At 38.0% G+C, this 104,288-nt stretch overlaps 2 protein-coding genes across 3 annotated transcripts; one reads left to right on the forward strand and one right to left on the reverse strand.

Annotated features, from left to right (window-relative positions):
• Positions 1–2,579: 2,579 nt before the first annotated feature.
• On the forward strand, positions 2,580–40,233 carry LOC127576068 (WD repeat-containing protein 20). 2 transcript variants are annotated; one of them, XM_052026414.1, is made up of 4 exons: positions 2,580–2,875; positions 23,670–23,852; positions 29,655–30,941; positions 38,876–40,233. In XM_052026414.1, the coding sequence occupies exons 1-4, from the start codon at positions 2,627–2,629 to the stop codon at positions 38,924–38,926; spliced, it is 1,770 nt and encodes a 589-aa protein (XP_051882374.1). In that variant the 5' UTR covers positions 2,580–2,626; the 3' UTR covers positions 38,927–40,233. The 2 variants fall into 2 exon arrangements, with proteins under 2 accessions (XP_051882374.1, XP_051882385.1); XM_052026425.1 differs by lacking the exons at positions 29,655–30,941; positions 38,876–40,233 and adding an exon at positions 24,620–24,651.
• A 6,722-nt stretch (positions 40,234–46,955) lies between these two features.
• Positions 46,956–102,415, reverse strand: LOC127574554 (MAPK/MAK/MRK overlapping kinase-like). The gene is made up of 13 exons (XM_052023646.1): positions 102,179–102,415; positions 101,828–101,942; positions 95,016–95,105; positions 90,251–90,321; positions 86,807–86,885; positions 85,844–85,892; positions 77,822–78,000; positions 70,626–70,727; positions 69,322–69,495; positions 66,695–66,815; positions 64,335–64,511; positions 54,170–54,254; positions 46,956–47,122 (listed from the first exon to the last, which is right to left on the reverse strand). Exons 1-12 carry the CDS (start codon positions 102,183–102,185, stop codon positions 54,180–54,182), a joined length of 1,239 nt encoding a protein of 412 aa, XP_051879606.1. The 5' UTR covers positions 102,186–102,415; the 3' UTR covers positions 46,956–47,122; positions 54,170–54,179.
• Between the last annotated feature and the right edge of the window lie 1,873 nt (positions 102,416–104,288).

Raw genomic sequence — 104,288 nt, forward strand, 5'->3', positions numbered from 1 at the left:
GGGGAACCTGCAGGTGTTGGTGTTTGCATGCACTTCCTGTCCTTGTCTTTTTTGGTAGAAGTTGTGGGTTTGGGAATTGCTGTTGGAGTAACCCAGTTGATTTACTGCATTGCAATTTGCAGAAGGCACACACTGCATCCTAAATGGTGTTGTTGGAACTCTTCACATTCAGGCACGTGCAAAGTATTCCAGCATACTCCACACTTGAACAGAAAGGTGGTGGAAAGGCTATAAGATTTTCTGAATGAATTTTGACATTAAGCAATCATCAGTGAAACTTCTGACATTATGATGGAAGGATGATCATTAGTGAAGCAGCTGAAGTTGGTTGGACCTAGGACCTGAGGAACTCCTGCATCAATGTCCTATGATTGAAATGGCTGACCTCCAGCCACCACAATCACCTTCTACAATCATCAGCTTCCTTGTGCAAAATATGATTCCAACTGCAGGAGTGTAATACTTCCTGATTCCATACTTGGTTAAATCGTATCCTGATTTCAATACACCTTACCTCTGCAGCAGGTGCCCGGTGGTCCTGCACCAAAATGGGCATTAGCAAACAGGTTATTAGAGAGTAGTGTCACTTAATAGCACTGTCAACAATACTTTGCACCTTTGCACCACTTTGTTGATGATTGAGAATAGAATGATTGGTGGTAATATGCTGAATTGGATTTCTCTTAATTCTTGTTATTAACTGACACAGCCTAGTTTGTTGGCTGCATCCTTTAATATTGGGCCAATGAGGATGCTACCAACCCACTTTGGGTGATGGATATTAACGTCTCCCACCCCCCGAACACATTCTGTGTTCTTGCCAATTTCAGTGCTTCTTCCAAGTACTGTTCATCAGTACGTGATAATCAAGAGACTTACTTGGCCATAAAAACAAGCAAATGCAATTGCTGGAAATCTGAAATAAAAACAGAAAATGCTGGAGATAATCAGTAGGTTAACTTTTCTGGTCGGTAACCTTTTTACCAGAACTGAAAAAGTTACAAAACCTTGCCGTTGTTTGACCTAATGCCAGGAAAAACTAATTTAAGGAAATAAAACATTCTCCGTTCAAACGGTGCATTTATGTAAAATGCAAGCACGTGGCAAACAAGAAATTAAGTAAAGTGACCGGGGATCTATTATCTAGTCCAGGAGGACAGTGAAATAATGTTTCATTCGAAGGACAACATAATTCTTCACTGGAGTGACAACCGAAACTGCGGACGACGATGACTGGCAGCAAGGTTGAGGTGAGAGCACGGCTTGGGAGAGAAACATATTGATCGACGGTCTCTGCACAGACATCCCTCACAGCAACGAGAAACGATAGATCCTCTGAAATTAATGACAACAGATATAGGATCTTCCCCCTTCAAACAGACCCATAGCAAACTCCAGAAAACTTCTGATCACTAAATCTTCCTGTAACACGGACGTTCCCACTCAGGACAGAAGCCCCCCCCCCCCAACGTCCCCGCTCAGGACAGAAGCCCCCCCTCCCCAACGTCCCCGCTCAGGACAGAAGCCCCCCCCCCCAACGTCCCCGCTCAGGACAGAAGCCCCCCCCCCCCCCCAACGTCCCCGCTCCGGACAGAAGCCCCCCCCCCAACGTCCCCGCTCCGGACAGAAGCCCCCCCCCCCCAAACGTCCCCGCTCCGGACAGAAGCCCCCCCCCCCAACGTCCCCGCTCCGGACAGAAGCCCCCCCCCCCCCAACGTCCCCGCTCCGGACAGAAGCCCCCCCCCCCCCAACGTCCCCGCTCCGGACAGAAGCCCCCCCCCCCCCCCCAACGTCCCCGCTCCGGACAGAAGCCCCCCCCCCCAACGGCCCCACTCCGGACAGAAGCCCCCCCCCCCCCAACGTCCCCGCTCCGGACAGAAGCCCCCCCCCCCCCCAACGTCCCCACTCCGGACAGAAGCCCCCCCCCCCCCCAACGTCCCCACTCCGGACAGAAGCCCCCCCCCCCCACCGTCCCCACTCCGGACAGACGCCCCCCCCCCCCCAACGTCCCCACTCCGGACAGAAGCCCCCCCCCCCAACGTCCCCACTCCGGACAGAAGCCCCCCCCCCCAACGTCCCCACTCCGGACAGAAGCCCCCCCCCCAACGTCCCCACTCCGGACAGAAGCCCCCCCCCCCAACGTCCCCACTCCGGACAGAAGCCCCCCCCCCCAACGTCCCCACTCCGGACAGAAGCCCCCCCCAACGTCCCCACTCCGGACAGAAGCCCCCCCCCCCAACGTCCCCACTCCGGACAGAAGCCCCCCCCCCCAACGTCCCCACTCCGGACAGAAGCCCCCCCCCCCAACGTCCCCACTCCGGACAGAAGCCCCCCCCCCCAACGTCCCCACTCCGGACAGAAGCCCCCCCCCCCCAACGTCCCCACTCCGGACAGAAGCCCCCCCCCCCCAACGTCCCCACTCCGGACAGAAGCCCCCACAACGTTTCCCTTCCCCAACACTTTGATTCCCGGTTAATTCCCGTGAAACGACGCAGGCGGCGTCACCGCGCATATTACGCACGGACTTTGCGTGAAGGCGTCATCCGCCGTGTAAAGCCAGCGGTGCGATCACGCAGGCGTCCTGAGGAACATCCGGGCTCGGATAGGATGAATCCTAAATTACAACATGGCGACGGAGGGAGGAGGGAAGGAGATGAACGAAATTAAAACCCAGTTTACTACCAGGGAAGGTGTTTATAAAGTGTTGACCCACTCTGAATACAGCCGGCCCAACAGGGTGCCTTTTAATTCCCAAGGATCCAATCCAGTCAAGGTGTCATTCGTAAATGTGAACGACCAGTCCGGCAATGGGGACAGAATCTGCTTTAATGTGGGCCGGGAGCTGTACTTTTACATTTACAAAGGCATAAGGAAGGTAAACATTAAGATATTAATTTTTGCGGGGGTGGGGTCAGTGAATGGGAAACCAGGCCTTAACATAAAGCCGCTGTGTACAGTGTACAGTAGCTGGTTAGCAATCAGTTGTTATTGCGGGTGTTGAAGGTGGGAGCTGAGCTGACCCCTCAGCCCAGCTTGTCAGCTACAAACCGCACCACCTCCCCGATGAGCAGTTATGGAAGTTGCGTTCAGTTTGCAAACATGTTTGGATTAGTGCAATGGATTAAATCAACGTGCGTTTGCAGAGATTCTATGGTAGTGCAGTTGGTTCACTTTGTATGTGCACATATTAAACTGAATTTCATCAAACAGAATAATAAAATGTGGAAAGGTAATTGAAATATAACACAGTTTAAATACTGTTCCAAATTTGTCAGAAGGTTACGTTGTTTTTGTACAGCTGATGCGGGTAAGGTTCAAAACGTTCTCTGCCTTTTTTTTTATATATATAGTTTAAAACTGTTAAAATAGTAACTGATGGATCACCTCTTCAAAATGTGGTTCCAGTGAAGAGATTTTTATTGGGTGAGAGGTTAAGAATGTTAGCAGATACATCCAGCTAGACATGCTTTTAGAACGTGGTCACTTAGGAATGATTGAACATTTATGGTGTAAAATTTCATGTGTTTTTCTGTCTTTTTATCTTGTGCCATTTGTTTAAAAAAAACTTCATTTTCATTTGTTTGCTGCATTGTATTATCTAACTTTCTTAAGTGAAGTATTCTGAAGTACATTGATTTACAGGGTTCAAATGCTATCCCGGTTCAAGGTCCAATAGCTGTCTATTTTTGGAGGAGGAAAATGTATTCCCTTCAAAATAGTTATATAGATATAAATGGAGCATGTGGTGAAAAAGAATCACTAAATCTGTTGAATATTCTCCTTAAAAGAAGTGAATACTGATTTGTGGGTTGGATGGGATACCCAGAGAGCAATTAAAGAAACATAAATCAAAATGGAAAAACATGGATACAGAGTACATTTCCTGAGCTTACAATATCTGAACTAGCAAGTTAGAACAGGTTATTAAGTATATTCCTCTATTGTGCAGAACAGTAGTGTTTTATATTCTTCAAGTCATTTGAATGGTGGAAAAATTAACAGCGCCTAAGTACTTTGAAGGATGTTGTGAATTATTAAAAAAAATATGTGGTTATATTTATGGAACAAAGTAGATCTGGACATGAGACTAAATGTGAGGTTTCAGCTGCTTGCATTTCTTTTAAGTAAGTTGTTTAATTTGCAGATTGAGACAGTTGATATAACCTGTATCAAGGCTTGTTCAATAGTGTTTATTGCATACAGGAGTTTTTTTTAAACTGGAATCACTATAATAAGGTAACTATTTTCATCAGAAATTTGTTACACTTGACCTATTTATTGTTCATTAAAATCTGAGCATTCCATAGTGGTGCTTCAGTTGATATTTTCTAATTTCCAAATGACTTATGACCTACCCTCCATATATTTTGGATGTTGAGATTTATTTTTAGTCTTGGAACTAATATATAACATATAGCCAGTATCATTGCATTCTATCAAATGGACTGTTTCTCACATGAACTGTTAAATTTTAAATAATTTGTAGTTTTCCATTATGTAAAAGTTTCTCTTTTGCTTCATCTCCTCTTCTTAAATTTTGTACCTCCTTGAGATGTGTACAATTCCTTTTGATATCATTCCTAATGTAGTTGGTGTGACTTCATTGGGTGGATGTACAGAGAACCAACATCCTTTTGGTGTTGAATTGCTGGAAGGCAGAACCAAGTTACCTTCTGAGATGGACTTGTTAAAACAATGAGTCAACCTGACCTGTAGTATATTAGAACACCTGGCACATTTAAATGGAACTTTGAAGTTAGACCGTCACTCCAGCTGAAGATTCTTCTTGATCCATTTCAGGTAACCCTCTGTTTAGGATGAACCTAGCTCAGTTTCCTGCTAATAGGCCATTTAATTCTTACTGGTTAAACTGCACTTTTACCCAAATATCTGGGGAGGGCAGGGCTTTGTTTTGCATTGGTGCACTTTCTATCTCTGTTAGCGTGCACCCAAGTTCTTTAGACTTGGAGAAGTGAGGTGATGTCCATGCACTATACACTTGAAGATAAGGATAAACCCCACAGCTGCAGGTTTCTGAATAGCTTGGTTAAGACATTTAGAAAGAATACATGACGAGCAATGGTGTAGGAGGGTGGGATTTAGTTTTGAGGGACCAGGATTGTTTCTGGGGAAGGTGGGAGCTATATGAGCTGGGCTGGTTACTCAGGCAGGACTGAACCATTATTAGGGGTGTTTGCTTGTGCTGTTGGGGAGAGCTTAAACTGGTATAGCCAGGAGGGGATGGGTACCTGCAGAGGAGAGGGGTGTCAAGGATAGAAACAAAGGAATGGAAAATAGAAAGCAAAAGGAGAAAAAGGGCAAGAAGCAAATGAAGCTGCAACAGAGATGAAAGGTGGGGTTAACATAAAGGGTGGTTTTTAGGAAAAAACAGAAATTAAGAGCTCTACATCTAAATGCATGTGGTATCTGAAACAATGAACTAAGTGTAAAAGAAAAAATGGTTTGATCTGATGATTATAGGGGCATGGTTACAAGGAAATCAAAGCTGGGAAAGTATTCAGGGATATTTGCTGGTGGAATGGATACTGGGATAGCTCTGCTAATAGATGAAATAAGCAAAATTGTGAGAGATGATCTAGGCTTAGAAAATGTGGAGACTAACAAAAATAAGGGAAAGTAGGCAGTGGTAGGAGTAATATATAGGTCCACAAACAGTAGCCCCACTGTAAGGAACAAGAAGTATAAATCAGGAAATAATGAGGGGTATAGTAATCATGAGTGACTTTAATCGTTTTGGGTTAGTCAATTTGAAAATGATAGCTGCAAGAATAAATTCATGAGTGCATTAGGGATAGTTTCCTTGAGCAATACATTGTGGAGCTAACCAGGGAACAGGCTAATTTGGATCAGATAATGTGCAATGAGATGGGTTTAATAAACCACCTTGGAGTAAAAGATCCCTTAGGAAGTTGTGATCACAGCATGATAGAATTTAGCATTCAGTTTGAGAATAGAAAATCTTTTTAAATTAAAATAAAAGGAATTACAAATGAATGAAGAGAGTCGGCTAAAGTGCTCAGGTGAGGTAACAAACAAGTGGTGGCAGACATTTTAAAGAGAGAATTCATTACTCCCAGCAAACATGTATTCCAGTGAGGGGGTAATGTTTAAGTGGAACAGTGGAGGGAATAATCCAACTATGATTTACCAAGGAAACTAACGAGGGTATTAAGTTGAAAAAGAAAGACAAGGTGGCAAAAGCTAGTGGTAGTCTTGAAGATGAGGATAAATTCAGAATCCAACAGATTTAAAATAAAATCTTGGAGGAAAATAGTGAGGAGCAATAACCTGAAAATCTTGAAGTCCATATAGAGGAAGATGAAAGTGAACATAGGCCCTTAGTGAATGAGGCTGCAGAAATGTTTATGGGTAGCAAGGAAATGGCAGAGGAATTAAACAAATATTTTGCATCAATCCTTATGGTTAAAAAAAATGATGGCTGGGGGAGAGGAATTCAGTCCCATTGCCATCAATAGACAATTGGTATTAGGCAAACGAATAGGGCTAATGGGTCCCCAGGTCCTGATGGTTTGCATCCTTAGGATCCTAAAAGAGAGAGCTACAGAGATGATGGATGCAGTGGCAGTAATCTTTCAAAAATCCTTAAGTTCTGGTGAAGTACTGGAGGATGGGGAAAACTGCCAATGTGAAAACCTGATTCAGAAAGGGTGTAAGTTAAAAGGAAGAAAAGTAAAAGGATGTTAGACTAACAGATGTTATTGGAAAAATGTTAGAATCAATTATTAGGGAGGTAATAACAGAACATTTAGAAAGTCATAATTGGATCAAGCAGAGTTGGCATGCTCTATATGATGGGGAAATCATGTTTAATTAATTTGAGTTCTTTGTGGAAGTATAGAGTGGATAGAGGAACCTGCATAGGTGTATATTTGGATTATCAAAAGGTGCTCAAGAAGGTGCCACACAGGATAGTGTGATAAGAGTTCATGGTGTTGGAGGTAACATTAACCTGGATAGAGGCTTGGATAACCAGCATGAAGTGGCAAGCAGGGATAAAGGGTTTGTATTCAGCTGGCTAACCAGCAACCAGTAGGATGCCAGAGGGATCAGTGCTGGGACCACAGCTATTTACAAAATGTTAATGATTTAGAGGAAGGAAGTAAATGTACTGTAGTCTAATTTGCAGGTGATACAAACGTGGATGGAAAGGCAAGCTATAAGGTGGTTGCAGACAGTTAAGTGATAATATAGATTAAGTGATGAAGCAAAATTTTGGTAAATGGGATATAATGTGGGACAGCATGGTTCATTTTATAAGGAGGAGTGATAAAACTGATTTAACAGGAAAAACTGCATAAAGCTGAAGTGCAGAAGTTGGGGGTCCTCAAAGCAGGAAACATAAAATTGTCATAAAATACAGCATGTAATTGGGAAGGATTTTATTTCAAGGAAGTATGGATGTCTTAAAACTATACAAGGCATTAGTAAGGATGCATCTAAATAAATGTTTTGATCACCTCACTTAAGGTAAGATTATTGGAGGCAAGTTGGCGAAGGTTCAGAATTGGGTTTATCACTGACTTGTATGTCGTGAAGTTTGTTGTTTTGCGGCAGCAGTATAGTGCAAAGACATAAAAATTACTATAAATTACAAAATAGTGCAAAACGAGGAATAACGGAGTAGAGTTCGTGGGCCATTCAGAAATCTGGTGGAGGGGAGAAGTGTTTCCTAAACCATTGAGTGTGGGTCTTCATGCTCCTGTACCACCTCCCCGATGGTAGTAACAAGTGGGCATGTCCTGGATGGTGAGGGTCTTTGGTGACAGATGCTCCCTTCTTGAGGCACTGCTTTTTGAAGATGTCCTTGATGGTGGGGAGGGTCACGCCTGTGATGGAGCTGGCTGAGTCTACAACCCTCTGCAGCCTCTTGTGATCCTGTGCATTGGAGCCTCCATACCAGGCTGTGATGCAGTAAGTCAGAGTGCTCTCCACTGTGCATCTATAGAAATTTGCAGGAGTCTTTGGTGACATACCAAATCTCCCCAAACTCCTAACGAAGTAGAGCTGCTGATGTGCCTTCATGATTGCATCAATGTGTTGGGCCCAGGATAGATCCTCTGAGATGTTTATGCCCAGGAACTTGAATGGTTCACTAGGAGGATCCCACATATGGAAGGATTATCTTGAGAAAGGTTTGGTTTGTACTCCCTGGAGTTCAGAAGATTGAGAGGTGATCTCATTGAAATGCATAAAATTATTAGCAGGCTTGACAATTTAAATGCTAGGGGGATGTTCTCCCTTGTGGTAGAATCTAGAACCACAGAGCACTGTCTTAGAATAAAGTAGTGCCCATTTAAGATGAGGTAAGGAAGGATTTCTTTCAAAGGATTGTGAGTCTTCAGATTCCTTGGTTCAACGGCTGTGGAGGCTGAATTCTTTGAATGTATAAAGAACACTTTCCAAGAAGAATTTTGCTTGTGAAAGATTTTTTGCTGGCACTAAAAGTTTTTATTAACGGTGTAGAGAAACTTGTGGTTGCAATTGGAGTTTGTGAAGTCATTCAATTTAAACAAAAAGCTGAAGAAGAAAGCTGTAGAGAGAGAGAAACATTTTTATTAGTACTTCGCCATTCCTGCAGGGATAGCTCCCATGATGGAGATGATCATGTTGGAGAGGGTTTATCTATTGTTTGTGTTTGGTTTTCAGTTTAGGTGTTTTTGGTAAAATATCAAATACTTTTTGAAAAACCAGTTAATGTTCCATTTTTTTAAAAACAAAACATACGTTTTGCATAGAAGCCAGGTTCAATTTGTACGCAGCTGGCTAAATAACAGACAACAGAAGGTTGAAGTGAATGATTTCTTTTTCAGACTGGAGAAAGGGGAATAGTGGTATTCCCCTGGGATCTGTTTTGGCTTTTGTTTTTTTCCTATATTAATAGTCTTAGGGGTGCAAGGCACAATTTCTAAATTTATGGGTAACACAAAACTTGGTATGCAAAGAGATAGTGATAGATTGCAGCAGGAGATTTTATTTATGTATATATTTAAAAAAAACATGCACATATATGCAGAAATTATTAAAAGTGACAAAGCAGATTGAGAAAAAAGTTAAGGCACGCACAGTTTTGGATTTTATCAGCAGAGGGTCCAAAAAGAGATTGGTTTCTGGGATGAAAGTCTACAAAGATAGATTGGAGAGGCTGTACCTGTGAAGAGGAGAGATTTGATAGAAGTGTATAAAATGATGAAGTCAGAGTGGATAATGGGAGGCTGTCACCTTTGCTGGCAGGGTCAAGGACTGGAGGCCACAGGTACAAAATAAAAGGAAAGAGAATTAAGCAATGTGATGAAATATAATAGTGCTGGAACACACTAACTGCAGATATAGTGGAGGTAGATTCCATTGTGGCCAGGAAAATCTTGCAGAGCTGTGGAGAAAGGTTTGGTCAATGGAACTGGCAAGCTGCTCTGATGGAGAGCTGGTGCAGACATGATGGGCTGAGTGGTGGCCTCCTGTGCTGTATCCATTTCTATGATTCTAAATGATAGAAGTATGTGATTGCACTGGAGAGGATGTGGAGGAGATTCACTAGGATGTTGTGTGGGATGGAACAATTCAATTATGAGGTGAGACTGGATGGGTTGTTTGTTTTCCTTGGATCAGAGGGTGCAGTGAAGGTATATAAAATTATTTGGGGCATAGCAAGGTAGACAGTAGGAAACTTTTCCCCGTGACAGACAATATAGACTTCAGAGAAGGGGGAAAAGGTCTAGAGGAGATCTGAGGAAGTTTTTTTTCACCCAGAAGTGGTTAAAATCTGGAACACCTGACTTGAGTGGGTGGTGGAAGTGGAAACATTTTAAGAAGTGAGTACTTGAATTGCTAAGGCACAGTAGTCTATGGACCAATCTGGTAAATGGGTAATTGACCATGGGCATGGAAGAGTTTGTTTCTGTGTTGCATGACCCTGACTCGATTCTATTTTGAAAAAAAATATAGTGAAAACTACCTTCTGTTTGCCAAGTTTCTCAGAGGTGACTTGTTTCAGTAATGGGAAGAAATCAATTTGTTGGACTGTTTGCCTAAAAATTCAGAACGGCAAGCTGTATGTCTAGAAAGATGCTAAAGTTTAGAGTGCATGTAGATTACAAAATATTATTTGAAATAAAAACAGATGGAAGAACTTTGACATGAAACATGATCCTTTTTTCTCTTTCCGCAGTTGCTGCCTAACTTGCTGAGAGTTCCCAGCATTTTCTGGTTTTATTTCAGATTTCCGGCACCTGCCATTTATTGAATTATTTGAAGAAAGTAGGACTAGAGGATGTGAATGGAAATTGAGCTAACATATCCAATAGATGCATTGCAGCTGAATATGATCCCACTGTTAACTGCATATTTTGCTGACCTTAAACATTTCCGATCAGGAGAGGGAGACTTGCCCAGTTCCTTGCATTTCTTCAGCCCAGTGCACTGAAGTTAGGTGGGTAGGGCTGGAAGGAAGTAAGAAAGAATTAAGAGTGCCTGAGTGGATTTAAAATAATGGATAAAAGTAGAACAACTTGATTTGAATCTGAAATTCTGGTTGCCCAAAAAAGAACTCTTGAAATGGGAAAATCCATAAACTATATTTGTTGCATCTAATTTAAGAATTAATTTTGTAATGCTTTGCATGTTGAAGTATTTGCAGATTATTTCCTCTAATTTGCTTACATTACTGCTGATAGTATTTCCATGTTTAACTGTTCTTAACTTCACTTGCATTGTAGAATTCAAATTAAATTTTGAGTGTTCAGTTCCACAGTTCCAAATAAATGGATAAAGCCCCCTTTGTTTCTTTTTGGTACATGAATGCTGGCTTTGCCAAGGATACCCATTGCCTATCCCTGGTTCCCTGAAAAGTTGAGTCATCTTCTTGAATGGCTGTAACCCTGGTGTAAGTATTCACACAGTGCTTTTGGGTAGGGAGTTCCAGTTTTTAGAAATGGTGATGATGAAAGAGCAGCAATAAAAGACACTTGCTCTTCAATAACTTGCTTACTGATGTCCAGTTTTGCCAGGACTATTTGGCTTCGGACCTCATCACAGCCTTGATCCAAACATGGACTGAAGTGCTGAATTCCAGAGCTGAGGTGAGAGTGCTTTGACATCAAGGTAGCATTTAACTGTATGTAGCATCAAGGAACCTGATAAAACTTGTGTTACATGACTTCAAGGAGAAAACACTTGAATGGTTGGAGCCTTATCTGGCAGAAAAAGATGTTTGTTTAGGTAAAGTCATCCCAGCCTCAGGACTTCATTGCGCAAGTTCCAAAGGTCAACGTCCTTGGCCCCACCATCTTCGACTGTTTCCTTAATAACTTCCCTTCCATCGAAAGATCAGAAGTGGAGGTGTTTGCTGCTGATTGCATAATGTTCAAGTCTATTTGCAGTCCCTTGGGGAATGAAACATTTGGTTGCATTTAGCAAGATTCAGGCAATATCCTGGCATGGACTGTTGAGTGGAATGTTAAGTAACATTCGCATCACGAGCGTCAGATAATGAATCAGACTACCTAACCACCTGCACTTGATACTTAATGACATTACCTTTACTAAATCACTAACCATCAAAACCTAGGGGGTCTGCCAATACTAACGTCAACTGAACCACTCACAAGATTGGCAGACCTTGCCATTGGCGGGAAAAAAGACACATTTATGCCTCTTATGTGTTTCCTGTTAGCCAGCCACTCTTCTATACAACGTTTTACCTCCTACATCATGATCTTTTTTCCTATAATGATTTTTAATGCTGTACCTTATTAAATGCCTGTTATGGAAATCTAAGTATAGTATACCCACTGGTTCTCCATTGTTACTTCAAAGTACATTGATTGGTCAAACATGATTATCTTTAACAAAACCATGTTAACTTCACTTGATTACTTTGAATTTAAGTGCCCTACTATAATGTCTTTTAATAGCTTCTAAAACTTTCCCTATGACATATGCTAAGCTAATTATCACGTAGTTTGCTGCTTCCTATCTCCCTTTTTAAATAAAGGAATATATTTGCTATTTTCCAATCTATTGGGATCTTCCCCAAATCTGGAGAATTTTGGAAATTTAAAAGTAATGATCAGCTATCTCATTAGCCACTTTAAATCCTGAGGATTAAGTCCACCAGGACCTGGGGGCTTACCAGCATGTTGCAACAACCATTTGCTCACTACTACTTCCCTGGGGATTGTAATTTTCCCAAATTTTTTCCTCACTTCTGATTTGCAGCTATTTCTTGGAGTTGCTTGCATCTTGAGTAGTGAAGAATGATGCAAAATACTTGCTTAATTCATCTGCCGCCATCTTGTTTTCCATTATTAGTTTCCCTAACTTGCTTTCTGTAGGACCAATGCTTGCTTTAACTCTCTTTTAAAATACCTATAGAAATACTTCATCTGTTTTTCATATTTCTGGCAACCTCTAACTCCCACTCTCATTTTTCCTTCCTTGTTAATCTTTGTCATTCATTGTTTTTTATATTCTGCCCAATCTTTTGGCCTGCCCCCGTACTATACAATCATATGCTTTTTCTTTAATACTGCTTTAATACATTCTTCAGCCTTTTTTTTAGTTAATTGCAGATGGTGGATCCTCTACTTAGAACTTTCTTTTTGGAAATGTATCTATGCTATGTATTCTGAAAGGTTCCCTTTAAATGACTATGATTGCATCTCAACCAACCAATCCTTTAAGCTAATTTGCCAGTTTATTTTGCCTAGCTCTGCTATCCTGGCCTCTTAATTTAAAATACCAGCCTTAGACCCATTCTTCTCTCCCTCAAACTGAATGTAGAATTCAATCATGATCACTGCCAGTGAAAGATTCCTTCATAATGGTGCCACTAATTATCTTGTTGCAAAATACCAGCTCTGTTATAACCTGCTCACTACTTGATTACAGAACTTGTTCTAAGAAATTAGCACAAAACGCTCAATGAATTCCTTTCTCGGATACCTGGACAGGTATGTGGATAGAAGAATTTTAGAGGTGTATGGGCCAAACACGGGCAAATGGGACTGGCTTAGATTGGCATCTTGGTCGGCATGAGTTGGATTGAAGGGACTGTTTTTGTGTTGTGTTACTGATTTTCTCCCCCCACCCCCCAAGTTTAGATTTAGATTAAAATGCCCCATAATTATCACTGCATTTTTTTGACAAGCTCCCATTATTTTATCCTTAATGCTTTGTCCTATCAGCTACCAGTTTTGAGCTAATCTTACCACTCATACTTGGTCTATGCACTCTGAGCTGCTGTACTGGGTCGGGAAGTCTCTTCTGATTGAGCCAGTTGAGTAAGAATATTTTTGTTAGTAAAGGTATGAAGTTAAGGTTCAAAAACAAAACACATTTGATCTTTCAAACTTGAAGGAGAATTTGAATGGAACTCTTAAAATATCACCAGATTACCATGAGTTAATTTCCATTGGTTTTGCAAAATACTTGTATGTTCATGTGCTTGCAGGAATTAATTACTTAACAGAACCCAGGGAAGTATTGTTCATGCTGTCATAAAGTAACAAGGATATGTGGTGTGAGGGATTTGTAAAGCTCGAATCAAATGTACTGTGTTGTTTGAGAATATGTTGCTGCAGTTTTATCAGTAGTCCATTTATTGCCAACAATGTGTCTGTCAATGAGTTGGAAGTATGGTTGTGCATTTCTTTAAAGACAATTTCCTCATGAAAGGGCTATTTAAAGACAAAAGGAAACACATGATAGTAACTGCTCCTAATAAAAGCGAGGAAGATTCTCCTGAAAAATGCGGAGTGTGACAGATAGTTGCACGTAAATTGTGTGCATACAATCGGTCTCCATCACTTGCATCTTGATGAGCAAAAGAATAATCCAGTTATCTCCTATCTGGCTGGCTGTAGTATTGCTACAATATGCAGCCTTTTGCCTTGAACCATGGCTACAGTGATGGTTCCAAGCAGATAATGGTTCATTTATAACCTCTGGCTAGAACTTCTAAGGAGAGTTTTCCCTAACTCTTTGGAATGTAAATATTTAGATAGTATGTGTTGATACCATTTTAAATAAAAAGGCTGACAGGAACTCTAAAAATCCTGGTTTTACAGTTCAGTGAAGTTACAAACTGCAGCTGTATTTTGAAGTAAAGGCTAGTAAAGGGTATATACTTGTAATATTTTTAAATAGAACAGAAGTGTTCAGTAAACAAGACATTGGTACTTTGTGACAGGAGTAAGCCATTTTGCCCCTTGAATTTTACCATTCAATAAGAGCTTGCCAACTCCATAAACTAATTGTAAATGAAAAGCCAAAACCTGCAGATACTGGGAGTCTGAAATAAAAACAGAAACCACAGATGCTGCCCGGCCTGCTGGGTGTTTCCAGCATTTTCTGTTTTTATTCCATTATATCTTTGATTAATGTTTGCACATGAAAGTGTGATATATTTAGCACATTGTTACATTTAAGGTAACGTGGGTCAGCAGGGCTAAACGGGATAGTTGAGTGTGTCTCACTACATGATGGTATACACAGTGAATTTTTAATAAAATGAGGAAGAAGGTAATGGAGGATTATGATGATAAACTTGAATGAGGAAAGATGACAGTTTATTTGACTGCTAAGTTACCTTTGACATTGGATTGGTTGGGCCAAATTGCCTGTTTATGCTGTTTATGTAAAGTTTACAGAATATGGAGGATCTGAAGCAAGTAGAGTCAGACAGTTTTACAATCCTTGACAAAGCAAAGCTGACTGAGGCAAAGATTGTTGGCAGATGGGTTGGTGTGGTCCAAAGTCATTGTGAATAGTTTGTGGTGTTGGAAGCTGTGGTCAGACGAGAATTATTTTTATTTCCATCTTTTTCCACATCAATTATCTTTCTTCTTTACTCTGCCACAAAATGCCTTAACATTCATTTTTGATGAAAAGAAAACTTTTAAAAAAAATCACTTCTCTTGTGCCTTCTAGTGCCCTACCTGGCTATTCTGTGGAGTTACTCGAAAGATCAACAGAACTTCAGCAACTTTGTTTTCAATTGCATTGTTTTGGATATTTCCTGAATTCCCTTGACAATGAAAGAAGGCGAGGAAATTGTTTTTTTGCTGCAGGCGTGTTGGGTTGTATGTTTCTTGCTTTGTTTTCCACAAATGGGAAAGGAAAGGCACCCACCCTTTGGCATAATCTTCTCACCTAAATAAAAAGTTCTTTGCAAAGCCTTTGTGAATATTGCATATTAATTCATTACTTCAGAAGAATTTTCATGTCTCCTGAAGGCTGAAGTTCCATTCTGGCTAGTGTATTTTAACTTTTAAGCAAACTACTTGCAATTGGAATTAAGGTTATTTTATCAGGGAGAGAACTCTGCCTTCAGGTGTCAGGAAGGAGAGTTATAATCGGACAAGAGAAAATAAGGCTATTAGAATACAGCCAATTTGGCTCGTCTTACATTTGAGATCTGATTTCAGAACCCAGTCTGAATCCTTTTACTCCATGCCAGTTGAGGAGCCACTCCAGTTTTCTTTTGCCTGTATCAGACGATGAATAGTTGGGTCAACTTAACACTCCATCAGTTTTTTTTAATCTTTAGATGCAAGTCAGATTTTGTTATGGATTTCAGCACAAGCTTGTAGTGTTTTTCTCATTACCAGAGGAAAGCATGTGTCCTAAAAAAAATTAAAGGCTGTGTTCGGGGAGTGTTACTGATGAAAACTGTTATCGAGCATTTTTCTTTAAAATTATTTGTAAACAAGTTGCTTATTTGCTTCAGCGGTCCAGGAACAGCAAATGAAAATTGCTAACAGACAATATTCTCCAAATGCTCAAACTGTCAAGTGTTGGAATCCCTTAATATGCTATTGTTTGCCTTGGATGGTGTGGTTAACTAGTATAGTTTTAGATTAACCAGCAAGCAGACTAAATCCTTGAGAGGAGAGGGTGTGTTGGTGTGGGGATGAGGGTTGCAAGATGATAGGCAATTAGACAAAACTTGTTTTACTACATGAAATAGATACAAGGATCTTGGGTCAGAAGAACTTTCAAAATTGGGTTGAGTTTAGAAGGTCAAATTTTAAAATTTAATTTTTTAATATTTTTTCCTCAAACACTAGTTAAATAACTTGTGTAGTTGACTGTCTACTGTGGACAAATTTCAATAACTGTTGCAAAAATTAAATTGCAGGGTCGATTAGAGCTGAGCTCAGTTCTTATTTTCTAGTCTGATTTCTTAACAGTTCACAAAAGTGCAAATACACAACCATTTTGCTTCATCTCCCCTTCACAGAATGAAAGTTAATTGATTCATCCCATCTAATGTTAAATTATTTGGAACAGACAACAGGTTCTATGCACACTTTTCTAACCTGTATCTCTCACTTACTGGATGAACTTTTTGAACTACCAAAAGAATACTTTGGTAATAAATGTGTTTGAGATGAAAGTTGCACTTTTTTGTATGTTTGGACTTGTCAAATCTTATTTCACTTTGCATGTTTTATCCATGTAACAACCTTGCTGCATTGTTGTACAAGCTTGGAAGTATTCTCCAATTGGAATAAATTTTCAAATAAAGATATTCTTTTATGTGCAAGGAATAGTAACATTAAAATTCTCCTTTTATCTTTTCCTTGGAATCAGCAGGCTATTTGGAGAAATGCTTTTGCACTTTGGTTGATATCTCACTTAAAAGATAGTTTCTGGACATTGAGCTCTTTCATTGAGTTGAGGTTTCCTCTACTTTGCTCCCAACAGCAGAGCCCTATTCTCCAAAGAGGATCCAGGAACTGCGCCGATATATTTTTTAACCTTGCTTGGTGATCTGAGAATGTAATTTGTTAGGAATCCATGTCTGATTGTGTATTCCAAACCTGTAATCAGTGTGAAGAGGTTTTCTGAAGTTAATAAAATTCAAATCCAGATCCTAGTGGCATGCTCTGTTCTGATTCACTATTCCATTCAGTTCCTTAATGTTTTTAATTTTCTCAAAGTTTGTTTTCCTTGTTAACTTTTTAATGAAGATGTAACAACATAATATTTTTAAAACAGACTTCTGTGTTTTCATCTTTTATATTGATAGAAGCAGTTCCAAATGTAATACAATGTCATGACGTATAGATTTGGAGGGGAAATGTGCAGAAAAGTGAGTTCAAAAATATTTACAGAAAGGCATTAAAACATTATAAGTTAGTAATAAAATGAGATGTTAAACAATTTCTTGGTGTATTGTTAACACTGGAATAAAGACTTTACCAGCATGGCACAGACTAGGTTTAGTGCTGAAACATGTAATAATTTACCACTTGCTAATTACTTTTTTGGTTAAATTTAATTATGCAAACTGCAGGCATCAATAATAAAGAAATTAACTACTGTGGGTCTACTTAAAGTACAAATAGTACATGCCAATATTATGGTGAAGGTGAGGCAGATGCACTTGCATTCTTCCATTAAGTTGTAGCTTGCTGTTCCAAAATAAACAGTATGTATTCTTATTAGAACCTTAAAGGCAAGGGAAAATCATTAAATGCATGTTTTCAAATTTAACTGCCACAGTAGTCTTGGTGTTTGCTTATTTTTTTCTGTCTTGGTTGAATTCTTGAATGCTGCCATTTTGTTTGATATTCCGCAGGGACTAGTGTTTAATGTACTGTAAACCAGTTATCTGTTTCTGTTTGGTGTGGCAATAGTGGTGCAGCAGGTAGTACTACTGTCTCACAGCGCCAGCCACACAGGTTTGATCCTGTCTTCAGGTGTTATTTATGTGGTGTTTGTACATTCTCCCTGTAATTGAGTGGGTTTTCAGTTTCTTCCCACATCCCAAAGACATTCTGGTTGGTAGGGTTAATTGGCTATCATAAAGTGCCCCTAGTGAGGATGTGTGATGGGAGAATAAGGGTGGGACAGATGGGCATGTGAGAGAATGTGTTACAGAAAAGTAAGTGGACGAATTGGACTGATGGGATTGCTCTGAGAGCCAGATGGCTACCTCGTATGTCGTAACAAAGAAATGAGAAGATTTATCCTTTTAGCAGAGGTTGATGTCACTTCTAATCAAGTAGTCATTTTGGTTAAAATTTGGCTTGAATTGCCCTACTGTATTTGGTAATGCGAAACGTAAATCATATAGTTGTGTTGCATTTAAAGGTGTATGTCAGGCAGAATGTTTTGACCATGTTTGCAGCATTAATATGAAGAGGAAAGAGATTGTAGATGCTGGAATATGGAACAAAAAAAAACGGGCCACTGAAAGTTGAGTCTTCTAGTGTCCTGTTTTTCATTGCAGCATTAGTTGCTCCATTATTATTAAATGTATAGATAAATTTTTATCCCTGAGCAGTAATACTAAAATGACCACTAGACGTCTTTTGACAAATCTTATTTCTAGAGGAGTAAGGCATATAGAAATTAGAAGCAATATAATCCACTAGTCCAGTTTAGCTTTCACAAGTGTGTAGTTAATTGGGGGGAATGCTTGATGTTAATAAGCTATATTTGATATGATTTCAAGGTATCATTGAAATGTTTTAATTAATTTTATTTCTTTTGGGCTAGTTAATTCCTCTATCATTGTTAGTGTTTAGATTTGCATCCAAAGTGAGTCATTATTGCATTTGATTCTCAGTTAATTGCAAAATATTGTCTTGTGCAAAGTCACTTAATACAAACTAGGTTTCAGATGCCAACTTTATTGATTTTCAATTTCTGTTCTTCGTCTTTGCTTTTGTTCAGGTGACTGCCACCAACATCTTGAATTTCACACTGTGGTCTTTGGTATAAAATTTGACTAAGCTATTTCCTTTGTAGATGTTAGTCTTTATTGATATGATGAATTTAATGATGGTGCTATACATGGGTTTTAACATGAATGTAATTATGATTGAGATATTCCATAGAAATGGAGCCATGCTGTTGTTGGAGGTGCAGAAAGAATTATTGTAAGATGAATATAAAGTTAAAATCTATTTCACTCTACCTTGCACTAATCTGATAGAAGGGAAGACTGCATTCCATCAACCTCATCACAACAAAAAAAGGATTCAGTGGACATTTCTGGTCTTGTCTATGATCACTGCTCCACAAGGATGTATTTGTATTTATTGAAACTATTAGTGCTGTATTAATGGGCAGTGCACAATATGTTATAATTGACACCATCTTTTAGCATTTAAGTAAGTTAAATACAATGCAATTTTCTAGTTTGAATCTATTTTGCAAGTAAAAGAACTGGATGCTAAACCACCCATACCTCAAACTTGTGCATGTATAATATGCTCAATGTGCCATTTTAACTAATAAAATTCTTTGAAATATGCACATTTTGCTGAAAGCCTCTAGCTTCAGGAATGTTTTGTATTTCTGGATTATGTGCATCAATCCTCTGCTTTTGTAGCTAGTAAATTGTGTATTTAGGAAATATAGGTATGATAGGAAAGAGTGGACATTGTCAAACAACACAAACTTTCAAACAGATCTATAGAGGTGGTAACAGAGCATAAGAACAGACCCTTTGGCCCACAATGTTTATGCTGACCATGATGTCAATTTAAACTGCATATCTGGCTGCATGTGGTCTTTCTCGCTCAATTCCCTGCTTGTTCATGTGCCTGTCTAAATGCCTCTTAAACAGTTGCCAGCATTCTTTGGAGGCTTGTTTCATACTGTCAGTGTTAACACCATATACTTAGCATGTAATAATGTATTTGAGCAGCAGTTTACAAGGGGTGTAGGGATTATATAATTTTGTACATTTTTAGATAGGAGTATAACCCATTCCTTCTCCCAACATGCCACTATACCTGTCTGCACTGAGAATGTTCAAACTTCTATGATAAACCTCCACAAACCAGAACTGTAGGCAAATCATCTGGCATATTTCTTTCACTCTACTCAACTGCAAGCATAGCAAGTTCTGAGTTTAGATTTAGATCTTGGGGCTGCCATTTCTCCATTTGTTTTGGCACAAACAACTTCCATCAACAGAAAGGGTGTATGATTTGGAATTGAAGGCAGTGAAGAGCAATATAGGATTCCAGGGAAAATTGGTGATATTTTAAAGACAATGGTAAGGATGTTGAGTAATTAGCTTTGGTGGAGAAAGAGTATAGTATGTTGATCATCTGAAGGTAAAGTCATGGAGACGTCAGCATGAAAATAGGGCCTATCAAGTCCTTGCCATCAACTGCCCATTTACACAAATCCTATGTTAATCCTTTTTTTATTCTTCCCACATTCTCATCAACTCCCTGCAGATTCTTCCACTTGCCTACATGCTGGGGGCAATTTACAGCAGTCAGTTAACTCACCAACGCGCACATCTTTGGGATGTGAGAGGAAACCCATAGTCACGGAGAATGTTCAAACTTCATCCAAGCAGGCTACCTTAATAAAGCAAATGTATATCCGGGTTTGATTCACTGTATCCCTTATGCTGTAAAACATCTCAAGGAGTCTCAAGTTTTATTAAACAAAACTTCATACATGTTCAAAAGCTTGATCAAGGAGTTAAGTCTTAAGGTGTACCTTAAAGGAGGGAGAGATGGAGAAATTTAAGAGGAAAATTTCAAAGCTTCAGACCTTTCAATAAATTGCACTGCTGTCACCATTTAATACAGGAAATTTGTGTAGTTCAGTGGCTTCATGGCAAAATGATCAATTTAAAAACAAAAAGATAATTCTACAGGTTTTTATATGCAGCAGTTTTATCTTTGTATGTATGTTTTCTTGTAGAACACATAACATAGTACTAATGAGTACAAGTGAAGAATAATAGTTTGAATAGCATAGCTACCTCTGAAAGCATCTAATTTAAAACACTTTGAATAGAATATAATTTTGCAGTACTGTATGGGTCTTCAGATTTGCAAATTAGTTATTATGAAGTGTTATTTCTCCCTACCCAGTTAGTACATAATGGTCTCAGTCATTCTGGAATTTATCTTGGGTTGTAATGTATGTTGTGTTTTATTCCAAAAATACATTTTGGATCTGGGTAACCACAATCAAGAAAGCAGTATTCATTGCTGTGTTTGTACTCATTTGTCATGAAGCAGAGATGCAGTTTCAGTCTCTGGATTGTATGCAAGTAGTGTGTGAAGTAAATATGTGAAAGGATGAAAGTAACATCTCTCCATTTATCCTTATTGTATTTCATATTCTTTACATGTTGGTACAGTTGTTTTCCTAGTTGGGCACATTTAATATCCATTTGCTGTAATACAAGCTACACCACTTTTCCATTGCAGTCTGACTTTTTTTTACGTGAATTCAGAATCTTGGAGTTACTGATTTCTGCCAGGAATTTCTCAGTCTGTGTAAAGAAATATTTAACATCTGTCCCAAGTCAATCAACGAAGAAACTTGGCTTACTGGAAAACAGACATTTACTGTCTGAGATGTTGTCACTTTTATTTGTTGGGGAGAGCTCTCATGACTTCAACAGAAAATTCAAGACAGTTTCAAAGTTATTATTCCATTTTTCCTCGCAACATAGAAGATAGCCATTTGGCCCAGTGAGTCTATGCCAGCTGAGAGCATTCCCATCAATCCCATTCCTCCCACTTATTTCCCTGCAATATATTCTCTCTCACATAGCCATCATCTGTACTCTGATTATCCTACCACGCACCTACACTAGGGACAATTAACAGTAGCCATTTAATCTAACAGCATGTCTTTGTAATATAGGGGGAAAGTGGGGTACCTGGGAGAAATGTCATGGGGAAAATGTGCAAACTTCACACAGCACTTGAGACTGGTATTAAATCCAGGTTGCTGGATCTGTCAGGCAGCAGTACAACTGTCAGTCATAATGCAGGATTTTGACCCTAAATCTCAACAATTCCAACTCCACCCTCCACCCCCAACAGATGCTGCTGAGCCCACTGAGTTCCTCTAGCAGATTGTTTGTTGCTCCAGATTCCAGGATCTGCAGTCATTCCAGCAGTACCAAATGCTGTGCCACTGCAGCACTTGTCATCTGAATTGAGAGGAACTGCATTTTTTTTTGTTGGTGTTACTGATATTATCTGATGTCAAATTTGCAACGGAAAGATAGTAAACCTGATACGCCTGTCTGCAGTAGCAAATAGGATTGTGGTTTTAAGTCTTTAAGCTTGCATCTTGATTTGAATATTATGAAAGTCCAGGTACAATGGATATCTCCCGCAACACCCCCCCCCCCCCCTTTTTTTTAGCACCTGCTTTTACGATTGTTTTCCAACTGAATCTAAAGCATGTTAATCTCAATGCTGAACTACTACCAGAACTGTTGGTGCAGCACTTGTTGAACCATTCTGAAGATCTCCCATATGAAAGTAGAATGACGTGTTTCCATAAAATTTTGAAATTTCATTACTGAGAATAAATGTTATTATGGTGTCATTGTCTTGGTTGAGTGCCTGACCACTAGAACTGCTGTTTGATATCGTTTTTGATGACCAAAATTGATTGTTATTTTTGGTGTGTGCAAGCTATTTTAATGAGCAAGTGCTTTAATTAGTGCCTTTGGTATGCACGGAATAATCAAGTATTTAGATTTGGATCAATTTGTCATAGATGTGTTATATTAATGTGGTCCTTAATTTATCCTGAAGGATACCTGATTCAATTTGCTAACCGTAATCCTTATGGATTACTTGTGTGGGGTATACGTAAGTATTTATCCCACTGGCATCTTTACTACACATCTGATACTTAATTTACTGCTTTTGTAGCAGCACTGTTAAACAATTTTAGATGTTAAAATCTGCAATAAACAAGTTCTTTGCATTGTATGTTGGCTTTCCAATAACATTTCTTGGTTTTGTTAATGTAGCAATATTTAGCTTTTCAGTAACTTCAGTAGAACTGAAAAAGAACTTGCAGGCATTATGTACATAGGCTTAATCTGATGTGAAAATTGAAAATGTGAAAGTAGAAATAAAATACCACAAAGTAAAATTCAAACCTAAATTTATTTGTGATAACAGTTCATGCTCCATTAAAATCTTTCAGTATGAATATCAATCTTCATCAACATCAATGCAGTAGAATTTACTAGATTTGCATAATGTTAGACTATTAAGATTGGTCTGGATTGTTTTTGAAAAGGACTTTTTTTCATAGGGCATGGATATAAGAAAAACTTTGATATTCTTAATGTAATACCATCAATGGAAACATTCCTAATATTGGGCAAAAAGAGACTAGCCAAATAAAGCATTTAAGTTTGTTTGTTTCTATGTGCTTTTTTAAAAATCTAAGTGAATAAACTCATGTTGAAAATGCATACTATTATATATTGCTTGCTTGCAGCATAAGGAAAAATTGTTTTTCTCAGGCAAACGGGTGACGAAGTGGGAGTAAATGTAAACAATCTTGAAATAGGAAGTCAATTAAGTGACTTTTTAGAAATTCTTACACAGTATAATTGCCAAAGAATTGTTATCTTTCACTCCTACACTTAGTCACTGGTTACTGCATTTCAGCTTTTGATTACAGATTTGTTACTTGTGAACATGTATGAATAAAGGAATTTTAATGTTTGCAGCTGATGCAATTTATAATATTCTACGGTTGTATGTGGAAACACTTGAACCGATTTTGAATTTATGAATATTCATTAAGGTGGATCCATTTGCATCTGAGGACAAAAATAAAGAAATATGATCAATGTTCCTTTTTCTTTCCTTTTTCAGGCTGCAGATTTAAGTAAACCGATAGACAAGCGGATATACAAGGGAACACAGCCCACCTGCCATGACTTCAATCATCTGACTGCTACAGCCGAAAGTGTCTCGCTCCTTGTGGGCTTTTCTGCAGGACAGGTTCAACTTATCGACCCTGTAAAGAAAGAAACTAGCAAGTTGTTTAATGAGGAAGTAAGTGTTAATCAATGAGCATATAATCTTGTGACTGCATCAATAGTTTCCCAACATTTTCAGTTGTTTTTTAACTTTTAAAATCTTTTTGGGTGTGCTTTTAGCAGTCATAAGTTAATTCCAAATGAGGAAGTGTAATAACATACTGCAAGCGATCTTTAAATATAGAACTGCTAAGTCAAGGATCCTTTTGATATTTTCTGGCATTCTATCTTCCTTAAAATATTAGTTATAATTTTCTTTTACTGCATGTGTAACTTAATGCCACTTGCATTCAAAATCATAAAATTTAGCTGAAATTTAAAGTAATATTAAATATATGTATCAGTTCAAGAAACTTGTTTACTATCAAGAAAGGAAAAAAGTTAAGATTGATTTTGATCACCAGTAAATAATCATAAATGTTCATGCAGCAGAATTTGATAAGCTATCAAAGGAGTGCTAATTTATCCAAATTGAAGTGCCATTCAAAAACAAGCCTTGATTATATTTTCAGTAGGCTTAAGGGTGAACATTTATCATAAGCAGCATCTTGCTGTTGTATGTGTAAAAAGCACTTTAAGTTCTATTTCAAATATTTTCAGAACTCAGATTATTTTAAAGTTATTTCTTGTTGTGAAGAATTGACTGGTCTGCCCAGTTACAATATAATATAAATCTGGAAAATCAGCAATGTACCTCTTCTAAGACCCACTATCTTTCCTGAGTTTAGATATGAAGGAAATGAACATTTTCCTCTAGATAGAATTTGACCTTTTATTTTACAGCTAACGTATCACTACTTTTGAGATCTACCTACTTTGAGGTAAACCTAAAAAAAATCATTAGCATTTTGTACTTGTTGGCATGTACTAGGATGTTCTTTAAAATCATTTTGACTTAAACATGTACTTTAAGTGATTTTTCTTATTTGAGGTATCATTCAAAAGTCTTGAATCTTTTTTGCTGGTTGTTGGCAAAACTAACTTTATTTGACATTATAAAATTTGGTGCTGTTATTTCTAGTATGTCCTAGTCATCATGCATTTTTTAGTGAGGAAGTTCAGTCATTTCAGTATCTTCCTGATCTCTTTGTAAGGTCTAATAGTAGTTTAGTAGCTTGGATAAAACATTCTTGCAGTAAATTTAGAGGTTGGGGTTGGGTATCCAGTTGAGTATGGGTAGGGAATGAATGCAGTGCTAAATGGCTTTTTGTTGCAGACATGTAATTTGAAAGAGAATTACCACACCAGAGATGGACCTATTTACTTTGGGTGGGTTAGGGATAAGCTTCACACGGCAGGAAAGTCTTCACGGATGTGTGCCACAGACCACCAGGTCAGATAAAGGAAGAGCCAAATCAACTTGGTAGTGGAGAGCTCAGTAAAGTGAAAGTTCAAGGTTAAGAATTTAGTTGAGAAGAGTGCAGAAACTTCAGGAGAAAGTTTGGAAAAGTTTGTAGTGAAAACAACACTGAAGAAAAAGTAGATTGTGTTCAGCAATACAATGTACTGGGTACAGGAAAAATAAGACTTGGTAGAAGGAAAGAAGGTTAAAAATGCTGGGCGTAGGCTTACGTGTTAAGGATGAGTTTTTCATAAAGTAATGAGCAGTAGCTTGAAGTGAGATGACTACGTATGCAAAAATAAGTGGAAATTAACCTGCCAAACAGTTGAAAGCTATAATAAAGCACAGGGTTAAGCTACAGGGGATATAGTTTCTGAATTTGTGCTCAGCGGGAAAGCTAAATTAATGCTTTTAAAAAAAAATGCTGACCAAGTACATTTTCCTCAGTGCTGAGGGGTAATTTTAGCATTGTCTGCATGTATGTGTTATTAACAGTGCTGCTGTGCTGATTAAACTGCAGATGTCCTGCACTCCCCTAGTAATGAATTGTCCCATGGCTTGATAAGGAGAAGATGCCTATGATGGCTGATCAGGGCAAGCAGAATGGCTGTTCAGTGCTAAAGTGTGGGGAACAACACTGTGCCCTGACTGACACCAAGCCTGTTGAATGAGATGGAAGCCGCTGTCTCCCCCTCTTTGGTTCCCCAGAGATTTTACTATGGTAATGGCAAGGGTCAATGGCAACCATTGAGTTACCATAGTTGCCCCCTCTTGACTGAGCTGTCAGCGTTTCTTTACCATAGGAGTGAAAGCTGAGGGCAGGGATTCGCACTAGCCTTCCAGTACAACAGCATGCTGCAATGGGGAGGGGTTTGCACCACAGTTGAGTTAAAGTACAGATGGGTATATACATGTTCAACCTTGAATCTGCGCTCTCCAGATTAATGTTAACTGGAATATCAGTGTAAATCTCACAGCAACTCAGCTAACTTTTAATTTTTAAATGTAACAATAGGTAAAGGTTAAAGTAGAAAGTTAAAATGTTTGTTTTTACTTCACAATCCCTTAATACTTAATTTTGTGTTATTGTAATTTCATGGTCTAAGCAATAATTAAAGCTTGGTACACTGTTCAGACTCAGGCAACACTGTAACATTTTCAGGATATTTAACTGCAAACACCGTTGCCTCAGTCATTGACTGAATCATAGACTTTGACTTCAAATTTTCTACACTAAACTTTACCTCTGTGGAAATTCAGAAGTTACTGTTTGATTCATGCAAATGGCACTATCACATAATTGGAGCCAATAAATATTTTTCAGCAATCAGTTATAAAGGAAATCATTCCAAAGGGTTAAACACTATCAAGTAGGCACTATATGACAAGGAATATGTTAAGCATTTACTGTTGGCGGGGGATTTGGAACTGGCCGTTTGCCCAATAGATCCATGCCATTATTTGTGCTCTATATGACCACTTCCTAACCTCTCATCTAATCCCATTAACACACCTGGTTTATGCAAGGAGGAGATGAGCACCAGAGGCAAAAGATAAGGGAAGGCGGGATATACCTTAAATACTCTATCAAGTTCAGGGGCGTGTAGACTACAAATTTCTGAGAACCTTAATCTGACCTCTGTTCATCTTTATAAGAAGGCATGGCTACTCTAGTTGAATGGTAGCTAGTTGGCTAGCCTGCTGATAATTGGGGTTTGACAGTTTTTCCTGAGTACATTGCTAGAGATGGCTTGTATACTGCTTGGTTATTTAGCTACTACACTAGGGGAAACATCTAGCCTGTGTTGTTTGCCCAGACTATTCCTTCTAGTAGCAGATTCCACATCCTAACCACTTCGGAAAGTTTTTTTCCTCTCCCAAGCTCTCTAATGGGCTATTAGTATCTTTATTTTCATATGATCCTTAGTTTTGTCTCCCAAGTGGAAGCCTCTGCATATTACCTCAAACTTTCATAATCTTAAGTCTCCATTGGATCATCCCTCAGTCCTTCCTAGAGAAAGGCCAGCCTTTTCAATCATCCCCCTCGGTTCTAGTTTATTCTAGTAAATTACTTTTGCACCTTCTGCAGCCCTCTGTATATTGCAGAATCAAGCAGACTGTGGCTGGTGATTTGGAAGTGAACTTCAGGTATTCAACTGCTGGAAATTAAGAACATCCTGGATCTGTGCAGCCCAGGAAGAAATGAATGGCAAAGATCAGGATCCAGCAGCAGTCTTGTTAGGATTTCACAGCATTGGTAGGCAATCTGCCTGTATGATTCTACATCAGCCAGACCTGGCATAGGATTGGAATTCCCATTCGTTTGAGGATTCCTGACATGGAGGTTCAAATGTAAAAGATTGTTCTGTTTTCTTTAACATGTTTTTAATAGTTTAGGCTTTCAAGAAGGTGAAGTTCTGCCACTAGCTTTGCATCAAGTTGAGGGTGTTTCAGGGACAGGGCATCAGTAATATGCTGGCTGACACTGGGAGAGGGAGTCTGAAAACTATTGGATTCAATTTGTTATGGGTATTGGAAGATAAGGATGGAACTGGGGGGATTATCCAGATGTCAGGCTGAATTCTGTCCCTTATGCAACTGACCACAGTACCTGGGATATGGTATGACCAAACTGCTGTACAAGTTTAACATCTCAGATTTTCAGTTCATTCTGTAGATGTGCATTATTTGTTTTTTTTAAAGTTCTGTAGTACTTTTAAGGAGATCTGTGTACTTGCAACCCAATAGACACTTCCGAGGAGTATCTGCTCTCTTTCTTAGAAGATGTGCTGCCTTGCACTTATCCATGTTGAAGTTTTTGTCAATTATAAGTGTTCTACAGTTTCACTAACGTCTTCCTCTATTTTGCCCCCACCCACCTTTATTGAAGGAATACTCGCCCTCCCTCACACCCCCCCTCCACCAACTCTAAATTTGTATCATCTGTAGACTTTGCTTTCAAGATTTTTGCTTTTGATTCCTGTATCCAAATCAATTATGTTAATGGTGTGCATCAGTAGAATCAGCAGTAAACCATGTAAATCATTAATTCCTACTTTTTTTGTTATTGGATTAACCACCTTTAGTCCCAACATTGCTGTTCTTCAGTGAGCTTGCTATCCATTCTGCTATTTGTCTCTTATTGCAAACACAGAGGAACTAATTTTGTGAGAGATTGGCAAGTCCTATCATCAGATTGACAGAAAAAATACTAAAATAATAATTTAATGGCTATGGAAGTTAAAAGATGAGGGAGTAGCCTTGATGGATCTCATGAAAAGGGTACAGTGGCCAGTGAAGATGCAATACTGTAGGAGTTCTTGGAAGCAGGAGTAGTACCTTAGGATAACATACTTCAAAAAGCAGGATCTTAAGAGTTGCTAAACTCTTGCAAAAGGTTGGTGAAATTTTTTTGCAATGTAATTGGTCTTTGAGGGAATAATGGACATTTCTGATTGGAATTCTCCAAGTGAGCTTTTGAAATAATGCTACACAATAAATCTACAAGGTAAGGAAACATGAAGTGGATAAAAATCCTAATTAAATGTGAAAATCCAAAAGCTGTTGAAGATGGAGACACATCATAGTGGTAAACTGACACTTGCAGAGTTCCAAAAAGGCTGCTGTTGTGTATACAGATGATTCCAAACAAAGTTTGAAGTTTGCAGGTACACCCTGTTAGAGGGAGATTATGCAAACAATAAGCAGCAGGTAGAGTTCAAACCTTTCCAGATCTTTATTTTTAAAATTAGTTAATGAGCAGGAAATGAAATTTAATGTGGATAAATTCAGTGAGACTAGAAGAGGGAATTAGTGGGAGCATAACTGCCACTTGGCCTTGATAAGAATTAAAAGAAACAACTGAATTTTGCTGTGTAGTCAAAAGGATGGAACACGGGTCTCGAGACATTAGTGTGAGCAAGGTCATTGCACTTGCATACAGGAATGTTCTGAAATTTTTCACAATCCTACAAATATTGAAGTGCAGACAGGAAAGGACAAGCATATGAACACTTAAAATCCAGGCTAGGAGACGTTGAAGGAATTGTTTATTCTGAGGGAAGACATTAAATATTCCAATTAGACACAAGATCTATGACAAAATATTTTAATGATTATGAGCAATGGGATCCTGAAGACAATACTACTTGGTGTCATTTAGGAGATGAAAGGCTGTTACTCAAGTATCAAGTTCAGATACATTTTTGCTATTCTTATTCTCAAGGTGAATTGTTAAATTTACTAAACAAGACCTGGGAACTTTTGAGATCTTAAGTTCTGATACGTGTTTCTTCACTGTAATCCATAGATTTATTGGAGATCAAATTGACTACCCATGTCCTTTCATTCAGCATTCAATAATATGCAGTTAATTGTTCTAATTATCAAATGTATAGCTGTTTATTCTTGCTTCAATGTAGTTGAGAAGATTTGGCATAGCAGAACTATTAATTGTTTTATCTTTTTTCCCCTCAGAGGTTAATAGACAAGTCACGAGTAACTTGTGTAAAATGGGTGCCTGGCTCGGAAAGCCTCTTCTTAGTATCTCATTCCAGTGGCAGTATGTACTTGTATAATGTGGAACACTCCTGTGGGACCACTGCACCACATTATCAGCCACTGAAACAAGGAGACAATTATGCAGTTCACACTTGCAAAAGCAAATCTACAAGAAACCCTTTACTCAAATGGACAGTTGGTGAGGGGGCCCTGAATGAATTTGCATTCTCTCCTGATGGGAAGTACCTTGCTTGTGTAAGTCAGGATGGATTTCTTCGTGTGTTTAACTTTGATTCAGTTGAATTGCATGGCACAATGAAAAGTTACTTTGGAGGACTGCTTTGTGTGTGTTGGAGTCCAGATGGAAAATATATTGTAACAGGTGGAGAAGATGACCTGGTGACCGTGTGGTCTTTTATTGATTGTCGTGTAATAGCCAGGGGACATGGACATAAATCATGGGTCAGTGTTGTTGCATTTGACCCTTATACCACTAGCGTAGAAGAAAATGATCCTCTGGAGTTCAGTGGGAGTGATGAGGATTTCCAAGACCAAATCCACTTTGGCAGAGATCGAGCAAATAGTACACAATCTAGGTTGTCCAAAAGGAATTCTACAGACAGTCGCCCTGTGAGTGTCACTTATAGGTTTGGCTCTGTGGGCCAAGACACGCAGCTCTGTTTATGGGATCTAACGGAAGACATCCTGTTCCCCCATCAACCGCTTTCACGTGCTCGGACACACACAAATGTGATGAATGCCACAAGTCCATCAGGTGGAAATGTTACAACCAGTACTGGAAGCAATGGCAACAGTAGCATCACAACAACACCCAGCAACTCCTTACCTCCTCCCCTTCCTCGATCAAATAGCCTACCGCACTCTGCTGTTACGAATGCTAGTAACAAAAGCAGTGTCATGGATGGTGCAATTGCTTCAGGAGTCAGTAAATTTGCGACTTTATCACTACACGACCGCAAGGAAAGACACCATGAGAAGGATCACAAACGAAATCACAGCATGGGCCACATTTCCAGCAAAAGCAGTGACAAACTAAATCTAGTCACCAAAACTAAAGTGGACTCTGCTAAGACTCTGGGAACTTCTCTCTGCCCTAGAATGGATGATGTACCCTTGTTAGAGCCTCTTATCTGTAAAAAGATAGCACATGAAAGACTGACTGTTTTAATATTTCTTGAAGACTGTATAGTCACTGCCTGTCAGGAGGGATTTATTTGCACATGGGCAAGGCCTGGTAAAGTGGTAAGTCTGAGCTCTTAGACCTAAGTTTTATAATATATAAATAAAAAAATCTCTTCCTCTTTAGAGCAAATTTATTATTTTCAAAAATAACTTTTTGACCACAATTGATTTCCTTTTCACAGGCACTCAAGTCCAAAATTAATTTTAATTGCTCAAAAATTGTTCTGTAGTAACTTGTTTTTAAAGCAATGCTTGATGTTTCCAGTCAAAAATCACTTCTGTGATACTAGCTAATAAATGATGAATGTCATAAATTAATATTTTAAATTGCAAAGTGAAAAATTGTGGTTTCTTTCAACTATGCTGAGCACTTCAGTTCCAGATTGTGCAGGGTTAATGAAAATATAATCTTCAAAAAACATTGGGCCATCTTTTATTGTGATTAACATTTGGTATGGTTTGTCAGATTTATCATATGCCATTGATTTCCTTCCCTTCTCCCCCTCCACACCTTCCTCATGGGATAGGCATATGAGGATACTTCGCCTTGCAATCACACATTGATTTTGTGTGTGTGAATATGTGAAAAGCATTTTTTCAAATAAAGGTTAAGTGCTTTTAAATGGAATAATGTGTATAATATTTTTGTCTTTAAACATTGGGTATATTTATAATGTCCTGTATCAACTAATTGTACATCTCTGTAAAAAGTTGTGCATGTTTAAATGATCTGGTGTGTACCAGAACAGTACACAATTTTTACAGTGGAATTTGGTGAGGTGTAAATATCTTTTAATTCACTTTGAACAAGAACCAGTGAATACTGCTGGTGTGTATTAAATAGATATATCTTGTACATATAATTGTTGTTGTTTCAGTTCTTCTGACTGTGCTAACGAGGTTTAGAATAACTGTTATAACATCGAAAGTGAAAACTTATTGGATCAAGAATTACAAGCTTGATACAGCCATGAGCATTGTGGTCGGTCTTGTGCATGTTTTTTTTAAATGTGATGTTTGAAATCTTGTAAATACCAAAAAAAACTCTATACAATTAACTCTTTTTAAAAAAAAAAATTTGATTTCTTTTGCCAACTAAAAATGCTGACTGCACTATTTCAGTTTTAATTATGTTGGAAGCATGCTGACAATCAAAGATCTTCAAATTTGATTAAATTCACTGAAATGCAGAAATTTAATTTTGGGAAATTGAGGAAACCTTGTACAATTTTTAAGATTTTTTAAAAACCCAAATCTCCACTTTTAAAACTGACATCCCATTGAATTTGTTTGATCTTTGGAAAAGATTAATACTTATCCAATACAGTATCAAAAGAATTCTGTTATGGAGTTTCCGATCTGTGTAAATTTCATACAAGCATCTTCTAATCCCATAAGTTTCAACTGTGAAGTGTCAGATATGTTAATTATTCTTATGTAACTCATTGTTATAAAAATGCCTTTCCAGTTTAGTTTTTTACATAATTTCACAAGTGGTTTTTATTTAAATTAATATTGTGTTAAAGATTTTCTCTTATTGATGAACTTTATTTACATAATGTTTGATTTAACAGTAGAATGTTCAGGCAACCAGCTTCTCTATTGTATGAAATTACAGCTTCTAAATCTGTAACTGAATTTCTGAAAATATTCCAGTTGTTTCTTAAATAATTTTCATTGTGCAGCAACCTGCTGTAACAGTTGATCTAGATTAACATTACTCATTAAATTTCTTCAAAGAGGGCACTGAGTTGAATAAACTTTCTATAGATGGTGTGTTATCCAAAATGCAAGTTATTTTCTGAAGTCTATTAATTTAATTAATTTCAAAATTAATCTAATTTCAAAATTAATATGTAACTTGTATTTTATGAAATTGCAGTTTCCTAGATTAAATAGTGGGGAGGCAGTTTTTAGGATAATGTGTGTTAGCAATGATTTGGTAGATAGCAATTTCACTTAAAATTTAAGGTAATGGGTTCAAAACCATGAAAATCCAAGGAATGAAGAAATCCTCCACTGCCATTTTGTGGATCAGATGTTACACCAATGTTCATTACATTCTCCAAGTGGATATAAAAGATCCTGTGGTACTGTTTCAGAGAAGACCAATGGAGTTGTCCCTGTTGTCCTGGCTAATATTTGTATCTCAATTGATATGATATATGCATTGTGGTCATGATCACATTACTGGTTGTCCATAAACAGGCTGTGTTTTCCAGGCAAACAAAATACTCTAAGTACCACCAAATGTTTTGAACACCAAGATCCATATAAATGTATGCTTTTGTGCTCTCAATATTTTGAAACCTCATTTTTATCTCAAACTATTTTCCCAGAAGGCTAACCAAATAAATGCTTGTCATCCCATTCCAGTTTCCTTTACTTGAACAGCTTTTCTAAATAAAAATAGGCTGTGAATGTGCTGACATTTATTGTATACTTCAGTTGCCCTTGAAGTTGGTGGTGAGCTACCATCATGAAATGCTGCAGTTTAGGTAGCTGAAGTACTGGTATAATGATAATAAGGGAGTTCTATGGTTTTAACATGCTGATGAAGGAATGTCAATGCATACACAGTGTATGTGACTTGGTCGTGGTGGCTCTATATGCCTGTTGCCCTCATCTTCTAGGTGATATGTGGGTTTGTGAGATACTGTTGAACTATAGCCAGAATGGAGGAAGTGAATAAGTTGGTGGATGTGGTGCCGTCAGGCATGTTATTTTGTCCTGGATGATGTCATACGTTATTGTCATTAGGGATGAGCACTACCAGGCAACTACAGAATATTCTACCAGACTTTGGACTGGTTTATGCAAGTCTGGTTTATGGAGTGGTGGGGTAGCGGGGTAAGGAGTTGGGGTGTCAGGAAGGGGATTACTGGTCTCAGTACAGAGTCTGACCTCATAGCCTCATTACTTATGGGATGATGAATTATGCCAGAAGTGGCTGAAAGTGTTAGCATTGGACAGCTGGAACCTTAGTAAATGAGGGAAATAGCTCCACATCTCTTGAGCCAATCAGATGGAAGGATTGTGAAATAAACAGCTCGAGGACTTGTAGAATGGATGTACTTCATGGGAAATTAAACACAAATATAGAGTCTGAATTGACAAAAGGCAGAAAAAGTTTGAGGTTTTAAAATTATTATTTAAAAATTTCCAACAATTAAAACCAGATTGTTGACAGTGACTATCATTTACCATGTCAAATTAAGTCCAAGTACCATTTAAGTAACAAGGCTTTGTGGTGAGTTTGGTTTTTGTCTGCTGCACAAGTACAGCAACTTGGCAAATGCAGTGCATTTTGGTGAGGAGGCATGCACAGAGATGCCATTTTAACAGCTAATGGAGCATCCATGGAAACCTTTCAATTTTTCCACACATTTTGTCTTGCCTGAAAATGTAATGGCATCCATAATTATTAAGTAAGACATTACGATCAACTGTCCAGTGGTCCATAAGCATCTTTGTTGGACCCTGTAATTACTGCTACTGTCTGATTTCATCCATTCCTTAAGTATGCCCTCTGCTGGGGGTCACAGATGTTTTCAGTTTTAGCACAGTTATTATTGTCCATGCACTTTTCAAGGAAACTTTTAAGTAAACAGTCATAGAGTGCAGGTGATCGCACATGAAACCACAATTCCACTGGAGGCTGCTTTGAAATGGTGAAAGTTGTTATTTAATTGACTGCAAAATCATTGTTAAAGTTCATTTTGAATACAGCAGTGGTAAATATTGTAAGCACCCTGGGGAGTGTATTGCTTTGTCTATTACAGTTAAAGGGAGGCAAATGCTGCATAAGCAAAAAATAACATTTTGGAAACATTGGAGGCTGTGATGTTGAGATATTGTAAAACTGATATTTGAAAAGTGTACAAGCGGTATATTAAAATTAGTATCACCAGTATAGGTCCTTATCTCCTTTGGAACACTGGAACTAATTATTCTCTTTAATATGAAAGACAATCATTGTAATTGAGATAAACTCTTAATAATCTTCCACCTAAATTATTACTTGCCATATAAAATTTTTCATCGTATGTTTTTGCTATTTAGTGGCTCTGTTTCTTAATGCTACATGCAGATTGTTATTAAAATACAAAAACAAAAGCACTTTATGGTTGTATATAATTTTTGATTTTTGTGGGAAATTGCTCAGGGATCATTTTTTTAGAAATTAATGTAACAGATTTTTAGTTGACAGTTTTCTTCCCATTCTTACAGCAGCTGACCACTGCCATTAATTTAGCTTGGGGTTTAGTGTAGCTGAGTGGACTTCACACTATCTTATCTCTTGACATTTGCACTGCCAGCAAAATACATGTTTCAATAAGATCTGGTATTGTTTTTTTCTTCTGGCATTGCTCTACTTAATGGTTGAGGGGGACAAAAACAGCCATTTAATTTATACACTGACAAATGGAACTCCTTGGTCAAACTGCATTCAGAGAACTGAGGACCTTAAGGACCTCAATGTGATGATTATTTTTAAAGTGTGCAAATTTAAAGTCTACTGGAGCAGCCTGTGATTCTGCTTTCAGGTGTTGCTTGTTATTGCAATTCAACTTGCAATACTGAATTTTATGCAGTGTTGGTTTGCTGAATTTTCCTCAAAATGCAAACTCGACCAAATTGTCATATTTCACCCAGATTAAGAAAAATGTGTTAGCTGTTATGATTTGATGAAAAGGTCCATCATTGTGCAGAACAAAGTGTGGTTAATACAGTATGAATGGTGAGTAGACCTAAAAGAAATGTTCCTTTCTCCTTTTGATGATTTTGTCATCCTTTGCTTGCATAACAAATTATGAATAGATCATAAATTTTAATGTTGTAAAACATTAGTCTATTTAAATGTGTATGCATAAAGTTTCTAAGAAGTATTCTGATTCTCCAATAGCTTGGAAATATGAAGTGGTCTTGTTTTAATGTTCATTGTCATTAGTCATGGTTCAGTTGCTAGAAGGTATTTTATATTTTTAATCTTGGAGAATCATAGAAATTTGCAGCACAAGACAACTAAAAATGGACATTGTGTTAATGCCACTTACCACTCTTGGTCCATAGCCCTGTAGGTTAAACAGCAGGTGCTTTGAAATGTAGTGAGGGTTCTTCTTCAACACCCTTTAAGCTTGAGTTCCAGATCCCACCTCACTTTTCCCCTCTAATCCTACTACCATTAACTTAATTGAAAAGCTAGAATTCTGTAATAAAAACAGAAAATGACAGGCTATTGTCCTGAAATGTTAACTTTCTCCCAAAATGCTGTCACATATACTGATTAACTCAAATTTCAGTGTCCCATTTAAGAGGAAAAAAGGTCCTTTTACAGTTTACCCTTTCTCAACAATCTTATTTAAACCTCATTTGATTTTTTCCTTTCTTCCAAAGAAGAAAACAATGCTGGTCTCGAACTTCTGGTGACTATACAGCTATGGCAGTGTTTTTGTAAATCTCCTCTACGCTTCGACCCTTCCTGTAGTGGTGACCAAAACTCCACTCTGTAACACATTTTATACAATTTATAGGTTGATTCTAACTTTGCTTTCTGTGCCTTGGCCATTAAAAGTTAGTAACTCATAACACACCTTGTCTATTATCCTATTTTCAGAAATTTGTAGATACACATGCCATGTTATCTCTTCTCTACACTTTTACTGTATATTTCTTTTCCTTGTTCGACCATTCCAAATGCATCACCTCAGATTTTTCTGGATTGGATTTCATTTGGCAGTCTTGTGCCTTTTCTAACTCATAACTTCCTATAGCCCGGAGCTATTACACTTGCTGGTATTGGCAAACTTAATGACCTATCTATTTGGGTCTAATCCCTTGTGGACCATAAGCATGTAGCCTATTCTGAGCCCTGTAGAACTTCATGCATCCTTTCAGTTGCTAGAATTCCCATCCATTACCCATTGCTTTCTGCCATTTAATCTACCTTGCCACTTTTTTCCTTCGGCTTTTACTTCTCAATCAATTTGGAATATGGGATCTTTTCAAGTACCTTGCTAAAATACATATAAATTATGTCAAATGCTCTGCCTTCATTGACACTCCTTATGTCAATGTTTACTTAAGTCAGTAAGACATGGCCTTCCCTTGTGCTGTCATTCAGAAATTTTAAGGATTTTCCCAATAACATTATGCTGGCTGGTTTGAAGTTATTTGATTTATCCCTTAATTTTTCTGCGCATTTCTAATACACATTCTTCTGCAGTGCCAATGCTTTTATCACCCCTCTCTTTGAAGACAGGTGCAAAATATTCATTCAATACTTTACATGTATTTTGCCTCCACATTCTACACCTGAATTCATGCTTCCTCCACATGGCACATCTTATCGATAGGTCTGTACCAACTGGTTTTTGAGAATGCAGAGGTTAGGAAAATTGAACTATAGATAATTCACAAGTTTCACATGGCTTAATGTACAATGTTTATTGTTCACTTCTTGAACCAGCGAGTATAAGAAATGCCATTTTAACTAAATTGGATTTCTTATGAGAGAACAAATAATGCTGCTTAAAATGATTTTTCCCTTAAAGGATAGCAGCCCTTTAAAATTAGTTAAATATGTCAAAGTCAGCAGAAACTCCTGGATTACTGTTCTGGTCATGGTGTGCTTATTGATTTGGCCCTGATAAGATGCCCAAGAATGATGGTTCACTGTATATGAAAATTATAAAATGTTAGCAGAAGATTAACACTTGGCACTCTGGAACCCAATTGCAATTTCACTTTAAAATTTGGAATTTAATCACGTGTAACAATCACTCACTAATCACTGAAGCTTCAGATGATTATCTTAACCAATGCAGATTATGAGCATACCTAGAAAATATTTGAGCTTTGCCTACTAGATAATTCAAACCTCACTCCCACTTCAGGCAATTAAATCCTATTTTGCATTTCTGGTGCATGATTTAGTGATGTGGATTTTTTAACCATGATTGTGTTTAGCTCTAATTTATCTTAACAGTTGTAATTTATCCCGCACTCCACCTCCCCATGGCAACCCTAAAGTAAACCTGATCTGAGATGATCCCTCTTGTCTGCATCTGAGTTCTTAATTTTAAAAGATGAAATTGTGAAATTCGTATTAGTTTAGTAGTGGTGTAAATTTAGAACAACTCTAAATCATAAACTTTAATTTAAGCAAATGCCACTTTGACTAAAATATTAAATTGATTAACGTGGATTGGATTAGTATGTGTGAGTATGTTGCTTTTGTGTAATTCTCTGCTTGAACCAAATAACCTGGGGGGAGGGGGTTGGAAGCTAAGACTTGTAAAGTAGCATGTATGCATGTGCGTATGTTTTCAGGATAAGAATAGTCACAAGTTCCATAAATATTTCCATTTGCTGGCTGTCTATCAACTTGATTCTGTGTTGTGTGAGTAAATTTCAGCAGAATTGTATGAGGTTTGCGAGGGAAATTGACTCTTAACTTGGCTCCAGATAGTTTGCCATTTAATACCATTAATTTGGATTGGAAAATGTCATCAAAACAATATTTTGTAGTCCATATTTGTGAACATGGGAAATATGAAATTGCTTTTGTATGTTTGTGATGGGCAATGTATTGGTAATCCAAACTATACCCCATGTGTTCTAATATCGGAATTGGTCATCCTGGTATAAAATATTTTCAAATGGTTTGTTCTTAAGTGTACAGTAAAAGTCATTTGATTATCAAATTTTATCTGGAGCCAATCACACTGTAGAAACTGAATAGTATTTTCTATGTAAATACTTTGGTGTCTGTACTGGACTTGATGAATTAGTTTAATTTTCATTTGAGTTTTCAAGTTCATATTGAAACCAAACTTTAATTGTCAGGTTCCCAATTATCAGGATAAAGTTACTAATTTACCTACACCATTGTGCCTCATCAGAAAACTTGAAACACTTAATAGGTCATAGAGAAATGAAGTAATGTTTCATAAGTGTCAAAGATATAACAATATGAAATGCTATGTTTACAGGGCTTGTCATCCCAAAACCAAGCCAATTCGCCGAGTGGGACTGTAGTATAGCTGTCGCACTACTGCTTGCAAACCTTCGCTATGGGATAAGAAGTAATGACATTGGAGCCAGGAGCTGGTCTTCAGCCACAGCGCTTTTCAAATTTTATTATAGTGGTTATTTTGTTCAGGATTCTGCTGTGAATTGTGTAGAACTAACACTGGGGAACAATGTTGACTGAAAACTGTTGACGTGGGCTTATCTATTCCACTAACCTGAATAACTGTTAACTCCAAGGATCTATTCCCTTGGTGTTAGCAGTTTTATAAAAATAAACCAAAAACCATTTTACAAATCTTAACTTTACACTTTTCTTTGATCTTTTCAGAGTTGATGTAGTTTAATCAAATGTATAGTGAAAATATATTAAAACAAAACTATTCTATTCACAGTACATCAACTCTGAATTTGTATCTCACTTATGTCCTTTGCACTGATTTTTTTTTGCTTTTCGTTTTTAAATTGAAATTGGTTGGAAGGCAGCTTGGAATGCACTCAGTGGAATTGAGTCATTACTTTAAAGGTTTGAATTTGTGATTCAGGAGATGGATGTTGCAATCATAGATTTATATTAAAATAAAGTTGCACTTAATAGTTTAATGCAAGTAGAGAGATACTCATGGGATGTGCAAAAACTCCCAAAACAGGTGTGTGGTGGACAAAATTTTTTCTGTATCTATTAAACATTTATTTTAATATTGTTTCAAATTGAACCAACGATGTACTATATGTATAAATATTGTTCATGTCCTGGAGCAATGATTATTTACTCTAGTTGAAGTTTTGTTTTAATGAAAGTAGTTTCTAATTCAGAAAATATATACATAATCTTGAATATAGTTTTTCCGTTCATTTTTGGTTGTAAAAAGAGTACATTTGGCTGTAATTAATTTGTTGAATTAATTGTTTGGTACAACAGGAAATCTTTGTATTTAAAAAAAAAATTAAGGTTATATCAGCTGTAGAGTTCTCTCAGTGAGTATTTTAAGTTTCTGAGCTTTATACTTCTGTGGTTGATGCATCGCCAAGGTCCGAAAGCTAGCACAGGGACCTACTAAATTCCAATTCATAACAGCTATATTGAGGAATTGGTTGATGTATTTTCTTTCGTGGGTTAGAATTGCTGGATCATGACGGACCTTCATCAATGTAAGAGAATTTAGGATGTGCCAAACGTTTTACATTTGTCATAGTCTAATTAGGAATTGCTCTAGGTTGGATTATGTTGCATCATAAATTCGCTGTACATACTGATGCTTATTTCTTGGAAGAATGTAAAAGTACAGGCAAAGCTTGAATAAATACCCTGCGTACTTCTTGATTCTTTTTTTTACTTGGGTCTTTTTAATGTGTATTTTTAAGTCTGCACTGAGAATTAAAATTAAGTTTTTGGTAAGAGATCTGTGTACTTTTGCTGAATACAAAAATTATGAATTCACTTAAGTATGATTTTCTAGTATTGGTGTTTCTGATAGGTTCATTTATAACTTTACTTCAGTGAAAACTGAGAAACTACTGCACTAATTTACTGACTGGTGTATTAAAATGGAAAGTTGGTGCCAGATGCAGAGTCCTCGTCTAATCAGATGTTATGTGGATTTGAATTTGTAATTAGATATGAATGTGTGCCCGTGCAGTAGAGAGTTTTACATTTTCCAAAAACCTCATTGTTCCAAAAGAATATTTCTCCTGTTTTGCTGTTAAACTTAACCATTTAAATTTGGGTTGCAGAAGTGCTTCAAAATATATTTACTATTATAATGCTTGTTTAAAAATATTTAAAACAAGGCATTTTGAAATACTATATAATCTACCTTTTTAAAAAAAGTTGATTTTCCATTGCATGTAAGCAACTGTTACAGCAGTTCTTATTAATACCCATCACTAACAAATTCTGTGCCTTAAAATGGTAATGCCTCAGACATTGCTTAAACCAAATGTGACTTATGAATTTCTTTGATTTATCCTGCAAAGTTGATTCTTTTCAGTTCTTGATAGTATACTTGTGTTTGCAAAAACGTTAGTATGCCATGTCTGTGATGCTTGTATCAGATATTTTCTGGTCATTGTGTTTTGCAAGGGTAATCTTGACTATTTATGGCTCTGGGGAAAAAAGATGATATAACCTTGCCTTTGTTTAATTTTAAATGGCTAGCATAAAGTGAAATCTTAAGAATTATTAACTAGTTAATAATCACTAATGCCTGTATTTGAAGATTACTTACTGTTATTTTTCTTATTCCTTGAAAGATCTTCAAAATAGGGGCTACTTGGGACCTAAAGGGAAGAAAAATTGCTTTATAATATATTTAACACCAGGACTCTCCAACAGTTTTTAATATCATTTATCAACACAAATGCAATAGGAAGGCCTTCATATCTAGCCACAGCATTAGAAGAGGTTGGTATAATCGTGGCATAAAATATTACTGGTGCAGAACAGTCCACAAAATTAAGATTCTGGGAGTACAATGTTCAAAACACTATGCTAACTCTTTTGACTCAGTAATATTTAGCTGACAGCAGGAATGCTGAACAGCTGAGGGCTGTCAGGTATGTTTCATATCATCCGGTGATATTATGATGAGTCACTGTCTTAGAATTCTATAAGCTTCAAGTTTTTCTGGGTCAAAATGGAATAATGAATTATTTCTTTCTTCATCCTGTGTGTCATCATCTCATTTCATGAGTTTGATTTATAATTATGTATATTTTTCCTTTCTGTGTGCTTCTATTCTGAGACATCTTCCATCCTATGTGGCTTTTCTTATTTTCTCCTGTTGCACAAATCTTTCATGAGAATGACTTGAGATCAAAAGAAGGGCAAGTTAATACTCTCTTCACAAAATACTAGCTATGCATAATAGGGAAACCTATGAGATCTCAGTCTAAATGGCTCTTGAAAATGACCTTGCTATATACTTGAGATATTTGGATGTACGACAGATTTTCAGCCTGTCGTGAGAGCAAAAAAAGATGCTGGAGGAACTCAGCAGGTCAGATGGAGGGATGGTCCAGAGATGCTGCCTGGCTTGCTGAGTTTCTCCAGCATCTTGTTTTTTGCTCCAGCATCTGCAGTCTCTTGTCTCTCAAGTTTTTTTTTTAAAAACTCCTCCTTTACTCACTCTTGGCTAGTTGATGGAGTGGGCTACTGTTGCACTATGCTTTCATCTGTACTTTTGGGTACACGGGTCAATGGGGAGTTTTCTATTTAGCTAATCAATATCTAAATTAGAAGCTGGTTTATGTGAAATAGAGGGGAGAACACCCAAATAAAAGACATTTGTTCTTTTTGTAAGGGTTACCCTTTACTGGTAGCAACCTATCAAAATAGTTTAAGGAGCTATTGAAATGGTGGTAAATAATAACAAAGACCATTGAGTAAGCATGACTAATTGCATTGAGGTTTAGGAAAGATGTTTGTGGTATCAATAGATCTTGATGTGTTAAGAGTTAGATATTAACCTACATCCGCTACTCTAAGGGGCATACTGCATCAGCTATCTATGAAAAATTCTGTATGACTGCAGTCAGGACTTCCATCACAGAATGGAGCAAGGGAAATTAGCCATGACATTCTGAATTTACAAGTGCTTTGCCTACAAATTGTAAATATGTTCACAAATATGAACTTTAATTTCCCTGTTTATAAAATAAAACTTCTATTTTTCTTTGTCTATTGGCTCCAATTTCTTGAAATTTTACTGACGAGTTTAATTAAAGTTAATCAAAATGGCTGCCAAAACTAAAGGTTTTTGTTTTTCTTAAAGTAAAAGCTGATCTTGGACAAAAGTATTTCTTGGGGAATTCATCCAGATCTATTTTTTTTCAACTTGCATGATCTAATCTGCAATCAACAATGGCTAGCCCTTGGAACCAAATCTACCCTAAATTAGAAATTGTCACTGTACTAAATATCCTATGTAACTTTTTTTATTTAAAAAAAGAAATTCTCACATTTTGATTGGGTTTAATGGATAACCATTGAGAGAAATAACTATCAGTAGTGATAACTGAATCTTGTTTCTTATGATCCAGATGCAGAACTACTTTGGCAAGTTTCCATAGCAGGTATGTAACTTGGATTAACAATTATTGTAGAATGTGGTTGCCTGTATGTTGAAATGAAATGCTGCCAGTCGTTTTGAAATGGTGTATATTAACATAAATTAGTTGGTCAGATAGTAAAACCTATTTGTGCTTGATCAAATTCTGTAAAATACATTCCAGAGTATATGCAGCAAAAGTCCACAATGGCTCATTTATATCTTCAGGTAGAAAAACAAAATCTGATACTTAGTGTTAGAATAGCAAGTTCTACCACTTGTCTATTTGTGGCATGCTAAATTATTTGATTCAACATATAATCCACACAAAAGGGATTTAAAATATTGGACATTAGCTCTTACGCTAGAACTCAAATGTTGAACAGAAACTTCCACTTCTAACCTAGTTTTTGTTTAGGAGATTGTCACATACCCAACACCACAATAAGTAATAGACTGTTTAACATTATCCAGAACAAATATACAATTGTGGAACTAGAGAGATTTAATTTCATGTACATCCCAAACATACATTTGACTTCAGTTCCATATGTATTACTTTTATTGTATTTTATGAGTCAAAGCAATTCAAAGCCCAAGTCTGCCCAGTAAATAAAAGCATTCAGATTCTCCACTGCCTCTTTCCCCCAACTCTCCATCGCCCCCAATTTAATGACACCTGGATTTTTAACAGGGTTATTACCATTATCTGACATCTTGATTTTTATTGACTCAAATCTGTAAATTATGGAAGCTTTCTCTTTAATTATTTCAATAAATTAGAAATGCAGACATTGTTAGTATAATGAAAATGGATTTTGTCAATTTCTATAAATCTACTACATTAATATAATACCACTCAATATTGGTTACTTTTTGTTTAATCTTATTGTAATCACCATGGCATTCCCAATATTTAATTCTAAATTCTCATTCTATTTCTGGCTTGATATTGTTTCTCAACCTGAGAATCAGAGGCTTCACAATTTACATTTGAAGGAATCACAGTATGACTTGAACATCTCTGGAAGTGGCTTAATTTGGGGTTTAGATAAAATAGACCTTGCAAGAGTTTGTGCCTTCATATTAACATGAAGGCAAAATTGAAAGAAACAAACTACAGATACTGGAAATCTGAAAAAAAAAAACTGGAAGTACTCAGCAAGCCAGGCAGTATCTGTGGAAATAGAAACATACGATTTCAGGTTGATGACCCATTTCTCTCTCTGCACATGCTGCCTGACCTGAATATTTCCAACATTTTCTATTGTTCATTAAACAAAATGGTAGAAAATAGATCAGGAATTTAAAACAAAACTCTGCTTCCTGCCTATTCTGCTAATTTGATCCTGTTTTCTCCTTGATCGACAATATTGAGAATGTAATCTTGTTTTTGCAAAGTACAGTTCAGGTATGGTGTAAGCATTCAAAATTATTTTTATAATAATTTTGTTGGTTGGATATTTCTCAAAGCACAACATAGCTTAATCAAAATTTTAACGTACCTTCCAACCAGTAGCTAGAGTTCTAGCTTTACCTGAGAATTACATCAAATTTGAATCAGACCTTATTCTTTTCAACATTAGTCCCAGTTCTTGTATTTGCATTTGATTATGCTTAACAAACTTAAATTGTAGAAGATCAATCTCTGGATACTTTAAGTTCTTTGGTGATTCAAATGTCCAATTGTACTGCCTCAAACTTGTCTAGAGTGGAAGTGCATCCTTTAAATTTGCAGATTTAAGTAATATATTTTGAAAATTGCACAAATCAATTCCTCACTAATTAGTGCCCATCTTGGAGTTCTGATTTACTATTTGAGAGGGGCTTGTGGGATATACACAGCAATGTCTCTGACAATAGCAGTCATCTAGAATTTTTTTTGTTTCCTTCAGCTGGATATTACCTGCTGTTTCTGAAAGTAAAGCTAACATAGAAAAACAGGCAAAATGTAAAGCTTTAATGTGCAGAATTACTATCATATGATGTGTCATATGAAACAAGAGCAAGAATAAAGGTCAATAGATCTTCTACCTAGATTCCATCTTCCACAGTGCTCCCCATATCTCGATTTCAAATGTCTTTTGATCTCATTCTTTGTACTTACTCAACTACTGATCTGTCACTGCTGCCTAGGGTAGAGAATTCAAAACTATACACAATATTCTGGGTGGAATCTAATCATAGTCTTTTATAATTGGACTAGGATATCTTTAACACTTTCATATGCCTAAGCCTTTTCTATTAAATGATAACATGGTATTTGCTTTCCTGTTTGTTGCACCTGCAAGAAAACTTTTTTTTAATACCAACATTTCTGTCACCTCTTACAATATGGATATTTGTTTTTTTCCACATATTCCATCTGCTACATATTTACACACTTATTTCTATTCTTTGGCATTCTCCTTGCCAGCACCTTTTCATAGAATACATGCCCAAGTAGCAAACTTGGAAATGTCACATTTGGTCCACTTATCTCTGTCTATTCACTGAAGCTCAAACAGTAATGCCAGTACTTCATTATTTACCAAGCTAAATATATACCATTTATTCCTATTTTGCTTGCCTAATTTTTCTTAAATGTTTACTGGGATTTAAACATTCTCTTGCATTAACCAATTGAATTTGATTGTAATCCTCGCTGTGTTATTTTTTTTTAAGAAAAGCTTTTAAGTATAACTTGCATTTTGTTAGGACAATTTCGTAAAATAAGTGGATTAAACACTTTAAAATGTTTCCAGAATATTACGGGACTTTGTTTTTTGAATATTTCCAGCACAGGTGCCCAAATAGCTGCTGGTGAGGATGTATCTCTGAGAATAGATATGAGCTTTAATGTTCCATAAGGTTAAAAATCACAGCTGGCATAAAATATCTTCACTACAAATTCTTATTCCTCATTTCCGATCCCATGTTAAATGAGGTATAGATCAAAGGTTATTGCAAGTGCTTAGGTAACAAACTACACTTTAACATTACACAAAACATCAAAAACATATGTTGGTTTTTTTTTAATGCTTAGCTGAATACTAATTAGGAAATGCATTTAGTATTTCAATTCTGAAAAAATGTTAGTTAATATGAGATGAAAACAATATGAATTAATTTTGGAATTGTCATGCATTAAGGATGACAAATCTTCCACAGGAAGTCTGCTTCCACACTTCTCATCAGTTTCTGTGATATTTAAACAATTTAATTAGCTGGAGATAAATGACAGAAATGGAGCAAACTGTCAGTGTTTTCCCCTCCAAAAAAAGACAAAAGAAAATGTATTCTCTATTCGATAAATACAAATTTATTGAAGAACAAATTCCAAAAAAAGTATTAAATTTTATTTAAACTTCTCATAAATGTAGTTTATGTCTGTAAAACAAACCTTTTGGCCGTAGTATACCAAAGTTACCTATATATGATCTATTTTGTTCATTGGTATGATTAACTTTCTTAAAAAAGGTATTTAATGGGGTAGAAAAATTGTTGAGACAACAATGTATTAATATATTGAATGTAGGAATTTGCCCCAAAGATAATTAAAATCTCTTTGCAACAGTCATAAATTCTTCTATGAAAATACACGAGAATGTAAATGTTACTACATGAAATACAAAGTGAAATTTTACTGTCAAACTAATTAATGGTTTAGGACTGATCACGCAAATTGCTCCATGTTGGGAAGATGTATAGACTTCTCAGAGGAACATTTATAACTGTTTGCAAATATTCATATCTTCAGCTTTTGATCAGTAAATAAGGAACTCTACTTTTAGATTAATCCGTTAACTGAAAATGTAAATTTCAAGTTTGAAAATTGCCAATTTTTTAGATCAAAATATCAAATGCCATTTTGTTTATGGCTTTTCCATTTTAAAAAAAAATATTTATTTTCTGGCATCAAGTGAATAAACTTTGAGCTAGTATATCACTTGATTAAAAACTGAAGTTAGAAAACGGCACAAACCTGATGGTTGGCCTGTAATCTAGTGGAAGACTTAAATATGGTCTTTTACAACATTTTTTAAAAAACATTACAAGAATTTTGTGAAAAGGAATGGTTATTGAATACTCTTGAATCGCAATTGTTCTCAGTAGCCATCTCTTTCTTTCAGTAGAGGGTTAATTGTAACATTTCGTCGTAGATTTCCGTTGTTCTGGACACTATAAATAAATGAAAACTCAACAATGAATATAGCAGTAATACTCTGAACTGAACTTCTCTGACATCTAATCTAGAATATAAAAATGCATTGTAATATGATACTACATGTGTTTTTAAGTTTAGGAGCTATTATTCTGGGATATCAAAATGAATCATAATTTTATTTCATTACTGGTTTAAAATACATTAAGGTTGCTATCCAAAAACTTACTGGATGATTTAAATGAAAACTATAATCAAACCATTTTCTGGTTTCATGTTTGTTACCACAAACAAGACTAGGTATTTTTTGTATGGAAAATAGTTTTGCTATTATATCAATACATACCATGGATTATGACAAGAGTTTGTTTGGCCTCCCAGCAGAGCAATCCCATTAGTCCCATTTCTCTGTAGCCCAGCAAACTACTCTCTCGTAAATCCTTCAGCTTCCCCTTCTTTTGCATTATTTACAGTAAGTCAGGATCATTACTGGGTGTCTGGAGCTGTGAAGCAGCAGTGCTAAAATTACTGGGTGAAGAATATTCAAGTCTTGATGCACTTTGAGGTTGGGAGTTCTTCACTCTGTTCATATTCTGTTCTTTCAATGAAAATACCATTCCAGAAAAATATAATTTGCATTTGTCAGCACCCTTATAATATCCCAGGACACTTCACAGTGCCCTGATTAGACAAGTCTTGCATAAGAGCTATATAAGGAATGGAAATCAAAGCTTGATGAAAGATGAGTTTCAAAGACTGCCTTGGATGGAGGGGCAGTGGCTTTGGGGATGGCATCCACAGAACCAGACAACAGAAAGCCTGGCATCCAATGGAAAAAAAAAAATCAGAAGCACAGCAGGCCAAAAAGGAAGGAGCTCAGAGATTTGGGGTGGGGGGGGGGGAGGGGGTGGGGTGCATGGTTGCAGAGATGAGTGGTGAGGGCACTCAGTAATTTGAAAACAAAGATGACAATTTTAAAACCAATTCCTGTATCAGGATCCAATGATGTAGCAGGAGTGCAAGGATCATGCCAACTTACCATCTGGGTATCAATCTTTGGAACAGAAGTGTATGGAGGGTTGAAGGTCAAAAGCTGCTAGGACTGCAATGGAATAGTTGATCTTAAGGTTACAAAGGTACGAATGACGATAACATCAGTGAGGCGAGAGCAGACAGTTGTATTATGGAAGTAAAAGCTGATGGCCTTGGTTAGGGAAAGAACATGGGGTCAGGAAATGAGTAATAGAAAGGCAAGGATAGATCAGAGAGGAACTTCAAAAACAACGATGTGTAAGTGGGAGATAAAGGTATTGCAGACAATTCTCTGAATGCAAATCGAGAGAAGAAAGAAACCAGGTTAGCACAGTCCAGAAAATTGGATGACTGAGCAGAAGCATTGTTAAAGGCCACAGAATGGGAGGGGGTGGTGTGGGGTGGTTTGCTACAGTCAGATGGTATTTTTGATTTTAATAAAAGCTGCTCTGGTTGTGGAAGGGATGGAAACCTAATGAAGAGGTTCAAATCCATTATTACAAAGACTGGAGCCATTCTCTCTTGGCCCAGCTACTAAATGTCACTTTCTGTGGCCTCCTCTAAAGCTTATCCAGATGATTTATAACTGTAAGTCTCTGACTTTATTCTGAGCTGAGCTCCTAACCCCATATTCTTTCCCTAACCAAGACCATCATCTGTTTTAAAATTGTCATCCTTGTTTTCAAATTACTGAGTTGCAGGAATTCATTCTACCTTCTCCAAATGGAAAAGTACTTCTGTCAGCCCAATATAACGTTCTAGCTGTTTTATTAAACATCAAGGCATAATCTCTCCACAGCCTGACTTGTCCATTGCAAGTGTTAACCATACTTAATGCTAAATTTGTAATTCACAGCTTAAGCCTATTGCTACTTCTCCTATTATCAGTTTGATTTTATATTGTTTCCCAAATTTTTAATTTGTATCTAGTGATCCCTTATTTGCTGCCTTTCAAAGCTGAGGCTAAAGATTTTTTCTGTCATGCCTTTATTCTGTTGAATGCGAATGAAAACTAGGATGGGCCTTATCCAGTTTTGATGACTAACTTCTCAAAAAAAAACTTATTGTTTTAATAATGGCATGCTATCAGTTCTCTATTGAAATGACAATATATTCATTAATTAGTTTTTATCGCTGCTTCATAATAGCAAGAATAATTAAACTCAGCTTATTTATATTAAGCTACCTTGACATTCATGCAGTACATATGGCTTTTAAGGATTTTGCAGGAGGCCAAAGCATTTAAGCAAAACAAAAGGATTTAAATTCAACAAAATGCTAGAGAGCTAAAATATGGTTTAATGGTCATACAGCATTTGTAAAGAGGAAGTATTTTTCCATAATTAACCTGATTTGCCTCTGAAAGAGAAGCACTGCAATCTATGGGTGAACAGTAACTATAAAATAATCAAATTTAAGATAATTTGACAACGGCAAACAGTGAGCATTGGAATGGATATGATTTCAGGAGAATTAACTTCAAGGGAAGGAGGAACAAATTAAAAGAAATTTGCTAAGCAACCCAAATCTCGGTCAAGGACAGATGAAAAAAAATTAAAATCAGGTTTATTAAAATATGCAGTGCAAAAATACTTTCCAGAAAAATAATCCCAGCAACTGGGCCATGAAATTCACTAAGGATTTTACTCAACTGTCACTGATGAAACTTCTACTCTCTTTTCACTATCAGCACTCTCTGTCAGGGAAACTATTATTCAAAGGTAAAACTGAATATCTGAGCAAAATCAATGCTCAAATCTCCTGTTAATCTACTGCTGATTGGATTTGTGAACTGCACCCCACTAACCTCTTTCCCACCAGGTCTCTATGCTACCATGGCAATGATACATGAATACAATCATTCTGACACAGTTTCAGAACAAATTACTGAGACCAGACTCTTGGAATGTTTGGGGTTGAGCCTTGTCTCCTGGCTTTGCAAGAGTTTTTACATGTCTCTGTAGCTATTTTTTTAAATTGCTTTCATATGTTTTCAATACATTAATGCACCTTGTAATGCTTTTACTTTATTAAAATTACTAAATTAACAAAAGAATTAAATAACTGAAGTCATCTTTTCCTAATTGCCAGGTTAAGAATTCCTCCATTCAAAAGAATGGAGATTCTGATGGCAGGCACGGTAGTGTAGTGGTTAGCGTAATGCTATTATAGCACCAGCGACTCAGGTTCAATTCTGGCCACAGTCTGTAAGGAGTTTGTACGTTCTTCCTGTGACTGCGTGGGTTTCCTCCTGGTGCTCTGGTTTCCTCCCACATTCCAAAGACGTACAGTTAGAAAGTTGTGGGCATACTATGTTGGTGACGGACGCGTGGCAACACTTGTGGGCTGCCCCCAGAACACTCAACACAAAAGATGCATTTCACTGTTTCGATGTACATGTGACTAGCTTGCGTAAGGCTTTGCTGGCCAAGGATCACAAGTGGATTCCCCAGCATAATGCCACTGGATTCCATGAGGTCATAGAGTAATGCAGCACAGAAACAGGCCCTTCGGTCCAACTCATCCATGCTGACCAAGGTGTCCACCTAAGCTAGTCCCATTTGCCCACGTTTCGTATATCTGTAAACCTTTTCCTATCCATATACTTAATCAAATATCTCTTAAATGATGTTATTGGACCTGCACCAACTACTTTCTCTGGCAGCTTGTTCTGTGTGAAATTGATCCTTGGGTCCCTTTTAAATCTTCCCCCTCTCACCTTAAACCTATGCTCTAGTTTTTGATTCCCTTTCCCTGGAAAAAAGACTCTGTGCATTCACCCTATCTATACTGCTCATGATCTTATGCACCTCTATAAGAACACCCCTCAGTCTCCTATGCTCCAAGGAATAAAGTCCTAGCCTGCTCAACCTCTCCCTTTAACTCAGGCCTTCAAGTCCTGGCAATATTCTTGTAAATCTTCTTCGCATTCTTTCTAGCTTAATGACGTCATTCCCATAACAGTGTGATCAAAACCGTATACATCTTTCACTCAGCTCATCCAGATTTACCCATGACTGTCTGAATGCCAGAATTCCCTTTTGGAATTGCTGACCACGTCCAAGTCACTATGACTCATTACCAGCCAAAAGATGATCTGGATTTCAAGACAATGCATCTGCATATCTCATCCTTGGATGCTGACATTCACATGAGAATACCTTTAATGTTGTGTCCATTGCTTTCGAAGAGATGCAGTTTGAAGAGCACAAACACAAAAGAAAGCACCATAGAAACTAACAAGATGCTCACATACAAAATACCATCCACAATGTGGCAACTATTCTTACCACCTATTTCTTACAACTACTTTCCAATTTGATCTTCTAGTACCACCTTAACTATCTTATCCCTCAAATATCAGCAACTGCAAATTCACAAAACACAAATCCAACAACTCATTTAATCTGTATGTCATATTTAACAAGTAATTCAGAGTCACATTTGTACAAGCCTTGATGCTTGTCTTACTAATAGTTTATCAATCTTAGTGTTCCTGCAAAGTCATTTTCCCTGGGCTACAGTTTGAAAGGTAGGAGGTAAGTTGGCTGCATTGAGAACACTTCAGGTGGTAGGGGTTGGTATTCCTGGGCAACAATGGCCCTGAAGGTTCAGCCGCAGACTTCATGTCATCTGCTTGCCTGAAACAACAAGGATAATGGTACAGCAGACTGCAGAAATGTGGTCGTGCTGTTATCTTGACAGTGGATGATGGGCCTTTCCATAGCCCTTACCCAAGCTGAAATTATGTCTCAGCATTTCTCATCTAGTACCACTTAGGTCAAAGTACAGGAATTGTATGTTCTGAAAGTCCTGGTGCCATAACATCCTGGAGATAAGATTTTGTTAGCACTTGAGCATCTGTGGCAAAATGTGGGGTGGAAGCTGTTAAAGATATCAGCAGGTGTTTCTACTATGCTAGAGTAGCTGCACCCTTTTGGTTCATGATGCCATGTAAAGACAGTTCCTCTATCTTGCCCTCCAAAGTACATGTGATACAGTAAAGTACATACTAAATGAGTTGGTGCTTACTACTAGCAGTGAATGACACATCTTCAGGAAGACTTTCCTTTTCCTTACAGGTCATTGCGTCTTGACATTTTCTGCACTTGCACTAATAGGGTGGGACAAGTTTTATCTTTTAGATTGATGGGAATCTGACGTGTGTAACTTGTGAAAATGGATGCAATTTGATCCGCAGAATATGTTTAGAGAGAATGATATAAGATGAGAAAAGAACACAAACCCAAAAACAAATCTGCAGATGCTGAAAATCAGAAATAAGCAGAAAATACTGGATTTTCTCAGCAGATCAGGTAGCATTTGTAGAAAGAGAAATGGTTAATTGTTCAGGTCTCATATCTTGGCACTAGATATCTTGCCAAGATATGAGAGTACTTTGCAATTTTTTTTACTGGGTTGTGATTGAGTGAATTTTGCCCTTCCCTAGAAGACTCTATAAATTCTGAACACTGCATAATGAAGAGCTTATATTTCCACAATGATCTTTGCTTCTACCTTGATATCAATAACCTACAAGCCCTTCACAACCTTGCACCTTGCTTACTCTCCTCCCCTGCATCCCTGCACCAAAATTAGTACACCAATAAGCCTGACTAACCCTTGTTCCTCCAAATTAAAACATAGGCAAATGAGAGGTTATCTACTTTGGCCCCAAGCAGAATAGAATGGTGGCTTTCTAAATGGTGAAAAGCTAGAAACAGCAAACGTCCAAAGAGATTTGATCAATGTACATAGATAGTTAAACCTGGGTACAGAAGATTAATTAGAATAAAGTTAATGGAATGCTAGTCTTTATATCTAAAGAACTGGAGTACAAGGGAAGGGTGTATTTTTGCTGCAGCTAAACAAAGCATAGGTGCTGTTTTTTGCCATTTGATTTTGTTCTCGGTAGCTTGCATAATCATAAAATCACAAAATCGTACAGCATGGAAACAAGTCATTTGGCCCAACTTGTCAACACTGACCAGTGGGCACCCTTCTGTGTTAATCCCACCTCCCAGCACTTGACTATAACCTTCCTATGGGAATTCACTCTTACTAGGAACCTCTATTTGACACATTAGATGTGGGGTTTGTGTAAAAGGATAGGCAACTGTGCTAATCTTTAACCAAACAGGTGAAGAATTGTTAATGAGGAATGATGAGTCAGAAAGTTCAGAATATTTAACTCAAATCCAAACACACAATAGTTGAGGAGAAAGATGGTGTTCAGAGACATGTTTCCTCTTTTAAAGATGAAGAACTGAATTAAAGAATTTTGTTTCAAAAGCAGGTCAATCCTTGTATTATACTTTATGTATTTTATTGGCTGTAACTTGCTTTGGGACATGTATTGGGACATGAAAGGTAACATGTATTAATGCAAATTCTGCTTTTTAATCTTTTATAGTGGTGATCTATTGTTGTGAAGTAGAGAAGTGTTGAGATTTCTGTACTTGAATGACTTTGCTCAATGACTTTTAGGACTTGTGACTACTTATATAGATCTTTATGTACCCTTTTCAGAGATCTAATTTTTCTGCACTTTTATTCTGCAATGTGTTGCTGCTTTTTGTTTCCTTTCCTCCTGGTACCTTCACAGCTACCTAAGCCCTGTTTTTTTAAAAAAAAAATTCTCCCTCAAATTTGTGGGGGGGTTTTTTCAGTGCTTGAATAGACAAAATTCACAGCACATGGAGATCTTGGTGTCTAATTATCTCTTGTGTTACACATCTTAGTCAATGTACAATATAAGTTTTATTTCCATTGAGCCCCTCATTTTCTATAATGCTGTGTGTTCAGTTACGAATTTTTAAACTATAGATCAAGGTTTATTTAAGAAGGACTTTTCACCCATGCTGTCTTTACAGAATAATCCTGTATTTCAGGATGTGTTCTTTCATAACACTTGTTTATTGTTTTGGCTTCATTTATATTTTTTAATTTAAAATTTAGAAATAAGTAGCTGTACAGATATGACACACTCTTCAATGTAGGGACCACCAGAAATGTGCAAAAGAAATTCTTACCTAAACTAAATCACCTCTGGTCATCGGTGCTCTTCCTGACTGACACAATCTCATGTTGAAGAGTAGAAAGATTGAATGGGTTCTCCTATTTTATTTTGAGGGGGTGGGAGATAAAGGAGAAGATATTTAAAAAGAAACAAACATAATACACCTTCCAAGTTTGTACAGATCTAAATTCGTAAATTGGTTTATTATTGTCACATATCGAGGTACAGTGAAAAACTTGTCTTGCATACTGTTCATGCAGATCAATTCATTCCAAGAGTGCATTGTGGTAGTACAAGGTAAAATATTAACAGAATGCAGAATAAAATGTTACACTTACAGAGAGTGCAGTGCAGGTAGACAATAAGGTGCAAGGTCATAACAAGGTAGATTGTGAGGTCAAGAGTCCATCTTAATGTACTAGGGAATCATTCAATAGTCATATAACAGCAGGACAGAAGCTGTCCTTGAGCTTGATGGTATGTGCTTTCAGGCTTTTGTATCTTCTGCCCAATGGGAGGGGGAGAGAAGAGAGAATATCTAAGGTGGGTGGGGTCTTTACTGCTATGCTGGCTGTTTTACTGAGGCAGGTGTAGACAGCGTCCATGGAGGGGAGGCTGGTTTCTGTGATGTGCTGAGCTGTGTCCACAACTCTGCATTTTCTTGGGGTCACGGCAGAGCAGTTGCCATACCAAGCCATGATGTATCCAAATAGGATGCTTTCCATGGTGCATCAATTAAAAATTGGTGAGGGTCAAAGGGGACATGCCAAATTTCTTTAGCCTTCTGAGGAAGTGGAGGTGCTGGTGAGTTTTCTTGGCTGTGGTGTCAACGTGGTTGGACCAGGACAGGCTATTGATGATATTCACTCCTAAGGAACTTGATGTTCCCAAACCTCTCGACCTCAGCACTGTTGATGTAGACAGGAGCATGTGCACCGCTCCCCTTCCTGAAGTCAATGACCAGCTCTTTTGTTTTACTGAGGGAAAGGTCATTGTCATGACTCCTTTATCACTAGGCCCTTTATTTCCTTCCTGTACTCCAACTCATCATTATTTGAGATATGACCCACTACGGTGGTATCATCTGTAAACTTGTAGATGGAGTTAGAGCAGAATCTGGCCACACAGTCATGAATGTATAAGGAGTAGAGTAGGGGACTGAGGATGCAGCCTTGTGTGGGGCATTAAAGGTTTTTGAAGGCTTTACCTAAAAACCTACCTGGATTTTTGGGTGTGTCATAGAACACAGAACACTACAGCACAGTACAGACCCTTCGGCCCACAATGTTGCACTGACATTTTATCCTGCTCTAAGATTTATCTAACCCTTCCCTCCTACATAGCCCCCTATTTTTCTGTCATTCATGTGTCTATCTAAGAGTCTCTTAAATGTCCCTAATGTATCAGCCCCCACAACCTCTGCCGGCAGTGCGTTTCATGCACCCACCACTCTGTTTAAAAAAAAAACTTACCCCTGACATCCCCCTTATACCTTCCTCCAATCACCTTAAAATTATGCCCCCTCGTGTTAGCCATTGTCGCCCTGGGAAAAAGTCTCTGTTCACTCACTCTATGCCTCTTATCATCTTGTACACCTCTATCAAGTCACATCTCATTCTCCTTCTCTCCAAAGAGGAAAGCCCTAGCTCGCTCAACCTATCCTCATAAGACATTGTCTCCAATCCAGGCAACACTCTGGCAAATCTCCTCTGCACCCTCTCTCAAGCTTCCACATCCTTTCTATAATGAGGCGACCAGAACTGAACACAATACTCCAAGTGTGGTCTGACCAGAGTTCTATAGAGCTGCAACATCACCTCGCGGCTCTTGAACTCAGTACCTTAACAACCCTATTGATCATCTTAACCCAATCCTTCTAAACTGTTTCCTCTAGTAATAGAAAAGTGCAAGAGTTGAAAAGAAAATTGAGAAATCCCTTCCTGGAGAAGTTAGACTTCAGTTGATCTCATTAGGCAAAGCTATCACAGGAATGTTATAAACACTCATTTCTCACTATCAGTCAAACTTTATATAAAAATATATATAGTAACTGCACAGTAATACCAATTGAAAATTAGACTTGGCTTTTCACATCACCAATGGAGAAAATCTACCCATTAAATCATGCATGATCACCACCTGATTAAATGAAAATCAAAAAAATGCAGATGCTAGAACTCTGAAATAAAAACAAAGAATTAATTAATGGTCTGAGCCCCATTTCAGTAAACTAACTTGTTTTCTCTTTCCCAGTTCTGATGAAGAGTCTCAAACCTGAAATGTTTTACCGTTTCTCTCTCCACAGATGCTACCTGACCTGCTTAGTTTTTTCGAGTGCTTTCGTTAATCACTTCCTTATGTGTTGGAGGTACATTGATTGCTAGAAGATTTTAAGTGAAGTAATGACTTATGAACTGTTGTAAAACATAGATTTGTAGTTGTTTAGTTAAAGGTAATGGAAGTTTTCTAACTATTACATTTCCACTTTTAGTCTTCTATTTGATCCAGCAGTACTTTATCTTTGGTGTCTTGATAATGAGGGGAAAAAATAAGCTTCACATTCGAGATTTATACTGGTTCACTGAGGTTTATACCAGGTTTATACTGCCTCACTGAGCTGTTGTACTAAGACTGGAGCAGCTTAATGTCATGCAATGGTAGAGGACAGGGAAGATGCGAGTAACTAATTTCAGTATGCAGGACACTTCCACCATCAGGAACTTGGGGAACTGATTAAGTAAATTATTGTTAACTTAAAAAAAATATTGAGTTGGAGTCAAAAATGATGGGATGAGTGAAATTGGTATTAGATTGATGTAATGAAAATCTCATACTTTCCTGTGTCCAGCTGCAATCCTGTGTGAAAAGAGGTTGACATTAGATTGAAATGTTCTTGCACCATTAGAACAAAATTGCCAAAATTAAGTATTCTCATGACCTTGCTGAACAAAGTCCAAGGAGATAGGAACAGGGATAGATCATTCAGGTCCTTAAATCTGTTCTGCTATCCAATTAGTTCAGGGCCGATCCCTATTGTAACTCCATCCTCCCACCTTATCCCTTTACATTCTTAGCAAATACCTATCAATCTCAGATTTAAAATAATTAAATAGGTGGCATCAATGTTTTTTTTTCTATTACTCTTTGCCTGAAAAAAAAAAGTCCTGCCAATTCCAAAATCCTAAAGACATCAATCAAATCACTACTTAACCTTCTATATTCCAGGGAATTTAAATCCAATTTATGTAATCACATCCTGGTGAATCTTTGGCATTCCTTTCAAGGCCAATATATTCATTCTAAGGTGCTGTGATTTGATTGTGTTCTCTGGATGTGTTGTAACTGAAGCATTGTCCAGGCGTTGCAAAACTTCTACCCTTTTATATTCTAGTTTGATTAACCTTTCAAGTACTTCTGTACCAAATGCAGCATTTTGGTAATCTAGTACATGGACTCCTAAACATCTTTAGATCTCCACTGTTCCTAGATTTTCACTGTTTAAATAATACTCAGATCTATTCCATTTTTGGGTCTAAAATAGTTGTGCTAGCAGTAATATATATTGAAATCCATCTGCCACTTTATTTGCCCATTCTTTTAAATATATCAACATCTCTTTTTGTAATTTTATGCTCTACGCTTCAGTTTACAGTACTTAATAAGTGACTAGTCTGCATCATCAGCAAGCTTTAGATGCATTACTCGTGTTACCTGAATCCATAACAAGTATAGCTGAAGCCTCAGCATAAATCCTGTCGGACATAACTAATAACTTCCTCCCAATAAGATTTATATACCCTTTATCTTTACTCTTAGAATTTTTAAAATTATGAAAAATTTGATTTAATAGTCTTTCCACTTGTGAAAAAGAACAAAATTAAAGGTCATCAATGTAAGATAGTCACAAAGAATCAAACATGAATTTGGACAACTTTTTTTGAGTGGTAAGAATGAAGAATTTATTAATATGAAATACGAGGCAAATTGCTAATAAGCATACAAGAAAGAAGGGGGCTGAACATTTATACTAAAATAGTTAGATGATTGAGAATAAACTGAGTAGAAGTGCCAACATGAAGTAGATGGGCTAGAAAGCCTCTATCTGTGCTATTATCCATTCTATATATTTCCTCTCTCCCATTATTTGTCCAATATTCTAACCAGTTCAGTTACATAAAATTTGATTTCACCCAACAGTCTCTAATGTGAAACTTTAATGAATATCTTCAGGATCTCCACATAAATTGTATCTGTGGACATCCATCTGTCTACTGCTTGGTTGCTTATTGAAAAATTCAATTAAGGTTCTAAGACATGATCTACCCCTATCACATCCAAGTTGGCTTGTTCAAAATAGCTAAAATACCTCTGAACGATAACTTTATGATAGGCGCCAGATTAACAAGTAACTAATTTTCTAGTTTCTCTTTCACATTCCTTAAATAATGGAGTTACACTTACAATTTTCCAGTCCAAAGGGACGTCTGCTGAATAGAAGAATACAGCTAAAGCATCTACTGTTTCCCTGCCTACTTCCGTTGAAACCATCAGCTCCTGGGGATTTGTTAGTCTTTTATTAGTGTTATTTTTTCTGTGTAGTGTTCTTGTTCAAGTTTGCTTAAGCGGCTCTCAGACTTTGATTTTCTTTAATTTTCTTTCATTTTCATGCAATATAACTCTCTTCCATTGGGGAAACTGACATACAGTAATTTAACAAATCTATAATTTCCTCATTTTTCTTTTCAATGCAACCACTGTATTTTAAAATATTCACATTACTCTTGACCAACCTATTTTAATATAAATGTTTAACATTTGAGTTAATCTGATATCCCTGAAGATGTTTTGATTATTGTTTTTTTAGCTCTTACTGTCCTTTGTCTTTTGCTTCAGTAACAGTATATTTATAAGGAATCTATAACAATTTAAAACATACCAATATTACCAAAAAAAATTGATGACAAAAGGGATAGAAAAGCAGATAACAAGGTTAATGGAGCGTCTCAAAGGGAGAGAGAAAATGAGAGGCAGAAAGCATATGGGGGTTATGGCCTTGAGAAGCAGAGCCATAAATGCTGCTGTGATTAAGGTTCAGGGTGCGCAAGAGGCCAGAATTAGAGGAATGCAGATATCTCGAAGAGTTATAGAGCTAGAGAAGATTGTGTTAGGAAGTTACTTGAAAATGAGGATCTTTCTCAATAATCTGGATCAATTTTTGTTTTAAAACTTCCCTTTAGTTTTATTATCTGTCACCTCTTTCAGACAAACCCTGAAAGTTTTATTTGATAAGTAGGGCCCTTTCCAGCCCTGCATTGCTGTGCCTCTCTCTCGCTCACTCTCCACTAAAACACGATGTTGAACCAACGAGACAAAACTAGTTTGCTTTTGTCAGTTTCTGCCTCATTCCACTGAAGTTAGCCTAAGAGAATTTAGAATCTTTGCAATCAGATTAAGTTCTTCATCAAAAGCAACATTGAACTTAATCACAGTTTGATAGCTTGTAAACAATCCTTTGCTGCAAGATTAATTAAGGCTACCCCTATACTGATGAATAAATCTAAATCTAATCCTTGTTGCTTTTGGAATGTATTGTTCTAGAAAGCCTAACTAGGATGCACTTCCTATCCATTCTCACCAAATTTCCAAAATCCCTCTGTTTAGCAAGTCACTCTCCTACCTCTCACGCAGCTCTGTGGAAGAAATCCAATATGATAAAATAGGGTTACAGAAGTTAGTTTCCTCTGCATCTGGTAGTGCAGTACCCATGTTCACAAGTTTTAAATAGCATGAAAATGAACCAAGAATTTAAAAAGTGATTGTATTTTAAACATGCACTTTGATACCCATTTGCCTGTATAACAACAACATTTATCACAGTTTAAGAATAACGACGTACCCTATGAGAAAGAGCTTGGCTTATAAATTGGTTGGCTAAGGTCGGTTCTTATGGTAGCGTAGCGGTTAGCGTAACGCTTTACAGTGCCAGCGACCCGGGTTCAATTCCAGCTGTTGTCTGTAAGGAGTTTGTATGTTCTCCCCATGTCTGTGTGGGTTTCCTCCGGGTGCTCTGGTTTCCTCCCACATTCCAAAGACGTATGGGTTAGGAAGTTGTGGGCATGCTATGTTGGCACTGGAAGCATGGCAACACTTGCGGGCTGCCCCCAGAACACTCTACGCAAAAGATGGATTTCACTGTGTGTTTCGATGTACATGTGACTAATAAAGAAATCTTATTTTAATAATGCTCCCCGGGATGATGATGCTGGGAGAATGCCATTGAATTTCAAGGGGAAATAGTGTGACTTTCATGATGGAGGTGGTCATTACCAGTTATTTGCATGGCATGACATTAAGTTTCCAGGTAAAAAATGGTGACAAGATGTTGTTGCATTCATAAGCAGACTGCCGCACTATGTGAGACCAGAGCTAGTAGAACAAAATTCTTGTATAAGCCTAAGGATTAAAGTACATCCAAAGAGGGCCTCTTTGTGGTCACTTAGAGCCTGGCTTCCTCCCTCCTTTGGCTCTGCAGTAGGTAAGGACTGTGCCCTCATGTCCAGGCTGTGTAATTAATCCTTGATGATCCTGATAGCAGTCTTCATTGTGTTTTTCATAATCCAGTAGCTGTGGTTGTAACTGACCAGCCATGGATAGAGAATACAACCTTTATTCCTGTACAATACTGTTTATTCAGTATGATGGCTGAAATATGGTGGTGGTGGGAAGAGGGGGTGGGGTAGGGAATTACAGATTTTCCAATGCCAAAAGTCATGAAAGCTTTACTGATGCATGGTATTAACCAAAAGGATCTTTTACTGTTGGCCTAAACTATAGAAACAAGGAAAATAGAAGAAACAATAGGCCATTTGGCCTTCCACCATTCAATGCAATCATGGCTAATCCTCCACCTCAAGACCATATTCCTGCTCAGTGACTTGGCCTTCACTGGCTTCTGTAGTAAAGAAATCAAATTCTGAAGAATTTCTCCTCATCTCAGTTCAAAATGCCTTGCTCCATATCCTGAGACACTGACTCCTCATTTTAGGCCCTCCACCCAGGAGAAACATTCTTCCTGCATCCAGTCTGTCAATGAGATTCCCTCTCATTTATCTAAGCTCTAATCAGTACAGGCTGAATTGTCCCTGTCTCTCCTCATACAACAGTCCTGTTGTCCCATGTATCAGTCTGGAGAACCTTCACTATATTCCTTCTAAATATATCCTTTGTCAAGTAAGGAGACCAAAATTGCATGCATAACATCAGGTATGGTCTTACCACAGCTCTATACTGTATACGTGTACCAAGGCATCCTTGCTTCTTTACTCAAAACCTCTGACAATGAAGGCCAACTCATTTTCACTTTGAGGGTGTAATACTTTCCTGGTTGGTGAAAAGCTCTGGGTTGTCATTAGGAGACCAAAGTGGTACACAGATGTACCTTTATCACTCCTGGAAAATTGGGAATCCCTAGTCTGAAGAAATGCGTGTGATCATGCCTCTAGATCTATTCTACTTGAGGGAAAGGAGATGAATTCTCCATGACCATCCATGATGTTTCCAATGCCACAGTTTGTCAGCCAGTCAGATTGCAAATAAAAGGCTGAAAGTTTTTGGGAGAAATACATTCTCTGAAAATGTTCTCAAGCGTTCAGAGACATTGTCATTCCAAATTTCAACAGAGCCTCTAATGTTTACTGTTGCCAGCTCCAAGAAATGGATGATCTATTTAAATAGCATGTCTGTGGTTCAGGTGTATCTGCGTAACATTCATTGAAACAGGCTTTCAAAAGTTTAACTGTGTAGGACATGTACTATAATGTACTGACTGCATTTTGTCATTGATTTAATGCAATTATTCAATCCCATAGCAGATTTTTAAAAAATGCTGTGTGACTGAATTTCCACAATCTTGTATTGATGTAGCACCTTATTCCATCCTCGTGCTAATTGCAGTCAGTAAAACCTCACAAACAGCAAATGACATGAGTGATATTTTAATGTTTTATGGTTAATAACATTGATTCAATAAGGAATAAGGGGCAACATTCTAGAAACACCTGTTCTTTTTCAGTTACATCAGAGAGAGGTTGGACAAACTTGGGCTGTTTTCTCTGGAGCGTCGGAGGCTGAGGGGAGACCTGATAGAAGTTTATAAAATTATGAGAAGCATAGATCGGGTAGATAGTCAGAGTCTCTTTCCCAGGGTAGAAATGTCAAATACTAGAGGACATAGCTTTAAAGTAAGAGGGGGAAAGTTTAAGGGAGAAGTGCAGGGCAAGTTTTTTTTTTAGACCAAGAGTTGCAGGTGCCTGGAATGTACTGTCAGAGGTGGTGGTGAAAGCAGATACGACAGTGGTGTTTAAGAGGCATTTAGACAGACATGAACGTACATGGAATGGAGGGATATGGATCAAGTGCAAGTAGATGGGATTAGTTTCATTTGGTATCATGGTCAGCACAGACATCATGAGCCAAAGGGCTTGTTGCTGTGTTGTACTGTTCTATATCTGAACTCATGCATCAATTTAAAGAGCATATCTGACAGATGACACCTGCTCAGCACAGCCCTAAAGTGTTAGCCTTGATTATGTACATTAATGATAAACCCATGACATTCTAACTCTGATAGCAGCATCAGCTGCTATATTTGGCCGCCACTATATTTGGCCCCCACTATACAACTCCCTCAAATTCAGCTCCTAATGGAAGCCGTGAAATTAACAAATGAGTCTATAACGGAATCAATCTTGGTGAAGGTGGGAGTCAAACAAGGCTACCTCATTGTTCCAACACTGAAATATTTCTTGCTGCAATTCTGCACCTTGCCTCCAATAAATTCCCTTTGGGAGTGGGGCTGTCCTTCAGCACTATTAAGAAACTGTTCAACCTATTGTGACTACACTTGAGAACCAGGGTCACCCAAACTTTGGTATGCAGAACACACTTGCATTTGTGCATTTTCAGAGGTCAAGCTCCAAGACATAATTGACATCACCAAAGCATTTAAGGGAATGGGTCTTGCAATAAATTTCTACAAAAGCCAGGTCTTCTATCAACCTTTCTCCACTGCACCACACTGGTGGAAGCAGCATACTACTCACCCACCAGCCCAGTCAGCCACCTTCTGCTCCAGCAAGAATCAATCTTGGTGAAGATGAAAATCAAAGAAAGCTACATCAATGCTCCAACACTGTTCTTTAATCTTTCTTGTTGAATAATTTCTTATTCATTCTGAGGAATAGCCTATGTTTCCCACAGTGGCCTTGTTAGACACCACAGAATCAACAAAACCAGAGGAGAAGCAAGTCATGCTCAATCACAAGGGACTGCAAAGTAGATCAACTCGGATTTAAGAGTGTTATCAAATATGTTTTGATCCTTGATTGGCTCTATTTAGATATTTTTAGTTCTTGATTTAGCTTGCTGGAGAATTAGATTCATTCCAAAGTATTCAACAAATTGGAATTCTACCTGAATTTATAACTGATCTATTGAGATGAACGTTTTGAAATGTAATTATTTGAAGTGGGGGAGGGGAGTTAGGGGTTGGACAAGGCAGGAGGGTTTAAAAAAAGGTCCAATGTTACTGCTTAGGAAAGCTACAAATAAACCCTGATGGAAGAATGGTTAAAAAATGCCAGATAAAAATGAAGGTTAAAAAAAACTCACATGGAAACAAGCAAGAGAGCCTAATACTGGACAACATACCTCCACATTAGTCGCCATCTTTTAGAGGATAAAATAAACTGTACCAAAAATATTTAGTTTCTATGTTTATAGTTGCTGAAACTATCCACTTCCCTATGGATTTCTAGCTATACCATAGAAAAAAAGAACAAAATGTTTTCATGAATGTGTCAGCTGCAATGGAGGTTAGAACAGCATTTGGTTCTAACTGAAACAATGTGAAGCTGCTGATGATGCTGTACTCACCCTGGTTAGGTTAGCTGGTTAGCCATTGATATGCATGTTTTCATTTAAGTAATTGATTGCTATATTTTAATATAAATAGTATGTTATTGAAAAATGGTGTGTTATACATGACATCCCTTTGATCTGAAAATACCTGTTTTGCACAATCTTGGTGTAGGCATCATGCATAAAATGATTAGAACTTTTGGCTACAACCATTTAAAATAATGTAGTTCTCATTTGAACTAAAAGGTTAACATCCATACCTTGTTTTTTCCAAGATACTGTACAGATGAGACTTGAGGTAGAGTTGCAGTTTCAGGCATTGATGCTGTTGGAAACACTGGCTTTAAAGTCTGATTGTGGTAACCAGCATGCTTTGTTGTTGCTGGCACATTCAGCTTTGGTAGTTCCACAGGGATTCGACGTCGTATAGGGATACCCTGTGGATAATTTGCATGAAATAAATTTTGGATACTTAACTGCTTTATTACAATTCTCTCTTTTCATATAAATATGTTTTAAACTTGGTTTACCATACGAATGTAAAAAGTTTCTAAAATGAAAGATGGTTTATAATCAAATGTAACCTTTATGAATGGTATTCAAGTTAAACAATGAAAAACAATTATTTCTTTTGCTTCAAGATTCTAATATAAATTTAATTCTGCCTTTAAAAGTCTTATATATACTAATCAAATAAAATAAATCCAGTATATGAGAAATGACATCAATGCAAAATATACCCAAAAGCCTCTTATTATGAATTAAATTTTACATCAATTATTTGGTATCAAGCCGTTACCAGCAAGGCTTACAGTTATACACAATACAGATTTGCCCTTGAGAAAGTGACCTTTTTTCAACCACTATGATCTATCTAGTGAATAAGCCTCTGAACTTTATTGGTAAAAAGTTCCAGAATTGTGATCCAGCAGCAAAAGAGAAAATGGTGAAGTATGTTTAAGCTGGTATAAATTGTGATTCAAAGGAAGACTTGTGGGTGATGACATTCCTATGTACTTGAGGGGTGGGGTGTTGAGTGTTGTATATTGAGTAAAAACCGGCATTGTTTGGCTTGGCCCTCGCTTCAATATCTCCTCTGGCTTCCACCAAATAGCTGTTCAATACTTTCTTGGAAGTGATTGCTTCCTGTTCAAGGGTAAGGTATCGTGTTCTATTCAAAGTGCTATTCATTAGGTGCAAGCCAAGCAGGGAGAGTTGCATACATTGCTATGACTGTATGTTTAAATTCCCAAGAAAGTGGTCACTTTATTCATGGACAGAGACGTTATTGCGAAGGCCTGCAACATCATTCTACTTGAGCTCAAAGCAGACACCACCCAAACTCTGAGCAACCATGACTTACTCCACTGGATTCCCACCAGGCCATCACATATTGTTTGATTCAGTTCCTGTCTGTAGATTTTGTGTCCAGAAGGCACAAAATCTACATCCAGCTGAGGAGAATTTGAACAGTCCTGTGCCCTCTCACACAGACTTCTCATCAAAATGCCAGTCCCTGAGCTGCCAAATAGCGAATGAGTCCTGTAGAAGTGCATCCTCTTGCTGTCTTCTGGGAGATTAAAGCTGTGAATTAGAACTGTCAAGGGAAGAATGTTTGTTTTCATTATGCACAATGATCATGTATCACTTGCTTCTTTCCACGTCCAGATATGTGAATGCTATAAGCACATTAGCTGGATGAGATAGAAACCTGTAATTGTGTAGTCACATGGTCACAATATCCCCATTTCCATTGCCCATGTACTTAGCTGGCATGATCAGTGCCAGAGATACCCTCTGGGCCAATCTTTTGCTAGGACCATCACAAGTTCTCTGCCTTTCCCAGAAGGATGAATAGAGATCCATGAGTGAGAGTGTTGATATATATTGAACGGATGGGTGGAGAACATTTGTTGATCATGACGCATTGCATTGGTTCAGGTGAGACTGAATGCCAGTAGTGACTGGCAGATAAGGACCATGCTGCAAAACCACTTTCAAGTTCCCCTTCAAATCACACACCATCCTGATTTGAAAATGAATTACTGTTCTTTCACTGCTGCTGGATCGAACTCCTAGAACTCCCTACTTAAAAGCACTGTAGAGGTAACATCTGTAAGAGAACTCCAACAGTTCAAGAAATCAGCTCACTGCTACCTTCCCTAGGGCAAATATATGGATGGTAACAATACTACCTTTGTTCACAACGTGCACATCCTGTAAATGAAGGAAGAAAACTAGAGGTTTTCCAGGAAACCCTGGATAATGTGCATAGTCAGTCTGTAAGATCTGCCTTAAACTAACCTTGATAACTTTTTGGAAATACTTTAGAGTGGATTGTCACCTTCACCACTGGTGGTAAGCTGATACTGATTCAGAAACTGAGCACTTAAATTCAGCAAGCAGTCCATTCTACCTTACCACCTGTAAGGCAATGAACACCACCTTGCTGTTGGTTACCTACTTTATTTTGTATTGTAATGATATTAGGCTTGCATCAAAAAATTGTTTACAGTCTTTAATTACTTTGGAGCATATTGTTAATTTCAAATTAACAATGAAGTACTGTATTATGGGGATAGCAAAAGGTAAAGCAATGTGCCAATTTCGCTCATCTTACCCTTTTCCGTCCCTTATGGATTCTCCATAGGTTATGAACCACACCTGGGCTTAAATTGTTTTCATTCCCTTCTAAGCATTTAACTGTACGGTGTACAGTAGTGGTTTGTTTTTCTGCCAACCTACAAGGAGGAGAAATCACAATTTAGTATTTTTTATATGATAATGTAAACTAGAATCCTTCTTCCTCATTTTAAATAATTTATATCTTATTAAAAATCTTAAATGGACTGCATTTTCTGCCTATAAATTTTAATTCAGTTGTCATATTTTATATTATCAGGAGGAGAGGATGGTTAGTTAATTGCACAGTAAAACACACTCCAACTGTTAGGCTGCTTGCAGACTTGGTTTACCAAGTACCTCAGCCCAAACCAGTTTTGCAGAGAATACATAAACATGCAATAAGCCCTTACAGTAGGTGAGAAGGGAACAATATGATGGTGGTAACCCAACAGAATATCAATAATATAGAATAATTCTTCAGAAAACACTTCACTGTAAAGCAACTCTTTAAGATGAACAATTTAAAATGTCATTTAGCATTGTTTTTGAGGAAGAAACGGATTGAAAAGATTTTTAGTTTTTACACCCATAAATATAAATCTAGTTTTTGAAAGCACAACAATAGTATTGTATGAAATTATTAAAGGGAAGCATTTCAGAAATATGCAGAAATAGAAAATTAACCCAAAGACAGGCAAGATCTTGTTTGATCATTTGAAGTGTATTGATTTTAACAGTGAAAGTAAATAGAAACATAGAAAACCTACAGCACAATTCAGGCCCTTCGGCCCACAAAGCTGTGCCGAACATGTCCCTACCCTAGAAATTACTAGGCTTACCCATAGCCCTCTATTTTATTCAGCTCCATGTACCTATCTAACAGTCTCTTGCAAGACCCTATCGTATCCACCTCCACCACCATTTCCAGCAGCCCATTCCATGCACTCACCACTCTCTGAGTAAAAAAAAAACTTACCTCTGACATCTCCTCTATATCTACTCCCCAGCACCTTAAACCTATGTCCTCTTGTGGCCACCATTTCAGCCCTGGGGAAAAGCCTCTGACTATCTACCCGATCAATACCTCTCATCATCTTATACACCTCTATCAGGTCCCCCCTCATCCTCCGTCTCTCCAAGGAGAAAAGGCCAAGTTCCCTCAGCCTGCTTTCATAAGGCATGCTCCGCATCTCCTTTGAACTTTCCCCCTCTCACCTTAAATGCATGCCCTCTAGTGTGAGATATTTCGACCTTGAGAAAAAGATACTGGCTGTTGACTCTATCTATGCCTCTCATAATTTTATAAACTTCTAATAGTTCGCCTCTCAGCCTCCGCTGCTCCAGAGAAAACAACCCAAGTTTGTCCAACCCCTCCTTATAGCACCTGCCCTCTAATCCAGGCAGCATCCTGGTGAATCTCTTCTGCACCCTCTCCAAAGCCTCCACATCCTTCCTGTAATGGGGCAACCAGAACTGAATGCAGTACTCTAGATGCAGCCTAACTAGGGTTTTATAAAGCTGCAACATAACTTTCTGACTCTTGAACTCATTGCCTCGACTAATAAAGACAAGTGTGCCGTATGCTGCCTTTACTACCCTATCAACCTGTGCAGCCACTTTCAGGGAGCTCTGGCCTGATAGCCAGTATAAAGAGGAGAGGGGTAGTCGGAGGATGGGTGCCATTGGATCATTGGTCAGTCGAGTAGAGGGGTGGAGTTGGGAGACAGAGGCAGGCCTCAATATGCCCATCATCCTTCACCACCCCTTGGTCCACCAATCACCCACTGGCTCTTGTCTCACCATTCCCCCTCTCCTCTTTATACTGGCTATCTCCCCTATCCACTCCTAGTCCTGATGCAAGGTTTCGACCCAATACACTGACAATTTCTTCCCCCCACAGATGCTGCTCAACCTGCTGAGTTCTTCCAGCAAATAGTTTGTTGCTCCTGATTCCAGCATCTGCAGTCTCTTGTATCGTCAGCCATGATCTACTTGATTGATGAAGCAGGTTTGAGGGGTTGTATAGCTTCCTGTTGTTCTTACATCCCTCTCAGCCAACTTCATGCCAAATAACTCCTTCCACATAGCCTGTGGCTCATGACTGATCCCTGTGATCTTTGCTGTTGAAGTGTTACAAGCACTGTCATTTTTCAAACATTTGGAAATAAAAAACTTCTAACTTGAAGCACTTGGGTTCTTCTTCTGCAATCCTGCATGCAACAGGATTTAAAACTCGTCTGTATCACTGTGCTTTCAAGGCAGGAGACACACTGGTGACTATTTTAGGATCAGATGCTGCTGTTCTGCAGCTTTGCTTTAATCTGTGATCCCAGTTTACAAATGTTTGTGAGTGGCCGTCAAATCAATGCATGAATTGCTCCAATTCGAAACAACCCGGCTGTCTGTCAAATCCAACTTCTTCTTTATCAGTGACATTCAAGAGTTGAGGCTCGTCCAAAATAAGGCGCCAACACTTAGTTTTTCCTTTAATGTAAGCTACCTTGCAGCTGAGATCAGTGTTTGTGAGAAACAAGCTTGTGCTGGCATTTTTTTTTCTACTGCCAGTAACAGATTAAACACTACTTGAAACAAATTACCAAATGATTGAAAACTTTGTCTTACCTCAAGTCGTGAAAATATGGATGCTGCAATGCATGCTTAGCAGTGATTCGTTCTTCAGGGTCATACTCTATCATTGCATACATCAATGAAATAGTCTCAGAGTGAGTGTGAGGAATGAGGCATGATATTCCTGTTCCCTTTGTTTTGGGAAAGTCAAAACTCATAGCCCGTGTTCTATATTGGAATAAAGAAATTAAGAAGTCACACAAAACTGTTTAAGCTTGAATGCCTGAAGAATTATATAATGTCTATCATGTAGATCATCTTCATTAACCAAACTCCATATATCACAGGAGTATGGACAGTTTGCTTAGAAGGAAAATCACAAGGGATTTACCTATTTAAAAGAAAATTTAAGGTAATGTCAATATGTCAACCAAATGATCTTTCCTCCTGTACTTATTATAAAACTATTTCCTCTCCAGGGTCCACTGTTTAAAAATAAGAGATCATCCATTTAATGCAGAGACGAGATGAAATATTTTGAGTGTTTGGTACTTTCTTCCTCAAAGGGTGTTGGAAGTAGAGTTTGAATATTTTTAAATCAGATGGATAACACTTGGAAGGAAGTTTGTGTATAAGAATAAGGGGTAATGGGGTAACTTCAATACTCCGATATCAATTGGGATAATTTTAGAGTAAAGAGCATAAAAGAGGAGAAAATTCTGAAACAAGAATAGGAAAACCTCCTTAATCACTCGGGTTTCACCCTAATGAGGAAGGACACATTGACGACCTGGTTCCGGAGAATGAGGGAGCTAAGTGGACCATGTGTTAGTGGGAGAAAACTTGGGAACAGTAATCATCACAGTGATCACTATATCACAAGATTTAAATTGGTACTTTGGTACCCTGCTTGGCACTACCCACTGAATGCTGACTAGTTATAGCGCTTTTGGTCCTCCAGTCTGCACACTCATAGCACCCATTCTCACTACTTTGAAAAAAAGACATCTGCTTGGGCTGTTGTGCCAGGAACTTCATGCAAATTCCTGCCCTCTCCACCATTGTGCTCTGAACCTGGCATGAGTTCCTGCCCTCCACTGCTGCTTCTCCAGCTATGAACTACCTACAGCTCAGTGTGGAGAAGCTGTACATGAGCACTGGTGTGGAGTGAGTGATGCCCCCACAATGCTGAGATGTGGGGCACAGAGCTGCACAGTGATAAAAATATAAGCCATGCATTTCTCTAGTTCTCTCCTGGTTTTGTGCATCATGTGCGGACATTAGAAAACATTAAAAGAAAATAGTCCAGATATAAACTTGATAGATATTAATTTTATCATAATTTTGGATGTACTTACTGTTTGAACTTTCTCAGAGTTTCAGAGTTTGGAGTGCCAACAACAGCATGGATTTTTGCAATTTGGTCAACTTCATTAGAACCAGGAAATAGTGGCTGTAGGCTACAGGGGAAAAGTAATGAAATAAATTTTAAATAATGATTGTTTAATTCACTATATTTAAAACTTCTTACGGTCTGTATGATGGATCTTCTATAGCATTAAAGATACATAATTATACCAGTCCATGTCTGAATTTTCCCTCCACGTGAGCCAATAGTTCTAATAAAATTTGCTCATTGTGTTCCCATTACCTTTCTTCCATAAATACAATCCAATGCCTAAATCTCTAAACCTAGCAGTGAATTCCAGGGCCTCACAACGCCCTATGTAAGGATGTTTTTTCTGTCTGATTCTGAATCTCCTACATTTAATCTTATATTTATGATGCACCATACTTGACCAATTACTAGAAACTGTTTGCTTCTACCAAGCTTGCTCAATCTTTTCATATTTCACACATTTCTATCAAATTACTCTATAATTTTCATTGTTCTAGAACAACGTAGCAAATATTTCAAACTTTTACTTCATACCAGGCAGCAACCTAGTGAAAATATATTGTTCATGCTTTGAAACAATATACTGTATGCTGCTTAAAATCTGATTGAGATTTTAAAGAACAATACCTCAGATTTTGGTATAATCCCCAAATGCTGACAACTCCCTCCTAACGTTATATACAAATTACACACTTATATGTTGAGTAAATTGAAATCAGAAACCCCATTTAATGTCACTAACCACTTCCAACCTCAATGGGGAAAAAAAACTGTTCTTCATTCCTACTCTCTTCTAATGATTTTTCGTATATAGAATGTTCCTATTCTCTCCTAATTCCCATGTATTAACTAATCAAAGGCTTTCTAATAAACACTAAATCACTGCATTTCCCTGCTGCTAAAGAATTCCAAGAGATTTGTCAAGCATGGTTGTCCCTTTATAAATCTATGCTGGCAACTTCTACCTAATTTCTCAACATTTAGATCAGTGGTAATTTTTAGCTCAGAACTCTGAAAGATTTTATTAATCATAGATGGTAAACTAATTAGCCTGTAATTACTCAATTGTTGCATGCAGGCACAAACTGCTTCAGGGGACTTGCAAATAGAATTAAACAGCCTGCAGTTTTTAGAGCACATCTATAAATATGACCATGACAAAGGGGAGGTCTATTGGTTAAAAAAAAAGATTGGTAAGAGGACAATGCCCCAAGGAACCCTTACAACAATATCCTGGGACAGAGACAATTGACCTACAAAAATCATAAACATCTTCCTTTGTGCGACTCTAGTCAGTGAAGACATTATACTTTGATTCAAGTTGATTTCAATTTACTAAGTCACTATGATGGCAAACCTGATCAAATGTGTGGTCATTTTCACTACATCCCACCTCTGGAATCCAGCTCCCTTGTCTATGTTTGGGTTAAGGTAGTATTAATGTTTTGACCCTGATGAAAATCCAAACTGATGATTGGGGTATTGCTTTACTGGTGTGTAAATGCTGATTATTAACAAAGTTAGAACACTCTATCTCCATGTTGCCATGATTGAGAGTGGACTGATGGTTCAATATTTAACCAGATTGGATTCGTCCTGACTTTTGTGGACAGAATATGCCAAGGCAAAGTTTCACATTGTCATGAAGATGTCAGTATTGTAGATGTCCTAGAAAGCTAGTGTGGGAGTTCTGAAGCATGAAGTTTTTAATATTACAGCTGGAATGTGGTGACTGCCATTGCCTTTACACACATTTCTTGATACCACATGAAATTAATTGAATTGACTAAAGACTGGTTTTCAGGAGGAGGCTAAGGTGGATCATCTACTAGGTAACTGGCTGAAGATATTTGCAAATCCTTCACACTTCACCTTTGCTCTGTCGTGCTCAGCTCACCTTTCATTCAGGATGGCATGTTCATGGAGTATGCTATTCCTGTTTGCTGTCACCATCCACAGGTGATCTAATGAACTGATAATGGAATTGCTTAACTTTACTGCATGCTGTTCTGTTTACTTCACATGTGGTCCATTACAGTACCTTCACCTACATGACACCTTAATTTAGGTGTACTTTCTGCCACTCCTAGTGTGCTCATCTACTCGTTATATCAGGATTGGTACCTTGACTTGATGGTAATGTAGAAAGAGGGATATGTCAAACAAAGTAGTTTCAGATTGTGACAGAATACAATTCAGCAGCTGCTGATGACTCAAAGTGGTGCACAGACTTGGTCTCCAGAAGGACCATGTGGTGGTCATTCCAGCCAAAACTGTCACAGACAGATGCACCTTCAATAGTTAGATTGGTGAGGATAGGTAGGTTTAATCCTCATGAAAAACACAATGATACTGGAGGAATTCAGCAGGCCAGGCAGCATCCGTGGAGAAAAGCAGGCGGTCAACATTTCGGGTCAGGACCCTTCTTCAGGACTGAAGATAGGAAAAGGGGAAGCCCAATATATAGGAGGGAAAAGCAGAGCAGTGATAGGTGGACAAAAGAGGGGAGACAGGGTGGGCACAAGGTGGTGATAGGTAGATGCAGGTAAGAGACAGTAATTGGCAGGTGCGGGGAAGGAGGGGAGGGCAGATCCACCAGGGGATGGGTCAAAGGTAGAGAGAGAGGAATGGGAAGAAGAGAAGAAGCATGGTGGTGGGGAGGGGTTGTGGGGAAGGGGGGTGGGGATTACCTAAAGTGGGAGAATTACCTGAAGTGAGAGAATTCATCACCTTGTGCCCACCCGCCTCCCCTCTTTTGTCCACCTATCACTGCTCTGCTTTTCCCTCCTATATATTGGGCTTCCCCTTTTCCTATCTTCAGTCCTGAAGGAGGGTCCTGACCCGAAACATAGACCACCTGCTTTACTCCACGGATGCTGCCTGGCCTGCTGAGTTCCTCTAGCATCATTGTGTTTTTCATCTAGATTCCAGCATCTGCAGTCCATTGATTCTCCAGGTTTAATCCTCAAACTGGTTCTCTCACCATCTGCTACAGAACGAATCTGGCACCCAGTTCCTTCATAATAAGGCCAGTCTGTCAGTGGTGATATTACCTAGTGACTCTTGGTAATGGGCATTTAAGTTCCCCATCCAGAGTACATACAATATTTTGCTAGTTCCAAGTGGTGTCCAGCAGAGAGCTGTATGCTTTGATGAACTAAGGAGGGTAGCAGATGCTGATCAGCAGATGGTTTCCTTGTCCATGTAAACTCGATGGTTTAATATTTCATGGAGTCAACACTGAGTGTACTTTTTTCAATCTGCTCAAATTTCAATTTCCAGGATTCCTGGAAGTCAGGATTACAAAACTAATTTGCTTTGGCAAATCCAGCTGCTGTGCCTGCTATATTGCAAGTTTAAAGTGATTGGTAGGCCTTCTCTCGATCTGGGAACCCAAGTTCATGCCCTTCTCTGAGCATCAAGACTGCGCTCCCTGTAATGAATTACAGTAAAACTCTCTTAATGTGGCGCAGTAGGAACTTTGACATACTAGAGTGGCATATTTTCCAGACTCTTGGATGTTATTTCTTTTCATTCAAATGTTTTACATGTTACAGTTTGAAAATATATTTGAGTGAACCAGTGCAGTTGAAAGGGAGCACAGGAACTGGGCATATGATGAATGTAGTAGTGCAGGAACCAGGACCCTGGAATGTTAGAGGGAGTGTGGGAACTGGGCCTGGGTGAGTGGAAAGAGAGTGCTGGAACTGGGGCCCTGCTGTATTAGAGGGAGCATGGGAACTCCACCCCAGTGAGTGGGAAGGGAGTGTGGGAACTGGAGCCCCACTGAGTGGGGAGGGAGTACAGCAAACATTACCTGGTGAGCCAGATGCCGAACCATCGGGATTTCCAAATCACTGGACAGCTGACTTTTGGAATTTGACTTTAAACTTCAACTGCTGTGTCTCTGTCCTCCTACTTGATTGCTTGCATATTACAGTAACTGCTGTGCTTGTCATTGGGAAGAGTGTTACAACTGTTCAGGGTGTTGGTGATCCTATATCTGAAGTACTGTGTACAGTTCTGGTCTCCATATTTAAGGAGAGATATAATTGCATTCAGACAATTCAGAGTGTAGGTAGATTCCAAGGTCAAAGGGTTGTCTTAGAAGGTAGCATTTAGGATAAGGTTGTGTCATTGAATATGTTCTAGGTTAAGAGTGATTCCCAATAATCCAAAAATCTGTCTACAGCTTTGGGCAACATGCAGGAATGTGGGGTTGTGGCCAAGATCTTATTGAATAGTGAAGTAGACTTTAAAGTCTGTAGGGCCAACACCTACTCCCATATTTAATGTCTTTGTGTTCTCTCATAGTGCCTCCCTTCATCTCACCGCTCTCAGGGCCTCTGCCCTTTCAAATCCCAAACCCAAATTTAGAGAATGACTCAATTGTTCTGCTCCCCTGTTATCTCAATCTTGATTCTCTCTTCAATAAACCTACAGTTTCCATTTATATATACCTTCCCATCCTCCTCTTCAGACAGTCCCTTGGTGTCACGGAGGATTTGTTTCTAAGAAGATTGATGAACTAATGTGGGATCCACAGACTCTGCCACCAACGGAGCATGAGGTGCTTGATGGGTTGGATTGGTTGGTAGTGCGGGAGATGGTTACCTGCTTCTGCTACTTTCATTGGGCTTCTGCATGTTCTGAAGGTGACTCAAAGTTCTTAGTGGCAGCTCAAATGCTCCTCTTCCATTTTGAGCAGATGTTGGCCAAGGATTCCATGAGTTGAAGGGGACCTTACACTTTTTCAGGGAGTCATTGAGAACATCCTTGAATTATTTCTTCTCTTGATGTGACAGAATTTGCAGTAGGGTGCCTGTTTGGGAGTCCTTTGTCAGTCATGCAAATAACAAGGCTTGTCCATCAGCCAGATGAGTGTAATTGCAGCTTTGATTCTGGGGAAGGGGGTGGGGTGGGGGGAGGAAGAGGTGGGTATTGTGTAGCAAGTTCAACTTGACAGAGGACCTTTGTTTCATGGACATTTAGTGCCAGATCCATTCTCTTATATGCTTTAGTGAATGAGCCAATGAAAACTTGGAGCTCAGCCTCTGATTGTAGCCAAGCACTGAGATTGATGACTGAGAATGGAATGATATTTGTTCTTGAGTGAATGACTCCTTAAAGTTAACTTCCTATTCCCTCTTTGCCTGTCACACCTTTGCAGAGTTTACAGTCCTGGTGTTGAAGTTACTCAGGAAGATCAGTTCGTCTCCTTTTGGGATGCAGGCCAGGATTTTCTCAAAGCTGGAGCAGAATTGTTTCTTCTGTTCATTCATAGCTTCCAGGGTTGGTGCAAATGCACTGGAGAACTCAAGGCTATGAATTGAGTGCACTGAGAAGTCCTACATAAGAAGGAGCACACCACCTCAAAAATTATGCATTTACCCACTCTGTTAGCCATTTTCTGCTCCATCCTTGGAGAGTCTGTGGTTTCTACTTTGGTTCATTTGCAACCTTAAAACCAACAAAACCAGAATGGAAGCATTTCATCTTTGATTCCATGGGAATGTCTAAGAAGTGATTAAAAAGAAAAGCAGAGTGATAGGTCATTTTAGGTTGGCTGGCTGTTATCAATCGGGTGCCACAAACAGAAGTGCAGTGACTTGGCATTTTACTACTTATAATATTGACTTAGGTTAAAGGATCCTGTTATGTATCCATGTTTGATAATAATACACAATTAGGTAGAAAGTGGATTCAGTCTGCAACGTTAAATGCCAGGTTAGGTGAATGGGAATAAAGGTGGCATATGGAGTATAATGTGAGGAAATAAAGGATATTTTATAGAGAGAATAAAAAATGGAAAATATTTATATGGCAATAAACTAGAAAACATTGGTCTTCAGAGATCTGAGTGTCCTTTCACATAGAACACAAAGTTAAAAAGTAGTACATGATTAAAAAGACATTGATCTTCATTGTAGCAGGATTAGAAGATAAAAATAAGACAAAATTGAACAGGAATTTTGTGAGACCATACCTGAAGTACTGTGTGCATTTCTTGTACCCTGTACACAAGGAAGTATATATTTGCCCAGAGCTGATATTAAATAGGTTCAATAAATTGATTTGTGGGATGACTGGGTTGCTCTATGAGAGCAGACTGAATAGGCTGGACCTAAATTAACTGCAAGTTAAGGAGAATAAGAGATTCTCATTGAAATGTCTAAGATTTCAGAGGAGGCTGTTTCATCTGACTGAAAAGTCTAGAAACGTCTAGAGGATATAGTCAGGATATGGGACTGGCTAATTAGGATGGATTTGAACAGAAATTTCTTCGATGAAAGAGTTGTGAATTTTCAGAATCCTCGAGCCCAAAGTGCTGTGGATGTTCAGTCATTATATACATTGGATGGAAAGCAAAGCATGAATAAGGCAAATGTTATTTCTTTCTGTTCCATGGCCTTCCTCAAATAAAGGAAATCCTGTATTTATGTGGTGACCATCACCAAGTAATAGCTTCCCAAAAGGTTTTATGAAGGCTTATAGTTGTAATGTAGGAAATATGAGGACGAATTGCATACAGGAAGGGCCCACCAACAATAGTTAAATAATGACAAGATTATCTTTTTGCTTGTGATGTTGACTGTGTGTTGAATATTGACCAGGACATAGCACCTTCTTCAAAATAGTGCCATAGAATCATATATATGCACCGTTGCATAGACAGTCAACCTAGATTTTTGTCCACTAGCCTCTGGAGTAGGTCCTGAACATTCAAACTTCCCACTTTGAAATGAGAGTGCCATCAACTGAATCATGGATGACATTGTTTATCAATAATGTTATTTGTGACGTAACAGTATAAACTATACCCACATGGCATATAATATGAAATTCAGTGCATGAAGTGTGCACGCCATTGAAAACCTCTCTGTAACCTACTTCTTATGGGAAATCTCATTATCGAAGTGTTACATATTAATGGTACTGTGGCTTTTGATTGGTTGATTTTTAATGGGCATTGATATTTAGCTAAGTACAGGCACAGGCCAGAATATGTTAAAATGTAGAATTAAAGTTGATCATTCTAATGCTCTATTGGTTCACTAGTTTCACCACTGTTCTGAGATATCAAATGGTTCAAAAGATATAAATGCTTTTCATCAATAATAGTTATGCAGCAGTACTCAAAAGTTTGAAATTCACCTGGTTATTTCATAGAAAACACAGCCTGTGCTCCAGATGTCCATTTTGAAACCGTAGTACCCATCGGTAAGGAGGCATTCTGGGGCTCGATACCATCGGGTGGAAATATATTCTGTATATGGCTGCTTTGAGAAGATACTCCTGCAGGAACCAAAATCTGCCAACTTCAGCAAGTTCTGCTGCAACAGTAAATCCAGTATTTTTAAAACATGGAGCAGTTTTCAATATTACTTTCATAAATGAAAATATACTGCTTTAGAAATCAGTTTCAGAGGAGAATCTTAGCGCACACATCATCTGTTCATTTGAATTTCCTTTGTTGAATATTTTGTTTAAATATTATGTCAACTTGGTTTCATGGACACTGGTTGAAAGAAGGTTCAGCACAATAAGAGTTGTCAATTTAAATAGGTAACCTTGTTCAGAATTCCACAAAAATAGATATCTAGTAACATATTGCATGCAAGCTGGATTTCTAAACATGACGATCTTTACACAATTCCTTTTGAGTAATATGCATATGTATGAAGCTTGAAGAATGCACTGGAATGATATCAATCTGCACCTTGACAATTGACAACTCTCCTGTGAAATTGATTCAAGTTTATGCATTTAACATTGAGTGTGGGCCTTGCACAGGAAAGCACATGGCTGCAGCAGAGTCAATCTCTGCAGCTGTATCCTTTCTTCTTATTCAGATACAGTATGCGGACAGTCTGCCCTGCCTATCAAATTTTAGCCACCGTACTGGAAAGATTACAGAAGAATGATGATAGTATCAAAAAAAAAGATACTTTGGGCTTACTGTTAAGGTGTACCTTTACTTAATTTGCCATCAAGCTTTTCGTTTCATTGCCAACCCCACTGTCCAATATGAGCTTCCACTAAATCCAATATTGGCTCAAAGCCCGTTGTTTCAACTGTATGCCTGCAACATGTCAAAACATCAAGCCCATCACCTTCACCAGTATCACCTTGAAAGGGAAGAGTAGCCTATAAGGTGAACTCCATATCACACAACATCTACCCTTTCTTCTGTGCTTACTCATTCACTATGCTGAAACAGCTCCAAAGCAGCATGTCAGAGTTCCCCAGCAGAAGTACTTCAAATAGTAATTTGGGATAAGCAACAGATGCTAGTAATACTCAAACAGGAATTGATGGGCATGTGAGAGAGAATGAGTTACATTACAAGGAAATAAGAGGGGAACTGGGACTGATGGGATCGCTCTGCTAGAAGCTAGTGTGAACTTATTGGGCTGAATGGTTGCTTTTTGGGCTGCATTAAGTGAGGTGCTAATTAATAAAGAGAAACCAGAATCCCAATGATGATGCAATACACATCTTGTCATCCTTCTGAAAATGATCATCCTTCTGCACAAATCATGAAAAGCAGAGTCAAGTAAATCAAAATGCCAAACATTTTTATATATTGATCCTGACTTTGTTTTCTCTTAGTTAGGCACTCCCCTATCCATGCCAATACATTATCCCAAACATGTGCACTTTTATCTTATGCAGTAACCTTTTATGTGGAATCTTTTTGAATGCCTTCTGGGAAATCCAACAAACCATTTACTGGTTCTAGTATATCCACCTCGATTGTTACATTCCAAAAGAACTCTAGATCTCTGGAGCATCTGGACAGTAAAGACATCTATGTTAGACTATTGTTTATTGACTACAGCTCCACCTTCAATACTATAATTTCAAGCAAACTCATCACCAAACTCCAAGACCTGGGACTCAACACCTCCCTCTGCAATTGGATCCTTGACTTCCTGACCAACAGGCTGCAATCAGTAAGGATAGGCAGCAATAACTCCAGCACGATTATACTCAACACTGGTGCTCCTCAAGGCTGTGTCCTCAGTCCCCTACTCTACTCCCTATACACTCACGACTGCATGGCCAGATTCTGCTCTAACTCCATCTACAAGTTTGCAGATGATGCCACTGTAGTGGGCCGTATCTCAAATAATGATGAGTTGGAGTACAGGAAGGAAATAAAGAGCTTAGTGATAAAGGTGTCATGACAATGTCCTTTCCCTCAGTAAAACAAAAGAGCCGGTCATTGACTTCAGGAAGGGGGGCGGTGCACATGTTCCTGTCTACATCAACGGTGCTGAGGTCGAGAGGGTTGAAAGCTTCAAGTTCCTAGGAGTGAACATCTCCAATAGACTGTTCTGGTCCAACCACATAGACGTCACGGCCAAGAAAGCTCACCAGTGCCTCTACTTCCTCAGGAGGCTACAGAAATTTGGTATGTCCCTGTGGACCCTTACCAATTTTTATTAATGTACCACAGAAATCATCCTTTCTGGATGCATCATGGCTTGGTATGGCAAATGCTCTGCTCGTGACCACAAGAAACTGCAGAGTTGTGGTCACAGCTTAGCACATCACGGAAACCTTCTTCTCCTCCGTGGATTCTGCCTGTACTTCTCGCTGACTCAATAAAGCAGCCACCATAATCAAAGACCCCTCCTACCCTGGACATTCTCTCTTCTCCCCTTTCCCATTGGGCAGAAGATACAAAAGCCTGAAAGTATGTACCACCAGGCTCAAAGACAGCTTCTATCCTGGTGTTATAAGACTATTGAACGGTTCCCTTGTATAAGATGGACTCTTGACCTCACTACCTACCTTGTTATGACCTTGCACCTTATTGTCTACCTGCACTGCACTTTCTCTGTAGCTGTTATACTTTATTTTGCATTCTGATACTGTTTTACCTTGTACTATCTCAATGCACTGTGTAATGAATTGATCTGTATGAATGGTATGCAAGACAAGATTTTCACTGCACCTCAGTACATGTGACAATAATAAAACCATTCCAATTCCAAATATTTGAACATTATTTTCCTTTCATAAAATGATGTTGACTGCTTGATTATTGCATGTTTTCCTAATGTCCTGATATCATCTCCTTAGTAATGGATTCCAGTATTTTCCCAATGACAGATTTTGGATTAACCGGCTGATATTTCCTATTTCCTGTCACCTTTCTTTAACAGTGGCACTGTATTTGTTTCTTACCAGTCCTACAGGACCTCTCCAGAATCCTGACAATTTTGGTAGATTATAGCCAATGCATCCACCTCCTCTGGAGGCACTCCTCTGAGACCAAAGTATGTAGGCCATCAGGTCCAGGGAACCTGTCAGGTTTCAGCCACATTTGTTTGCCTAGTACCTTTTATCTAGCAATAGGTATTGCTTTCAGAATCCCTATAGCCTTTTGATTATATATTGTTATTGGAATGTTTTTAGTATCTCCTCACATGAAGTCCAGTCCAAAATAATTTTTAGAATCTTTGCCATTCCTATACTTCCCATTATTAATTCCCCAGTCTCATCTTTGGGCTATACCTTCTCACCAGTCTGGTCTAATTGGCTGATGAGCAACTGCAAGGGGACTGTTGGAGTAGCAGTGTTGGGAGCAAGCATGCCATCATCCTGAGAGACAGATAATTTGTATTTCATGATGTCATTCAATCTCCTGGGACGAGACATTGGTTAGCCAAACAGTCTGAGGACCATCTCACCTTCAAAGCCCCTCTCACCAATGAAGTCCAGACTATGAAGGCGGGAGTCTGACTTTCCAAAGCAGATATCTTCTGTATGCGCTACAAAGAAGATGTAACCTCTGCCATCCAACACTGCCCATGGTTAAGTCCACAAGTATTGACATGGAGCCAGCCATCACTTCCAAGTTGGACAAGATGGGCTTCAAGTTCCACACAAACCTGTGGAGAAGATTGAAACTGTATTTCCCCCTTGCCCCTTGTCATCTCATACAGACTTTCAGACAGTCCAAAGCATCTCTATTTAGATGTTCATCAGCCTTCATCTACTGGCTGTCTCATTCAACTCCCCTGAAACACTGCCATCTAGGAAGCTGGCATATAAATTACTTTTCACCTTACTTCTCTGCATTCCACTCAATTTTAGTCACTCACCACATGCAGATCTGCCTCCAAGCTACGCTCTAATGACTGTGAGGTACCAATTTCTGAGCAGACACAACAATAAAATCCAGTTACATATTCTTCACTCATGGTGAAAATCAAGCCCATGGTAATGAGCTGCTTCTCTTCTAACAAGCTGAACCTGTGCATACCCACAGCTGGGCACCCACCAATCTGCTGCTGACATCTCCAACAAGAGTGAAGGAAGACAGTTACACACACTGCATTAATGTCAGTAATGATTTCGCTGCCATGGTTGCATTCTGGAAGTGAGGTGTAAATGTGAGTTGTGTGAGTGAGTATGAGATGTGTAAGTGAATATAGGGGTTGTGGTATGTGTATTAGGGCAGTAGTTAGTTGTTGGTGGATGGCATTTATTACCATCTCCTCTTGTACTCAGCCACATTTATGAGGTAATGGATTTTTTTTTCTTGCACAGGGACCATTCCTTGAGTAACATTCAAGCATTTCTCTCTCTGGGTAACTCCTCTTACTGCAGCTTTACTTGAACTCTTGGTTACTTCATAAGTTACAGGAACTCTGTTCCAGCGTCCAACTCTTCCATTAGGATTTCACAGTCACCGGTAGTGAACTGCTGTTTCTTCTATTGTTGTTGTCAAATCTTTCCCTGGTGGCACAATGTCCTTGAGAAGTAGCTGAATTCAGTACTTGCCTCTCCTTTAAGAGGTGTAGGCATGACATGAATGAGCATAGGTCAGTTTCAGCTTTCATGTGGGATTCCATAAATTGTGTGTGCTTTATTTACGTACTTTTGGTTAAAAGGTTACATTGTCAATCCTAAGACCTCAAGCACAAGGTACCTGCAAAAAAAAATCACAAACTAACAGTGCCAAGATAAATTTGCATGGTTCTCCCAGCAGAGCATTTCACCTTTTCATGCACAAGTGAATTTATGGGCCTCAGTGCAGATTTGATCGAAGTTTGAAGTTTCCGTGAAGTACTGCAGAAGTGCTGTGTTGTTTGAGGTGCTGCCTTTCATAGACTTATTTATGGTGAATGGCTTTTTCTGATGAATTTTTCTGATGTTCTAACCAGCAACAACAAAACACCAAGATACAATCATGGCCAGTGTCAATTCATTTGAAGAACATTCAGATGTAACTAAGGCAATTGAATTCAGGAACTTCAAAAATTCCAACTATTCTAGGCTGTTAGTAATCAGTGAACAATACAGGGAGATTCCTTCCAGCGGCAGCCAATTAGCATGATAGTTTTTAAATTCTGTGCCTCATAAAATGTCTACAATATTGATAACATCTAAAAACAGTCTCAATTTCCAAAAGGTATCTGATGCAAAACATTGTTAATGATTTAGAAAATATGTTCTTGTTAACGTTACAGCTGCAGAAATAACCTGCTGTTGAGCAAAAAAAAGGGAGACCAAAAGCTACTGGCTCAGTGTCACAAACTCTGTTTCAACTATCGGGTAACCGTTTGAAATGAACAAATATGTTTCAATCTTTATTATATTTAATTCTAAGATGAGTTTTGGAATACACATCCAAGTCTTTTCCAATCTATATGACATTGCTCAGCTTGTCCCCTGCCTTAGCCCATCAGCAGTTGAAACCACCTCATAAAGGAACATACTTATATAGTGACTTTCTTCATGAAATCGTTTCATTACAATAAATTTACTCTTTGAAGAATGGTCCCATAAATAATATTTGGACAACAAAATTTTGCTACTGCTAATGGGCAGGTACACGTGTACAGCTATCCATTTAGCTAATTAGGTCAGTGAGGAGATGTTTCTTTATTCAGTTACTGAATGGGAACATTACTGACAGCCCAGCATTTTATACCCATCTCTATTTTTACTTGAGAGCCTGAGCTGAAGAAGGTGGAAAATCCAACAGAGATTGCCAGGCCAAACAGCAAACAACAATTTTCCCACATTTACAAAATATTTTTAAAATGGTTTCTTTCCTAGATTTCCAAGCAAGTTTAATTCTGTCCCTAGTTGATAGTGTGGTCCTAACATCACTGGACATACATCTGCCAATTGTAGACAATGGACCAAATCAAGTTGGGTCTGATTGGTGGTTCTGAAAGCAACTGCTAGTAATCAGCTACTGCAAGGCGAGTAAGCCCCAGACTTGTGAAAATCCATTGCAAATTGCTCTGCTCCATGTGCAATCCAAAGCTGAGGCTGATTTTTCTGGGATTCTCCAGCAATCAGACCTGACATGGGATCAGAGTCTGCATCTACTTGAGATAAGGAAGAAAAAGGTATACTTTTATACATTTCTTCAGTGTTTTAAGCTATTTTTAAAAACTATTTTAAACAATTTTTATTCTCTTGACTATTTAATTTTAATAGTTTTTAAATGTCTTTGATCCTTGACAGCTTTGTTAGAAGCTGCGGCTTTGGCCTCACCTTTGCCAGAAAAATACTCAATCGATAAATTAATATAGAGGAAAAATCTTCCCTTCACCTGCCTGGTTACTTGAGAGAGTAGTTGTACAATTGTAGCAGTTCCTTTACAGAGGCTTTCAAAATATTCTGGATCAGAGCTCAGTTGTATGTCACCTAAGACCTACTTGCTGCCGAGGCCCAGCTGGACATCTCCTTAGTGTACAGGGTCAATCCATTCATTTCTCCACACCTGACCCAGGTAAATGCAAATGAGCAGCGCAAGAGATACAGCTCAATTCAAGCACAGATCTCACCTTGGTGATGTGTGAACATCCTAATCTCAGACCCAACCCTTCTTATGCTTATGGCCTTGCAGAGGATAAGAGAAACAGGCCTCCTAGAATTCTGGCACTTGAGCCCTAACCCAATTTCCAATGGAAAACTTGGTCTTCCCACAAGCCCCTTTTCCAAATAGATTAGAGCAGTAATGTGGCAGAAGAGCCATAGAATTTTGAGTTTATGGGTTCAGTAGGAAATATAATGATATATATTACAATCATATGTTTATAGCATGTTAGGCAGTCAGTTGGCACACTGAGTCTAGGTTAAGACAGTGTTCTGTTCCTGAGAACTGATGGTAACCCAAACTGTTCATAAGTCAGAAATGAATAAAAACAGTATATTGGAAAGGGTCACAGAAAAAGTTGTGATGGGAGAGTGAGCAAGGGCGGAAGAGCAGCTGCCAGCTGGCCTCACTAACTTGCTCGTAAGTACAGGATGGTCATAAGTCAGGCACTTGTAACCCAGGAAAGATCTTTATCATCAGTCCTACTTCCCCATTCTTATGTCAAAGCCATGTGAATTATTCTCTATCTAATTCCCCTTTGAAGATTTTGATTTAATTTTGTTTCTATCACACTGCAGGCACAGAATTGCAGATCATAACAACTGTCTGCTTAAAAACGTTTCTCTTAACATTACCCTTGTGCCTTTAGGCCAAAAAATTTAAATCTGTGTGCATTCCATGGTCTTTGAACCTGGAACTTCTTTCCTCCATTTTCTTTATCTAAAACAGTGAAGATCATGCATCATATACCATTGTTTATTACACAAATTAGTTAAGCATTGCAAATCTTAGATTTTCTTTACATGCTTTACATGTTATGTGTTACAAATTTTACAGAAATATAATGCTGTTATTTGTGCTAGAGTAGCTGATGAATATCAGTTGCCAAATGAACAGTTTCCATTTTGGCTACCTCAAGTTAGTGACAAGCAGTTCTAGGTCAAGTACAGTACCATCAGCTATACAGTAACCTTCCATCCACTCTGTCCTAATTTAATTTTATGCTAAATCAATGTGAATTTTCTACTTGAAATGCAAAAAAAGCTTCAGACTCTAGAAATCTGAAATAAACACAAGAAATTAAAGAATTAGGTCAGATGAAAGGTTATTGACCTGAAAGATAACTCTTTTTTGTGTTTGCACAGTTATTGCCTGACCTGTTGAGTATTTCCAGTGTTTTCTGATTTTATCCAGAATTTTTATATTTGCCTGTCAGTAGTCAAAGCACTTCACATTAACTGGCTAATTACGGTATTAGAAAACTGCAGATGTGAACTAGCATTCTACTGAGTGGTTGAAGAACTGCTCAAGTACAAGTAACATACCTTAATTAAGATATTTTCTGGTTTTACATCTCGGTGAAAAATTCCATTTCTGTAGCGAATAAAAAGATTTTATAAACTAATGAACTAAGTGTGACTTTCTTATATTTGATTTTCTAATCATTTTTCAATCACTGTACTATTGATCATAAAAAAGTTATAAATTGCTTCTAGTCTCTGTAAGTACTAAAATAACAGTTCTGAAAATATAATGAAGGTTTTAAATTGAAACATTTTTATGAACATATTCAAATAAGTTTAAGATAATTTGTCAGATTTACATTTAGCCACACTAGTCCTTTCAAATAACCATTAAGTCAACCCAGCCCTATAATAGCCCAGATTTTGCTGGTAAATGTCAGCAAGTCCAGGACTCCCATGCATGGGTAGTCAAACATGGATGTCATGAACTTACTTAGCAATTGTTGGCATCTTAATACAGTCCACTGCTGAACTCCCTGTCAAATCCAGTGGTTGAGCTCAATCTTGCAAGACTCCGTAGCTTGGGAATTGGCTCTCAGATTTTGCACTGGATTAGGTATTTATGCAAGTCCCTTGATTTTAATAGGGACTGTCAGGCTGTGGGAAAAGCAAGCAGTTTAGCTACTTTTTAATTATTTGTGTTTGATTTAATGTTTTTAATTATTTAAGCAGGTTTTAGTTGATTTTATTTTTAAAACATCAATCATTTTTAATTATTTTTATTTCTTTGTTTTATTTTTGAATGTCAAACATGACAATTTTCAGGGTGTCTTCAGGGACAGAGCATCTCCAGTGCATTGTTGGGGACTCTGGTACTATTCAAGCTTCATTGTTGAATCCTGTGATGATCTGGTACACAGGATCTGTGTCTGGATCAAGTAAGTTCAGGAATGGATTGGCTGTGGGCCATGTCAGTAAAACATGGGACATAATTAATTGGAATATATTTATGGTCATCATTTTCACAATCTGTACTTTCCTTACCTGTGCATGTAATCAAGGGACTTACATAGCTGATACATATAATTCTTTATTTTACTTTCGGGTAAAGGGTGTCTTCGCCCTGTAAATAAGAGGTATTTTTGTAAATGTTCCACTTGTTAGCTGTTCTCTTAAAAAATTTCAACTAAATTTTATAAACTATACTGAGACTGTATAATTCTAAGCACACTTTTGAAGTGTTCTTAAGTGAAAGAGAAAAATAGACAGAAGGCACTGGTTTCTTGAGAAGATTTCAGCCTTAGAATCCTCTCATTTTAGGTCAATTACCAACTAATGACAGAGTCTTTGATGGAAGTGACCTTATAAAAGTTTCTAATGTGTTCTTTTACTCTTTCCTTATTATGTTCTCCTGTACTTACCAATGTATATGTATTTTATCCACATATAAACATTCCTTTTTTTATGTGAGATTTATTAAATATAAATATGGAATTGTAAAGTAACCACTTCTAGAAACATAGTACAATTGCAATTATCCACACTCACCATCAATGCAGTGAATTATCTGTGAAAGTTTCAAAAATATTGGGAGATCAGCATGTGTTGAGCCTGCAAGCATTTTTATCTTTTGTTCACCATTGCCATCCTCCTCTTATCAGCAAGGTCAGTTGGCATTTAAAAATCTGTTCTGTTGGCTGACCAGCAATTCAGAACTTTGACATACATCTCCTCATTTACTCAGTCATTTCCATCTGATGAGTGAAACATGGGACAGTACACTAGAACAATGACCCTGAAATCTTTAACTACCACGATGACTGTCCAGCCTCCATCTCAAACTGAGCCGAGTTTGCTCTTCAAAACTTATTTGTCTTTTCTCTGTACTGCCTAACCACCACTTTAGTCTCAGCAGTCATATCATCCCAAGCTCTACCCTGAAGTTATATTCAGACATAAAACAATATTGCACATTGCCCCTGCTCTGGGTTCTTTGGTTTTTTTCCCATATCCCAAAGTCATGTGGGTTGGTAGGTTATTGGTCATTGTAAATTGTCCACAGTGTGTAGGTAAGTAGTAGAATTTAGAGGGAATTGATGGGAATGTGGAAAGAATAAAGTGGGATTATTGTAGGGTTACATTAAATGTGTGTTTGATGGTAGGTGAGAACTCGGTGGGCTGAAGGGCCTAACTTCACTCTCTATGACCCTATGGCTCCATTATGTGCACAAGGATCAGCAGTATGGCTTGAACCCATGACCTGACTCCTCCAAAGCCAATCCAGTATCAACCAGCTGTGGGAATCACACTTGTCTGGCTCCATTATGAACCATCCAGTTATGGCTGGAAAGTCATCTTCAATGACATCCTTTCCTACTTCTGCACCATTATCTCTAGTGTCTTCAAGAAATTTTCTGTGGCCTTTTAGTTCTCATCCACATGCTGCCCCTTAGATATATTATTTGAAAATGCAGCTAACTGCACACTTACCAGTACTTTTTGGGACCCATTGACTTTTTCCAAATCGTCTTATCACTTTTACAATTTCCATAATTGGAGGAGCAGTAATATCCAAATCCACCTTTACTATCTCTAAACTATTCTAACATGGTTGTCACGGGCAGGATACTTGGCCATCCTCTTTTTCCCTACTCTTCCTAATCTAGGTCATTCATAATTTTGCCACAATGTTGTAATGTGCAAATATTCTTGTTCATCTAACAGCCCTATGCTCACAGAATTACAACTCAAAGGTAAACAATGCTTCAATGTTAAATTTCTGTTATAATTTTCAAATGCCTCTATTTCCTTGCCCTATTTAATTTCAATAATTTTCTCTGAGATGCCTGCATTCCTCAGTTCTGGCCCCTTAAAGTCCCTAAATTTAATCACTCCACCATTGGTGGCCACGCTTTCAACTGCTTGGCCTGAAGGTTTGGAATTCATTCCCTTGAAAGCTCTCCATCTCTCTATCCCCTTTTCTTTCTTTAGAATGCCTCTCAAAATCTACTTCTTTCACTAAGTTTTTTGTCATTTCTTAATGTAGGTAACTGTCAATTTTTTTCCCAATTCAACCCCCTCACTTGGATAGCACATCCATTTCAACATTGCCCATCTGAATGACTAAAAATAAATTGTGAGTTATTCATGGTTTTAATTGCACTATTGAACAGTAATGGAACACCAATGTTATTTAAATCATCCAAAGGAAACCACTTTGCCTTTGAGAGGGGAGGGGAAGGCAGAAAGGGGAGGGGTTGTTGGGTGGGGGGTTGTGGTGCTACCCTGAACAAATCAAACCAAGCCCTGGATTTTCATCAAAGGAGATGGAGGCCCTTTGCTGCATCTCCATCCATACATTTTTTTCTCCTTCCCCACTCACTATCTCATCTAGCAAACTAAGATAAGTTTCTGCTCTTGAATATCAAAGGTGTGATTCAATCTTATACTCATTTTGTTCTCCAAAAACAGAAAAATGGTACTTCTACTTTTTCCATATATAAAATCAGAAAATAAAAAATATTATCACGTACTAAAGCCAGCATTTGAACACTTTTTGCATAAACCTGATATGGCGGCAATTGAATAAAGGCATTGACTTATCCATTGAGATTCTGCTACCTTCCTGCCATGTCCAGATATTCACCTGTTGTTTGGAGCAGGCAAGCAGGATAATTGCAGGAAGGCGGTAGTCATGCTTTAAATACAGTTTGATCCTAATCACATCCCAACTTGCTGAACGTAAAATCTATTTGTTAAAATAAACCAATTTTTGAACTGTCATACATTTAAAATATTGAACAGTTACTGATAATTCATGATTACAATGATAAATATGATCAGTTTAAAAATTTCAAGTCATTATTTACACTAGTAAGAATCCATCAAAGAACAAGAGACAACTTGCTCAACACTGATCAGGAGCTTTCTTCTCCAGAGAGGTGGAGGTGTGGCCCATTGAAAACATGCGAAGCAGGCTTAGATAGCTGGAATAATTGGACCAGTGTATACAGATGTAATTCAACTATATTTTAAAGTTATGTGTACTTCCTTTGTTTTTAAATATTTTTTGAATAAAAATTGTGGTAATTTGGGTTAGGCATCATGGTTTCTCTGCAATCTTCAATGACGAGCTAGAACATATCAAACCGAAGTGCTATGGAAACACACTTTACAGAAAGGTTTAGATCCAGCTTGATATGTTTACTTAAACAGTTTATATCATAGATAGTGGCATAGGAATGCACAATGGAAAATTTGTTGATATGAATAATCTTTGGAGATGCAAGATTTTTAATTATACAGATAATCAGAATCAGATATGCAAACTTCTCTGATACTCAACTCTTCTGGGGATGACTCTTATAAAGATTGACACATCATTTAATGCAAGGAATGTCCTTGGAAATTATACTGATATTATTTTTCTTTCACTGCACTGGTTGTCAGCAACAAGTATTTAAATTCAAACAACGTAACAGTACTGACCTCGTATCAGCTCATAGATATTCATGTCCATGAGTTCACATATTAAAGCAAGAGACCCAGATTTTTTATCACTAGAAAGAAAAAGACAAGATAGAAAATAAAATTACTTGCATTTGTTCAGTGTAATAGAAAACTTAATAAAAATTGTGGACCCAACTTTAAACGGATGCTTTTCAGCACCTACTTTAACTTTAATTTTAAAGGACTTTTGTGCAATTTATGTTACAGATTGTAGCTGCCCTTCAAATATAAGTCGACTCGTACTTTATTGCTCATACTTCAAGACTTTATGATAGAAAATTATGTATATTTGTAAAATGATTCTTTAAACTATATACAAAAGAAAAATATGCAAACGCAGTAAATGCTGGAAATTACTCAAATAATCAGGCACTATTCGTGAAAATAAAAACAAAATCAGATCTCACCTCTAAAGAATCCTCGGAATTGAAGGATATTAAAGATGAACAGCAATTAAAGAGGAAGAGAACATGGACAATAGGAAGGATAAAGTTTAACAGGGAAAAGAAATAAAGCATAATCGAACATTTGAGTGGAAGGATGATATGGGAAAAGTGATACTATCAGGAAACAACAGGAGAATATAAAAAAAATGAATGTAATGAAAGATACATGCATAATGTAGTGAATGTTTGAAACGGTAAAGACAGAAACATAGAAACGATAGTATGAAAAACTAGCAAGGTGGAACAGACTCCTTGAAGTATGGTGCAAGAAAATAAAACAGGTCAATGCCAAGGGTGCAGACTATCAATCAGTCCTTGTGGCAGGGGTATCCCTACAAAGCTATTAAGTAAGGTCTTTCAGGATTTTGACATAGCAACAATGAAAGCAAAGCAGGATAATAAGTAACTTGGAAGGGTACTTCCAGCCTACTAGATGATACAATTAGTTTGAAACAAGGAATGCCTTAGAAAAATCAGATATATGATTTTTCTGAGACTGAACAATCAGTCAGCATAAGTCAGACAACGTAAAAGTACTGACCTCATATAAGCATATAGATTTAGGAGATACTATCATAGAACCCAATGAGGCATTGTAGTGCATCTTGCAGATGAGTGCACACTGCAGCCATGGTGCATTGATAGTGGAGGGAATGAATATTCTGTTGGTGGATAAGATGTTTATCAAGTGAGCTGCTTTGCCATAGATGGCATTGAACTTCATAATGTTGTTGGAAATGCACACAGCCAAGGAAGTGATTAGTATTCCATCACAGTGTTATCTTGTACTTTGTAGATGATGGAAAGGCTGTGGAAAGTCAGGCTTTAGGGTATTTACCACCGAATAGCTCATTCCTGCCTTGTTCTTCTAGCCACATTATTTGGTTAAATTGCCAATTCAACCATGGTAATGCCACTAAATGTTAAAGACAAGTGATTAGACAAGAAGTTGCCATTGCAGAATATTTGCATGGTGCAAATCTTACTTCCCACCAATCAGCCTGAATGATGTCCAACAGGGGCTGTTACATTATCTGTGGAATTGCAAATGGAACTCAACATTATGCAATCTACAACTCACATCCTCATTTCTGACATTATGAAGGGATAAAAGTCACTGATGACTTGGATGAAAACAGTTGTGCCTAGGATACAGCCAAGAGGAATTTATGAAGTGATATTTTCTTGTTAAAATTATTTAACCACCATTTTCCTTGTGCATGGAGTCTACCCCTTGATTCTCACTGATACCAATTGTGCCAGAGCTCTGATGAAACAAATGCTGCCATGATGTTGAAGGCAGTCATGCTCATCCAAATTGCGGACTTCAACCCTTCTGTCTGTGTTTGCATTAATGGTGTAATGAGAGCTGGAGATGAGTAGTCCAGGTAGAAACAAGAATGAACATTGTTATCGGATTAGTCAATCTTCCACAATGGATGTCGGTATTGTAGTTTTGCTGGCACAGATAGCTAGATGCATATCTAGTTTTTGACCACAAGTTTTCGGAGCCACAGGCATGACATTATCAGGATCCATTACTTTTCCAGTGCTCTCATCTGTTTCTTGATATCCTGTGAATCAAATTGACTGAAAGCTCTCTTCTGTAATATCGGAGAGTTTACAAAGCCAAAATAAATTATTCCCTTGGCATATATGTGACTGAAGTTGGTTGTAAAAGTTTCAGCCTTGTTGCTTACACTCACTTGCTGGACTTTGCCATCATTATGGTTAGGGATGTCCATGGAGACTGCCTCTCCCTTTGACTGTTTATTGTCCGTGTCTGTCTGGAATAGATGTCAAGACTAAAAGTTTCATCTGTATCATGCCATTTTTCATACACGTATTCCCAAGTAGGAGCTTCCCCAGACTGGCATTTCATTTGTAGGAACACAGTGGTGCTAACGACAAGCTCTTCTATGCTCCTCATTGAATCAGAGCTGGACACCACCTTGATGATATTGATAGAATAAGAGGCATGTTTGGCCATGAGGTTTTCCCATGAGGAGTCCAACATTTGAGCATAATCAACAAATCATCAGCAAAGAGCAGCCAGCAAGTTCAGAATCTTAAAAATGGTGGAGAAATTACAGCACAAGACAATTGATGCGTGCTCAGCTATTTGCAGCTCCTTAATTTTAGGCTTCTTTTGGTAAAGATAGATAGTTCTTACTTTATTTCTATTCTTTTTCAACCCTGTTTTATCATGAAGTCATACAATGAAATAAAGACAAAACACTCTTACTTTGTCATTACCTCCATTGTCAATTAGTCTGTCAACATTGTTTAGTTCCACACTTAAAAACTAGATGGTTAAGAAACACAATCAACACCAATGGGACCATATAGCAGCACAATAGGAAAAGGTTAGGAAATTGACAGAAGTAAGGAAATTAAAAGGTTTCATTACCAGGAAGTGTCGTTATTCATAACCTCTGCAGGTTTATGTGTATTAATTAAATTGCAATCCAGTATATAACCTGCTGTAATATACATTCATATTGTCATGACTGTACACCTTTAGTGAAGTTCTGAAGTTTGAAGGAGACTATATGTCATCTGCTTAATTTGGTTAGTGCAAATGGATGTTATCTTTAGAAGATTAGCCCTATAAGAAAAATATAACCGCAACAAAATAATCTATTGCTATTTCCTTCACCCTAAATGTTTAAATAAAATCTGCCATCAAGGAAAAATTTGGGCCAATACTTAGATAGATGTAATATGTGGATTTTTTTGAAAGTATTCAATAGAATACATAGAAAATATCTGCCCAGAAATTTGGTAAGAAAATTCAGGTCTAAAATCTAGGTTGAAATTTGGCAACAAAGCTGAAAAGCAAAAAATACCTAGGATAAATGATAAAATTTTGGATGTGTGTTTTGTTTTCAGTATAAACATAACAGGACTCCAACAACTTTGAGACTGTGTGTTCCTTTACCTGACAAGACAGAAACAGATGGTTTGACAAGAACTACAAAGAATTTCAGGAATACGCAAATAAATTAGAATAATGTTAAGACATATGATAGATACAAATTAATGTGGATAAATATTATACAATAACTTAAAGGGACAGTAAAGAATGAAATATTTAATAGAAAGACAGAGAATTTGAGTTGTCAGAGAGACTGAAAGGAAGGAATAAACTGGGTGGGGCAAGAACATATTAAGACAATAAGGTCATTTATACTGGAACAAAGAAGACCAAGAATTTATTTAACAGACAATTTGGTTTCCAAAATAAACACTTGATAAATTTTAATTGAAGGAACAGGAACATAAAATTTCTTCTGATTGGAGAGCCAATGATGATTTTAATCATTTTAAATCATCACTAAGCAGGTGAGGAGAATTTTTAAAAGAAACATCTTCACATTGGAAGCATGGAAAGCTATGCTGCAGAGAATGGATGAGGCAAGGAATGAAATAATGTATGGGAAGAGTGCAGGCACTGGAATAACACTTACATTACACAAATAAAGAAGCAGCACAGATACAGGAACAGATACAGAAGTATTTAATACTTCTAGATAATATTGTGCTTTATCAAGTCAACTTCAAAATGGTCTGTTTCCATTTAAAATTCTTCCTGGAAGCTCCCTTCATGGTTCAATATTTTCCCAATGTAAACTTGAGTTGGACACAGCAGAAAGTTCCAAATTCAATTCTTTCTGCGCTGAACCATCTGGTACTATAATTGGCATCATTGTTCTGGGTTAAGAAGGAAAAAATCAGTGATGGCTCCTGTCCTTAATTTTTAATCAATAATTAACTTTGAGAGTGCATGCATGTTGAGCCCAGGTGACAATATATTAGGATAAGCTGCCTCTCCTCCCCTGTATAGCTACCTTCCTTGTGGCAAGTCTGATAATAAATAATGGACACTAATAAATGGGAAAAAAAGTCCAAAAATTTAGTTATTAGCATTACAGAAATAGTAAATGCATTGCGTCTTCAACATTTTAAAGATCTTCCAGAATAATAGCTTATATTTAAAATGTTAGTTCTTTTATGGAATAACACCAATTTACTATAACTCTAAGCAAGAAAGCCGTGGGCAAGTTCTTCTAGCTGTGGATGAGAAACAATCAGAAAATTTGAATGTATTGCTGCATGTAAAAAACGTTGAGGTATAGATGCCATACTTAATGAAAATGCAATACATACTGCAGATTAGGATATTTTGCTTAGTAAACAAAAATCAAAGTCAACTGAAAGTATAGTCAAATTTACAACTAAATTTATATTAGATGTTATATCTAATTATAGAAATACATTAATGAAGCACTACTTACAAGGCCACATCATGTAACTGAAGAATATTAGGATGCAAGCTCAGTCTGCGCATAGCTTGAATTTCACGTAGATTGTTCACTTCCTCCAAGCTAATTGCAAAATTTAAACACAAAACAATGGTAATATGGAAGACTGGTTCAGACATAATTTGTAAGCACGAAACTTTGCGGTTTGCAAACATCAAATGAATTTTCAAAATTCGAATAACTTCTATGACTCATTTTCTCAGATCTTTTTAATCAATAATTTGTCTGTAGAAATTGTAATACTGTTTATACTGTTTACATTTTAAGTGCCTTGTATGCAAATATTATCCAGTAGTATACTAGCAGTTTTGGAATGGTTATACTGCATCTTTTAAATGATAAACTGTTTCTATAGTGGGTTTAGGTGTTCATTTACTCCCCCAGAGAATCTCTTTTTTCCAGTCCTGATGAAGGGTCTCAACCTGAAACTTGGACTGTTCATTTCCTTCCATAGATGCTGCCTGACCTGTTGAGTTCCAACAGCTTTTAGTGTGTTGCTCCAGATTTCCAGCATCTGCAGACTCTTGTGTCCCCAGAGAAGGTTGATCTTTTAAATTTAATGTTGGTCATTTTCAATTTTTTGGAATGTATTATCTAATGAAAATACACAGAAATGGACTGGGTTTCAGTGATTTTAATTGAATTACTAACCAAGTTACCAAGACCAAGAAGACTAGATTAATCTAATAGCCTACTCAAATTCAAAGATTCAAAGGATTTTCAGGTAGGGAAATGGAAGTCCAGATTTGGTCAACTCAGCACAAGAAGCGTCAGCAATGTTTTCTTGTGCTATGTTGTCATTTTCAAAACTTCAATTAATCATGAGTGAATTAACAAGAACATTATTTTTTGTCAGCTTTCTCTAAATCCTGACAAACAAAATTAGCTGGCATAAAAGTGATTGGGGTGGGGCAGTGGGTAACAGGTCTCATCACTAGTTCTGCCTTTTAAATGAGTTAAGGGAGACAGGTGAACAACTGGAGACTGGAAAGAATAAAATTAAAAGGTATACTGTGAAACAAGTTGATATAATCAATACTTAGATGGTGGTAAAGTAGTAAAAACAACTTACTATATAAACGGAACAGATCATAAAACAGAGTTAACTTTTTATGTCAGAGACGCTTCATAGAACGTAACAGCACAGTACAGGCCCTTCAGCCCACAATGTCATGCCAACACTTTATCCTGCTCCAAGATCTATCTAATCCTTCCCTCCCAGATATCTTCCATTTTTCTGTCATTCATGCAGCTATCTAAATGTCCCTAATGTATCTGCCTCCACCACCTCGGCCAGCAGTGTGTTCCACACACCCAATCTATGTAAAAAACTTGCCTCTGACATCCCCCCTATACCTTCCCCCAATCACCTTAAAATTATGCCCCCTTGTGAGGAGGGAGGAGTGAACTGGGGAGTCATGGAGAGAGCGGTCTCTGCAAAAGGCAGAAAGGGGGGGTGGAGAGGGGAAGGTATGCTTGGTGGTGGGGTCCCGCTGGAGATTGTGGAAGTGGCGGAGAATGATCTGTTGGATACATAGGCTGGTGGGATGAAATGTGAGGACAAGGGGAACCCTATCCCTGTTGGGTCTGGGAGGGGTAGGGGTGAGAGTGGAGGCGCGGGAAATGGCAGAGACACGGGTTCAAGCTCTCTCAACCACAGTCAGGGGGAAGTCCTGGTTAGAAAAGAAGTTGGACATCTTGGATGTCCTGGAGTGAAAAGCCTCATCATGGGAGCAGATGCGGCAGAGGTGGAGAAATTGAGAAAAAAGGATAGCATCCTTACAAGAGACAGGGTGGGAGGAGCTGTAATCGAGGTAGCTGTGAGCATCAGTGGGTTTGTAGAAGTTGTCAGTGGATAAGGAATCTCCTGAGATGGAGATGGAAAGATTGAGGAGGAAGACAGAAGTGTCAGAGATAGTCCAAGTGAATTGGAGAGCTGGGTGAAAATTAGTGGCGAAATTTATTAAACTGTCGAGTTCCACACGGTTACAAAAGCTGGCACCAATGCAGTCGTCGATATAGCGGAGAAAGACTTGAGGAATGTGGCCGGAGTAGGCTTGGAACAGAGACTGTTCAACGTAGCCAACGAAGAGGCAGGCCTCGCTGGGGCCCACGCGAGTGCCCTTAACTATGCTCCTGGTCTGTAGCAGGACTGGCCAGTTCTGATGCCAGGTCATCGATCAGTAATATTAACTTTTCTCTCTTCACAAATGCAGAATATTTCCAGCATTCTTTTTTATTTTGGATTTCCAGCAACTGCTATGTTCTGCATCTGTTCCATCATGTTTTCTTTTCTCTCTCGCTGCCCTCATTCATCTCCCTCTATTTACATTCATCCAAACAGATTAGCCATGATTAACTAGAGGGCATTGAAAGCACCCGTGTCACCTGGACAGCCTTGGTTTATCACAGACATCCCATTTGTTCTCTCTGCAAATTAAAACACTTTTTTAAAAAACTTTTCCAGTAGTATAGTGATAAAGGGTCATTAACATTAACCCTTCATTTCTCTCTCCACAGTCGTTGGCTGACCTGCCGAATATCTCCAGCATTTTCTGTTTTACTTTCAGTTTTTTTTTGTTTTTCACTTCTATTTTTACTACCTCAACAACTTGGTAGAAGTCAAGTGATACAGGCAGATTCATGCCTCCATTTCTTGCACTCAACAGAAATGTAAGATAGTTGTAATACATGTAATCACATATCTTTGGGCTAATCAAATGATGCCTGTGATTAAAAAGTGATAATACTTTTAAAATTTACTGCTGTTTACTAGTCTTTGCTGTTAACATAGAACAGTACAGCACAGCACAGGCCCTTCGGCCCACAATGTTGTGCGACCAATATAAATCTTATCCCCATTCTATCTATCCCCCTCTCTACTTCACCTCCCATAACCCTCTATTTTTCTTTCGTCCATGTGCCTATCTAATAGACTCTTAAATGACCCTATTGTATCGGCCCATATCACCACCCCGAAGGTGCATTTCAGGCACCCACCACTCTCTGTGTAAAAAAAACTACCTCTGACATCTCCCCTGAACTTTCCTCCACGTGCCTTGAAAGGGTGATCTCTAGTATTGGCCATTGCCACCCTGGGGAAAAGACGTTGGCTGTCCACTCTGTCTCTGCCTCTCATAATCTTATTAAGTCTCAACTCTATCAACTCTACCAAGTCTCCTCTCATCCTCCATCACTCCAAAGAGAAAACTCCAAAGAGCCCTAACTCACTCAACCTCTCCTCATAAGACATGCTCTCCAACCCAGGTAGCATCCTTGTAAATCTTCCCTGCACCCTCTCCAAAGCTTCCACATCCTTCCCATAATGTGGTGACCAGAATTGAACACAATATTCCAAGTGTGGTCTAACCAGAGTCTTACAGAGCTGCAACATTACCTCTCAGCTCTTGAATTCAGTACCCTGGCTAATGAAGGCCAGTGCACCATACGCCTTATTAACCGCCCTCTCCACTTGTGCAGCAACTTTGAGGGATCGATGTATTTGGACCCCAAGATCTCTCTGTTCCTCCACACTGCTGAGAATCCTGCCATTAATCATGTACTCTGCAAACCCCAATTTACAGGCAATTATCTTTTAAATTGGTAACTGACTATTTTATGTATTTAGGTGTTAAAATTACCAAGAAACATAAGGACTTATTTAAAGCTAATCTATTGCCTTTAATTGACCATGTTAAACAATTATTTACTAAATGGTCCCCACTGTCTTTATCATTGGTAGGCTGAATTAATGCAGTTAAGATGAATATTTTACCAAAATTTTTATATTTATTTCAAATCTTTTTTTGACACTATTGATTGTAAAATTCTTTCATATATTTGGCAGAATAAAACCCAAGGTTAAGTAAGAAATATTTACAAAAACTAAAAAAGGATGGTGGTATGGCCCTGTCTAACTCTAGATTATATTATTGGGCAATTAATATCAGATATTTAATTTTTTGGATTCAAGATTCAGATGTAATTCAATGCCCCAAATGGGTACACCTTGAGCACCAATCAGTACTTGAATTTTCATTAGTTTCTATTTTAGGAGCTTCACTCCCTTTTGCACTTACCAAATTAAGTAAACATATGATTAACCCAATTGTTAAACATACAATATGAATATGGTTTCAATTTCATAAATATTTTGGATTGAATAAATTTAACTTGTCAAGTCCCATTCAATCTAATTTTTTCTTTCATCCATCGAGAGTTGACTCAGCTTTTTCCATATGGAAAAGGAAGGGAATAGTATGGTTTCGTGATTTATTCATTGATAACTGTTTTTCATCTTTTGAACAATTGTCTAACAAATACAATTTGCCTAGATCACACTTTTTTCGATATTTGCAGATTAGAAATTTTTTAAAAGCTACTATACCCTCTTTTCCGACACCTTACAAAACTGAAATTACGGAAAAAATTTTAGGTCTTAATCCTTGTCAGAAGGGCTTGATAGCAATAATCTATGATTTAATTATGAAAATACGTCCAGAATCACTGGACAAAATTAAGAATGAATGGGAAAGCGAACTCCAGACATCTTTACCTACAGAGACATGGAAGAAAATTCTTCATTTAGTTAGTACATCTTCAATGTGTGCCAGACACTCTTTGATACAGTTTAAGGTAGTTCACAGGACCCATATGTCAAAAGATAAGCTAGCCCGTTTTTATCACCATATAAATCCTATATGTGACAGATGTAAATCGAATGTGGCTTCTTTGACACATATGTTTTGGTCCTGTCCTCTTTTGGAAAAATATTGGAAAGACATTTTTAACATTATTTCAAATGTATTAAATATTGATTTACAACCTCACCCTATCACTGCAATTTTTGGATTACCAAGGATAGAGTCTGGCCATTTATCTGCTTCTGCTAACCGTATGATTGCTTTTGTTACATTAATGGCCAAAAGATCCATTTTGCTTAAATGGAAGGATCCAATACCCCCTACTACTTTGCTCTCAAACTATATCATGTTTAAACTTGGAAAAAATTAGGAGTGGTACTGTTGATCCTTTGCTTAAATTTGAAGATATTTGGAGTCCGTTTATTCAATATTTTCACATGATATAGATCCCCTTTCAATAACTTTCTAATTTAGAGGAACGGAGTTGACGACATAATATTGCTCTGTTTCTGAGAAATTTCAGTCCAGTTTCTTTTTCTTTTTTTTTGTTTTTTTTGAAATTTTTCTGTTTAGTTTAGTTTGGTTTGATGTATTGTTTATAATTTTTCTTATGAATTTGGGTTTTTTTTCTTTCTTTTCTTTGATATATATAAAAATCTTTTTCTCTCCTTTCTTTTATATTATATTCATTTACTAAGATATCGTGGGATCCACAGTTTTTTTTATATTTTATTGTTCTTTATGATTATCTATGCCATGATTGTTCTCTTGATCTTTGTATTATATGTACAAACATTGATGTTATATATTAATCTGTATTAATTTGAAAACTAATAAAAAGATTGAAAAAGAATCATGTACTCTGACTTCAAGTTTGTTTTTCCAAAGTGTATCACTTCCCACTTCTCCAGATTGAACTCCATCTGCCACTTCTCCACCCAACTCTGCATCCTGTCTAAATGCCATTACAACCTACGACAAGCTTCTTCACTACCTAATACAGGACCAACCTTTGTGTCATCTGCAAACTCACCAACCCATCCTTCCACTTCCTCATCCAAATCATTTATAAAAATCACAAAGAGCAGGGGTCCCGGAACAGATCCCTGTGGAACACCACTTAGTCACTGATCTCCAGGTTGAATACTCCCCTTCTACAACCACACTCTGCCTTCTGTGAGCAAGTCAATTATGAATCTACACAGCCTATTTTCCAAGGATCCCATACCTCATGACTTTCTGAATGAGCCTACCAGGGAGAACCTTGTCGAACACCTTGCTAAAATCGATATATACCACATCCACCGCACTACCTTCATCAATTTGTCTTCTCACTTCCTCAAAAAACTCTATTAGGCTCATGAGGCATGACCTGCCCTTCAGAAAGTCATGTTGACTATCCCTAATAAGACTATGCTTCTCCAAATGCTCATAAATCCTGTCCCTAAGAATCCTCTCCAATAGTTTGCCCACCACTGACGTAGGACTCACTGGTCTATAATTCCTGGTATTATCCCTTTTACCTTTCTTGAACAATGGAACAATGTTTGACATTCTCCAATCCCACTCCTGGGGCCAGGGAGGACTCAAAGATCATCATTAACGCTCCAGCAATCTCTTCCCTAGTTTCCCATAGTAACCTGGGGTATATCCTGTCCAACCCCAGGGGACTTATCTATCCTAATGCTTTTTAGTAGCTCCAACACTGCTTCTTTCTTAACCTTGACATACTCCAACACATTTGCCTGTGCTCCGCTAACCTTTCATTCGTCTAAGTCCCTCTCCCTGGTGAACACTGAAGCAAAATATTCATTTAGGACCTCCCATACTTCCTTTGCCTCCAGACTCATTTTCCCCCCTTATCCCTGAGCAGTCCTACCCTCACCCTAGTCATCCTCTGGCTCCTCACATAGGTGTAGAGCGAATTGTCAGAATATATTCTGATTGTAAAGCACATTCACATATTAACATGTCTTTATGCCAAATACTGTTTTGTAGATAATTACGTATTGCACGAATCAAATATAAATTCGACAAGGACAGCTCCGGGATTTAAATAAACCATTGAGGTTTCATAGTGGTTTAATTAAATGTAATTAACGGCATTTTACAAACGGTATTGCCACATTAATTTGAATTTACCTTTCGATATACTGTTTCATCTTTTTACATGCGTAGTAGGTCCCATTTTTTAAGCTTTGTGCCTTCCAGACCTCTGAAAATGTCCCTTCGCCTATCTTTGCTACCAGGCGATAGTCTTTGGAAATAAAAGAAGGCAAAATTAAACAAAACATTAGTTTGCAACAGATGTGAGCCATTTGACTTTTAATTCACACCAATTCTATGTCCTTGGGCCATAAGGTAATAAATCTTCACAGCCTGTTTTGCACACTCTGACGCCCAGGTGTACACAAGATGGCAGACGGTGCCGGCACAATAGTGCCCGCGTCCTCGGCTGATTCTTATTCCCCTTCGATGCAAATGTCATCTTACCATTCATCGTCGGTTCACGGCTTAAAGCGTGAAATCATTTCTGGGAATATGATGTTGTTTTTCAGTGTAAAATATCGTGAAGGGGGCTCGGGCGGCGAGCAAAAGGAGAAGGCGCCGGCTGCTCGCTGCCATCTCGTCATCCCATTGCCCTGGAAACCGGGCACGCCTGCTCCCGGGCGCGAGTAACGGCAGCCAGGTGCAGCCAGGCCGAGGTGCAGAGGGTGCACCCCCGCAAACAACGCGGAATTGTAACCTGGCACGTTCCCTCGCAGGCTTGGCATTCCCCACTTCCCCAAGATTAAAAGTTGGGGTGGAGGCATCTGAAAAAAAATAGAATCAATATTTTGAGTGGACTCGGAGCACACGCCAAAATAAAACGCAGCTGAAGCTCCATCCATCAGGAGTCCTGTGTGAGGGAATGAGTCACTGATTTCAGCACCTTAGCAACAGCAGTCTTGTCAAAAATCATGCAAATGAAGCCGAATGAAATGATTCCATGACGACCCACCAACTATGATCTAATTTTTAACACCAATGCGAGCTATTTTACTGCAATGTATCCTTAACTTTTAAATTATTTGAGCATAGCTGTGAATGCAATGCCCAACATATAACCTTTCAATTAAACCTTAAAGGTGGCATTTCTTGATTTTTCTCCCATGCGATTTCCTTTCTTTCTTCCTTCCCCCTCCCTCCCTCCCTCCCATTATCTTTTTCTCCATCTATTTTTATCACCTCTTTAAAATGTGCTTTACTGAGTTATCCATAGATGGCTATGTCATGTTTTGTTTTTGCACTCTCTGCTTAAAGAGTGACAACGCTTTAGATTGGCACAATGGGGATGTTCTTAATGGTGCATCCTAGATGCTCATTTAGAACTGTAGGCCCAATGCTTAACAGAGTCTGATACTTGGACTAAGGGTGGTGATACATTTCAGTCTTCCAATCAATGAAAGAAACAAAATAGTCAAGTTTCCAAAACTAGAACATGTATTCCTAAGCACCAGGTTTTACAAAGTGCTGTTCAGCTTAGTTTTCCTGCTTCATCTTCATACCTTTTTTTAACTTTGTTTATTTTCCATCTTAACAGTGATGTTCAGGGCAACCCCACAAATTGTGTGAAGCAACAAAAAAAAACAAGGTTTGCCAAGTGCATTATAACAGCTTTCAATAGAAACAGCCAAATGATCCCACAGGCAACAGATCAAAGCAAACAAATGATGGACCATTTAAAAGCTATTGGAAGGAGGAAGCTCCTTGATGTTTGTGGCACTCATTATCTGAGTACTAAAGATGAGGCTGAAGCATTCGCAGCCATGTTCAGCCAGAAATGCAAAGTGGATGACGCATCTCGGCTTCCTCCTGAGATCCCCACCCTAGGAGAAGCCAGTCTTCAGCCAATTTGATTCACTATGCATGCTATGAAGAAATATCTGAGAGCACTAGATATGACATCAGACCACATTCTAGAAGTAGTACTGAAAACCTGTGCTCTAGAACTAACTGTATTGCCGCCAAGTTGTTCCAGTACAGTTACAACACAGGCATCTACCCAGCGATGTAGAAAAGTGCCCCAGATGTCCAGTCCTCAGAAAGTAGGACAAATCCAGTATGGATTATTACCATCCAATCAGTTCAAACCTTAGAAAATACCTGGAAATTGTAATTCACAGTACTATGTTTATCCAAAAAAAACTGCAGCTGCTGGAAATCAGAAAAACCTGGAGATACTCAGCAGGTTAGGCAGCTTTTTTTGGAGAGGGAAACATGAATCTTTTATCAGAACAGGAAAAGTGAGAAAATGAGCATGTTTAAATTGGAGTGGATTGAAGGAACAAAGGGAATGTCTGTGCTAGGATAATGATCAAGGTAGTTCAGGTGACACAAATGCTATTGATATCATTTGAGAGGGTTTGATGAATGTTTACTAATCTTAGGTAATCTGTCTGGTGGAGACTAAATAAAGGAATGAGGATGGCTGGGGGAAAATGTTCATGTCATATCCTTATTTTTGAACACTTATGTTATACTTTTGGATATTAAGGGAATCAATGGATATGGGCTTTTTAGAGGAAATTGATGCTGAGGTAAGAGATTATCCATGATCTTA

The sequence above is a fragment of the Pristis pectinata genome, chromosome 1 (genome assembly GCF_009764475.1).
Source record: "Pristis pectinata isolate sPriPec2 chromosome 1, sPriPec2.1.pri, whole genome shotgun sequence".
NCBI lineage: Eukaryota > Metazoa > Chordata > Chondrichthyes > Rhinopristiformes > Pristidae > Pristis > Pristis pectinata.

Excerpts from the sequence above, each read along its gene's own strand:
- LOC127576068 (XM_052026414.1), top strand. The coding sequence starts at position 2,627 with ATGGCGACGGAGGGAGGAGGGAAGGAGATGAACGAAATTAAAACCCAG. Across the intron at positions 2,876-23,669 it reads TTTACAAAGGCATAAGGAAG|GCTGCAGATTTAAGTAAACC; the intron begins GTAAACATTAAG and ends TTCCTTTTTCAG. Across the intron at positions 23,853-29,654 it reads GCAAGTTGTTTAATGAGGAA|AGGTTAATAGACAAGTCACG; the intron begins GTAAGTGTTAAT and ends TTTTCCCCTCAG.
- LOC127574554 (XM_052023646.1), bottom strand. Across the intron at positions 85,893-86,806 it reads TCCCTTGATTACATGCACAG|AAATGGAATTTTTCACCGAG; the intron begins GTAAGGAAAGTA and ends TATTCGCTACAG. Across the intron at positions 69,496-70,625 it reads ACTCTGAGAAAGTTCAAACA|AACACGGGCTATGAGTTTTG; the intron begins GTAAGTACATCC and ends ATTCCAATATAG.